Source organism: Peromyscus maniculatus, chromosome 8 (assembly GCF_049852395.1).
Source record: "Peromyscus maniculatus bairdii isolate BWxNUB_F1_BW_parent chromosome 8, HU_Pman_BW_mat_3.1, whole genome shotgun sequence".
Lineage (NCBI taxonomy): Eukaryota > Metazoa > Chordata > Mammalia > Rodentia > Cricetidae > Peromyscus > Peromyscus maniculatus.
Window position 1 is genome coordinate 79,769,803 of NC_134859.1, and position 144,179 is coordinate 79,913,981.

A 144,179-nucleotide genomic window follows, 5' to 3' on the forward strand; every position below is an offset into this window, starting at 1 on the left:
GGGCACCCATCTTTAGCCTATACGCCTAGAGATTCTCAGTCACTTCTCCATGTGTCCTTCAGAATATTGGGCAGTCTCCTCTGTCAAGCAGGATCCTGAAGGAGCCTCTTGCCTTGTTTTGGCAAAATTTAGTGGTCATTTTTCCATACATCCTGTATGTCCAATCTACACAACATTTTGTCAATCAATCCAGGCAAGAACAGTTTCTTGCCCAAATGGCTATTTTTGCCAAGAAGAAGATAAACTCCATATAGAGTGTCTTCAATGTCCATCTTTCTGTTTGAAATAAATTGATGCTGCCAGGAGCAGACATGTCTCACTGTCCAGAAAGTCTAAGTTTTTAAAACATTTTGAATGCCATATTCTGTAAGTCTTGAAGTGTTTGAAGATTACCTAATTAATTGAAATATATCTATATATACCAAAAACAACCTTAATTAACATTACTATAAGTTTGATTGTAATGTCTAACTACTAATTTCCATTTCTTTATATCCTAATAGTTGCTAATAACATTGAAGGATGAGCAAATGCTCTATATTGTTAAATGAGCTATATAGGTACAATACCTTGAACAAGATAAGAAATATAGGTATAATATTTTCTAATAAAACCAATCTGAAATTTGTATCAATATACATAATTTGGATATAATATACAAAAATATCAATCCAATGTAAAATATTTAAAACCAGTAGTTACCTTTTAAAAGTAGATTCAATAATCTACTTTTTATTTATATCATTTCTATATCCTCTTTTTTTTCTTTTCAGAGTAGATTCAATAATCTACCTCTTATCTAAATCTTCTTTTTCTTTTCTTTTTTTCTTCTCAAACAAGAACCTTAAATCTAATCTCCTTTGTTTAGCCTCTTTCCTGACCAGTAACAATAACAACTTGTAACCAACCATCCTAAACAATGACAATTATCCCAAACCCAAAGTCCACTGAAAGGCCATAAACCACCCACCCCACCTTTTGGGAATGTGGGCATTATGTTCTTAAAATTGCTTCCTGCTGTTTGTGGTTAAAGGCATCTTTAGGGGTTCCTGAGAAGAAATTTTTTGGGTTAACTCTCAAGTCCTGGGAGAAGTAGCTGTATCATTTTGTGTCCATTCTCTGCATGATGCAAAAGTGCAGGTCTTATCTCAAATCCTTGCTTGAACAGTCTGCGAGGCTGGATCATCTCAGCTAGCTATCTTGAAATTGTCCTGAACAGTTTGTAGTCCAATGCTGATTTTTGGGTGATGTTTGTCAGCTTAATGGTATTATTTTTGTCCATGTGAATCATCATTGTGGGGCCCCATTGTCTTTCTGGAGACTTCAAATTTGCTGTTAAGCCTGGTCTTGATTCCCTGCAGAAAACTCATAGAGACCCCAGCAAAAAAAAACATGTATAGGGCCAGAAGGACAAAGAGAAAAATTAAAGACATATGTGGCTAATATAGCTATGAATTTATGGAATCATGATTTTTACAACAATGGAATACCCAGATCAACATCCTTCCGACCTCAGAAACAAACCATAAACTAACACGTGTTTCTGAGAGAAATATTAGGAGGTATTTTTATAAAGAGCAGTAACCAGCCATCTAGATTGTACAAGAACAGGACACAACAACTGCTGATCTTTCAAAGACACCAACAGCTCTACCTTTAAAATGGTTAGAGCCTGTATGGATTCAGCAATGGCCTTTAACAACAGAGAAATTGTAGGCCTTGGAAGAGCTAGTACAAGAGCAATTAAATGCTCGGCATATTGAAGAATCAACCAGCCCTTGAAATTCTCCTGTATTTGTTATTAAAAAGAAATCTGGTAAATGGAGAGTGATAACAGACCTAAGAGCAATTAACAAGGTAATTCAGCCAATGGGCTCTCTACAATCTGGAATTTCTTTGCCTACTTTATGACCTAAATTGTTGTTTATATTATTTTTAAACTATGGCTATGGCGGGTTTCTTGCTAGCTAGCTCTTATATCTTAAAAACACATAATTCTTATCTATGTTTAGCCACATGGCTTGGTACTTTTCCTCATTTCTGCCTTGACATCTTGTTTCCTCTGTATCTGGCTGGTGACTCCTGACTCAGTCCTTCATCTTCCCAGAATTCTCCTTGCCTACTTACCCCACCTATACTTCCTTCTTGGCTACTGGCCAATCAGTATTTTATTTATCAACCAATCAAAGCAACACATATTCACAGCATATAGAATGACATCTCACATTGGGTCTCCTAGCAGTGCAGACATGGGGTGTCCCTGACACTTTGGCAGGCTTTTGAGAACCTATTCCTCATACTAGGTTGACTTATGAAGCCTTAATATGAGGAGAAGAACTAGTTCTACCTCAACTTGATATGCAAAGCTTTGTTGACATCCATGGGAGGCCTGCCCCTTTCTGAACAAAACAGAGGAGGAGTGGATGGGGGGATGGAGCAGCATGGAGGTGGAGGGAGGGAATGGGAGGTGAGGAGGGAGGGAAAACCATGGTCAGAATGTAAAATAAATTAATAAATTTAATTAATAATAAAAAAGAAATAACTATCTTCAATTCATGGTGTTGAGAAAACAGAATTCTTACATGTGAAAGATTAAATTAAAACTATATTGTGTATCATATACAAACAAACAGAGTTACTTAAACACAAGATATGAACACAAAATTCCTAGAAAAAGACATAGGAAAAATCCTGATGATAATTTCAGCAATTATCTCTTAATTGTGACACAAAAATCGCAAATAACAAAATCAGAAAAAAAAAGGAAAACTGGGAAGTCACTTAACTAAATAGGATCTTCAGAACAAAGGGGAATGTTTGCAAACAATATAGTAGTTCCTATAATTCAACATAAAAAAGTAAATAACAAAATGGACAAATAGAAACTATAAAAACAATAACTTGATCAAATAATGGGCAAAGGATTTGTGTTGGAATTTCAAAAACAGCAAAAGACAAGTGGTATGAAAAAGCAGGGACATGACCAAACATTAAAGAGAAATGTAGGACTGAAAACCACAGTGAGATTCACCACACACTCACTGGGATGACTGTCACTTAAAATATTGGGGTGTGTGTGTGTGTGTGTGTGTGTGTGTCTGTCTGTCTGTCTGTCTGTCTGTTTGTCTCTGTCTCTGTCTGTCTGTTGTCTGTCTGTTGTGTGTATGCTATAAGTGCGTGTGTGTTGTGTGTGTGTCTGTGTGTGAAAGTGCTGAGAACTGAAGTTAAGAATCTGAAGCCCTTGTTCACAGCTGATGGAATGTAAGTTGGTACAGCTGTAATGGAAGTGATAGTAAAAGTTTCTCAAAAAAAATGACTATAGAACTGATATACTATTCAGCAACAGAATTTTTGGGTTAAATGCCCAAGGACATGAAATGAAGCAGTAATCATAATAGACATAAAAGAGCATAACAGAAACTCACAAACATTAAATTAAATAACTGTGGAGATTCAGTTTAACATGACTGTGACCATCTTTGTTACAAAGGCCACTGTACCAAACACATGACCCTGGCATGTATTCAAACCTTAGAGTGTAAAGAGCTACTAATATAGCCTTTAATCCCAGCACTCGGGAGGCACAACCAGGTGGATCTCTGTGAGTTCGAGGCCAGCCTGGGCTACCAAGTGAATTCCAGGAAAGGCGCAAAGCTACACAGAGAAACCCTGTCTCGAAAAACCAAAAAAAAAAAAAAAAAAAAAAAAAGAGCTACTAATATAGTCAGTCAAGCATTTCATGACCACCAGTCCTGATGATGGGGTTGTTTCTTAACTAGTGTTTGGCATGTCAATGGTGTTTGAGAAAAGCCATGTGTAGCATGGACTGGGGGCAGGAGAACCTTTATCTAATTCAGCACATTAATCCAAATGCCCTACCTTATGGTGTAGGCATCTTCCAGCTTTGCACAACTGCTTAAGATATGCTTGTCAGTGAGTCACTAAGAAATTTTTGTGCAGTGTTGAATTTGTTTCTTTCTTTGGTCCTTTAAGACCTTTAGCTTTGGTTGGCTGCTTCTTATACACCTGGAATGAGTACTTCTGAAACACAAATCATATTTATTTATATAACTGTCAAAACTAGGAAAAACTAATATATGTCGTTAGAAGTCTCCATTGAGCTCAGCCCACTTCCAGATAGCCCTAAAGTATTGTAAGTTTTAAAATCACTTTAAATTCAATCCTTCTTCATCATCTCCAAACCTCTATTTTCTAGTGTTGATAAGTTGGCTTTCTAAAACAAAACAAATAAAAGAAAATGATATTTCACTGGAATTCACATGATAATGAAACAGTTTCTGTATACAGAATGTTTCTGTATTTTAGTTCTGACACCACTGCTTAGCTGAATAATCTTTACTTTTTATTTAAAATCAAAGAGACCAAGATCTCTCATTCACTTGATAGGTTTGTTAATTTGTGGTTATTTTCTCAATCCATATGTGCCATTATATCAGCTTTAGCCTTAGGAAAAACAAAATGTTCTGGAACAGTGCTTCATTCTTTAAACTGATATTGAAATTGCATAAAGATCTAAGTTACTCACTCAAAATCCATTGCCATTATATGGCAAAAAAATGAATAGTCTTGTTTTTTTAGTTTCCACATGAAGATGTATACAAGACATCTTTGATTTTCTGTGCTTTGCACATTTCAATTAACATAGTATTCTCCAATTCCATCCATGTTCCTATGTTTCATTTACGGCTGAAAAATATATTCCATACATATTGCATTTTCTTTGCCTACCTGGCAAAAAGTAATGATAAACATATGAAGAGTTTAATATGCTAATTACCCTCATTGTATACTTATACACTGTGTGTGCATGTATATAATATACTGTACCCAGAATCATGCATAATTAGTATATGTTGATAATACTTATGAAGACATAATTAGAAAATGAAAGAGCACTGAACTGATCTATAATCCATAGCTTAGGTGTTCCAGTCTTATACTACCCTGTGTACAAGCATGCTTTCTGGGGCATCTTTTCTCATGATGGTGGATAGATTCAAGAAGTCAGGCCTAGCCTCTTCCAGGGCATAAAATGTATAATTGTTAAGGCTCTGATAATGACATTATAGCACAAGTCTAGCATAAAAGAGGATGAAAATACCTTCATATATCAGTGCTCTTAAGTATATTAGGCACTCATGTCAGTCTTATTGGTATAGGATAACACATGAAATTGAATTATCACTCATTTCTTTCCATGTATTAAGCACTATATCTTATATATTAAGACCTGACATAGATACAAGACAATGTGTTAATTTTCTACTAAAGCCATTTTGAAAGGCAGGGAGAATTACAATTTCCTCACCATAGAAAAAAGACTACTCAGAAAAGACAAACCCAAATTCATGTCTTCAACTCAAGAGCCCAAACAAGGAATCATAAGTAGCTTTGGATTTATTTAAAATGACTACTGGATTTCTGTGTTGAGAAGGAATTTGTTTTTATAAAGAATGGCCAACTACTGATAGCAGTCATGGGCATGGGATTATAAATGGCATGGTCTAGACAGAGGAAGAAGGTCTAATATAATCATATTTAGAGGTCAGCAAACTGGAAGTAGAAATGAAGTATGTTAGGTCAGAGTAGTGAAAAGAAAGATTTTCATCCCACATTGATACAAAGATATGATGTCTTATCCATCAAGATAAAAGTTCCAATTCATATCGTAGCTTGTCATAAAGCCATAGAATGGGTATGTCTTTTGTTTGTTTGTTAATTTGTTTCTTGTGGTGCTAAAATAATTTATTTCAACCAAAACAAATTAGTCACAAAGACTACAAATGTTAATTCTGTCAAATTGCAGTGAATTGCAATATTTATAAATCCATTCTCATTAGAAATATATGACAAAATGTTAAAACAATTGTCTAAATATTAACTAAAATGAGGATTACTTATTTTCTAACATATAAATTCACCTGAACAAAGAAATGTTAGGTGAAAGAATTTAGAGACAATATAAAAAAGAAAGTAATTTTTTACTCTAGTTTTATTGTTTCTTGAAGAATTTCATATGATGTATCTGAACACACTCACCCCAAACTCCTCCAATCATATCCTCCCAGACTCCGCTATCTTCTATTCCACTATTAATTTTTTAAGGGACAGTGTCTCTCTCCACAAAGCTGTCCTGGTCCACTGGCTCTCACAATCTTCCTACCCAACCCTTCTTTAATGTTCCTTGAGCCTTAAGTGTAGAAGTTGCATTGTAAATGTATAAATTGGGGTAGACATGCCATAGTCAGTTAAACTCTGCATTTTAACCAGTTGTGGCTTTCCACAATAATCTTGGTCTATTGCAAAAAGTAGCTTATTTGATGAGAGAAAAGAGTTACAGTTTTCTGATGGTATAAAGGATAAGTATTTAGAATGCAATAGTGATTATACTGATTTAGGAAATGGCAATAGTTGGTTCTCCTCTAGATCCCATGTCCTCACAGGCCACACAGGTATTTGACGAAATTACAGGGCTAGGTATGAATTTGTTTCTATTGATCTGGGCTTAAGTCCATTTAGGTGACTGCTGTTATTGCCAGGGTGTATCTTTGTTTAAGATAAGAGTTTGAAACTCAGCGTTCCTTGACCTGTCCAAAGAGTCCTGTGTTGTAGAATATTATTTTAAGGTATGTTACTTTTGTTTATGTTGCATTTGTTTAACTCTCTGAAGCTGTGTTACTGTGACTGTCTGAAACACTTAATGGTCTAATAAAGGGCTGAATGGACAATGGCCAGGCAGGAGAAAGGATGGGCAAGCCTAGCAGGCAAAGAGAATATATAGAAAAAGAAATCTGGAAGAAAAGAGATGGAGGAGTGATAAAGGACAAGTATCCAGAGAAGGAGGAGGATTCCAGGGACCAGCCAGCCAGACAGCCAGACAGCTACACAGCCAGACACAGAATAAGAAGGAAAGAAAACATAGACAGGAATAGAGAAAGATGAAAGCCTCTGGGGCCAAAGGTATATAAGCTAATTTAAGAAAAACTGGCAAGAAAAAAGCCAAGCTAGAGCTGGGCATTCATAATTAAGAATAAGCCTTTGTGTGTGGTTTATTTGAGAGCTGAGTGGTGGGCACCCCAAAAGAGAAAAAATAAAACAACAACAGTCCTTTGTCTTAGATAAGAAAAAGGCTAGTAAGTGTACTCAGAGTATGTCTCTATGCTGCTATGGTCTGCAGATACAGCATTAAATAATATCTATTCCTTTAATGAACTGAAAACTAACTAGATAGTCAAGAAAATTGATTACTGCTATACAGCTTGTGTCTAGAAACCTGACTAGGGCAGTGAGGGAATGAAGAAAGGACAGACATAAAGACACACATGCAGAAAATCTGGAGTCAGGTGGGCTGTCTTCACTCTGATGGAACCACATCAACTCATCAACAACCAGGGACCTTTTATATTATGTACACCATGATGGAGCATGGGAGGGCTAGCTAGTCTCAGTGGGTGTTCAGTGAAGGTCAGCAGTCTCAAGTTGTGGTCATTTCTGGAGGGAGAAGCTGCAATTGCTAGTTTTTGTACATACTGATAAATCATTCATAAACATTTGTTCTTGGTGTGATGGTATGAATGAGAATGACCCCCACAGAATCATACATTTGAATGCTTGGTCACTAGTTAGTAGAACTCTTTGGGAAAGATTAGGAGGAGTGGTCTCATTGGAGGAGGTGTGGTCTTGTTGGAGGGGGTGTTATCAGTGGGGAGAAATTTTTAAGTTTCAAAAGACCACACCAGTTTGTGTCACTCTACCTGCAACTTGCAAATCCAATGTGAGCTCTTGGCTCCTTCTCTACCACCATGCCTGCCTACTGCTGCACTCAGTTGTCATGGTCACAATGGACTAATCCTCTGAAACTGTAAGCAAGTCCCCAATTAAATACTTCATAAGGTGTTTGTGCATTTGCCATTTACTTAAAGAAAAATGACCTGAAGTCTAAAAAGCAATGCGCAAAACTGAAATGATCCTTCTACTATTCAAAGTTAGAGGTAGATCTGAAAGATTCAGATGACATAAAACATAGATTGGCATTAAGAAAGTCATGGATAAGCCTCATTAAGAGGCTTTCCTCTTTCTAAAAGGAAGAAAACTATGGAAAGGTGTTGATCTTTCAGAAGATGCTATCGTCTACCTCTCCTTTAAACTGATATTATCTGGAAAAAAATACTATACCCAGCTAAGTGAAAGATGGCCTAGGATAAGACAGAAAAGCTATCACTGGGAATCAGGATAGTCAATTGGCCAACAGAAAACCTGTGTTTCCTCAGCCAAAGAAGATGTTAGGAGTCTTTACCCAGCATTTCTAACATGACATTGAGTAATATAAATTAAAGTAACATTTACTTCACTCATTAGATCTTCCCATGTGAGATAATGAGATAATCTAAAGTACATTATAAACTTTAGAGTTCCTTGCAAACATTAACAGATAGTCATTGCTAATAAACACAGTAATTTACACAAACTGTTCAGCATTTAGGTCAAATTACAATGCAGTCAAATCACAGTGAAGCATATCATTATCTGTGTGTCAGACTTCTTGTTTTATGTGATTGCAATATGAAACTACTCATGTCTGTTGAGCCTTGATAACATGGCTGTCTGCTCATTGCTTTAAAAATTAGGAGTGTTATTTCTCTTACTCTTCCCAGTGAGTAAACAAATTTGGTTTTAACAAACCATGCAGTGAGTCAATGGTGAATATGGGATTTTTTTAAAGCCTATAAATTCTGTGACTATGATTTGGCACTATGGGTCAGTGTTTCTCCAGGAATAACTGAAACACTTCTACACTGCTGATGGAACAACATAGACTCTAGACTTAGTATCTCAGAAAAAGTTAGAAAAAATGATAATTTGAATTCAATTCAACCTTCTTTTTCTTTAAGCCATTGATAATTTTTAGCTTTTTAAAATTAGTCCCTAGTTAGGTGTTCTTTTCCAGGATTCATGACTTCACTAGCCCAGGGTAATCAGCCAAATTTCAGTACAGGCATGATTTCCCTCTTGTTGAACATGTCTTAAGATCAGCTAGAGAGCTGTTAATTACTTCCAACATGTGCATGCCAATACTACACCCTTAGAGTTATCATGTCATGCTGTCAAGGTTCACGGCATCTAATCTTGGTAGAACTACTGATTGTCTTCTTTGAAGCTGTCATGGTACTTTCCAGTGCCATGGAAGCTAGTGAAGCTTATTCTTTATCAACAAAAACTCAGGGGTCAGATATCAGGATAAGAACCTGAATTATCAGAGAAGTAGTGGGAAAGTGGCTAGTGATCTCTCTCTCTCTCTCTCTCTCTCTCTCTCTCTCTCTCTCTCTCTCTCTCTCTCTCTCTCTCATTCCATCATCCAAAAAGACCAAAATCCTCTCTAAGCACCACTTCCTGTCTCTCTATCTGTCCTCATTCTTACAAAACTTCTACTATTAATTTTGGTCAACTGGTAGCTAACTGCATCCTCTAATTCAAAGCAAATTTTTTGGCAGTTTTGGAAACATCAGAATGTAATTAAAATATCACACAATATTTGCTCCTTTTGTCTAAATAAAAAGAGAAGGTTTCAACTCTGACACAGAAAACATATATGCAATAAGAACAATTATCAGATAAGAATTACATTCACTAGCCGGGCGGTGGTGGCGCACGCCTTTAATCCCAGCACTCGGGAGGCAGAGCCAGGTGGATCTCTGTGAGTTCGAGGCCAGCCTGGGCTACCAAGTGAGTCCCAGGAAAGGCGCAAAGCTACACAGAGAAACCCTGTCTCGAAAAACCAAAAAAAAAAAAAAAAAAAAAAAAAAAAAAAAAAAAAAAAAGAATTACATTCACAATATCCAGTGTTGAGTGATGTCTTTCTTTATGCTGTGAATATGTATTGTTCCCATTGGTTAATAAATTGTTCCCAGTTAATAAATAATCTGCTTTGGCTTATGGCAAGGCAGCTTAGAGGTAGACAGGAAATCCAAGGAGAGGGACAGGAAAGAGAAAGGCAGAGTCTGGAAAGATGCCAGTATGATACCCAAGGAGCATCATGCCAGCAGACTGGTAAAGCCAAGGAACACATGGAAAAGCATAGATTAATAGAAATGGGTTAATTTAAGATAAAAAGTTGGCTAGCAAGAGGCCTGCAATAGGCCATACAGTTTGTAAATAATAGTAAGCCTCTGAATGATTATTTTATAAGTGGTTGCAAGACTGCGGGACAGGTCGGGACCAGAGAAAACTTTCAACTACAGTCCAGTCCATTTGTATTTGGCAAATTCAGAATAATTACTCCATTATCTATCCTATCTTGGTGAGTCCAAATTTTTGTACCTAATTCACTTTGTACCCTAATTAGTATTATCAATTGTTAACTATTTTTTTAGACCTCAAAAGTTTTTCAAAGACAACTTAAGCTTTTACGTCTCTCAACCTCATACAATTTACATGTCTTATGTAAGATTCTTTTCTAAATTTGACAATGAGGAAAACTGTAAAGCTGCAACTATCTAGTCTACAATCTCCACCAGTGAGTGAAAAAGGATAAAATATTACTTGAGTGTACTGGATCCTAACTGCTCCTTCAGAGGAAGGAGTAAATGGTGCAGTATCAACAACACTGATACCAGGAGTCAGTTGAAGGCAAACAGCAGACTCATTTATTCAGTAATATACCCTCCTTCCAGCACCCAAGCTGTGTCCTATTGGGGGATTTATTAAGGCAACACTACATAGTTAAAAAGGAGGTTTATTTTGAGATAACTTACAGCTAATAAAGGGGTTGGTTATGGGATCCAGGAGAGGTGAAGTGCAGTCCAGAAGTTTTCCCTAGGGAACTCTGCTGCATCTACCATCCAGTATCCAGGATCACAAGGAACCAAGAGAGCTGGCACATTCAGATCTTGGGTCTTAAGGGCTCCCGTCTGGCCCTGCCTCAGGGGCAGGTCATAGGTAGGCATGGCAGTTACCAGAAGCCTCACTGGGGGTAGTACATCCAGATCAAAGCTGGAATAGCTACCCAATACAGTGTTCCAATCTGGTGGTATTGCATAGTCATCCTTCATTGGCTGGGCATGATCAGAAACTCTAACAGCAATCAGGAACTCTGACAGTGCCTGTTGCTAGGTTCTCGGGCAAACGCCAGGTTGGTTCATAGGGAAGTACTTTATGTGCATGGCTTGGCAACTGGTTTGAGACAATTTCCTCAATCCTATGGGCCTGTCCTACTACACTTGAGTAAACAGGAAGTGCCAAGCAAATAACTTCCAAAATTACAGAAAAGACAGAAATAGGTGTCTACCTGAACAGTCACTCAAGGTTCCTCTGTAACATTGGAGCATGTATCTTTGACCTATAGGCCTAGAATATATGATATACCTTTCTGTGAAGCAGAAATTTTGAGGAACTCTCCTACCTTGTCTAGGCAAAGTTTGACAGATGCTTTCCTTTGCATCCTGCTTGTCCAATTTGTACAGCATATTGTCAGCAGTTGAGGGAAGGGCAGTTCCTTTGCCAAGTGGCTAGCTTTTATGAGAAAAAAAGCAAACTCATTAAGGAGGTTCTTCAATACCCATCATCTTTTTTTGAAGTAAATTGGTGCTTCTAGGAACAGATATGTTTCACTGTCATGAAAAGCTTTATATTATTAAAACATCTTAAATGCAATATTCTGTATATCTCTAAAGTGTTTGAAGACCACCTGTCTATCTAAAATATATGTTTGACCTTGAAAACATACCTAACATGACTATAAGTTTGACTGTTATAGGTGACTAACTACTAACCTGAATTACTTTATTATCCTATGTAGTTTGTAATAAATTTCAAGGAATAGAAACTTAGATTACATTGTTAAATGAGTTCCCTGCATAGGTACAATACCATAAACAAGAGTAGAAATTTATATATAATATGTACTAACAAAAACAATCTTAAATTTTTATCAATATACAAAAACCCACACCAATGTAAAATATTTAAGACTAGTAGTTGTCTTTTAGTTTAAAAGTAGATTCAATAATCTACCATTTTATTCTATCATTTCTATATTCCCTTTTTCCTTTCAGAATGAGATCCCTGAATCTAATCTCTTTGTTCAGCTTTTTTCCTGACCATTAGCAATAACAACTTGTAACCAACTCCCCATAACTGATGAAAAATATTCATACTCCATTGAATGACAAAAAAAATCCACTCCACCTCTTGGGAATATGGGTGTCATGTTCTCTAGTTTGCTTCCTGCTGTCTAGGGGTCAATGGCATCTCTAGGGAGCACTGAGAAATTTGAGGTAATGATCAAGTCCTGGGAGAGATATCTATATCATTTGTTGCCAGTCTGTGTGTAATAGGAAAGTGTAGAGCTTATGTGAAATCTTGGCTGGAGTAGTGCGTGAGCCTGGACCATCTCAGCAAGCTGCCTTATAATTGTCCTGAGCAATTTGTAGTCCATAGCTGATCTTTGGGTAGTGTTTGTCAGCTTAGTGGAGTTACTACAATCCAGGTAGAATTATTGTTATGGAGCCCCATCATCCTTTGTGAGACTTCAAAAGTTGCTGTTAGGAATGTTCATGTGGTATTGAAGAAAACTTAAACATTTTAAATGTCATATGCAGCAGATCTCAGAGAGGATAAAGGACCACAATTTGTTAAGTACATACAGAGTACTCAAACTAAATTCCTAGTGACCTGATTCAGACTCAATCCTGGAATTATGTATATAGGAAGCTAGATGAAGCCTTTTTTCTAGAATTAGTTAGTGCTCTATATAACCATTAATATCATGACAGAAAGTTTAAGAATATGTATATATTTTAATCTTATAAATTTTGAAATAGTATCTATACCTTTAAAAAAGTTCTGAAGAGTCAAAATAAAATCAAAGGATTATGAAATTAGTGGCAATTGAAGAGTCCCTTAAAAGTTTTTCTTCTGTCCCATATCAGGTGGCTCCTCTGACATGAGATAGAGATTTTGGATTTTCCTTTAACAAGCATGCTTAGGTTTAGAAAAGGAGAAAGCCATGCTCCAACTCCAAAGCCAGATTTAATTTTTAACTGAACTGGAACTACAAAAATTCGGTTTGCCTTACATGTCTGTAGAGAATAGCAGAAACAAACATTTAGGAAGATTTATGAAGTTTTATCCTGTTGGAATGTGCATTACCATTAAGCCAATTTACTTTTTTTGACATTTTCTCTGGATGATTTGTCCTTTTTCTTCACATGTCTCACTTGTCCAGTGCTCTTCAAATTCCTTAGTTGGATGCCTTCATTCTCCTGGAAAGACAAAAACAAAATCCCTGCTCCAACCCTGACTTTGGGGAGATTCCCTTTTTGGCAAGTTACCTTTGATCAAATGGAAGGCATTTGTTAGTCTTATAAGTTAGTTTATATTGAATGACCATGCTATTTGATGAACTATCACCTCTTCTAATCAAGAAGTCTCTCCTGTTTGAATCGAATCTTTATTAATTTTGATGGTATCTATAGCAATTCTTCTCCTGTGGAAACAAAAGCAAAATCTATTCACCAGTGTAACACATATACCTGTTTCCATTCTGATGTCAACAAATCTTTAAAGTATATAGGCTAATTTAATTGAGCAGGGTTTTTTTTCTACTATTCAGTGTCTTTCTGTAGCTGTCATTACTTTCTTATTAGCATTAAAATTTTTTTAAAGTTAATAAAGCATTGTGCAATTTATCCCTGGGGGTATTTATTACCCATTTCTGTTTATTATGCTTAACTTTTAAAGTGCAATTACATCTTTCTGTAACTGCTTGCCTTGTAGGATTGTGTGGTATACCTGCAATATGCTTTATGTTTGTAATATTCAAAAAAGCTGTTTAATTTTACTAAAGGCATATGCTGGAGCATTGTCAGTCTTAATTTATACAGGTATCCCCATGATTATCATAACTTCTAATAAATCTGTACTTACAGAATCAGCTTTTTTTAGAACGCAAAGCAGTTGCCCATTGAAATCCTGAATATGTATCTATGGTATGGTATACATATTTTAATTTTCCAAACTCTGCAAAATGAAACACATCCATTTGCCAAATATTATTTCTTTGAGTACCCTTTGGGTTACTTCCTGATGATAATGGAGTTTGGTTATACAAAGAACAAGTAGGACATTTCCTTACAATTTTCTTGGCTTGTTTCCAAGTGATAGAAAAATCTTTCTTCAAACCTATGCTATTAACATGGTGTTGCTTATGAAATTCTGAGACTTCTAGCACATTTTCTACCAATAGCTGATCAATTTCATCATTACCTTGTGCTAGAGGTCTTGGTAGAACCATATTGGATCTGATATGTGTTATATACAAGGGATGATTTCTATTTCTAATTATTTCTTGTAATTGAATGAATACAAGTGATAATTCTGAACCATCTGGAATAATTTCAGCAGTTTCAATATGTAAAAAAACTCTTTCTGCATACTGAGAGTCAGTAACTTTTAAGAGGTTCTGGAAAATCTAATAATACCATAGGAATAGCATGTAATTCTGACTTTTGCACAGAATCATAAAAACTGAGGCATATTACTTAAATTTCCTTTCTTATAACCTGCCTTTCCTGATTTATTTGCATCAATATAGAATGCAGAGGCTCCAGAAATTTGTGTTTCCTGTATAATGTGAGGAAGGATCTAATTAGTTCTCTTTATAAACCAAAGTATCTAGCTTAGGGGATATTTGTTGCTAATCTCTCCCAAGAAATTACTACAAGCTCTTTGTCAGTGTTCTTTTTCTGCCCATAATGAGGAAATTTCAGCATTACTAAAAGGTACCACAACTTTTGCTGATTCTAATCCTGCTAATTGATGAAGTCTTAATTTTCCTTTCAGAATCAATTCAGAAAACTTTTCTACTAGGACTTTAAGTTTTATTTTGTGTAAATATCCATTATAATCTATTATCTTCTCTCTACATAAAAATTACTATAGGAGAATGCATAGAAGGTAACATAACCACAATACAATCAAACTTCTGGATCTGATATCATTCTATTTACAATGGAAGTCAATCTTTTAGAAAAATCAGTGAAGGCTTTTTGGGCCTTGTATAATTTTAGTAAATGACTTAGTCTTCTTTGCTGATTCTTCATTCAAAGCTGCGGTATAGCTTAGAGCCAAGATATGACCATCATATATAATCTGTTTTTGCAAATCAACAAACTTGGGCCTCACTGAGACACTGTTTTAGGGAAATTTCCATACTTCTAGCCCTACTTTATTGTTCTATGATCTGAGTTTCCTCTTTCCACCACATTTTCCATTGTAACTAAGGACCAGCTTCCAATGCTTTTGTAACTAAATCTTTCCAGTCCTGTGAAATAATTCTGTGGCCTGTTAATTCAACATCCGCTTCACAACAGATGAATGCATACCATAGGAAACTATCACTTCCTTAAATCTCTTCAAATATAGCATTTCTATAAGATATTAGTTAACTTCTAAAAAACCTTGGGGGTGCCTGTCATCTGTTGATCATTATTGAATAGTAACTGGATAAATTAAGGATGGTTTTCTAATAACTTTGGGTCACACCTCTTTAGTTTCACAATGCAATGGTGTGGTAGTTTCTGCTCTAAACTCCTCTGTCTGTGTGTGAATATTTTTCTTAGTTTCATTAGTAAGTCTAAGGATTGTAAAGTATCAGTCAATTTTTCATATTTGGTACTGAAATCAAACAACTATTTTAAATATAAAACATTAATTACCAAAATGATAATGATTATGATTGTCATTATTTCAATCCTAAATTGATTATCCATTAATTTTTTTATTACTTATCTTTTTTTATTATTATTATTTTACAACACCATTCAGTTCAACATACTAGCCACAGATTCCCCTGTTCTCCCCCTCTCGCCCACCCCTCCCCCCAGCCCACCCCCCATTCCCACCTCCTCCAGATCAAGGTCTCCCCCGAGGACCGGGATGGACCTGGTAGACTCAGTCCAGGCAGGTCCATTCCCCCCTCCCAAACCGAGCCAAGTGTCCCTGCATAAGTCCCAGGATTCAAACAGCCAACTCATGCAACGAGCCCAGGACCTGGCACCAATAATGCACAGCTGCCTCCCAAACAGATCAAGCCAAATGACTGTCTCACCCGTTCAGGGGGCCTGATCCAGTTGGGGGCCCCTCAGCCTTTGGTTCATAGATCCTGTGCTTCCATTCATTTGGTTATTTGTCCCAGTGCTTTATCCAACCTTGGCTTCAACAATTCTCGCTCATATAAACCCTCTTCTTTCTCACTAATTAGACTCCCAGTGCTCCACCAGGGGCCCAGCCGTGGATGTCTGCCTTCAGTTTCCTCAGTCCTTGGATGGGGTTTATGGCACCACTATCTGGGTGTCTGGCCATCCCATCACCAGAGTAGGTCAGTTCCTGCCGTCTTGCGACCATTGCCAGCAGTCTTTTGCGGGGGTATCTTTGTGGATCTCCGTGGGCCTCCCTAGCTCTCTGCTTCCTCCCCTTCTCACCTCCTCATGTGGTCTTCATTTACCATGGTCTCCTATTCCTTGTTCTCCCTCTCTTTTCTTGATCCAGCTAGGATCTCCCACTCTCTTTCCCTCGACTGTCGCCCTTCATTGTTCCCACTCATGACCAGGCTGTTCATGTAGATCTCATCCATTTCTCTGTGTCTTTTTTTGGGGTCCTGTTTTCCAGGTAGCCTCACTGGTGATGTGAGTAGCAGTCCAGTCATCCTTGTTCCACATCTAGCATCTTCCTATGAGTGAGTACATACCATATTTGTCTTTCTGAGTCTGGGTTACCTCACTCAGGATGATTTCTTCTAGATCCATCCATTTGCCTGCAAACCGTGTGATGTCATTGTTTTTCTCTGCTGAGTAGTATTCTATTGTGTATATGTGCCACAATTTATTTATCCATTCTTCAGTTGAAGGGCATCTAGGTTGTTTCCAGGTTTTGGCTATTACAAACAATGCTGATATGAACATAGCTGAGCAAGTGCTCTTGTGGTATGATTGAGCATTTCTTGGGTATATGCCCAGGAGTGGTATAGCTGGATCTTGGGGGAGATTATTTCCCAATTTTCTAAGAAAGCATCATATTGATTTCCAAAGTGGTTGTACAAGCTTGCATTCCCACCAGCAGTGGAGGAGAGTTCCCCTAGTTCCACATCCTCTCCAGCATAAAGTGTCTTCAGTGTTTTTGATCTTAGCCACTCTGACATGCGTAAGGTGGTATCTCAGAGTTGTCTTGATTTGCATTTCCCTGATGATTAGGGAAGTTGAGCAATTCCTTAAATGTCTTTCAGCCATTTGGGATTCCTCTGTTGAGAATTCTCTGTTTAGTTCTAAAGCCCATTTCTCAATTGGACTGTTGGTCCTTTTGATGTCTAATTTCTTGAGTTCCTTATATATTCTGGATATCAGTCCTCTGTCAGATGTGGGGTTGGTGAAGATCTTTTCCCATTCTGTAGGCTGTCGCTTTGCCTTGTTGACTGTATCCTTTGCTCTACAAAAGCTTCTCAGTTTCAAGAGGTCCCATTGATTGATTGTTTGTCTCAGAGTCTGCGCTACTGGTGTTATATTTAGGAAGTGATCTCCTATGCCAAGGTGTTCAAGACTATTTCCTACTTTCTCTTCTAGCAGGTTCAGAGTAGCTGTATTTATGTTGAGGTCTTTGATCCACTTAGACTTAAGTTTTGTGCACGGTGACAGATATGGATCTATTTGCAGCGTTCTACACGCTGATATCCAGTTATGCCAGCACCATTTGTTGAAGATGCTTTCTTTTTTCCATTGTACACTTTTGGCTTCTTTGTCAAAAATTATATGTCCATAGGTGTGTGGGTTAATGTCAGGGTCTTCAATTCAATTCCATTGGTCCACATGTCGGTTTTTATGCCAATACCAGGCTGTTTTTATTACTGTAGCTCTATAGTAGAGCTTGAAGTCGGGGATTGTGATGCCTCCAGAAGTTGTTTTATTGTACAGGTTTCTTTTAGCTATCCTGGGTTTTTTGTTTTTCCATATGAAGTTGAGTCTTGGTCTTTCCAGGTCTGTGAAGAATTGTGTTGGTATTTTGATGGGGATTGCATTGAATCTGTAAATTGCTTTTGGTAAGATTGCCATTTTTACTATGTTAACCCTGCCTATCCATGAGCATGGGAGATCTTTCCATTTTCTGAGATCTTCTTCAATTTCTTTTTTCAGGGACTTAAAGTTTTTGTCATATAGGTCCTTCACTTGCTTGGTTAGTGTTCCCCCAAGGTATTTTATGTCATTTTTGGCTATTGTAAAGGGTGATGTATCTCTAATTGCCTTCTCAGCTTCTTTGTCCATTGTATATAGGAGGGCTACTGATTTTTTTGAGTTGATCTTGTATCCTGCTATGTTGCTGAAGGTGTTTATAAGCTTTATCAATTCCTGGGTGGAATCTTTGGGGTCACTCAAGTATACTATCATGTCGTCTGCAAATAGGGAAAGTTTGACTTCTTCCTTTCCAATTTGAATCCCCTTAATCTCCTTATGTTGTCTTATTGCTCTGGCTAGAACTTCAAGTACTATATTGAATAAGTATGGGGAGAATGGACAGCCTTGTCTCGTTCCTGATTTTAGTGGAATTGCTTTGAGTTTCTCTCCATTTAATTTGATGTTGGCTGTTGGTTTGCTATATATTGCCTTTATTATGTTTAGGTATGTTCCCTGTATTCCTGATCGCTCCAAGACTTTTATCATGAAGGGGTGTTGGATTTTGTCAAATGCCTTTTCTGCATCTAGTGAGATGATCATGTGGTTTTTTTCTTTGAGTTTGTTTATATGGTGTATTACATTGATGGACTTGTTGAACCACCCTTGCATCCCTGGGATGAAGCCTACTTGATCATGGTGGATAATTGTTCGTATGTTGAACCACCCTTGCATCCCTGGGATGAAGCCTACTTGATCATGGTGGATAATTGTTCTGATGTGTTCTTGGAGTCTGTTTGCCAGTATTTTATTGAGTATTTTTGCATCAATGTTCATGAGGGAGATCGGTCTGTAGTTCTCTTTCTTTGTTGCATCCTTGTTTGGTTTAGGAATCAGGGTAATTGTAGCCTCATAGAAGGAGTTTGGTAATGTTCCTTCTCTTTCTATTTTGTGGAACAATTTAGAGAGTATTGGTATTAACTCTTCTTTGAAGATCTGGTAGAATTCTGCGCTGAAACCATCTGGTCCTGGGCTTTTTTTGCTTGGGAGACCTTTAATGACTGTTTCTATTTCCTTAGGGGTTATTGGACTATTTAAATAGTTTATCTGGTCTTGATTTAACTTAGGTATGTGGTATCTATCCAGAAAAATGTCCATTTCTTTTAGGTTTTCCAGTTTTGTGGAGTAGAGTTTTTTGAAATATGACCTTATAATTCTCTGGATTTCCTCAATGTCTGTTGTTATGTCCCCCTTTTCATTTCTGATTTTGTTGATTTGGATTCTCTCTCTCTGTCTTTTGGTTAGTTTGGATGAGGGCTTGTCTATCTTGTTGATTTTCTCAAAGAACCAACTCTTTGTTTCATTAATTTTTTGTATTATTCTCTTAGTTTCTAATTTATTAATTTCACCTCTCACTTTGCTAATTTCCTGGCGTCTATTCTTCCTGGGAGACTTTGCTTCTTCTTGTTCTAGAGCTTTCAGATGTGCTGTTAATTTACTAGTGTGGGATTTCTCCAACTTCTTTATGTGGGCGTTTAGTGCTATGAATTTCCCTCTTAACACTGCTTTCATAGTGTCCCATAAGTTTGGGTATGTGGTGTCTTCATTTTCATTGATCTCTAGGAAGTCTTTAATTTCTTTCTTTATTTCTTCCTTAACCCATTGGTGATTCAGTTGAGCATTATTCAGTTTCCATGAGATTGTAGGTTTTCTGTAGTTTTTGTTGTTGTTGAAATCTAGCTTTAAACCATGGTGGTCTGATAGAACACAGGAGGTTATTCTGATTGTTTTGTATCTGTTGAGATTTGCTTTGTGGCCAAGTATGTGGTCGATTTTAGAGAAAGTTCCATGGGGTGCTGAGAAGAAAGTATATTCTTTCTTGTTAGGATGGAATGTTCTGTAGATATCTATTAGGTCCAATTGGGTCATGACATCAGTTAAGTCCTTTATTTCTCTTTTAAGTTTCGATTTGGGAGATCTGTCCAGTGGTGAAAGTGGGGTGTTGAGATCTCCCACTATTAATGTGTGGGGTTTTATATGTGGTTTAAGCTTTAGTAATGTTTCTTTTACATATGTGGGTGCCCTTGTGTTTGGGGCATATATGTTCAGAATTGAAACTTCATCTTGGTCGATCTTTCCTGTGACGAGGATGTAATGTCCTTCTTGATCTCTTTTGAATGATTTTAGTTTGAAGTCTATTTTGTTGGATATCAGGATGGCTACCCCTGCTTGTTTCTTAAGACCATTTGATTGAAAAGTCTTTTCCCAGCCTTTTATTCTTAGGTAGTGTCTGTCTTTGAATTTGAGATGTGTTTCTTGTATGCAGCAGAAAGATGGGTCCTGCTTTCGTATCCATTCTGTAAGTCTATGTCTTTTTATAGGTGAATTAAGTCCGTTGATATTAAGGGATATTAATGACCAGTGATTCTTCATCCCTGTTATTTTTGGTGGTAGTGTGTGTGTACTTCTCTTCTTTGGGGTTTACTGTTGTGGCTTTATCTATTGCCTGTGTTTTCAAGTGTGTATCTGACTTCCCTCGGTTGGAATTTTCCTTCTAGTGCTTTCTGTAGGGCTGGGTTTGTGGATAGGTATTGTTTAAATCTGGCTTTGTCTTCGAATGTCTTGTTCCTTCCGTCTATGATGATTGAAAGTTTTGCTGGGTATATTAGTCTGGGCTGACATCCATGGTCTCTTAGTGTCTGCATTACATCTGTCCAGGTCCTTCTTGCTTTCAAAGTCTCCATTGAGAAGTCGGGTGTTATTCTGATGGGTTTACCTTTATAGGTCACTTGGCCTTTTTCCTTGGCTGCTCTTAATATTCTTTCTTTATTCTGTACATTTAGTTGTTTAATTATTATGTGTCGAGGGGACTTTTTTGGGGGGTCTAGTCTGTTTGGTGTTCTATAGGCTTCTTGTATCTTCATAGGCATTTCCTTCTTTAAGTTGGGAAAGTTTTCTTCTATAATTTTGTTGAATATATTTTCTGTGCCTTTGAGTTGGTATTCTTCACCTTCTTCTATCCCTATAATTCATAGGTTTGGTCTTTTCATGGTGTCCCAAATTTCTTGGACATTTTGGTTCATGACTTTGTTGGCTTTAGTGTTTCCTTTGACTGATGAAACTATTTCTTCTACTGTGTCTTCAATGCCAGAAATCCTCTCTTCCATCTCTTGCATTCTGTTGGTTATACTTGCATCTGAAGTTCCCGATCTTTTACTCAGGTTTTCTATTTCCAGCATTCCCTCTGTTTGTGTCTTCTTTATTTTTTCAATTTCCCTTTTCAGTTCTTGGACTGTTTCCTTTGTTTGTTTCATTACTTTTTCATGATTTTCTTTCAGTGCTTTATTGTTTTCTTGCAGGACTTTATTGTTTTCTTCCAGGAATTTATTGTTTTCTTGGAGGGCTTTATTGTTTTCTTCTAATTTGTTTGCCCTTTCCTCTAGTTGTTTACAGTGTTCTTCCAATTTTCTTGTCTTTTCCTCTACACAAGCCTCTACCTTCTTCAACAAGTTACTCATAAGGCTACTTTCTTCTGCTTCTTCCAATTTTTGGTGTTCAGGTCTAGATGTTGGAGGCGGGCTAGGTTCTGGTGATGCTGTATTGCTCTTCATTTTGTTGTATGTACTTCTGCCTTGACGTCTGCCCATCTCCTTATGGTTCCTTCTTGGTCTTATCAGTGTACTTGTTTCACAAAGAGCTGACAGATTCAGGAAGACTCTCTCTCTTGACCAAAAGGGAGTTCTCTTGTCCAACTCTCTGGTCCAGAAGGGAAGTCCGGGGCAGGCTCTGGTCCAGAATGGCAGTCGGGGACAGGCTGGGAGCTGGGGGCCGGTCTCTAAGTCTCAGGAAGTGGCTGTGGTCTCAGGCAGATGGGCGTGGGGGCAGGGCGCGGAGATTGCAGGGGCTGCCGGGGGGCTTGGAAAAGGGGCTCCCTCCCGGTGGGGCTAGAAGGGGAGCTGCCCTGTGGCCAGAACCTGGTGCCAAGTTGGGCAGGTCTTCCCGGAGTGGCTGGTGCCCAGGGATGGGGTCCGGGTTGGACCCAGGTACTCACCTCTGGACCAGAAGGGAAGAAGCGATTATCCATTAATTTAATTGTTCCATTTTCAAACCATCCATTATGGAAGTATATGGAGACCTAACTCCATGCATTGTAATATTGTTTCCCATTTTTAATGTGATGAAAAACCTTAAAAAAATGAATTCCCTCCTTTAAGAATTCCCAAGTGGTGTCTCACCAGATCTGCTGACAACATGAAGTGTGAGGCTGACAGTCACTACATAGCATAGTCTCTCTCTCTCTCTCTCTCTCTCTCTCTCTCTCTCTCTCTCTTTCCTTGATCCAAAAAGGCTGAGACCCTTTCTAAGCCCTACCCTACTACTTCCTATCTCTCTATCTGGCCTCAATCCTCTAAAGTCTCTATGGTTAATTTTAGTCAGATAGTATCTAGCTCTGCCCTCTGATTCAAAGCAAGTTTTGTTGCCAGTCTTGGGAGCATCAGAATGTGATCAAAATATCTCACAATAAGCTTGTCCTCAGGAAGGGGGCTTTCTGGTCAGTTCCAACTCAGGGGCCTCTGGGCCCTGTGTCCAATGCTCTGAAGTGAAGGGAATGGTGTCTTCAGTAATATGACTTGCCTCCTTCCTCTGTTGGAGTGGGGTATGGCAATGAAGAGCAATACAAATAGCTCTAATATTTTGAGAGTCTCTTGGCCAAACTAGACCAACAACTCAAAAGATGGTTTCTTTTGCCTGGTGTTAGAGTTTTTGTTAGGTGGTCTATGACTTTGGGGACCTGAACAAAGATAACACCAGTAAATATGCCAAATTGAGTAAGGGAAAGCTCCTGGGCTCTCAACTCAACACAAAGAGCTATAGGCAACTAAGGAATGCTGAAAGTGAGAGACATGATCTTTTCCAGGGCAAAGCACACCAACTGGTTATCCAATATCAAATGATTAGCCATAAAAACATGTACATGCATGTAACACTATATAGAAAGAGCAGGTTGCATTTATGTATTTAAGAATACACATAAAACAACAACAATTAAAGGAAAAAGAGGCCATGAATTTGAAAGAGAGCAAACAGATTATATGTAAGGGTTTGGTAGGAGGAAGGGGAAAGGGGAAATTGTGTAATTATATTATAATCTTAAATTTAACATGCAAAATTAGGTTAATAATAAAATAAAATCATGAAATTGGGAGGTTACTTCAGGTTATTAGTAGACATGGATAAAATAATGACCTATCATCATTTTAAGAAATGACTTGTGGAACACTATCTTCTAGGTATAATATGACTGTTACCATTCTAATAAGAATAACTATGATTACCTAAGGAAGCCCCCAGCGAGATTGTGAATATTAAAGGAATATTGGTATTCCTTTAAGGAGGGGGTAGAGAGGATTATTAAACACTATACAAGATTCCATCTACTCCCTCCCCTCCCAGTTGTATGTAATTCTGTTCCAGTTACATGAGGTTGTAAGAGATGCTAGAGCATATGACAGGTTAACCAGGTTAGTTGCTCCACTGTTCAGCTTCCAGGAGGTTGTTATCCATGCTGGAGTGGGACCTTTGGGTGATACAACTGTTTGGGGAGTCACCTACACATTAGTAAGCAACCTCTCATCTTGCTCAATGTTGCAGCAAGAAACACTCCAAATAAATTCAGCAATTCTGTATGCTGGATTTGGATGAGATTGTTCTTTAGGTCTGTCATTAATGCCCCAAGTGGAATAAGTAGACTTTGTTTATAACTCCTAAGAAAAAATATGCAAAATGTCTCATTTTGCCTCTGTAAAAAATGTGTTTCCAAAGTCTTGTCTGTACAGAGGACAGAGGATAGACAGTTATGCATTTGTTTATCACACATGAGAAAACACAATTGTTCTTTAGATAGGTAATATCAAATAATACAATAAGATACAATGAGTATTGGGTATTTCTCCCTTGGAACCCTTCATTTCCTCAGGAGTTCTTTTCTCACTTTTTCTTAATAAATCTACAATTTTCTTCTGCTTAATAAAACAGACCTAATAAATGTTATGAAGACACCAATAAAAATCTAAATGAAAACTCCTTTCTGCCATATGAGAGCAATCAGTTCCCAACAGGCATGTGGTCTTTACTTCCCTAGTTATAGTCTTTGACTCTTCACTCAGGCAAGCTGGGGTTGGACTGTGTATTTGCTGGTACTTGGCTGTGACAACTCATTCTCCAAAGCTTTCTTTCTCCATGTGGAAAATGATAATGGTTGTAATGCAAAGTGTGCAGTGTTGTTTAGAGGATTGAATGCCACCATATGCTGAAAGTGTTTGGCATGTAATGAACATTCTCTGGCTGTGAGCTCCTATCACTGGCACCAAAGCTGTTTCACACACTAACAACCAAACGGTACACTAGAGACATAAAGAAGAGATAGCATCTCTGAAGGTGAAATGGGGTGCCAGCAGAGCAATTAGGCACGTGGAAATTTGGGAGCCTAGATTTCATTTCTGTCATTAGTGGATTGTGTGATTTTAGACAGGCTGACTCGGTTTCCAATTTTTTACTCCTTCCTCTGATATTTATTAGAAGAAGTGAATATACAAAGAATGCAAAATAGCCACAGGGAATGACTAGCTGGAAAGAGTGGGTGAATCCTTCTCTAATAGCGTTTCAGTGATGAGTTATGTGTAACTGTGGGTATATATGTCTCAGATCCATTGTCAATTCCAATCCTGCTGTGCTGTTTCTGTAACCTGTGCCTCAAGGGAGTGGTTAGGGCTCATGATGATCCATAGAGGCTTTTTTTTATTCCCTATAGGCCATGGCACTGTCTGTATATCTTGACAATTTATATGTGAACCTGGGGACCAAGACTCAGCTGAAAGAGTCTGTTAATGGACTTAATAGTGATAATGGGCCATTTCTCTGATGGATGGCCTTGGTATAGATCTATATCACGCACTGTTGGATGCTATTATATACTGAATGTATGTGTAGATGCAGACTACACAGGTTTTCAAAGACTAATTTGATTTTTTGTTGCTGTGTTAAACACTGGCCAAAAGTGATTTGAGGAGAAAAGAGTTTATCAAACTCACACCTCCATATCCCATTCCATCGTTAAAGGAAGTCAGAATAGTAACTGAAACAGAGACCATGAAGGAGTACTGCTTACTGGCTTGCTCACATGGCTTGCTTAGCTTGATTTCTTCTACAACCTATAACCACCTGCCCAAGAATGTCCATAGTGTGTTAGGCCCTCCCACATCAATCTTTTAACCAATAAATAAAATCCCACAGACATTCCCACAGGCCAATCTTATGAAAGATAATGGAGGCAATTTCTCAACTGAGATTCCTTTTTCCCAAATGACTTTGATTTGTGTCAATTTGATAAAAAGTAACCAGCAGAATTTGACTGTGCATGATTCTGAAAATAAGATGAATAAAGAAGCAATTTAGTTTGAATGAAGATGTAAGAGTAGGTCTGTGTTCCAACATGACTAGTGGCGATCTTATTTTAAAAGATAACAGGACACTAGACTCTGTCTCTGTCTCTCTGTCTCTATTTCTGCCTCTGTGATGTGGAATATTAGTTTAAGATATGTTACATTTATTTATGCTATGCAATATTTGGTTAAAGAAGGAAAGATGTGTTGCATTCTTTTATGTTGTATTTATTTAACTCTGTAAAGCTGTGTTACTCTGCCTGTCTAAAATATCTGATTGGTCTAATAAAAAGCTGAACTGCCAATAGCTAGGGAGGAGAGAGAAATAGGTGGGGCTTTCAGGCAGGGGGAATAATTAGGAGGAGGAATCTAGGCTAGAGAGAAGAGGGAGGAGCCAGAAAAGGAGAAGGAGAGGAGGATGCCAGGGGACAGCCACACAGCCACACAGTCAACCATGGAATTAGAAGGAAAGATACATAGAATAAAGGAAGGTTATGGTGACATTTTAATTGTACTGAAATGTGATTTTATTTGTATGTTAATAAATAAAGTTGCCTGGGGGTCAAAGCTAATAGCAAGCCATAGCAGAAACTGGGTAGTGGTGGTGTACGCCTTTAATCCCAGCTCTTGGGAGGCAGAGCTAGGTGAATCTCTGTGTGTTCAAGGATACAGCCAGCATGGAGACACACACCTTTAATCTCAATACCAACCATAGAAGACCTGGAGATCTGTACAGACAGGTAGTGATGAGGAGGTCATGTGGTTGGGTTTACAACCAATGAGAAGGCAAAATAGAAAGTCTATAAAAAAGACAAACAGAAGGAAGTAGGTCTCTTGCTGAGGAAGATAGCAGCAGCAGTGAAGGGTAAGGTTTTTAGCTCTTAGCTATCGCTCTGACCTCTTGGGCTTTCATCTTTGCATTGGCTATGTGTTTCTTATTTAATAAGATGGTTACATCTACAGAAGGTAAAAAGTCCAGAGGCAAAATGTAGCTAAAGATAGAAGCTTCTCTAATAAAGACTGAGAGAAGCAATAATCTATGTGTATAACAGTAAGTCATTAGCCGGGCGGTGGTGGCGCACGCCTTTAATCCCAGCACTCGGGAGGCAGAGCCTTGTGGATCTCTGTGAGTTCGAGGCCAGCCTGGGCTATCAAGTGAGTTCCAGGAAAGGCGCAAAGCTACACAGAGAAACCCTGTCTCAAAAAAAAAAAAAAAAAAAAAAAAAAAAAAAAAAAAAAACCAATAAGTCATTAGAATCTGGTTAACTACTATGTCCATTTAGCAGAATAATAGTGGTGGGTTCTCCCATAAGGCCTATGACCTATCTAGTCAAATAATTCTTGATTTTGAAACATTTTACTGTCAATGACATATACATGTAGAAAAATACATTATAAAGTAATTTTTTAATGTAGCTAAAAAGCAACAGGTAATTTAAGTTAGAAAAGCCAGCTAGCAACAAGCCAAGAGGCATTCATAAGTAAGAATAAGACTCCTTGTATTTCTTTGGGAGCTGGGTGGTGGTTTGCCAAAGAGTAAAAAACCAACTACATCTCTTTCTCTGTCTCTGTCTCTGTCTCTCTCTCTCCCTTCCTCCCCCTCCTCCCTTCCTTTCTTGTACTCTTTCTTCTCCCCTTCCCCACTATTCCTCATTATTGTTATTCTGTGCACACAAATGCTAGATCATGTGATGGTGCAGCAACGAAGCTAGAAAGACTGCCAAGAACTGCATGGAAATCCTTCCCCATCCTAAGCTCTACTCAACAGTGCCAGTGATTGGAGCCTGAATTCCTAACATATTAAACTGAAAGAAAACACACTTATGTCATTTAAGCCACTCAATCTATGATACTTTGTTTTGAAAGCTTCTCACTGTCTCTTTGGGTAGCTACAACAAGCTATCACTAACTTATAAACAATAGAAATTTATTATTTATAGTTCTGGAGTCAAGGGAGCCCAAGATCAAGAGTCCAGTAGATTCAGCATCTGCCAAAGCCACTCTCTGTCTCCCAGATTTACATAGGTGATGCTATGTTGTAGAATCAAGTTCCAATGAAGTCAGAAAGAAGTCTTTCAAAGACTTAAAAAATTTAGTTAAGCATGGAGGTGCATGCCTTTAATCCCAGCACTTGGGAGGCAGAGGCTGGAAGATCCTGTGATTTCTAGGCTAGTCTTTAACTCATTCTATAGCACTTCAGGCTGAATTCCAATTTATTATTCTCCTACCTCAGCCTCTGTGCCAAGATTCCAGTCATTGCACACCATACGTGCTTCAAGTCTCTTTTATAAAGAATTCCATTCATGAAGTCCGAGTCTTCCTGATCTAATCACTTTCTAAAAGACTTACATGTTAATATTACCACTTGGGGGACTAGGATTCACAATGAATTTAAGGGACAGGACACAAACTTCAAACCACAACAAACTTTCAGAGTCAAACATGTCTTGGACCTCTAGTAATTGTCAAAACTATTACTAAGACAATGACTTTCATAATCACAATCCCACATCCTCCTAAGAACCAAGACAAAGGGAAATTAAAGTCAATTCTCTTCATGCCATTTTCACCTTCATGCCAATTCCTTTACTAACCCTGCTGTCCAGGTGACAAAGTACCTCAATCCTCAGATTTCTTTTCTAGTTGCTTGACATATGTGTGTGTGTGTGTGTGTGTGTGTGTGTGTGTGTGTGTGTGTGTGTGTGCTCATATGCATGCTGGTGTCACTGTGTACAAGATGTCAGAGGAAAACCTGAGAAAGTAAGTTCTTTCCCCTTCCACCATGTGTGATCCAAAGATTGAACTCAGGTTGTCAAGCTTGGAGGCAAGCACCTTTACCCACTGAACCATCTCACAACTCCAATCCTGAAATTTCTTAAAGTAGGTAAAGTTCATAAAGACAATGAGTATTGCGACTGGTCAAACTATAAAAAATAACAATTGAGAGTTAGACAAGGATTAGAAAATAAATAAGAAAGATAAATTAGGAGATCTTTCCTTACAGAATGCTAAATTTGTCCCTGCCTTACTCCAGAGGAAAAGACTTGTCTATAAGGAATCTGAAGGAGAGAAACCAGGGAAACAGCTAAGGTTTTGTGAATTGCTATTTGGCACACCAGGTTTGCTTGATAGATGGTTGTTAACAAGGTTGCTTTATTTTCCAAAGCATACACGTTGAAAACCAGCATTTTAACGGTAACCCATCCCATGACTGGATGTGGACAGGCTGAGCAGTTTGTTCTCAGGCAGAGAACTTCCCCTCAAGATGCTCTGGAGAATGTGACTTTCTGTGCTGACACAGCTACCAGGACACCTCAAGAACCTTTCTCAAGACCTTGGCTGCCTCCTGTCCTTTGCACATGCTTGCCCAGCCCTTTCCACTCTATTCAGTCACCAGCTCTTCTCTCAGCCTCTGCTCACTCTCGTCAGCAGGGCTTCCTTCAGAAGGGCAGCAGACCTTCTGGATATTGCTCCCGCCGGTATATGTGTTTTCTCTAAACTTTCCCTCACTTCATTTTTTGCTGCTCCTAAAGAAGATATTGACTTTTTTTTCTAAAGCTGAAACCCCCACCTATGCTTGCAACTTTTTCCTCCTCTAAAGCTTCGCTCCATCAATTATTCTGTCTGTTGGATATTTCAAACCTCCTCCAACGGCTTCTTCCCTTGATCCTGCAGACATCATGTTGAAATATCTGCTCTCCTTAAAATTTCAGAATAAAGCCTGATCTCAACCCTGTTTTCCCCAAAGTCAGCATTTCTCCCTGCTAAGGCCCTCTTGCTCTCTCCTCATCCAGACAGTTTTTAAAAAGAAAATTTAAAAATAAAAAATAAGGTTTTCTCCATTTCCCTTGAATTATTGCATCATTGCTACTGCTCTAAGAACTAAAAGAACATGTTTTATCACATGTGAATAAAACCTCTAATTATCAAGATCACTGGCTTTTTACCTTCCAAGTATGGATTTCCTATTGCAGGTAATGAAATACACCCATGGAACCATCTCCCTTGTACTTGATGGTCTCTCAAGCCAATAAACGTTCCAGAAAAAAGAATTTGAACTCCAGCTGCGCAGTGGTGGTGCATTGCCTTAGTCCCTGCACTTGGGAGGCAGAGGCAGGAGGATCTCTGAGTTTGAGGTTTGAGTCTAGCCTGGAGAATGTGGACTTGACTAGTGTTACTCACTGCTATATCCCTAATACCTGGAATGGGTACTGCTTTATAGAAATTACTCAACGAATGAATGTGGAATTGGCATGCATGTGATATTACTTGGTTTCATATTGCGTATGGTGATATGAAAAACTAAGTAGTCAGTATGTCCGTAGTTCAAAAACTGATCTTGAATGATATTTATAGTAATTTCTAAACCATTATACACAAGTTACCACGGCTCTAATTTTAGTATATTATGTGTATCAAATACTACTGTGGAATAATCCTTCTGTACACTGTGAAGAAGATGTGTTGCTCTCATTGTCAATAAAAAACTGATTGGCCAATGGCTAGACAGGATTTTCAGGGCAGAGAGAATGCTGGGAAGAAGAGGGGTGGAGTCTTGGGAGTCAAGAGGAGACACTATGAGACACAGAGCAAGCAGGATGAAAAGTATGTAGATGAAATAAATTTTACTTTCTTTTTAATTTTTTAAGTTTTTATTAATTTATTTAATATTTCTAAATGTTAATATTTGCTTTTGTAATTTTTACCTACTATTTATTTTGCACACATAGATTCATAGAAATGGGGCAATTTAAGTTATAAGAGCTAGCTAAAAAAGCAAGCCTAAGCTATTGACCAAGCATTTATAATTAATATTAAGTCTGTATATGATTCTTTGTGAAGAGGTGGGCAGCACAAAGCTAGATGGAAACTTTCCCTACAAGACACTTGAGAGGTAGCAGTGGTATGGTGACAAGGACACAGTCCCCCTTTCTCCAAGCCTCATATCATTGATGCGGAAGACAGACAGTACACGGTGTTCCTGCTAGTTTAGTTGAATCGAATGAGCTAAAGAGAAACAGACTAAAGAATGGCCTGAAAAAAAATCCTATTATGTAGTATAAGGTAGATTTTGAGTATCACTGCAATCATTCCTGCAAATATCTAGTTGCCCCTTCATCTCCAGTTAGACCTTGTCCATTACAAACAGTTGATTAAGGATGTCCTTAATTCTCCATTGAATTTCCATAACATATTTGCATATGTACATATGGATATATGTACATTTCTATTTTACCTTAATATTATTTTTTGTTTCTTTATTTTATTTTATATGTGAGAATGTTTGCCTACATGTTCATGCATGGTGCCTATGTAAGTCAGAAAAGAATGATCAATCCTTAGATTGATGGGTGGTTATGAGCCATGTGTGGGAGCTGGAAACCAAACCTGGGTCTTGGAGAAATGTAATGAATGTTCTTAACTGCTGAGCTATCTCTCCAACCCCCAACATCTTTTTGACAATACCAGATGGCTAGGAGGACATTAGCTTTATATCACATTGCATAAGTAATCCCATTTTCTTCCTTTTTGAGATCTCTTTTGGTGGGTGTCTATTTTAGGGTCTTTGGCATCCTCATATGAGAACTTTAGAAGAAAATTCTTTAACATTTTCTTTTTGAAAAAAAAAATTTTGGAGTTTGAGTTTAGTGTCTTAGATGAATAAGTTATCCTGATTTTTCTTTTAATGTCAGTTTTAACAAGTTGTGATTTCCAAGAATTTTTATTTTCATTTCTTCTATATTACTGAATCTGTCAGCATAACATTTTCTCTTGTTACCTAAGATTCCTAGAATCTAGAATGATATCTTGTCTCATTACTGATACTGATTGCATTTTACTTTCTTTTTAATTTTTTAAGTTTTTATTAATTTATTTAATATTTCTAAATGTTAATATTTGCTTTTGTAATTTTTACCTACTATTTATTTTGCACACATATTTTATTGAACATTTTTCTATTTATTTAAATTTAGTTAGCTTCTTTCTAAGTTCTAAAGTGAAAGTATAGGTCATTATTTTTAAATTTTCCCCTCCAATATATTTAGTGTTCATATTTTCCATAGTTGCTCTCCATACACTGGCCATTTTTTGTCTTCATTTTTATATTTTCTATTTTTTAAAAATATGTCATTTTGTGTTTTCATTTGATAGTTAACCCCTCTAGTGAACTTGTCTACTTTTAAAATACAGTCTCAAGCTTAGAGTGATTTGACTAACATTTTTCTTACTTTAAAATTTAATGCCATTTTTGTAAAAGAACAATCTTGGTGTGATACTGCTCCTTTGAAATACACTGAGATTCATTTTATGGGTAACCAGATGGTATCTTAACAAACATTTGATGTACACTTGAGAAAGAAAATTAAACCTCTTGTTCATTTTATTCCTGGTCAGTTAAGGATCTGTATCTTGGTCATCTTTAGACAGAATTTGGCAAGGCAGTTCCTTCCTGGGACATTGCTGATGTTATACCACAAGGAAAGGAAAGTACAGAAAGAACCCAAGAAAGTCGGTTTCTAATTCCTTTTCCTGTGCCCATTGCTTATAAAAAACTAACAAGGCTGTTTCTGTTGTCAATCTAAAAAGGCATATGTAATACTCCAATATGAAGGAGGGGTAAGAAACCTGAATACCTTCATCATGTCTTAGGAGACATGTTTCTCAGATTTATATAGTGGGTTGAAACTATCGCTGTGTTGTCTCTCCAATCAGTAGTTGCTCTATAGTCATAAAGCCCACACTGTTGTCCAAACCACTCTCAGAGACCATCTGGACTACTGCAAAAAGCTCTTAATAGATCTGTCTGTATCCACTTTGGATCCCTGATAGCAGTTACAGAACTCAGCAAAAGTCTGACCAAGCCATACACTTTCTATTCTTGTCATTGCCACCTTTATCAGCAGCCTAGGCACTGAACAACCTTTTATAGCCTCTCCTAGCATTAGGTTACAATGAAACCTGTAGAAATCATCTAGAAAGCCATCATAGCTTGGACTCTTACACCACTTTAGGTTCTTCCCAAATATATTGTCCCTCCTTCATCAGCCTTGGGGCTTCTTGGTATTTTGGGTGAATGGATCTACTTATAACCCTACCTTCTGTAAAGACTCTTTGAGATAGGATATCCTTTTCTTTGGGCTTACCCTGTCTTACTTTTACATTGAGTTAAAGCATCCCTAGCCATGTTATTCTTACTTACACCACTTATGTCACTTTTTGGTTTTACTCACAAAAGCTATCACAGGTTCTCTCTCTCTCTCTCTCTCTCTCTCTCTCTCTCTCTCTCTCTCTCTCTCTCTCTCTGTTGTGTGTGTGTATGTGTGTGTGTTGTGTGTGTGTAATCATATATGTGTGTGTATGTAGTATATAAATAGTGTATGCATAGTATATAGTGTATTTATATACTATTCATATATATACATATATATATGTATATATATATACTATTTTGTCTTTTCCTGTTTTTGTGATAAATACTTTTAAAAGCTACTTAAAAGAAAGAGTTACTTTTTCTATTACTATGAGAAAATGTTTAACAAAAGCAAATAAGGGACGAAGAATGATTTGGGCTCACAGGTGAAGAATATAGTCAATCATAGTGCAATACTTATGGCGGCAGGAGATTGAGATAACTAATCATATTGCATCCATAATCAGGAAACACAGAACTGTGAATGTTGATTTTGAGTGTTATTTCTCTTCTTTATTGGGTCTAGAATCCTATCTCTTAGACTATTTTTTGTCCACATTTAGGGAGTGTCTTCCCAAATCAACAATATGAACTAGAAACTCACAGACATGCATAGAAATTTGTCTCAGGTAATTCAAGATCCCGTCAAGTTGGCAATCAGTATGCAGCAACATAGGAAAAAAATTATTTATTTTGGCTCATGATTTGAAGGAACATAGCTGGTCACAGTGGGGAAGGCATGGTATTAGGGGACTCTGTGGCAGTAGGACCATGCTGCTAGAATTGCAGACAATTCTAAAGGACCAGAAAGCAGAAACAAAGACCTGAGAATGGCTACAAATTTCAAGAATTTCCCCTCAGAAGCCACTTCATCCAGGAAGACCCCACCTCCCCAAAAGTTCTACAACTCCCCAAAATAGCACCACACACTGAAGATCAAGCATTCAAACACAGGATCCTAGGGGGAACATTTCACATCAAAATCATAGCACCTTGGGCATTTTCTTACCATTAATGAACCATGACATTGAGTTAATTGCATTACTTAATTCAGGATCAAAATTGGCTATGGCCTATGGCACACAATTCTTTTATTTCACATTCAATGTTGTTAGTAATAATAATAATAATAATAATAATAATAATAATCTCTTTTATTCCTTTCCCACCAGGATACTTTAATCAACATGAAGCATGCCTTCAATGTGTATCACATATATTAACTTTGCATACTCACTGGTTTGTATATATTCTGACTCTTACTTCTCTCCTGTAGCATTAAATATATGAACTCTTTGTATGTTGCTGTGCTAATATTAAGCTTATTCTCTCATTAAATCTCCCTACCATGATTGCTAGTAACTGATGAAGAAATCTAGTCTGTTTGTGGCTGAATCTTGTCTTAAGTTTTTGTAGGCAAGTTTCTGTAGATTCATAGATGAGTGATAGCTAGGTTTCTATAGCTCTAATGGCAGTAACCCGCATCTCCTTTTCTATCAAGTGCCATTGCTGTTTCTTTATCTTTCCTACAGATACAGAAATAATACAACAAGACAGCAATGACTCATAAAGTGAGACTTAAACCACATTTCCTCTCTCCTCCAAATGTCACTGCCTGAATTCTCACATGTATCTGAGCTCCTTAGATATATGGATTGCATTCAAGGTCTAGTTTTCTGCCCTGGTTTTAGAATACAGACTTTTTAATAAATTCCCTTCCTCCTACATGCAACCACAAAAAACTCACTGCAAGCATCAAGTTCTATGCCAGCTCTTAGCTTTGTGCAAGAGCTTGCCAGGCCTCAAACTAGCTATTTGGAGTTGGCAAAGCTGTTTACTTTCAAGCCTCCACTGTCAATAGATCAAGTAGAAACATTGATAACTCAATGAAGCTCCAGGCAGCCTGCCCATCAGGAGCATCAACACGATACATTTCTATGTACAGGAAGATTTAGCCCTGAAGCCTAAGCAAAGAGGAACGCCTGGTTTTGATCCAGATTGGATAATAGTACTGTCCACTCTTGAACTTGCCAGGACAGGGAGAAATCTGTGTAAACATCTATCTTGGCTAAAATAGCCTCGTGAACCACACAGAGTACTAATAGGCTTGGGGAATAATAAGGATGAACAAATAGGCACAGGGACTGGGGCTTAGATTCTCAGTTGATAGATGAAAGCAGCAACGATACTCCCCCTTTAACAATTTTTATTGAGAGAGTCTGCTATGTGACAGGCACTTAGTGATGGGTGATGCTTGGGGTGGAACACAGATTCCTCGAATTTAATGTAGTCATAGTCTATAAGGAAAAAGAAGCAAAGTAACAGAGGGGGTAAAAAAAAAATCACAGTAACATTTCGTCATCCCCACCCATGAATGTGACCTTGGCCTTGCCTGACTACTATAAACTTCTCAGTGAGTGACACTGAGACAGATCTGCTCCTCTTGGCTGCTTTTGAACACTTCTCCATGCCGGGTGGAGCAGATTGTAAACACTGTAGCTGCGATGGGACTGAGATTTCATGGTGTTTTTTACCTATGACACCACTTTTGAAATTAACTCCAAGGGGTGTCAGGATACACATTAAAATGTTCCTTTCTTCAATGTTCTTATCTAAAATAGAGTAGCTTCAGTTACTCTTTTGGCAACTTCACAAACGGCATGAGATGATTCACTGGGGCATGTTACATAAACCTACCATTGCATTTATATATATATATATATATATATATATATATATATATATATATATATATATTGTTATGACTCTGACACTCATTCTTCCGCAAGGTATTCTCCAAGTCTATTTCCCTTTGTTTCTTTATTCCTTGAATGTCCTAGCATCACTCTACTGCTTCACTGTCGCTGGCTTCCTTCTCTGTTATGTTGCCATCTCTGGCTAAGGAAAGAGAAAAATCTTGAAATGAGAGCTCTGACTCAAGTTTCTGCTAGATAACAGGACATTCATCCTAAGTAATTTTTTTCAATGAAATATTGTGTTTTAGAGACATAATATACCTTTCATGCTTCAAGCTTAAAGCTTTTTCAGTGATTGCACTTTAATTTGGATTCTCCTATTTCTTCGGAGCAGTTACCTGATCTAAGAGGACATAATGAAATACTGCTATGTCTAACCCAAGGTCATCTATGTTTGTGTAGATTGTTTCAGCGGACCTACTCACATCATAATCTGTTGTAAAGCACTGGGAAATTATATATTATACATACTCTGCAGCTGTGTGACAGCCATATCTAAGTCTACTTACTTTATTGAATACCTGCTATGAAATTAAGGCATTAAACATAATAATGAAGGGATGGAATATGATGAGAGCTAAAATTTCCTCCACTAACATCGCATACTAAGAATTTTACATATTTAATGGCTGAGGCAATAATACAGTGGGAAAAAGCTATTGATAAGAAAGCCTGGTAATCAAAGTTAGATCCTTGAAATCCTAATTACAAAGACAAAATGACAGATGTGGTTGTAGTGCATCTCTAATCCCAATATTCCTAAGGTGAAGTAAGAGAAAGATATTGGAAAACTGCACTGAAGCCTGTAGGGCAGCTAGCTTTCAGTACATAGTATGGAAGAAACAAGATGGATCCGAGCTCAACAAGATGGAAGGTGAGAACCAATTCCTGAAAGTTTGTCATCTGACTTCCACATGCTTTATGGGCAGGCAGGCAAGTGCACACACATACATAAAAGTAAATACATATGTCCTTCCTATACAAGAATTTTTTTGTAGTTGAAAGAAGCAGATCCTAACTTTGTCTTGTTTAAAGTAATAGATTAAGGATCCAGGTTAAAACTAGGTGCTGTAAAGATTGCTCTTGAACATAGGATTAAGTACTAAACTAAGCTACTCCTCAACCCAACACAGGGCCTGGTGTTAGACTAAGTTACCCCTTAGCATGCCCTTAAGTCTAGTCATTGGGCAAAATCCTAGTGTCATTAGATGGACAAAAAGGAAATGCAACTACGGTAAGATCAAAGATTTACTTTTGCCCTTGCAATCAATAACTCAAGCCTGCAAATGGGAAGGATACCATGCCACTTAGCAGAGTATTCACAAACTATTGCTGTGGCTGTGGTTTTACTGTCTCTCTCATTAGATTGGCCATACTGAGAAAAAAAAATTCTACTCCCTACACCGCAGTCTTTTCTTCTGCCTAGCCTTTCCTCTTAGAAGGTTAACAATGAATGTTGATAAATTAAATTAGGTTAAGCATCTAGGAAGCTATACAGTTCATAAGCCAGCTTTATTCTTCTTAAGGCACTATTTCCAAACTAGCAATCACAAAAATGATGTTTTATTGCCATGTATCATGATACAAACCTCCATTCGTGTATTTGGATGATACTAATCTAAGTATTTTTGTCTTCTGGCTGCCAAGATTGTAAGGTAGAATTTGGCTTTCATTTACTACCACAAGATGATATTGACATGCAAAAGAACTCAGATATGGACAAATAGGTGCTATGCATAATGGCTTTGTTGCATGTATTCAAACACCAACTAACCTTTAAAACTCTAGACAAAGTCAAACACTCAGGTCAAAGTGGCAGAAAGTTGTGAGAAACCACCATGCCCACTCATCTTTTCTTCCCATTCCCATTCAGCATCCAATTTCAAGCCAGAATCATTTTGCCTAGATCAGAGCATCCCAGAGTATAAACCTCTCCCTTATGGGGTAAAAAGTAGAAACAGGACAGTGAACAAGTTATACACTTCAGTGCATTTCCTTTCTTTGGTAAGTATTATTGGCCATTTGTTCATTTTTTTTCCATTTTCAATACTTTTTGCCTGTTCTACATCCTCTTAAACTTAAAATTTAATACTAGCTTTTCTAACTCCCCTTGCTAAGGGTCCTACTCAGTCCTACTATCAAGCCACTGTTTTTTTTTTTTTTGTTTTGTTTTTTATTTTTGGTTTTTCGAGACAGGGTTTCTCTGCGTAGCTTTGCGCCTTTCCTGGAATTCACTTGGTAGCCCAGGCTGGCCTCGAACTCACAGAGATCCGCCTGGCTCTGCCTCCCGAGTGCTGGGATTAAAGGCGTGCGCCACCACCGCCCGGCTAGCCACTGTTTTTTATCCCCTAGGGCTAATGGTTCCTGTATCCAGTGATATATGTTATTACCCAGTCCAAGGCCTTGACTGGTACTTGTCCATGCTGCTGGCATCTTTTCAAAATCACCAGCGTTTTTTCTGAGGTTGTGTTTGTTGTTGTTGTTGTTCAATTGGTTGTGGTTGGGTATTCTTTTTTGACCCCAAATCAAAACAATGACTAGGAAAAAATCAAAAGAGAAGGTGTTCTGTGAACCTGGACATGCTAATAATCCCATCTTCAAAAAGCAAAAGGTTTTCCACTCCCTTAAAATATTATGATTGCTATCTAGGAAAACCATCAACCTATCAAATAGGTATAATTATTTTTATATATAAGGGAAGAAATTGAGATTTGGGGTCTTTTGCTGATATAAAACTTATAAGTGAAAGAGCCAGCATTCAAAAACAAAACAAAACAAAACAAAACAGAAAATGGTGTTATGTCAGCAGCAGTCAGGTCCATGCATGAGGTGACACTATTCATTATGTCTCTTCTTGTCCTTTTTGCTGCCATGTATAAAGGATAGCATTGGAATGTCATTCTATATCACAATATGACATCAATAATATGCAAAAGGGCTCATTAATAAAGACATCTCATTGTTAGACTTAATGGCTTTTAAATATCTCATGTGCTCAAACAACAGCTAATACTTAGAATGTCATCCACATACTGTCACTGTGTCAAAGTTACAGAAAGTTGTTAGGGACCTCTGTCCTTATTTGTACTTTCTTTCCATTCCTTTCCATATAAGATTTCAGGCTGGAATCATTTCACACGAATTATTACCTATCCTTGGAACAGTTATACACTTCCAATTTGAATCATGAGTTATCCTCCATGGACTTCCAACATCACACATACTTACTCACACAGCCTATACCCATTCCTTTACTACACATCTTCTGTATTCTAGGAACTGGGATATATATCAAATGATAGCCAGCAAAATAACTCTCTGAGGACATTTCTTATTGACAGTGGTTCTGCCCTCATGATCTAATGACCTCAAAAGGCTAGAACACCTGACACCATCATCTTGGGGATTGGAATTTTTGCATATTAATTTGGGAGGAATGTGGGCATTCTCTTTCCATAATGAGATACTCCCTTAACTCCTGTTTCTCTACACCCGTCTTGCTCTCCTTTTTCTTTTCTACTTTGTGGAGTTTTTCTTAATGTTATTCACAACTTGAATAAGGCACATATCAAAATATTGCTCAATGGTCAGCTGTCAATGAATAAATACATTTACACTGACATGGAAAGAAGTGATGAATGTTAAACTGATGTATAGAAAGATGAGTAGCCATTTCCTATTAAATCTTAAATTTGTGAATTGTTGTGAATAATCATTACATTAACTAGAAGTGATGGAGAAGCAGACAAATTAAGCTTTATGCCACTTTCCATCCATTCCTAGCTTCTAAGTCATGATGCTTCTCACAGATATTTTTGGTTAGAATCACATGGAACTTGCCTTGCAAGCCAAGTGTATGTATATTCTCAGTTTATAGTTATATTAACATTACTTTTTGTGACATTAAATCATGAAGTCATACCTCTTTTTTTACAATGCATGCTTTATTACAGCATTGAAACAACAATGACAGATATAAAACAACCTTTATATTCTCAAATGAAATATTCTTTTCTGAATGAATCTTTCTGCACCACAGCTAGGTACAATGTTTCCTCTGCTACCAAAGTGTGCACAAAGTTTCTTTGTATTAGGTATCTGCCTATATATCTATAGCTATCTATCTATCTATTTATCATCTATCTATCTATCTATCTATCTATCTATCTATCTATCTATCTATCTATCTATCTAATTATCTATCACCTATCCATCCCTCCAAGTATCTACCTACCTATCATATACATTAGATAATTTTCTGTTACTTTAGCAAACTAAAAGAGATGAACAACATCATACTTAGCCTTCACTATCAGCCTGTTTGGAGTGATAGGTGCCTAGGAGGCCAGTAAAACATGCTTCTGAATATGCCCATGAATATGTCCCCCACAAATGATTAGTTCATGAGGACTCTGGTTTAATATATGCTCAACCTATCTATAGATTCATAATTTGAATAGATTATTCAGAGGTGGTAAAAGAAGGAATGTGAGAATGACTTGGAGGAAATTGATCATTGGAAGTATGTCCTTGAAGAATATCTGCTGCCCTGGTTGCTTCCTGTATTTGCTTTTCTCTGACATCTACCATGCTATATATTTCACCGCCATAATATTCTGCCCAATCACAGGCTCATAGTCAACAGAGTCAAGAATTATAAACAGAAACCTGGAGAACTATAAGCAAAAATGTCTTTCATTTCTAAAATTCTTTATGTTTAGAATTTTGTCCCATCAATAAGGAGTCTGGCAACTTGTTGATCAGATTCTTATTTTGACTCATGCTTTCAGAACTTTTAACCTATGATCAGTTGGAGTGTCTGCTTTCAGACCTCTGGTGAGGCAGGATATCATAGTGGGAATGTGTGATGGAACAAAGATGTCCACCTCTTGGCAATCAGAAAGCAAAGGATTGTAAGGAAGAGCCTCCCAGTGCCTCCATGAGGGCATGTATTCATGACCATTTTTCTCTCCACTAAGTCTAGGAAAACATTCCACTAGTTTCTAATAACATCATGAACTGAGGACCCAATCTTTATTATGGGAGCTCTTGAGTAAGACTTAAAATACAAACATAAATACTCTCTGCCTCTCAATCAATCAGTCTTGCCATAGAAAGAAAGAGCCTTGAGGATGTGAGTTATGCCTTGCTAATGTCTTCACTCCCCTTACAGGATGTTGGTCTTATAGTTAATATCCTAGAACTAAATAGTATACTGCTTTAAAGTCTGAAAAAAATGCATAATATTTCATAACCTAATGGACTGTGAAAAATATTTTACATTTTACATGGAGTGGCCAAATAGTGGTATGGTGGTATTTTATTTGTACTGAAATGTGATTTTAACTGTAGGTTAATAAATAAAGTTGCCCGGGGGTCAGAGCTATTAGAGCCATAGAAAGAGCATGGCGGTGGTGGTGCACACCTTTAATCCCAGCACTTGGTAGGCAGAGCTAGGTAGATCTCTGTGTGTTCAAGGATACAGCCAACATTGGAGACACACACCTTTAATCTCAATACCATAGAAGACCTGCAGGGCTGTACATACAGGCAGTGATGATGCAGTCATGTGTTTGGGTTTACAACCAATGAGAAGGCAGAACAGAAAGTCTATATAAAGACGAACAGACAGGAAGTAGCTTTCTTTCGGAGAGGTCTCTTGGCTGAAGAGGCTAGCTGCAGGGTAAGGCTCTTAGCTCTGATCTCTTGGCTTTCTTCTTTGCATTGGTTCTATGTTTCTTATTTAATAAGATGGTTGGTTACATCTACATAGTGGTCATAAAGGTAACTGTCAGTGGCATAAACGATAGAGATACTGGCGTAGGTTTCAGTTTAAAATCCAAGAAACTGTAACACCGTTGCCCTCTATGAAAAAAAAATGATTGGATTTTTAAAAAGATTACAGAATCCCCTGTGTTAAATAGTACAATGTCCTAGTTCATCCTGGCTGATGGTGTTCCTGTGGTCTTGTCCTGGACCATTCCTCCCATTGTTCTCTGCTCTCCTTTCTTGTTTTGTTTCTCAAGGAAATTTTGGGTTTTTCTTATGCAGACCCTCTATTTAAAGTAACTCTAATCATCTTTATGTAGGTCCCCAAAGATTTTCTAGACTTTCTGTTCTCAGAATGCAAAAATATGAATTTCCTATTCTAAGACATTCTTTATTCGTTAGGATGAGAATTGTTTTGCCTGCAAATGACAGAAATTCAAACTTAAAATTCACTTATATAAAAATGAACTCAGATGATTACATAATCAGAAAATCCCAGATGGCTTAATCTGACCAGGCAAAACTGGATACAGGGCTTCAAACTGCCAACAGCATTTTCTGTCTTTCCCTCTTGGTTCTGGCATTTTCTGTGCCTTATTTACCCCTGTGCCCGCCTCCATCAGAGTAAAGATGATGATAATCTGTTTCAGGCTGGTTCTCTCATCACAGTTCTTAATTCCATAAAAAGGCAGGGCCCTCTGCCGTCCACACAAAGCATTCCCAACAGTCTCCATCAACCATGTTTGAATTTGTGTACCAGATTCTAGGCTTATATGGGTTTGAATGTCACTTGTCTCTTCTGAAATTTGTAAGGTAAATTTAATCCCTACTTTGAGATAGGAAGAAGGAAGAAATTTGACCTGGCTATGGTAGTTGGAATCATTTTAAGAAGTGATAAAATAAGGAAAGGGTATCAGAGTAGTTTCCATATTTGAATACCAGTAGTTTCATAAGAAGAGGGAGAGTGGTTTGGAAGGTGAATCACTTAGTAGGGTGCCTACCATGTAGGCATGAAGACTTTTGAAAGGATCTCTAGAATCCATGTAGGAGAGCAAGGCATTATCTTACACTTCAGTAGTCCTATCATGGGGAGGGCAGGAAGAAGAGGCAGAGACAGGGGAATCTTTGAAGCTTCCCTGGTAGGCCAGTCTAGCAACTGCATGAATGTTAGGTACAGCAGTAAGTAACCTTGCCTCAAAAGATAAGGTAAAGAGCAGTTGATAAATATGCGTGTTGTTGATATCTGGCTTCAACACCACACACACACACACACACACACACACACACACACACACACACACACACACACTTAAAAGAAAGGAAAAGAATAGAACACATGCATAGTGTCCAATACCTCCTGTCTCTTGTTACATGATCTTTTGCATTGGACTGACAAGAAAGTCATCCATAAATGAACAGCCACAAACATAAGTGAAGTAAATGGTTCCTCTAAAACATACCCTTTGTTGAATCACACTATTAGCCATAGATTACAGGTATGTACATCAATCATCATGCACAAAAGGATCAAGTTTGGTCTATTGGCAGTGGCTTTAGGAAGTTGACTTCTATATATTGTGCAGAATAAATTTCAAATTTACATATCCAGTGTCACACTTATTGATGTCTGGTTCATAGTTTGACAACAGCCAGTGGAGTAGGCAAGGACATTTCTATCAGAGAGACACTGCAGAAACAAGAACTTCAGATTAGACTTCAGTGCTTGAAGAAGAGAGTCACCAATATACAATCCTTATTTTCATCTTTAAAAAATTATGTGTTTCATGATTTATATCCCTTGTAGGATTATATTGAACTGGGAACATTCCAAAACTATATCCAAAGGAAGTTGGCATTGATCATATTTAAAACTTTTTCTTTGTTTCAGTCACAAATGGGAAAAAGAAAACACAGTCTGCATGTCATTTGAAATATATATATCCCAGAAAATTGCCTGTAGTTACCACCAGAAAATTCAGGAAAGGGAGTAAGTTAGTTACCTTTTTTTTGCTGTGACAAAACACCTTAGAAAATGACTTAAAATGAGAGAAGATTTCTTTTGGTTCATGGTTACAGAAGTTTCAGGCCCAGATCATCTGGTTCACTGATTTGAGCCATGAGGCAAGGCAGAATACCATTGAATTGGGAGTATATGGCTGAAGCAGTTGTTAACACAGAGCAGCAAGAAAGAGTTGGGGAGGGATGAATGTCAGTCATTCATACCTCCGTCTACAGTTTCTACCAATTTTAATAGTAGCCCCTTGTCATTAGGGAAATGCAAATCAAAACTACTCTGAGATACCATCTTACACCTGTCAGAATGGCTAATATCAAAAGCACTGCAGACAGCTTATGATGGAGAGGATGTGGAACAAGTGGAACACTCCTCCACTGTTGGTGGGAGTGCAAACTTGTACAGCCACTTTGGAAATCAGTGTGGCAGTTTCTCAGAAAATTGGGAACCAGTCTACCTTAAGACCTAGCTATACCACTCTTGAGCATATATCCAAACAATACTCAATCACACTACAAGGACACATGCTCAACTATGTTCATACCAGCGCTATTCATAATAGCCAGAACCTAGATGCCCCTTAACTGAAGAATAGCTTAAGAAAATGTGGTGCATGCACACAATGGAGTACTACTCAACAAAGAACAACAATGACATCATGAAATTTGCAGGCAAATGAATGGAACCAGAAAATATCATCCTGAGTGAGGAAACCCAGACTCAGAAGGACAAACATGGTATGTACTCACTCATGAGTGGATACTAGATATAAAGCAAAGGGTAATCAGGCAACAATCCACAAATCCAGAGAAGCTAACTAACAAGGAAGGCCCAAAAAGGGACACATGGACCACCCTGGGAAGGGGAAATAGACGAGGTCTCCATGAGTAAACTGGGAATAAGGGGTGGGCAATGAAGGGTAGGGAATAGGGGATGAGAACATATGGGAATGGGATGGTTGAGCTGGAACTGAGAGGGAAGGGAATGCAATGAAAGAGATACCATGATAGAGAGAGACCTCATGGAGATAGAGAGAAAACGGCTGCTAGGGAAGTTGCCAAGAATCCCCAAGGATGACCCCAGCCTGGGCTACTAGCAATAGTAGAGAGGGTGCCTAAACTGAACTGGCTTACCCCAGAGATCAGACCGGTGAATACCCTAACTGTCATCACAGAACTTTTCTCCAATGACTGATGGAAGCAAATGCAGAGATCTATAGCCAATCACTAGTCAGAGCTCCAGGAGTCCAGTCATTGAGAGAAAAGAGGGATTCTATGAGCAAGTAGATCAGGAACATGATGGGGAAACATGTAGAGATGACCAAACAAAACTAGAGGGAACTCATGAAAGCTGGATTAATGGCTGTGGAGCCTACATGGGACTGGACTAGACCCTTTGCATGGTGAGACAGTTTTGTACCTTGATGTGCTTGGGAGATCCCATGGCAGTAGGATCAGAATCCATCTCTGGTGCATGAGCAGGCTTTGTGAAGCCCACTACCTATGATAGGACACCTCGTTCAACCTTAGGTAGGGGGAAGGTGCTGAACTTGCCTCTACTGAATGTGCTTCCCCATAAGAGGCCTTGACTTCTTGTGAGTGGGAGTGGGGAGTGGTTGGGAGGGGCAGGCTTGGGGGAGGGGAAGAGGGGCATCTTTGATTGGTGTGTAAAATGAATGAAAATTTTTTCTTAATAAAAAAATAAATAGTTGCTGTAGTCATGAAGTCTCTTCACAGCAATAGAAATCCTAACTAAGATACAAAGAAAATTAGCACATGAAAATATAGAAAATAAAGGCCTTTTTGCTAGGAGTCAGTCACCAATTCATGAAGGATAAGATATTGAGTAAAAATCCACTACTGTTTTCAGTGTCTTCTTTGTTTGTTTTGTTTTGTTTTGAAACTTGACATAAGCTAGAATTATTTGGGAAGAGGGACTCTCAAATGGAAAAATTCCCCTGTAAGATTGGTGTCTAGGGAAGTCTGTTGGGCATTTTTTAACTGATTGACATAGGAGGGCCCAGCAAATGGTTGATTGTGACACCTGAGGGCAGGTTGTCCTAGGCTGCATAACAAAGCAAGCTGAGCAAGCCATGAGGAGCAAGCCATTAAGCAACATTCCTTCATGGTCTCTGCTTTAGTTCCTGCCTCCCAGTTCCTGCCTTGAGTTCCTGCCCTGAATTCCTTTAGTTACAGAATGTGGTCTTCGAGTTTCCTCTCCAAATTGCTTTTGGTCATGGTGTTTTATCACCCTAACTAAGGTAATTACCATTATCATTCCCTTATGAGTCTATCTCCTAATTGTAAAACTGGGTGGCACGAGTTCTTTAATGGCACATCTCATTGCTTACAGTGTCTCACTAGATGCTAACTTAGATTTATTTGTGATAGCCTTTTATTCCAATCGCTGCATTCTGCAATTTAATTGTCTTTCTTCCATGAATCCTAAAGCTTGGGCAAGAAAATCTAGATATATGTCAATCACATATCATGATGCTTTAAAATCCCCTTTTATTTTCTGCCTGTGGTACTATATGAGTCCGTGTCCTCTCTATTCAGTGACATCTTTTGCATTACTTTTATTCTTCTATTGATGATAGATTTTTTCCTCTCCCTCTACTCCTCCCAGTTCCTCCCTACCTTCCCTCCCATCCAGATTTTCCCAATTTCTGTCTCTCATTAGAAAACCAACAGGCTTCTAGGGGATGATAATAAAATAAAACAAGATAAAATAAAAGTGAACACTTAGGGATAAGACAAAACAAGCAATTGGAAAGAAAAGAGCCCAAGAAAAAGCATGAACAGATATAGATGCAGAGACCCACTCATTCACACAATCAGAAATCCCATAAAGACACGAAACCAGATACCATAATATATACACAAAGGACATGTAGGATTTTTAAAAAAGAAAATTTTAAAAATATAAAAATAAAAAAATAGAAGAACATGACATTATGAGACAAGGAAACTCTAAAGATGCCATTAGGTTGGTTTTCTGTTGACCATCTTCTGATAGTAGTATGACCTACCCTTCAGGGTAATTTGTCTTCTCAGTGAGACTCCTTTGAGAAAACTCAATTTTCATTCACAAGTGGTTATCAATCAGAAATAGCTTCTGGGTTATAGGGATGAGGGCATGTGTCTACGTCTCCTTTCAGCTTTAGGATTCTGTCTGATGTAGACTCATGTAGGTCCTGTGCATGCTGCCTCAGTCTCTTTGAGTTCATATTGCATCACTCCTGATTTCATTAGAAGGTCTTGATTTCTTAATGTTCTCCATCCCCTTAGGCTCTTACCCTCTCCCTCTACCTCTTCTTCCAAAGTGTTCTCTGAACCCCAAAGGGAAGGATTTGATGGAGACATCTCAGTTAGGGCTGAGTGTACCAAGGCCTCTCACTCTCTGCATGGTGTCTAGATGTAGGTCTCTTTTTTTCCATCTGCTATAGGAGGAAGCTTCTCTTATGACTATTGAGCAAGGCATTGATTTATGAGCATATCAGGATGTCATTAGGAGTCATTGTATTGCTATGTTCCTTTACTAGAGTAGTAGTATTTGTTTTTTCCATAAGTCTGTGGGTTACATGGTCTCAGGTTCTTGGTCAGCCAAACAGTGTTGAGTATGAGATACAGCTTATAGAATGGGCCTCAAGTCAAATCAGATATTGGTTGGTTACTCACATAAGCTTAGTGCCACCATTGCACTAACATATCTTGAAGGGAAGACGCCATTGTAAATCAAAGATTTTGTAGCTGGGTTGCTGTTTATGTTTCTCCTTTGGTAGTGTGACGTATACCTTTTGATACTAAGAACAATATCGCATGGGAGTGAAGACTCTAGATAAGTACCAGCTCTACTTCTCTTGTTCATTGAGTTGTATATGTATTTATGTTGCTCTCCACAAACTGACAGCAAGGCCCACACTACACAAGCTTTGGTACTGGAAGGGGCTCTGCATGTTAAAACACAGATCTGGAGTCTTTCCTATATCCTCCACTTAAATAAAGCTTTTATATCATAATTTCATATGAATTTTAAGTGTATGGATACAAAACACTGATTCTTAAACTAAAAATTGAAAAATGTATTTTCCAGCACTTTAAATATTTTATTTTTAATTAAAGTACTGTATTTAAAACTATTTAATTGCCTGTTTAGTAAGTACTCCCTAGCTAGCCACTGGGTGCTAGGCTCAAGGAAAGTATAAAAGGATCAGAAAGTAGGCATGATGTTGTTGATAAGATGTGCACAAGCTCATAACACTGTAGCAAATTTTCCCATTGGCTAACTTAGGGAGAGAAAGAAGGAAAGGGTGGATACAGCACCACTTGAGGGAAGATTGAAGAAGAAGAGTAAACAGAGAAGCAAAGTCACCTACACCCTTCAAAACAGTCTGGGTTGTTTCAGGGTTCCCATAGACATCTCTTGTCATCAAATGAAGCTTCTGGTACTGGGAGTAGGTTACATCTAATTGAGTTGTCAGAGTGGTGCAATGCTGTGTATCAGGATTCTTAATATTCCCATTAAAACATGATATAAAAGCTTTTTGTAGGTGGAGAAGAGAAAAAACTAGAAAGCTATATTTTTATAACAGCTGTTCATCAGTCAGGAAACATGTCCTATAGTGGAATAAGACACATTACCAAATGCTATAATTAAATTATAAATAATTTCTAGATAAAGGAGATGTATTGAATAGTTAATTATGATGTTCATGTCAACAGAGCAATGGCCATTCAGTAGATAAATGAATGGGGAAATAACTCCAGTTACATGAGAAAAAATATGACCAAAGAAATTCCAGCTGTGCTAGCAATAAATCATAACAATTTGCAAATCACCCCAAATACCAAAGGTGCAGTATAATTTTCCCAATAAGAATAAACATTAAAGCATAATTAGTTTATCTTAAAAATAAATGTGTTTATATGTTATGTACACATAAGCACATATATACATAAAATTATTATTTACTCATCACTAATTACATCTTATGAAGGGTAATTATGCATCTTGAATCTGTATTGATTTGAATGACACTTAAAATGCATTGTGTTAATTTTCAGAAGCAAGCAAAATTGAAATTAGAGACTCTAAATATTTGTTTACTGTTGTTATTATCCACTAAATGTGAATAAATACAGAATGAGAGAGGAGCATGACACAGAGTGAAAATATGAATCACCAGAATGTTGCTGAATGTTTCACCAGTGCTAATTTGTTAAATCCAATAACATATAATGGCTCACTTGTCCTGTCTTATGGCCCAAATACTAACCTTCTACAATTCTAATATTGACCTACCTACTTGATAATTAAGCTTAAATGTTTAAGAAGTTTCTAATATGAGCAAGACATTGTGGAGAAGATAAATATAAGTAAGGCAATTCTGTTTCCTCAAGAGGTAAACACTCCACAAAAGATGAGTGGATTTACAGGTTCATTTCAACAGACATGTATTAAGATTTACTACCTTCAAGGTATATATCAGTATCTAAAAAGAGGTATAAAAATGAACTGATTGCTGGTTATTTCTCTCTAATCAGCAGAATATACAAGTTTTAAAATGTACTATAAAATTGATTCTTCGGGCTCCAGTGATCTTATATAAGGTGTCCAGGAAAAGAAATTCTAAAGATATTTATATTAACTCTTTGAGAATCTCAGATACATATTTTGTTCATATTCACCCATTCTTTCCCAACTCCTCCCAGGTTCAACCTCTCTTCCTCATCCACCCAGCTTTGTGACCTCATTTCTGAAAGCCCATTATGTCCTATTTGTGCTGCTTATACTCTTGGATGTTTGATCTTCAACAGGAATGTGGTCAACCTACCAGGGGCCACACCCTTAAAGAAAACTGACCATCAGACTTCCAGAAACTATCAATTTCCAGTAACACCTCAGCTAAGGCTGGAACTTCTTGCTACTCCCCCTATCCATGATGCGATTTGGTATGGCTTGAGCTTGAGCATATCTTGAATGTGTTGTCACAATGTGTTTGCAAGGGAAATGTTTTACTGGCCAACCCGTCCCTTAGCTCTAATACATCTAAAACAAAATCAATCAATCAATCATCAATCAATAGAAGAAGCAAAAAGTAGAATTTTGGTTGCAAGTGAGGAGAAAGGGAAAGTTATTTTTCTTTTTAATCTATGCATATTTTCATTTCTGGGACATAAAAAAAGATCTGGAAGTCTGCTTTACAACAATGTAAATATACATAGTATTGGAGCAATGTTCACTTTCAAAGGATTAAGATGGTAAATTTTATAATGTGAGTTTAAAACTATATGTCAGGCTACCAAGGTGGCTGAGCAGGTAAAAGAGCTTGCCACCAAACCTGATAATCCCAGCTTAACCCCCATGATCCATATGGTTAAAGGAGAGAACCAATTCCTACAATTTGTCCTCTGCCCTCCACACAAGTACCATGACATGTGCATACATGAACACCTACTATAAATAAATGTAACAAAAAATTTGGGCTAAATTATGTAACCAGGGCTCATTTGCCTCATTTCTACATTGAATCATAAGCATAATAGTAATTAAAAAACAAATGCCATTCCTTAATTGCACTTCTCTATGTAGGAAAATGCTTGTACTACCAAACTCACTGATTAAGGTCAAACTAATCTCTATTATGAATTCCATGTACAATTATTTGTTTCAGTATGGTTTGAAAAAATAATAGTGATATATAGTGAAGCACAGAAAGGAATAACTATTAATTATTTTTCTAGCAATTACTTTAGTGGTCTTCTTTGAAACTCTTAATAGAAGTAGATATCATTCAAAGGATGTATGAGGATGGTCCAAACAGAAAATAGATAACATCTACACAAAAAAATCACAACCAAAATCTTTGCAATACTATGTGTTGAATTATACAAAGGATTCATAGAGTAAAACAGAGATCATGACATATATGTGTGTATCCAGTATAAATTATCATACAAACACTGCACCCACCTTACCATATACAGACCCATCTTATATTCATTCTTGCCCAGTGGAGTAAAAAGAAAAAAATAACATCATCAATGCAGCGAAAGCTGAGAGTGTGTGGACTGAGGGCCACCTCACAGGAGCTGGATTTAAAGAGAAACACATCACTTTCTGGCCTGCAGCAAGACAGAAAAACATGACTCTCTTCTCTTTCCTCCTGCCCTCTCCTGACCCACCACTGACTAAACCCAAACACCCACCTTACTAGAGTAGAATACTGCTAATGCTGTTTAGTGATGTCAGAACACTGTAGCCCTGAGCATCTGAGTGTGGAAGGGAATGGAGGAAGTACATAGTAACTGTCCTGTAAACAAAAAAAAAATAATGCACATGGAGGCATGGTACCCTACCGCCTCCATGTGCCACGGCTACTTTCATTCTTGACAAGTCTGTCTTCCAAATGACTGCCAGGTACCAAGGTTAATGTCAAAAAGTGAAGTCTCGGCAGCCTTCAACGATAAGCACAATAGTAAGAATGCATTCATCCTCACACATGTGTGCAGTGCTCTAGGCTGGACTCAGAAGAGTGCTGTTTCTTGTGTCCAACCTCTTCCTGGGAGGTACAACTAGCTTATGGAATGACTTTCTCACAATATTAACACACAACACAGAACAGAGCCAACCCATGAGTGATTTCCAACCTAATGGCCACATCCCCCACATTAATATCCAATTGTTCAAAATAAGTCACAAAGCTGGAGCCAACTTTAAGTGAGGGCCTAGAGTCTGTGTCCTGTTGCTTTGATGGGTCTAACTTCAAAATTCAATGACAAAACAAGTTAATTTTAGTCCTAAGATGAATAATTGGGGCCCTGTATTTATTAAAAACTTAAGCAAAACAAAAATTTATTCTTGGTGAAAAGAAGAGATGGTGTTCTTATGCATTATGCATCACAACGCCCCCTCCCAGAAGGAACATTTACAATTTTAAAACACATTATCACATAAAAGGTATTCAGTGTGTCATGATTGATGGAGGCTATTTGGAATAAAAGAAAACAGCCAATCATCTCCAGAAGCATATTTGTTCTTTTCATCAGAACTACTAAAGAACCACAGTCTCTCCAAGGAATGGAGACTGTATGTACATGGTATTGGGGTCACCTGGTTTTATAGGATAGAAGAAGAAAAACTTTGGAAATGTAAGAGACCATCTGCAGGTGGGTTGTTCTGTAGTCTGGAAGTGGGTTTGGTATGTGGATTTCCTCAGAGGTTTCTATAGGTGTTATCAGTCAAGTCAACATTTGCTTCTCAATCCACCTGTGGCTTTTAAGTAATTACTACTTCATTCAGAAACAATGTTGAGCTACAAAAAAAAATAATAATGTTGGCCTGTATGACATGGGCATTTTTATGTTTACTGATTACAAAATTTCATATATAAAAGCAGTGCTCTAAGTTTAAACCAGAACCCCTATGTGTGTGGGGGGGAGGGGGGAGCTGGTAGTTGAGCTCATAGCACAGAAAGGTTTTGTTTGTTTACTGAGCTCTTGGATGCCAGAATTCTCTCAGCACCATAGAACCATTTTAATCACCATGATTTTTGTTTAGTATCTTTGTTGAGCCTCTTTTTTTGATTACATTATTTTCCTTCTTCATAGGGAATATTGTCTCTATGATTAGCTTTTTCCTTCACAATATGGGTGGCAAACACTACTTGTATTTGCTGTGTATAATGATCTTATTATTGTGTGCTTAGATTTCTAAACAGTGTCCTCAAGAAAAATATAGATGTGTATGTTATGATGCAGAATATGTGGGGCTGGTTTGCTGGTGCAGCATGACTGTCAGACGCAGGATAAAGCAGAGAATGTCTGAGCTCCATAATATCAGACCTATCTGAAGACACTGGCTACAACATGGTCCTCTTGATAGACAGATGCAGAATCTAAAGAGTGTTCACTATCCCAGAGGTGATCGCAACTGTGTGATTGCCCAGGATGCAACCACAAGCCAGGGCAGTATATCAACGATAGATTTGAGCTGGAAATTGTAGTTACCAAGTAAATAAAACAAGCCATGGTGAGATGTGAAAAAATTATGATCTATTAAGATAACTTTAGGTCAAATTTCAGTCCCCCAATATATTGGCTGCCTGATTTTGACAAATTCTTCAGTCTTTCTAAGTTCTCCTATTATTATAATTGAAAGAGACAGAGCGGCTAGGCTTAAATTCAGTCACCCAATAAAGACTATGCTTGTTTCTTAAGCACTCCACTATATGCTAAGGATGCCACAGACAAAATGAAATGAGCACCCTCTATAATGCACTTAGGAGATGATTGGCATATCCCAAGTGCCTCTGCACACCCAGAGAACTAATTCAGATGTTCTTAAATCAGTTTTAATACTGGGGTCACCTAAGGAACACTGAAGACAGATCATAATCTTGACCTCCTCTGTCTACCCTAAATGTGCTACTCAGAGCCACAGAGTCATTCTATCTGGAGCTTGTTAGGAATTCAGGTGATCAAGCACCACCCATAACTGCCTCTTGTGTACAATAAACTTGAAGTAATTTGTTTCTAGATAGAGACCATGCCTTGGCATCTTCTATAAAGTTGTTAATGTTTTTAATCTGCTATTGGCAATTGCCAGTAACCTAGTTAGACAAACACTAGACAAGTGTTTACTGTTTTGGTTTGGGGTGGTAAAACATTACAACAGTGTGGATGCTTAAGTAAGGTGCACATTTGAAAGCATTGATAGCTCATAAAAATTAAAATATATATATATATATATATATATATATATATATATATATATATATATCCTACTGAATGTGTCAGGCTTTTGTGATTTCATCAGCGAATATGCTACTCTGAATATTGCTGGACCCACACAATATGCTTCATTGATTCTGCTTCTCATTCTAGCCATAAACAATCCCTTGAAGATGTGGCCATGGTCTAACGAAGATGTGGTAGCTTTCACTAATTATATTTGTAGGATAATTTTGTTCTAACACAAAAACCTGTTGGGAAGATTTCATAAAAATCCCCAACAGAACTTGAAATCCAGCTTGGTCATTTAGTAAGTGTTTATTAATGGAAGCCTATAGAATTAATAAGTTGTGATGATTTTTATTAAAGGCAAATACTTAAGCCTCAGATATTGGAAATATATATACAGGCTTGTAACAACATTGATGAGAAAAGAGGCCATGAATTTGAAGGAGAGCAAAAAGGGTGTGGGGGAGGGTTTGAAGAGAAGAAAGGGAAGGGAGAAATGATGTAACTATATTATAATCTCAAAAAAAAGAAAAATGGAAAATATAAAAACTGGTGCAGCCACTTTGAAAAGTTATCTGACAGTTTCACTCACATTGAACTGTTAGACACACACCCAAGAGAAATATAAAAATATGGCCACACAAAAACTCACATTTAAATATTTACAGCAGCATTTGTTCATAACAGACAAAATATATAAATAACCCAAATGCTCAAAATTGAAGAAGAACAAATAAAATGTGGCAGTGTGCCCACAAAATGGAATAATAAAGCAATGAATTACTAATACATCAGATAACATGGATGAATCTTTAAAAAATATCCTGGAAAGTGAAAAAAATCCAGTTACAACAATAAAGAAGAACGTGTTTTATTATTTGAGTTCCCTGAAATATATAAAATGGGCAACTCTATAAACAGAGAAAGTAGACTGACCAATACCCAGATCTAGAGTGAATTAAAGGAATTGTGTGTGTAGTATCTAAGTTCTACAGGGTTTCTTTGGGGACGGTAAGGAAAATGTTTTAAGTTGACTGAAGTGATGGACATGTGTCTTTCTTAATATACTAAAATACATTGTATTGTATTGTATTATTTCAATGGAAGTTTGCATGGCATAGGAGTTATATTGGAATAATTATATTTAAGATAAAATAATTTCCCAGTTGAATTACTAACACTCGCACACTTCCTTTCTTGAGTTCCTTCCTTTAAGAATCCTTCTTTATACTGTGTCAATTTAACTGATGAGTCACAAAGAAATTTGTCCCTTCACATACCATATAACACAAAAGAAGTATAATTGGACTTCACTAATTACACAACTTCATCCATGAAGAATGTAAAAGAAATGATTAGATCACACTCTGCATTTATGAAAGCATCTCACAGAACTCCAGCAGGGGCAAGTTCATAGGCTCTGGGCCAGTCTTCCTTTTTCCACAGTCATCACAGAACATCCCAAAGCTCCATTCTCAAAAGCCTTCAAGTACTGAAGACTTTACCTTCAAAAAAAAAAAAAAAAAAAAAAAAAACACACTAAAAGCTGTGCAGAAATAGCTAGTGGTTGCTCAATACTGCACCTAATAGGGACCCAGGATGTGAGAAGCTCACAGACTAATCCTGTCATTTGGGATCCTACATGTCATATCATACCATAGCAGATAAAGCAAAAGAATATATAATTCACCTTGGAAAAGAGAAAACTCTCTATATAGTGCTCACAGAGTGCCTTTACTCTCTCCTTAGCAGGTTATCTATCATATTTAATGGACAGGTTTTTTTTTTGGTTCATGAAAGAATAGTGGTTTATTTTATTTTGGGTTCCTACTGGCCATTCTGTTGCTCCATCTAACTGCTATATTCCTCGTCTTTCTCTTTTCTCAAATACTGATTTTAGTGAGATAGATTCTTTTTGTTAGTGTTTAATGAGACAGATTCTGGTTCACCTGACTGCCTTTTCCTAGTACTGTGCATGATCAGCCACAAACAACAGCATACATGATGACCTGTGGTTATTGAGATTACAGCTTATGAAAGCATGGTTTCAGGGAACTTTGAGTCACATTAATTAAACTGGGAGTGGGTAGAGAGGAGGGACTGGGCAATGGGAACACGAGGGACCAGGATGGCCAAGTTGGGGGAGGGATGGAGAGGGAGAGAAATGAAAGAGATATCTTGGTAGAGAGAGCCATTATGGGGTTAGGGAGAAACTTGGTGATAGGGAAATTCCCAGGAACCCACAAGGGTGACCCCAGCTAAGACTCCTAGCAATAACAGAGAGGGTGCCTGAATTGGCCTTCCCCTGTAATCAAATTGTTGACTACCTTAATTGTCTTTATAGAACCTACATCCAGTAACTGATGGAAGCAAATGCAGAAATCCACAGCAAAGCACTGGGCCAAGCTCTTGGAGGCCAGTTGAAGAGAAGGAGGAGGGATTATATTAGCAAGGAGAGGTCAAGATCATTATAGAGAAAATCACTGAGACAGCTGACCAGAGCTAGTGGGAGCTCATGGACTCTGGACTGACAACTGGGGAACTTGCATGGGACCGAACTAGGCCCTCTGAATGTTGGTTGACAGTTGGGTGGCTTGATCTGTTTGTGGGGCTCCTGGCAGTGGGACCAGGATTTATCTGTGGTGCATGAACTGGACTTTTGGAGCCCGATTGCTATGGAGGGATACCTTGCTCAGCCTTATTACAAGGGAAGGATGCTTGATTCTGCCTAAAATTGGTATACCAGATTTTGTTAACTCCCCTCTCTGAGGAGTGGATGGGGGAGGAGGGGGTGAAGAGCGGTGGAGTGGGAGAAGGGGAGGGAGGGGTGATTGTGGTTGGTATGCAAAGCAAAAAAAATTAAATAAACAAAAAATGAACCCTGATATTTAATACTTGTAGTTAAGAACATGATAAATGTCACTTTAAATGTCTACAAAAGGAGAAATGTGGGAGCTACAATGGCAAGCTGGGAAACAATTTTAACTTGGTGACTCCATCAAACTAATAGGGCCTAAGGTAAGAGAAAATGGAAAAAGTCTGCTGCAAAATTGGGAAATTTCATGTGCCTCTTTGTTTTGAGAGACTTTCACATAACCCAGACAGGCCTAGAGCTTTCTATGTAACCAGTGACGACCTTGAATTCCTGTTTCCCTCTTCTCTACTTCCTGAGTACTGGATTACAGGTGTGGGTCACCATACCTAGTTTATGAAGTACTGGGGATCAAAACCCAGGGTTTTTGTGTTTTCTAGAAAACTGTTCCACTGACTGAGTTAAATCCCTAGACCCTACATTTTATTAACAAACATAAGATATCATGTGCATGTTTGCTCTGATTGGGGAAGGGGGATGAAACTCACTATAAAAATTGGTATAAATGTCTTCCAGTGAACATAGGTTTCATACTGGAAAGAGCTTGTGCTCTGGGTTGCATGTGTTGAGACCCTGGGGATGCAGAATCAAAGGAAACACTTAGATACACTAAATCAAACACAGAATTAAAACAATAGATGTTTTGAAACAAAATAAATCAGAAGCACACCTATAACACCAGCACTGGCAGACGGAAGAAAAGGGAATGCAAGTTCCAAGTCAGCATGGGTTATAGAAAGAGACCTTGTTTAAGAAAATTTGGAAACAAAATTATTCTATTACCCAATAGTAACATGCTACTCTAAAATGATATATCTGAATATAGTTTTAGAAGGTGTTACTGAGTAGAGACAGCTGTGTGGAAGACAACCTGAGATTCCCGATGCTTTTCTTATTTTTATGTTCAAAAAATCACCATGAGATTTGGAAGATGTTTTTAATCTCATTTGTCACTCAGAGATAGTTAAAGGATTCCATGGAGAAGGTGGAGTGGGAATGTGGTTCTGGGGAGTAAGAGATGACCTAGGATGAGATGTCTTTTCCTGGTATGAAGACTGTGGTGCAACTACCTCTATCTCTTCTCTCAATAAAAACAAAACAAAACAAAACAAAAGAAGCCCACAGTGACACATGCTGAGGAAATTTCCTAGTTGGAAGAAAATCTAAAATACATTAAACACATTTATGAAACTCTCAAAAAAAAAAAAACTAAAGAACAGAAAATTGATTTTTCAGTTGATTCACATGTCAATGTACCCATATTCATAATCTCTCTCTTTCTCTTCCTCCCTACTGTTCATGGTTTGATTATGAAATGTTTCCTCACAAGTTCATGGTCTGAATGCCGGTCCCTAGCTTATAACACTATTTTGAATGCTGTCATGTCTTTAGGAGGTGAGGCTTGGCTAGTGTCCCAGTTAGGGTTACTATAGTTGTGATGAAATACTATGACTTGGGGAGAAATACTATGACTTGGGGAGAAAAGCAGTGTTTTTTTTTTAATTAAGAAATTTTTTATTCATTTTACATACCAATCATAGACTCTCCTCTTCCCTCCTCCCACCCCTCCAGCCACCCTCCCAAACCATCCCCCCCATTCCCTCATACAAGAAGGTAAGTGTCTGCTGACACTGTGAGTCAGCAGAACCTTGTATATTCAGTAGAGGCAAGTCCAAGCCCCTCCCCCTGCCTCAAGGCTGTGCAAGGTGTCCTGCCATAGGTAGTGGGCTCCAAAAAGCCCTCTTATACACCAGGAATGGATCCTAATCCTACTGCCTGGGGGCTCCTTAAGTAGATCAAGCTGCACAACTGTCTCCCTTATGCAAAGCCTAGTCTAGTCCCATGGAGGCTTCACAGGTGTTAGTCTGAATTTCATGAGTTCCCACTAGTTTGGTTTGGTTGTCTCTGTAGGTTTCCCTGTCATGATCTTGATCCCCCTTGCTCATAGAATCCCTCTTCTCTCTCTTCAACTGGACTCGTGGAGCTCAACCTGGTGTTTGGCTGTGGATCTCTGCATCTGCTTCCATCATTACTGGAGAAGGGCTCTATGATGATGACAGTTAGGGAGAAGAGGGTTTATTTGGCTTATTCATCACTCTCAGTCACTGAAGGAAGTCAAGATAGGAACTCAAGCAGGGCAGGAACCTGGAGGCAGGAGCTGATGCAGAGGCCATGGAGGGGAGCTACTTCCTGACTTTCTCCTCATGGCTTGCTCAGCCTGCTTTCTTATAGAACCCAGGACTACCAGCCTAGGGTGGCACCAGTCAAAATGTTCTGACCCTCCCACATTTACTAATTTACAAAGAATCCTAAAGGCCTGCCCAATCTTATGGAAACATGTTCTCGATTGAGGCTTTCTCCTCTCAGATGACTATAGCTTGTGTCAAGTTGACATAAAATATCCACCACAGCTAATAAAAGTAGGTCTCTGGGGATGGGTCTTTGAAGGTGTACCAAGCTCTTTTGCTAGTCTAATCTGCCCTGCCTCCTTTCTGGTGTCATAAGAATAAACCTTGCCGGGTGATGGCTGCGCAAGCCTTTAATCCCAGCACTCCAGAGGCAGAGCCAGGTGGATCTCTGTGAGTTAGAGGCCAGCCTGGTCTACAGAGCAAGATCCAGGACAGGCACCAAAACTACACAGAGAAACCCTGTCTCGAAAAACCAAAATAAATAAATAAATAAATAAATAAATAAATAAATAAATAAATAAATAAATAGATAAATAGATAAACAAATAAATAAATAAATAAATAAGCCTTGACCTCACGCTCCTGCCATTGTTCCTTGTCATCTCTGATATGATGGACTAAAATTCCTTTGAAATCATAAGTCCAAATAAATATTTCACCTTTGTTATGGTGATGTAAAAAAGAACTGGAACTATGTAACATGTGTGTGTGTGTGTATATATATATATATATGTGTGTGTGTGTGTGTGTTTGTCATTAAGAAAGGCAAGCTTCTGAACATATAGCTATATGTACATATTTGCATGTATGTTCCTATATATGCATATACACTGTACAGTCATCTATTTTTCTATGATATACATGTTTGTATGTGTGTAATAAGGAGTTTCATTGCTGTTGTTATTAAAAATACACTAATAAAAACCAAGTTAGGGGTAAAAGGTTTATTTAGTTCACAATTCCACATTCATAGAAGGGATGTCAAAGCAGGAATTGGAAGCAGCTGGTCAACATCCTATCCACAGTGTATGCACTTATTTCTCTGTTCTGCACAGTGTATATGATGAACTTATAGAGCTATCTCTACTGTTATACAGTTTAGGGCCCCTAACCAGGGATTTGTGCTGCACACTTTTTGTCTGAGTCTTCCCACACCAATTAAAGCATTCAAGGCAGTCCTCCAGACATACCCACAGGTCAAACTGATCTAGATAGAAACTCACCGAGACTTTTCTCAAGTGATTATAAGTTTTGTCAAGTTGGCAATTAAAACTAACCATCCCAAGGATAATGACTTTCATGGGATCAAATATCTAGCAAGCCATCAACCTGGAATTTGTACAAGGGTCAGATACATGCCCTAGACTCATTGTCTTTCCAATGTAGCATGTATGCTTTCTATCCCAGTGTCAGGAGCTGTATTAAAGAATTACCATTTTTAAAACCATTAAACCCTTAAGGCAACTCTGGAAGATGACTTATAAAGCCCCAGAGTTTAATGGAGCAGAGAAGAAACTCACTGCTCAAGAGAGTGCTTATGGAACTTAAAAAAAAACTAAGTGATTCTGAGATAAAGCTCAGACTATCTACAGGACTAGATACACATGTTCCTTTAGACTATTTTACCTGAACTAATACTTCATTTACCCCACATATGCATGGGAGTCACAAAGTAGGTAACGAAAATAAGAAATGTAATGTGTCAGTATCTGTAGAGCACATTCTGTTTGAGAAGCATTACACATATTCCTTCATCCCATTTGCATGAGTCTGATTATATCAGCTAATTGGGATCATGAAGTCCCACTTTGGGGCACAGTTTCTGTACCTTGAAGTTCTTCATCAAGTCTGACCTATTATGAATGATGAGCAAGTTGATCAATGATGTCATAGAGAAGGAAGGCTATCCAATCATCATTCAAATGACTATAAGAAGGATGCTCAAGGAGTCAGTCTTCTCTGCATCAGATGGGAACATACCAGACACTTGGCCTGCTAGTGTCTGGAACTAATGAAGGCTCAATTAGCTACCTCTTGACCAATTAAGAAATATGCAAGCAACTAGATATATCCTTTAAAAAGGACATATCGTAAACACTTTGCAGAGATGGGGGTAGCACTTAAGAGAGAAATGACTGCATAAATGAAAAACCCATAGGTTGGGATTGAAGCAAAACTCCTTTTCCTAAATAAACATGAAACATGGCAAAAAAAAAAGATCAGACCTTCTTTATACATATTTATACACTATGTAACTACATAAATTTATTCCAAACACTTGACTTAATTTTTAAATACAAAACCAGATTCTACCTTCATAAAACACTTTTAAATTTCCCTACAGCACATTTTCTGACATTTTTGGTCATTTAAAGATGAATTGAAATTTTGGAAACAATCACTTTGCCTTAATGGAAAGTTTATTGACTTTGGAATTAAACAATTCTGAGTGTGAATTTCCACTGAGAAGCTTACTGGAATAACAACCAGAACCCAGGGATTATCCCCAGGATACCTGTCCCCACCTTAAGAGCAGCTGTAGAACACATGGTTCAGGGATTAACAGACATAAAACATTTTATCTATTTTTTTTGAAAAAAATAAATTACATGGTTGATAAAATTGAACAATACAATTTGGCAAACAAACGTAAGAGGCTCATTTTTTTTTCCTGTACTGTATAATTGCCTCTGGAGCAATGCCAAAAAGAATTCCCAGTACTGTGCATGATGAGAACCAGTACAATAATGGGCATTATCAACAGAGGACTGAATATTAGTCTCCAATAAGATCTATTTTTATAGGTATGACTATTCTGGGTCCTTGAGTGCTGGATATGTGTTTTAAAAATAGTCTCTGTGCTTTATAGTCACTTCAAGATGCCAGATGCAGGTTGTGACAGATGAATCCCTGTACACCTGCCTCAGAGTAATGGATCTGAGAGACTTCAAGAACAGGTACAAGTTGAATGGCAAGATATTACCTGAACTGTAGACAAACTCTCAGTCTGCAACTGCAGTTCTTCCCCTAGGCTAAAAGGATTTCTCCGCTTATGTTCTCCTTCCCAGGGACTCACACAGATCTGTCTACTCTAGGAGAATGCATCAACCAGACACAGAGACCTGCGGCCACCCCTCTGCAATGACTGCACAGCCTGCCTTGTTCCTGGTTTCCGAAGTGACCTGAAACTTCTTTCTAAGTGACAAGCCTGCTTTGCGGGCTCTGAAATTGTGTCCCCAAGCCACTCCAATGCCACAGACACAGGGAGTAAGAAAGATGAGGTGTTCAAGAGTGTGAGTAACCCACACTTCTTCTGCAGAAAGTTTGAAGTGACAAATTTATTAGAGGTCATCAAAACAGGCAAATTAGAAACACTAGCCAGCTCTTATCTTCATGATGATGAGCACACAGCAGCACACTGAGGTTGGCTTCTGAGGCTAGAAACACGGGTGTGAGAAGTACAAAGAAAAGGAAGGATAGGAAAGCTCTGTTATAAATAATAAGACATGGTTCACATATAACACAGTGGTTCAGTGTGTTGATGTTTCAATCCAGTCTTCCACTTACCTAAGGTTTTAGTATAATTTCTTTATTTCACAGACATGGAAACTGAAATATAAAAAGGTCCAGGGAATTTTTTCTGTAAGATGCAGCTGGAAAATGTTATAGCTGTGACAGAAATCCAAAGCTCTGGGGGCCAAGCTACAGTTTATTTCCCAGTCCCATTTCTGTTGTCTGTGGTCAATGATTGCAGCCACATGGACACAGCTGATCCTGTCGTGGCACCAAGAAGCCTTCTAGTGACAAGGATAGTTCATAACAAAGTAATACCCATTGCTTAGTATGTGCTTGCTGCGCGCCAGGCTGAGTCATCTAAACTCCAACTTACCCAATCCAACTCTGGAAATGGCACATGAATTCTGACTCTTGCCCCCGTGTTAGGAATGAAAAGTGAACAAGGAGGTAAGGAGCCATGCATCACAGGCCCACAATTCCCCCCTCGGTGGCTGTGTGATTCTAGAGTTTCAGGAATGGAAACTTACGTTCCGTAGCCCAGAGGCATCACCAACCTCTCTCCACCTGCATCTTCATAGATCTTTTCAGCACACCAGGCAGGGTTCCGTCTTTTCTTCTGAGTTTCCCCTTTAGGCTTCTGCTTCCCATAATCCCCCACTTGTGAGAACTGAGGTGGTGGGGGGAGAATAGGAGTATATACAAACCTGGGGTTTCATTCCCACAGCAGGCAATCTTTTCTTCTCTTTCTCCACTGTGTAGCAAATACTTTTTCACCTTTTATTTCACCAGGTTGCTATATACCTGTCTGAGGGATCCATGGGCTTAATAAAATAGCCTCAAAACAATGTAGGAAACAAAGCCAGACTAAAATGAAGTTGTAGGAAACAGAGAGCCACTGGCTATGGGGAATTCCTTCAGCCCTTTGTCTTCTTGGTAATATTAGCACTTTATTCTTCTTTATGAACCATTGGTCACCTTTAGCTGTCCTAACCAATCATGTACCTTCACAATATCCTCAGGGCATCCAGATGTTTTTCAGGTCTCAGATATCATTATGAATCTAAGTTCATGGTTACCCTGTATATTTTCTTCTTACTCCCCACCTCTTTATGAAAAAGCAATGTTTTGTAAGTCAGTCATACAAGGAGCTGCATCTTCTCTGTTCCACATATTTAGAGCCTAGACTTTTTGAGGGCCATAGAGTTCTAAGAAGACCCAGCCAAAAGCCATAGATTAGAGTAATCTGGTAGACAGAGATTCGGAGGACCAGTCTTTTCCCATAATTATTTCACCTATTTTGTTTAAGAACTCTGAGTACACTCCTGTGGCCAGTACCTTGCTAAAAGGATCTGATCAAATGCCCTCCCCTTGTCTATACTATTCAAAGGAACCTTCAGAGGCTGCCTTAAGTAAAAACATTAGCTCTTTACTCGGGTCTCACACAGTAACTCAAAGCAAGATTAAGGCTTGGTATCTCTGCTTTCATTTTGTGTCTGTTTGTCCTTCAGAGATATATGGAAAAGGACAATGGGATCAAGGGCATGGAAGCTGTTGTTGCTTTTCCCAGGTAGGTGATTGTAAAAGTGTGAACCTTTCTGTTATTCTCTTAGAGTTTCTGCCATTTGGAAACAAACTTCCTCTGAAGTAAGAGTAATACAAGCAAGGACTGAACACCCATGAAATACATCTTAACAAGAAACAAAGGAGCCAATGCTACACAAATCTGTCCAGAAAACAGAATATAAAACACTTTGTAACTTCTATAATAAGGACAGAATTCCTCTGATCTCTATGTGGAAAGCATTATTAGATTAATTTCTTTCTCAAAGAGTCGCCTAGTCATTGAAGTGAGCCTGACCTTCCCTACTTCTACCGCACCTCCCCCCAACACACAAACAAGCACACACTGCTCAGAAAGATTCGCTACCTTGAACTCGTGTGTGAATTTCCACCCAAATAAATTCAGCAACCAATAAAAAGGCCAAGAGCAACAGCAATAGTGACAGTAGCAATAAAACCTGTTAATCTTCAACTTACGAGGGCAAGAGACTATATGGACATCATAAACCTCTTGCAGCTACAGACCACAGGTCAGCAGCACTGAATCGCTCTCCAGCCAGCTATAAAGGACACTCCTTCACGTTCTCCCCTGAGAAGACACCATGCTCACAGACCATTCCCTGTAAGCTTCCTGTCAAGTGCACAGAGGCCCATCAGTCCTCCAGCACCTGTTTCATCACACATTTGTAGGAACAATTCCAATTCCAATTCCTTATGAATAAATTAAATGATGAATCGATTATTGATTATTCTCTCCCCAAATCTGGAAATCTCAAAGCACTCTAAATACATAGCATTTTAATGTTTGGGGTTCCAATAGACAGCAGTTCTTCCAACAGCTTGTCTGTTAGAGGTATCTGTAGGAAATTATGAAAGATGGCCTTTTTCTTTTGCTCATTTGACTGTCTTCAAAAGAATTCTACTAAAGCTGGGTAATAACCTATTCAAGCCGCAAGAGGGAAGCTTACCAGGCCTTTGTCTTATATTCAGATCTTTGGCAATCCCAATCCCCATTTTCTGATTTAGATGGGTGCTTTGCAGTCTGTGGCTCAAACTATTCTGGTCTTTCTGAAAGTCTATCAGTAACCTTTCTGATTTTCTTTTACTCAGTATGCCTCATTCATAATGCTAGTGACCAGAAGTACTGAAGATTTCAGGTTCCTTTTTAAATTAGGAATAGTTTTGCATGCATAATAAAGTATCTTGAGTAGAACATCTAATTCTAAACACAAAAGTTTTGTAGTATGTGAAATGTCCATATCATGCATTCATAAACAAGTATCCTGGAAGTAATAGGAATACTTCACCCATACTTTATTCAATTTGTTCTCAGACTGAGCTCTGGAAGGTGAGGTCCTGTCTGGATTTCTCGACATGTAGCACAATGTCAACCTCCAAGTAATTTCAGATTTTACAAAAAATTTGGATTTCAGGGGTTTTTTTGGGGGGAGGGGTGTTAGTGGGACTGAGCATACCTTTGTTTGTTCCTTTGTGTTTGGTTTCTTTTCTGTTGCTATTCATTTGTTTCCATTTGGCATGTGGTTCATTTTTAACCACATATCAGTGTTCAGTCATGCCCTCTGCCATCACTGCATAAGGCTTTTCTCACTTTTATTCAGGTCATAAACACCACATCCTCTAAGTCCTGTCCTCCACAGCTGCAGAATATGAACTTCTGCACTCAGGAGCCAGGTTGGATTTAACCTTTAGCTCAAGGACATGTCTCCCATGGTCCCTAACGTCAAGCCTACCAAGACCCATATGAGACCAGCAATGATGACTTACAGTTAGCCCATGAATGTTGAAGTTCTCCAGAATTTCTCTTCATTTCAGTCCAACAGATCGTAGTCCAAGATCATAGGCATGAATAACTTGTACGTTGGTTGTGTTCCTGGATTCTGCATCAAGGAGTGGTTGAAAGGGTGATGGCGTAATAGTGCCCTCTAGTGGCAAACAAACTGTGTCCCTTGGGCTGGGATGTACATTCAGAGACCTTTTATTTCTTTCCTTTTTTTTTTCTGTTTATCTATATTCATTTTCTCATTAAGGATATTCATTATTTGATGTAAAGAGATTTGCTGTAACATTTCCATATGTGCACATAACTTTGATCATATTCATCCCTGGATTGTCTTTCTGTTTTCTTCTCCTCCACCCCTTTTCCATTCCATTTTCTTAAAAAAATAAATACCCACCACTTTTGTTTTTTGTGGTCTTTTCTTCTTCTTTTGATGGGAAATGTACATGATACCTCTTTTCTTGTGACTGGCTTGTTTCTCTTAACATGATTCTCTCTATTTTCATGCGTATTTCCCCAAATATCATGGCTTCTTCTTTATGTCTGAATAAAATTCCACTCTACACGTCTCTCATTTTATTTATTCATTTATTGCAAGCACCAAGCTGCACATAATTTGACTGTTTTGAATAATACCGCAGTAAATGCAAGTGTCTCCATAGTGAGTTCACTTTGGTTCTTTTGGTATATTTCCAATGAACACTAGAGAGCTGAATCATAGAAGTATTTTTTTTATTTTCCTTTCAGAAAATTCTAAATTTCCACCATGAATAGACTAATTCACATCTCACTAGCCATGAGTAAGGACCACACCCTTGTCAATATTTCTTGTTTTTTGTTTTTTTCAGGATCACCAGAGTGGGGAGAGGTGGAATCTCAATGTTGCTTTGATTTGTATTTTGCAAGTGGCTAACATTCTTAAAAGTTTTAGAGTATTTATTGGCCACGTGAATTTTTCTTTAATTGAAAAATGTCTGTTCAGTTTATTTGCCCATGTGTTCCCTGGAAGATTTAATCTTCCATGTTTAGTATATGGACTCTTTATATATTCTGAATATTAATCCTCATCCTGTCACTTCTTTTCTCATTATACAACCATTTTTTTTCACTTTTCTGATTGTTTATTTTGCTCTGTGGAAGCTTTGTAAAAGGCAAAACATTGATATGATCTGAAGAGAGACCGGAGTGTAATACACAAGCCTTGTAATTTTATGTAATTTTATTTACCAGTGCTTGTTTTTATTACTGGAGCTAATGGAATGTTATTCAGAAAGTCGTTTTCTTCCTTTCTTTTTAAAAAGCTTTTTCTTTTTTTATTGAAAATAGATTCTTTTCTCATACAATATATCTTGATTATAGTTTCTGCTCCTACTATTTGCCCAGTTTCTCCCCATCTCCCCTCCCATCCAGATACAGTCCCTTTGTGTCTCATGAGAAAAAAAAAACCTTCTAAGAGATAACAACAAAACATGGCAAAATAAAATATAATAAGATAAATCAAAAGCCATCACATTGAGGCTGGGCAAGGCAACCCAACAGAAGGGCAAAAACCCCAAGAGCAGACAAAAGAATGAGAGACCCATTCACTCTTACATTCAGGAGTCCCATGAAAATACTAAACTGAAAGCTGTAATATATACACAAAGGACCTGGTGAAGAGACATGCTGGCCCTGTGCTTGTTGCTTCAGTGCTTGTGAGTTCAGATCAGCTTCACCCAGTTAATTTAAGGAGACTTTTCTCCTTCTGTCCTCCATCCCCTCTGGCTCTTTTACCTCCCCTTCTGCAGGGTTCCCTGAGCTCTGAGGGAAGAATTTGATGGAGACATTTATAGACCTTTTCTCTGCATGTATGACTGTGTACCACATATGCACAATTCCTGTGGAGGCCAAAAGATAACATCAGATCCTCTGGAACTGGAGTTTCACAGCCACCAGTATGGAAACCAAACCCAGGTACTCTTGAAGAAGTAGTAAATGCTCTTAACCACTGGGTCGTCTCTCCAGCCCCAGAAAGACATTTTCTATGCCTACAGTTTGAAGTGTGTCCTCTATGTTTTCCCATGGTAGTTTAAAATTTTCAACTTATATTAAGGCCTTTGATCCCTTTTGAGTTTATTTTTATGCAAGGTAAAAGGTGGGGATAAAGATTGTCTTCTACATTTGACACCCAGTACCATTTGGTACTGTAGCTGTTTTTGCCAATGTATATTTTTGCCACCTTTGTTTGTATTTGAATGGGCTTATTGCTTTTACTTCTGGATGTTCTCATCTATTCCATTATTCTGTTTGTCTATTTTTGTGAGCAACCCAATTTTGCATTGTCACTATGGCTCTGTAGAATAGTTAGAAGCCAAATGTAGGGTCACCTCCAATTGGGCTCTTCTTTCTTACTTGTTCTATCTTCTCTTTTGTGTTTCAATATGAATGTTACAAAGTTTTCTGTTTCTATGAACAATGTCACTGGAATTTTATGGGAACTATATTGAATCTTAGATCACTTTTTAAAAACGTTACCACTTTAAAAGTACTTAACTAATCCAAGACCTTGAGAAGTCATCCAATCTCTAGCATCATCTAGAATTTCTTCTTTTGCTGCCTTATTAGTTTTTATTACAGAAACTTTTAACATTTTTGATTAAATTTATGTTTAGATATTTTGAATAAAGGGAATGAAATTGTTTTCTGACTGCGTTTTAAGAGAGTTTGTTGTTTATAAAAAAAGATACTCATTTTTTAAAATATTGTTTTTACTATCTTGTTATTTGCTGAAAATATTTATCGAATCTAAAAGTCCTTAGGTTGAGTCTTCCAGGGCTCTTAGAGAATCATATAATCTGCAAACAAGGAAAGAAATAAGAACTTAAAAGGACCCAAACAGGAATGATCCCCTTTTCCTTTCCTGAAAACAAGAAACTGCAGTAATCTGATGCCTGAAGCCTGTCAAGGGCATGTGCTCCCTTAATGAGCCAAATATTGGTGCCTTTCAGAACTCATCAAATCTTTGTTTCCTCTGCAAAGCACCCTGGCTGTCTTTTATTAAACAGCTTTATTGAGATAAATTTATATATATAAATTTCTCTTATCTTATCTAAGCAAGTCAGTATTTTCAGTATATTTACAAAGGTCTATAACCATCATCACAATCTTCCTTAAGAGAAGTTTCTTCACCTAAAAAAGGAAATTTTATTCCTTTGTGCCATGTTCAGTTCCATACCCAACCCCAGTCCTCAGCACCCACCTACCTACTACTCTGAAGACTTTTTTCCCCAGATCTTTCATGTCAATGGAACCATGGAAAGTATGACCTTGCATCCCTGACATCTTTCACTTGGCTTGATGCTTTGGTGCACATATCTTGCAACATGTATCACTACCTCACTTTCTCCCCACCTGGGAGGAAGCTTCTTGATCCTTTTTGTTAGATTTAAAAAAAAAAATAAAATATTTTAATTGTATGTATTAATGTTTCTTGTACACACTTATAGTATATTTTGTTATTCCACATCCTCTATGACCCTCTCTTGCCACTTTGCCACGACAAAACAATTTATCTTCCTGACTATCCCCCTCATACACTTTCGTGCCCTTTCCTTTTCTTCTTGAACCCCAATGAGTTTCATTACAATTGCTCACATGGCTTTGACTAGGCATTATTTACAGGAACATAAGAAACTAGTTCCATTTCTGTTGCTGTTTATAAAATAACCTGACAAAAGTATTTAAAGGAGTAAGGGTGGGGCTAGAGAGAGAAGGCTAGGTGGTTAAGAGCAATGGCTGCTCTCCCAGAGGTCCTGAGTTCAGTTCCTAGCAACCATATAGTAGCTCACAACCATCTATAATGGGATCCAGTGCCCTCCTCTGGCAAGCAGAGGAACATGCAGACAGAGCACTCATATATGTAAATAAATAAATAAATAAATAAATAAATAAATAAATAAATAAATAAATAAAAAATAATTTTTTTAAAAGAGAGAATGGGCTCATTAAAGGGAAAAGAAGGTAGGGAGTCATGGCAACTAGTCACTTCCTATCCAAGAGCCTTGACATGCAGATTTGATGCTCAGCTTGGTTTCTCTACTCCTATATAGTCTAGGACCCCAAAACTAGGGAATGGTGCTACCCACTTGCAGGTCTTAGCATCCCCATATAAATGAAGACAATCAAGACCATCCCCTGAAGACAAGCAGGCCAACCTGACCTGTGTAATTCCTCATTATAACTTTCTTCTGAGGGTATTTTAGCTTGTGTCAAGTTAAAATTAAATCTAACCAGCACAGCAATTTATCCTTAACTCTATCACTGAAGAAAATGTGTTTCTCTCCCCTGCCAATCACTCACTGCCTACCAATTTTTAGTGGAGCTTCATGAGTTCCTCCCTGCTAGCAACTGTTCATTCCTACCTTTGTATGCTCAGACAGCATTGAATGCATACACCACTCCATCTTGGTCACTCCGCTCCCTGATACTCTTTCTTCGTAACAATATTGATGAGCAGAGTTCTCAGTACTGTCCCCATCCATTTTCAGAATTTTTGATTCTGAAAAATTCTAAGACTAAATGTGTGGAGACTTGTATACATGAGTGCTGTTCTTCTGTGAGAAAGTGATGTGTGAAGTAAGGCTTTCTGGGCCAAGCTTTGTGAGGTTGTGATGCTATTTGGCCTCTGAGGCATCTCTGTTAACTAGACATAGTTGAAAGGCAGTACCTCCAGGGCCCGAGACTTAAGAATGCAGACTATGAGCACCACTCTTAGGCCAGCACTAGTAGATAGTTGAGATTTCTGATGTAGAGTTCTTACACCTTGTCTGTGTATACGCACAGTATTCCACCTAGAAAAGATGGCAGCCTTTCTAAGAATACCCTTCCAATCAATCTACTTGTAATATAAAATTTAGAAGCTTAAATATGCTACATATGATCATATTTTATTAGAAAATACTGAAGGCTTAAAACAAGGTAATGGTCCTTTCCTGCTATAGATATAGCCTCAGCTAAAACCTAAAGATAAAATGCTGAGTATCTCTATATTTTTTTCTAATACTGAGAGTTTATAATGTTAAATAAGTAAAGTGGGCTCAAAGGGAAAAAAGTTTGAGTGATTTGTGGCATTAAAAACAGAAAACTGTCCCTCCTAAACAAGGTTGTGTGTAGCTGGAGAAGTTCTCTCCAGCTCCCTCTAAGTCCCGCCAGTCCCGGAGTCCACTTATAAAATAAACACACAGACTCTTACATTATTTAAACTGCTTGACCATTAACTCAGGCTTATCATTGTCTAGCTCTTACTCTTATATTTAGCCCATTTCTATTAATCTTTACTATGCCACGTGGCTCGTGGCTTGCCGGCACTTTACATCTTCCTTGTCCTGGTGGCGGCTCCAGGCGGTCCCCCTCTCTGCCTTCCTGTTCCCTCAATTCTCCTCTCTGTTAGTCCTGCCTATACTTCCTGTCTGGCTACCAGCCAATCAGTGTTTATTTATACAGAGAGATATCCACAGCAATTGTGTACAGAAGCAACAGTCATCACAAAACCAGCTAAAGATCCACAGGAGTTATGTCATGTGATGTTCTTGACATATCTAACAGTCAGTTCAGTTGCCTTCTCAGAAAAGTGTGGAGAAAAGGTCTGTCTCTGTCATTTTGTTAGAATTGATGAGAGGGAAGATTGATGGGTATGGTTTTAGGTTGTCAGGAGACAGAAATGTGAGACATCAGCTTTTATTCTTAAGTCAAACAAGACTGGGATAGATGCCAGTGCTAACCCCTCACTGTATCCCAATGAATAACTTGGGAACAATAATGGAAAACTACAGGGTAACACAAATGGTTGGGATTTTGCTTAGACTAATACTCTAATAGCAATCAAAAGATAGTCCCCAGCATGTATCCCTTCCTTTAGTGTTGTTGAGAAGTAGTGGGCCCTCTTCAGAAGGTTGAGAGCTGATGAATAGCCAAGTTGGCCTCAATACTATATAACTTTTCAAAAACATTTGTGACACCCCCCCCCTCCAAATTGAGGCACATGGTGAGCAAGCCTAAAAATGGCAACGGCTCTAAAATAGACTCTAAAAAAATGATGGGAAGCAGAGTAGCTGCAAACATAATGAAATACCGCAGGAGCAATGAGATTCTACCATGATTCAGTTTTGCAAGGTTTCCCCAAAATCTTACAGTCACTTTTACCTCTATAAACAAACACCACAAGAGAGAAGGTCAGCCTGCATTGATAAGTGACTCACTCAGGCTCATTTCTAATCTAATTTAATTAAATAAAAAATAATGCCAAACTTATTTTCAAAGTCATAAGTTTTAAGGTACCATTGTCTTGTCTTACTATCATTTTGAAAGAATTAATTTAAATGAGGCATGGTATCTTATGTCTGAAATACATCATTCAGGAGCCTGAAACTGGAGGATTACCTCTATTTCAAGGGCCAGTCTCAGTTAAATATTGAGTTTAATCAAGTGTGGGCTATAGAATGAGACCATCTAAAAAACAACGACAACAATAATAACTTAAATATTATTAGTAGCACATTTTTACAGCATGGAAAATGGAGATTCAGAGGGAGAAAAGTGACTTGTCCAGATTAATTCAGATAGAAATAGTCAAACTCCTTGAGTTCAAGTGTTTTGACTCTGCAATTGCTGCCATTTCATAATTGTAAATGCTTTCACTGACATAGACTATCTGATATATTGACCTCATAGTGTATGTTCAGTAAACGCTTGCTTTCTTGATCTCATTGGTGAATCCTCCTTTCCTCCTTCACATAGATGCTGCACTTAATGTTCTTTATACACAAATGAATCCAATGTTCAAAAATGGAATTGCAATCCACAACCATTGAAAGCAATTCCTTATAATTATTCTAAAGACTTAACATTATTATATCCTAGTTAAATTCTGAAATAGAATAGCATTCTGAAATTGAAGAATAACCTATCTTTCAAAAGCCAGGATGTAGATACAGTATTCAATGATATGTTGGAAAATCTTCCCAGGAAACTATCTTTGTAAGTGATAAAACATCTTAACTCCAGAGTCATAGGAAGGTGAAAGGAAGTCTTCAGTGTCTGGAAGACTGTTTACTGAATATGGCCATCTGTTGTTTCTCTCATCCTTAGCAATGTATTCATTCTGAAAATTGGTATACATGACATGTGTTTCTTGCTTTTTTAATTTTTGAATTTTTGTTTATTCCTTGGAAATTCTATATTTAAATACAATGTATTTAGATTGTATCAACCCCAGGACCTTCCCTAACTCCTTCCACACATACACCCCCACAACATCATTCTTCCAACTTCATTTTTCTACTCCTCCTGATCCTCTTTCTTTTCTTTCCTCTTCTTTATATAAAACATGGAATCTAATTAGTGCTCTATGAGCATGGGTGTAGTGTACATCCACTAGAACATTAACACCCACACTATTGAAGAAACTGACTCTCCTCCCCCAGTAGCAATCAAATGCCAGTCACTCCTCAGGTGCTGTGGAGCCTTGGGAACCAATTCACTCTTCATGCTGGAATGTTGATTGGCTTGATCTTGTATAGATCTTGTGCTGGCAACCATAGCTACTGTGCAAATAAAATATTTTTAAAGTTAAAACTTATTTCTTTATTGCTTTATATTTCAATTTCTTAAATAAGGGTACAAAGCAAAATGATCCAAAGAGACAATCAAATCTCCAAATTCCAAAATACTGCATTTGTAGGAAAATAATATGCATGCCCAGATGAAATACTGATATGCTCAGTGTGTGTCTCTAGCAATTCAGCCTAACAATAGAGCTTCAATGGAAGAATGACAGCTCCCACCAGCCAGGACTCCTGTAGACCTGAGTTATCCACTGATCTCTTTGATGTGTAGCCTGAGCAGCTAGTTGCATCAATTTAGTCCCAGGCAATCTAGCATACATCAAAGTTGCATGGGACTGAGTGGTACTAGAAAGCCACTTTAATAAACTATAAGGAGAAATATTGACTACTGGTTGTCCACTATCCACAGTGACCAATCAGTGTACTTCCTTCCCTCTGGAGAAATGTACTTGGAAAACCATCTGCACCATAGGTAGCTGCTAGAGAATTTTATCATAAATTGATGGCTAGCCAGTCTCTGCTGAAGGGTTTTATAAGACAGGTGATATTAAAGAAAAAGAATCTAATGAACTATGTAAACATTCTACTCTAGATTTTTCTGTGACCAAACCATAAGAAAGTAAAGTGTTTGGACTACATTAGCACAGTGAACCCATACCTCATCTTAGAGGATGTGATCTCTTGACACTCAGATTCCCATATTTACATTAAATAAATACAAGTTTGTATCAAATAGTCCTGTGAACTAGTTATAGAAGAATATATGAAGGAGGAAATAAAATCTTTTCTCTACAAGTAACTCCTCATATTTTGTTGCATCAAATTGCATAACACATATTATTAGTTTTTACTGGGTGTTGGTCATTCTTTTGAAATTATTAAGTTAAATAAGACATGATCTCTACCCTGTGGAATCTCACAGTCCACAATAAAGTCACATGCTTGAAACTGTTAAAATTAGTGGCAATGGAGGCATGAAAAAGAGTGAAGCCATCAGTTCAGACTGCACTGAGACAAATGTCTAGGGAATGTTGGACAAAGAAAATCACAAATAAACTGGGACTCCATGAGTAAACACAAATATATGGGAATTCCAGGCAGATAAAAGAAAAAAATACATGAACAATGGAAAGAATAATTATATACAAAAGTAGGGTACATATATAACCAGTACAATAGCTTGAGATAAAGAACACATTAGCTCACAAATGTAAAATGTCTGAGGTAGTATGTAATGGTCTCTGCTCAATTCAAGTGTGGCTTGATTTCTGCCATTGGCACTGTGTGAAGTTTCTGGCTCTTTTTATTGAACCCCTCTACACTGCCTCATTTCTGGGTAGGCTGTCCATATGACCAGGAAAGAACCAACCAGCAATTTCAGGCCAATCCTTTTGCAGCCTGTGATTTTACAGGATATTAATACCCGTCTTTCTCAATAAACTTCTGAAAACATACAAGAAAAGAGTGTAGTTCTACCTTTACCTTATATGCAATAAAATTGTGATGTCTGTGTCAGCTCCTTGCACTTAGCATTTTTACATTCAGGGAAGTCATAAAGCACTTGAATTTCTTTGTATGGCTCATTTCATTTCACATAATGATCTCCAGTTTTGTGTATGCTTCTAAAAATAAGAGTATTGCATGAATGATTAGTAGTCTGTGATGCTCATGTGTGTGTGTGCGCACACACACACACACACACACACACACACACACACACACATACCATATTTTCTTAATCCCCATTGATCAATGGGAATAAGTTATTTCCATTTCTGAGTTATTGCTAGTAGTACTTTAACAAATATGGCATTGCAAATTCAAACTGTGACAATAGACATCTCTCATAAGAAGATATAAAAATGCCTAACAGATATATGAAAATATTTTTCCCATCACTATTCACCTGAGAAATGTAGATGATGGCCACAGTATTCACCTGAGAAATGTAGATGATGGCCACAGTGAGGCACTGTTTCCTGCCATTGAGAATGGCCATTATCAAAAAGTCTAAACATAATAAGATCCACACTAGTTTAATGTGAGCTTTTACTTATTTATCATGACCTCCTCTTCTTTAATTATTATGTTTCATACAAACATGAAATCTATGGAGTCCATTTAGTATTGATTGCATGGACATGTTTAGGGTTGACCATTTCACATTAGACAACCTATCAGGGAGCTTCTTCTAGGGAAATCCCTCTCTCAGATGCTGCTGATTGGCTGTACCTTTGTCTAGGTATGGGATCATTGTGAATTTTCCTCTATATACACTAGGATGTCAACCGGAGTTGTCATTATGCAGAATTTGTTCAGACAATCATACTGTTAATATTTTATGGTTGAAGCTGCTCTGTCATGTCTAGAAGATATTAGCAGCAGGCATGCTAGTACTTTGGCTCTTAAAAATCTTTCCACCCCCTTCCCACAATTGTCCCTGAGCTTTCCACAATTGTCATAAAGACCTGTGTTGTAGATGACATTGGGTACCCATGCTCTCTGCATTTCAACTAGTAGTGGATCTCTGTGGTAGTTCTGAATAGGACCCAATTCACACATGGATTAATGTCAACAACTAACAAATGAATCTTCATAAAACTTAAAAGCTTCTCTACAGCAAAGGTTATAGTCAGTCTAGTAGAGGAAGACCAAAGTATAAGAGAGAATCTTCATGATTCTACACATACAATACAGGACTAGTATCTAGCATATATAATGAACTGAAGAAACAAAGAATCTAAAACACAAACAACTCAGTTAAAACTGGGCTATGGATCTGAACAAAGAATTCTTAGAAGAAGTAAAAATGGCTCGGACATATCGTTAAAAGTATTCAGCTTCTTTAGCAAATAGGGAAATGCAAATTGAGAGCCACATTCTTAATCCCCGTGCATATCGTGCATATACTTTTATATGGTAATTTATGTGAGCCTGTCTCCATGAAGGATGCTGTTAAATACCAGAGAAGTCTTTACTGAGTAAAGCTAAGCAGCAATGGCCCAGGAGTATGCTCCATGACTTCCTCAATGGCTTATGATCTTGATGAAAAAGTGATTTTTATCCAATGGGCACAACGTGATTAAAATTAAAACCAATTCCCTAAGGCCAACTGTGCCCACTTCCTTTAATTTTCATCTATTAGACACTGGCCCTCAACTCTGTGTACCTGGCATTGAGTTTTTAATACACTCCATAGGTGGAAAGAGCCATGTATTTTATATGTTCTCATGCTCTCTGCCAGAGGCAGAGAGTAGGTGCCCTTTTGTTCATGTAAACTCAGTATTTGTTCCATATAAGCAAAGCCAATTCTTTTTCCCACTAACTTGCTTGAATTACCTAATGTCAAAGTTCATCTAAGTTTCCCTTACTGTGGCTATCCTGAAAATTTTAGGACTGGAGCCCATTCACCTGTTGCAGGTTTAAATTTCTTTTGATTTGGGGAGGGGTACTGTGATTGCCTTGTATCTTTCTCATTTTCTTCCTGTTCTCTGTTAAAGATGTCTTTTCATTGTTTATCTTTTCCTTAATAAATCAGAACTATTTCATTTTAAGTGCTTCATGGTTCCACGGAACCAGCATTTATTTCCTTGTTCTGAGCACTTTCTCAGATAATCATTCTTTGTTTGCATTGTGCTCAGCTTCGAGGATCCAAGCAGAAATGCCAGTGAAAAGCAAAATACCAGGAATGAATCTATCAGAAATCAATTCCTCAATGCATAGAAATCTACCACAACCTTTTCTGAAATCAGATTGAGAAATCCTGGAGAGGAAATGAGTGCTGTGGCTTACTGGAGACATCCCTGAAAAGGAGAGGACAATAAACTTTGAACATTTTATCATTCCTTATGATTACCACATCATCATGTACGCATATCCCCAGAGTTCCTTAATAATTTTCAAAAGTCTAAAGCTATTCTGTGAAGAACGACCTGGAGCAGATGTTTCAGCTTTTCAGTGTGTGGAAATGTTTTCCAACAGAGGTCAGGATCAAGAAAATCTATTCAGAATTTACAAAGATCTCTGTATGAAAATAAGTGATTAATGATTTGGAGCTCAAAAAGCTTTGTCTCCCATCTGCAAGAAAGTGCAGAGCCATCGTATACAAGAACATTCAGTCATGCGTACTTCATTAGTAGCAAATATTAGTGGGAGTTCTGTGAGTGCGGGGTGAGGATAAAGCTGACTAACTGTAGGAAAAGAAAGCAAATATCCAGGGTGGGAAGGAAAATTAAAGTTTAATTATCAGACGTTTTCTTAGAGTTAATTTCCCTTGCCTTTGTTTCAGTGTGCGAGTTCTCCATGAGAGGGAAGATTTATGGGTATCTTATTTTAATTAGCAGTCTGGAGGTAAATGTTCTGTGGAAAGTTGAGTATACATCCCCACTTTGCAGGGTTGGACGGAGAACACATTTTGAAATATGTCACACAAGCTTATTAATGCCATATATTACATTTTACTTGCTTTTCTTCATAAAAACACTTAAATGAGGCCAGATGCAGGTTAAATATTAAGTTAACCAAGGTCTAATTTCATGACCCCTACCATTTCCATGAGCTTCCCAAGGCCTATAGGGACACAGGGTTTGGAGAAGTAGGCTGGACCTGACTTGGAAGCCTTCTCCCTGAGGATTATCTCTGATGATGGATAGGGAGTTGCGGAGTAGAGATCTAGAAATGACATGTAGTCACATGTATTTGTGAAAATTTTAAGTAAAATACATATGCTATGATCTTTCATTTTTTAATCACATCTGGCTTTCATTCACACTTTCATTTTTCGTAAATGCATAATGAGCATTTTTGGAGCTTACTTAGTAGGGAATTGATCTAGGCATTATATTTATTTTGCATTTAGCAAGATATAGTTATATGGCTTGGAGTCACTTCTTTTCATTTTGATGTTATTTCCAGAGCACTTCTGCTAGCATATAAAGAGCATCTAGAAGTTATCACATTGCCTGGAGTGAAGAATCCCCATGCCATGATGAGAAAACACAGGAACAGGGATGGTAGCACAGTCTGGGGTTCTATCTCAGACTTCACTGACAGAACTATGTGAGCACTGGGAAGCAAAACAAGTTCAAATTCTGTGGATCCAGAAGCACTATCTGGAAATGCCTTTCAAATATGCTATGTATACAATTGTAAGCAGAATTATTTTTTAATGACTTTGCCTGGACAAAACAGAATTTCCCTTGTCATAAATACTTGAGATAATATAGCTCATATCTTTATGGGCCTTCCACAAAAGAGACCTTATCATAACTCTAGGTATTTATAGGGAACAGACTTCAGCCAAAATATAAAACAGAGAGAGAGAATGGAGTAGATGTGAAGAAGTATGCCCTTTGAGTGTTTTAGGAATAGATGATCAGTATCTATTAAAAAAAACAACAACAACTACTTTTGATGTTCACAACATAGAACTTAATGACTCCAGGGTTTTCATGGGACATGTTTTAAAACATTGAACAATGAAGAGATGATTTATGAAAGAATATGTGGCCACAGTTGTAAAAACTAAAGGTTTGTAGTACTATACCTCCGGTTAATACATAAAATAGCTGACTTATTTTCCTGGATATGTTGGTATTTGTCCTGATTTTTATTCCTATTGCTGTGATGAAATACCCTGATGGAAGCAAATTAAGAATCAAAGAGATTATCTGGTTCACCATCCCAGGATATGGTCAGTCATTACATTGAAGCCAAGGTGGCAGGAAGTTGGAGCGGCTGATCACATCACATTCACAGAGATGGGTAGTTTCGAGTTTATAGTAACAAATATGAATTCTTTCCTAATGAATGAGCCATAAGTCCAATGTGATGGCTGTCGGTTATCCCAAGACATAAGTAGCACTATTGCATACTTGAGGATTTCATGCCATGTAGGTCATGCTGTGGTTTGTAGGCTTTGCAGCTGGGCAGGACAACTGATTGCTGTTCTTCCTTGGAAGCTTGCACAGCACCTTTAGACATCATCAGAGATAATCCTCAGAGAGGAGGCTTCCAAGTCAGGTCCAGCCAACTTATCCAAATCCTGTGTCCAAAGAATGTGGTGTTTTCAGAAATTCAAGTTTTGGGAGGCAACCAAAGGCAACAGCGGTAGCCTGCACTGCTTAGGGGTCTCTTAGACTCTTCTAACCAACAATTTGAAATGAAGTTTCCCATGCCCGGAATTGGGGTCTTCATTAGATGCCCTATGGCTCTTATGGGGTTAATCATCACCTCAAATAACATAGCTTTGTTAAATCAAATATTCCATGGATTTATTCTTTTTTATTAAGGACTTTTTTATTCATTTTACATACCAACCATAGATCCCCCTCTCTTCCCTCCTCCCACCCCTCCAACCTCCCTCCCCCAAACTACCCCCCATTCCCTCCTCCAACCAGGAATGGCCTCCCATGGGGAATCAGCAGAACCTGGTACATTCAGTAGAGGCAGGTCCAAGCCCCTCCCCCTGGATCAAAGCTGTGCAAGGTGTCCCAAATAGGCAATGGGCTCCAAAAAGCCAGCTCATGTACCGGGGATGGATCCTGATCCTACTGCCAGGGAGCCCCTTAAGCAGACCAAGCTGCACAACTGTCTCCCTTATTCAGAGGGCCTAGACCAGTCCCATGGAGGCTCCACAGCTGTTGGTCTAAAGTTCATGAGTTCCCACCAGTTTGATTTGATTGTCTCTGTAGGATTCCCCATCATGATCTTGATGCCCCTTGCTCATAAAATCCTCCTCTCTCTTCAAATGGACTCCTGGAGCTCAGCCTGGTGCTTGGCTGTGGATCTCTGCATCTGTTTCCATCAGTTACTGGATGAAGGCTGTATGATGACACCTAGCGTAGTCACCGATCTGATTACTGGGGTAAGCCAGTGCAGGCGCCCTCTCCACTATTGCTAGTAGTCTAAGCTTGGGTCCATCCTTGTGGATTCCTGGGAACTTCCCTAGCAACCAGTTTCTCTTTATCACCATGATTTCTCCCTCTATCATGGTATCTCTTTCACTGCTCTCCCACTACCACCCAGGCCCACAGCCAGGCCTGTGGTAATCCCACCCTAACATCTACTCCATCTAGAACCTACTGGAGCTCATGAAGGGACTGGTCCTGTGAGGGAATACTTGTGGGGATCTCTATGACTTGGGGTGGCCATGAGATAGCTCGGAGGAGTTCTAGGGAGGATCTAGTGATGATGGTGTACCAGAAAACAGAGGCCTTTAACCAGACCAATGACTCATGGCAATGAACATTTGCAAGTAAAGCTGATTGGACAAAAGGGTATACTGTGTATTCTGTGACATATCACAGCTTCCAATGCCACCAGAATGAATAAAGTGGTCTTAGAGAGTAAGGAAAGATGGAGGAGCAAAGACTTCGGTTGTTTGCTGTTTGTTTTTGTTTTGTTCTGTTTTAGTTTATTTTCCTCCTTGTTTTTGCTTGTTTGCTTGTTTTGTTTTAGATTGGTTTGATTTTTTTATTTTCCACTGGTCAGGGGCACTGCAGGGGTGAGGGGAGGATATGGAAGGACTGGGAGGTGAGCAGAATTGAGGTGCATGATTTGAAATTCCCCAAGATTCAATAAAGAAATAAAAAAAACCACTGCTGTTCTTGCAGAGGACAAGAGTTCAACTCCCAGTACCCACATGGCAGCTCACAAACACCTTGCTTTGTTAGGGTTCCTACTGCTTTGAAGAGACACCATGACCACATTGACTTTTATAAAGGAAAGCATTTAGTTAGGGCTGGCTTACAGTTTCAAAGCTTTAAGCCATTATTATCATGGCAGGACACAGAAATGTGCAGGCAGACATGGTGATGGAGCTGATAATTCTACATCTTTTTTGTTTTTGTTTTTTGAGACAGGGTTTCTCTGTGTAGCTTTGGTGCCTTTCCTGGAACTCACTCTGTAGCCCAGGCTGACCTCAAACTCACAGAGATCCATCCACCTGTCTCAGCCTCCTGTGTACTGGGATTAAAGGCTTATGTGCCACCACCGCCTGGTGAGTTCTACATCTGGATGTACAGGCAGCAGAAGGACACTGTGTACAGGGCATGGCTTCAGCATATATGAGACCTCAAAGCCCACCCCCACAGTGATACACTTCTTCCAACAAGACCACACCTCCTAATAGTGCCACTCCCTATGGAGCATGCATTCAAGTATATGAATCCATGGGGGCCATTCCTATTCAAACCACCACACACCTGTAACTTCAGTTCCCGGTGATCTGACACATTCTACAAGTTGTTGAAGGCACTGCATGCCTGGGATGCACTTACATACCTACAGTCAAATAGACAGAAAGACAAACATTAATTTGTATGATTTAAAAATAAATGAATCTGTAAAAACAAGAAAACAAAACTGAGCTTCTTAGTGGCCATGCCTGCAGTCCCAGCCCTCAGGAGGTAGAGTTTGAGGCCATTCTATCTTCAAAAGACTTAAAATTTAAAAAAACTAAATAAATGTTCATGGATGAGAAAATATCAATTTCACAAAAATACTAATTCTTTCTAAATTAATCAATACAGTTTTTTTAATAGACTGTGGCAAACTAGTTGAAGATGCATATGAAAAGAGATAATATCCATGAGTGGTTAAGTCAATTTCAAAGAATAGAGAAGAAAACAATTTTCTCTCTAAGGTGACAAAACTTACAAACTTATATCAATTAAAAGAATATTAAGTCAGAGATGGACAAATTGACCTCTGGAATTGAATATTGTAGGATTCGGATCTTTACAAATATAATGATGATTTTATGATTTATTGCTGATTGGCTTTGCAATTCAGCAATAGCATTAACTATGTCATGGGTAATGTAGAGTTAGAGTTTATATAGAAAAATAAAAAGTGTTTATATAGTTCATGACCAGCAATATAGACTCAATTAAGACCATTTTGTCCCCCAGAGACAATTTGGCAATATTTTAAGTCATTTTGGGTTATAAAAAGAGGGAGAGCAAGATAGTACTGGTACCCAAAGGGTAGACACCAAAGATGCAGTAAAGCATTCTGTAAAACCAAGGACAGCTACCCCATGCCCCTCAAAAAGCATAGGGTCATCACCAAGAACCCAACTCAGAATTTTGTCCACAACCCTGTCAAGATCTGTTGAAATGCCTCATGTGAACCCTCTGAAAGTAGCTGCCTCTATTTCTCTTTCAACACTCCTGATCTCTCTTCCTCTCTCCTTCTATTTCCTCTATTACTTAACACTTACCTTCCAACATTAAGCAAAAGGTGCATATTGTCTGTATTACTTATTATCAGTTTTCTAGAATGCTTTGTTTGGTTCATTGATGTATCTACAACACCCAGTCTAGTGCTTAGCACACAGCGGGTAATCAATAAATATTTACTGAATAAATGAATAAACAATCCCAAGTGCTAATTGCTGCACAAAATCACAGGATCACTTGAGAATTGCTGGTGGGTAGTGTCATTTTGAAGAGAAATGTGGTTATTGTCAGCTGCATTTGAAGATACATATGCATTTCAATGAAGTCAATACAAAGATGGGAGGTTGAATCAACACAAAACTCCCTTTCCTCAGCACCAAACTATGTAAGTCAATAAAGTCCACAACTAGGTAAAGAGTCATGGAACTATTCCTGAGATTCACTGAAATCTAGACGCTATATAGGCCTGAAACTGGGAGATCAGGAGAAGAGCTGCAGGAAATCATAGCAGCAGAGAAGGTCTTCCACCATAGCCTTGGTCTGCATGCTCTCATCTTTTTTTTCATTTTCAGATATTAGTAGTGAGTCTTGCCTATCCAAATTTTTCTTCTTCTCATTAGAAAAAAAATCTATGCTAAGCCATTATCCAAGATCATAACAAACCTATGCACAGGAAGCATAGACATGCACATTGTGTGCATTTGTAAGCAGGCATATGTTTGTTTGTGTATATAGATTCATAAATACCTATCAAGATGTGAAACTTCAGACCCATTGCTCTGAGATCTCCTAGTAGTTTACCCTTAAGACTCAATGACTCAAATTATTTACTCTTTGCTTATTTATATGATTAGCCAAAGTTTTCTAGTACTCATCTGGCAGATTCTCAAACCTTGGCCCAGGACATCTCATTGTTTATGCAAACATTTTGAGAGTCATGTCTTGAGCAGTAAAGAAAGGCAGGTGCTTTCTCTCTCTGTCTCTCTTCTCTCTCTCTCTCTCTCTCTCTCTCTCTCTCTCTCTCTCTCTCTCTCTCTCTCTCTCCCTCCATCTCACTGTCACTCCCCCTCTTCCTTGAAGTAAGTAAGTTATCTTGAGATAAATTGCAGAGTTGAGATAAGACTTTGCTGGGACCAAAAAGTGTTACTTTTATTGTTTTTTTTTAAAAAAATATGTTTTCCATTGATCTATAGTAGCCTGGTTTTAAAGGGAATAATACTTAAACTATATGCTAGATACTATGACATACAAGCCCAATCTGGCTCTTCTATAATTAGGAAATTTCTCTCACAGCTCTCCAGAATGTTCCTGCAAGAAGATCACACCAGTTGCCACGCATTTGGGGAAATTTCCTCTGCTAGATAAAGATGTCTGACCTAAGGTCAGTCTGCATCCAGGGGAAGCCAATATCCAGCGACTGATCTATGCAGATATAAAAAGTCCTGGTCCTCTTTTTTTTTTCACTCAGAACAACTTTGAGCAACCATCCCACTCCAGCACAGTATCCATGAGTCCCTTGAGCCCACTGGGAAAGCAGTAGCTTTGATGTTGTGAAATCTGTAGAGCACTCCTACACGAGCATCTCACTCACTAATCTGAATCCCAGGGTCGTCCACTGCTGAAAAACCCAACCTTTCGACACCAAGTAAACCTACATCCTGTGGTTTACATGGTTTGTGGCACTTTCCAGTGAATAAAATAACTTAAAAAACTGGTAAGCAGATAAAGCAGGTGGGGGAGTGTAGCACTTGCTAAAATCAAACTGTTCAGAATTCTCAACAGATGGAAACTAATGGTCTGTGAGTCGTGAGTGAGTTAGTGCAAAGGAAATTTGCAAGCCACACTGGCATGATGCTAAGTGGAAAGGCATGTGTAACACTAGCTTCTGCTGTCACCTGCCTAACCAAATACTATTATCAGTCCTTATGTATGACAAGAGCTGGGAGAAAACAACAGGAGGCACATATAAAAGTCTGAGACACTAAATCATTGAAGAAACAAAGTCAAAGAATCTGTCGTAATGACAAAGGCCCTTATTGCCAATATCAGTGGAAATATTTAAAGTGTACCACCCATGTTCCAATTTGTGAGTAGCTAATATATGTGCGACTAATTTATTTATATTAAACAAACAATAGCAAAACTGACTCAAAATATATTCATCCCATTCCTAGTACCAATTTCTGTCTTAGTTACAGTTTTTTGGTTGTGATAAACACCATGATCAAAAGCAACATGGAAAGGGTTTTTGTTGTTGTTATTTTGTTTTGTTTTTGGCTTATAGATTACAGTCTATCGTCAGGGAAAGCCAAGGCAGGAACATAGAGGCAGAGACTGAAGCAGAAACCACAGGGAAGATGACTTACTGTCTTACTCCTCAAACCTTGCTCAGTTTGCTTTCTTATACTACCAGGGACCATCTCCCCAGAGGTGCCACAGCCCACAATGAGCTGGGGCCTCCTATATCCATCATAAAACAAAAAATGCCCTACAGGCTTACCTATAGGCAATCTGATGGAGGCACTTTCTCAATTTAGTTTTCTCTTCTCAAATAACTCTAGCTCATATCAAATTGACAAAAACAAAACAAACAGACAAAATAGGACAATAAGTACATTAAATTTTGAGTGCCAGAGTCCAGCTACTCTGGACTTTAAAAGGCAAGCATGAGGCTGTTAGGAATCTCATAGATTTTCTGCAATTCAGCTGCTTAATTACTGACCCAAACTTTCTCTGTTGTCTAACATATAGCTCAATATCACTGGTAGATGAACATTGCTTTGAATTTTAAAATATAATCAGAATGCTTAGACTTACTCCAAACTTGAATAACTACTAGAGATTAAATGAAAATGGTTCTCCTTTCAATAACTCTTTATTATAATGGGCTATTTAATAAAATAGAGTATGAATTATTTAACTGCCTGGTATAGGAAATGTAAAATATCTGTGAGTGGGTAACAAAATTGAGAAATACAATTAAAAATGTAAAATAAAATATTCACCTCACCCAGAGAGTAATGGAGAAGTAAGGCACAAGATCTAAGAATTTAATTAGTCTGGGGTGGCTTTAAAGGTTAGATTCACATGAAGGGCCAAAACTAAGTCCGTGAAAGAAGTTGCAAGATCTAGGATTCTGTAAGAAGAAAATACAGAAGGTGCTTGTTTTTACACTTGAGCATAGAAGAGGTAGAGGAAGAACTATATACATATATAGTTCTATATGATATGTGTGTGTGTGTGTGTGTGTGTGTGTGTGTGTGTGTGTGTGTACAGAGAGGAGAGAGAGAGAGAGAGAGAGAGAGAGAGAGAGAGAGAGAGAGAAAAGAAGAAGAAGAAGAAGAAGAAGAAGAAGAAGAAGAAGAAGAAGAAGAAGAAGAAGAAGAAGAAGAAGAAGAAGAAGAAGGAAAGAAACAAACAGCATCAAAATTTGTAGAAATGACTACAACGTGGAAAATTCCAAGAGTCAAGCAGTTTAAAATATTCAAGTAGTGTTAAATCTCTCCACATTCCTAATCTTCAGTGCAATGTTGTAGTATGTGAGTTATAGGGAGGTGGGTTTCATGGGCGTGCGTTATAAAGAACTAAGTGCTGTATGAAGTCCTGTGTGAGAAGACTCAGTCATGGGATGATAAACCTGAGCAATAACTCAGATCAAAACTCATGTTAGATGTGCATATAAAAATCACAATAAAACTCATTACATTGGAAAATAAATACACTCTAAAAATAAAATACTAAAAGATATAATTACGCAGAAACTCGTTGAAAATTGCTGGCTTCATGGGTGGGAGGGGGCACCTTTGCATTTATGCAAATCATCAACTGGGCATAGACAGTCTGACTTAGATGTAGTGAAATACCAGCCAACATTTAAGACTTCTTCCTGAGCATGTGCTGGTACATTTTCAATTTTACAATTCATCAAATACCAGTTCCTATTAAATATAACTCTGATATTTCCAAGGACGTATTTGAACTTCAGTACAGGTCTTTTTGTAAGGTCAGAAATATGGGTTTTGCTGATTCAAACTTCTGCTCCAACCAGCAAGGACAACCCCTCCCTGGGCTCAGCCCTTCTAGCAGCTACAGATCTTCATTAACTTCAGCCTTACAACCACCTTGGAACCTCTCATCCTACCACCGTTCACGTCAGCCAGAGGCCATTTTCATTCCAGTTCTTTACAAATACGTCAGTCACAATAAGCAGAGACATTTACAACAAGGCACATATATTGTTACCAGAGCAGAGAGATTCTATCTCCATTGTCTTATAAACAAGAAGTAAATCCCTGTTGGAAAGGACCTCCATGCCCTGACTCCCCTAAGCATTTTCCTCTGTTTGGAGTCTCCATTCCTTGATTAATTTTTAACCACTCCTTGCAAGTCTTTCTTAACTTTAGAGATTTTTATCATCCTATCTTCTTTGGAAAGCAGAGAACTCTTTACTTCCTCTCAGCAGAAAAAAAAAGTGATTTCCTTTAAAACAACAACCCCATTTTCTGTTTCAAAATGTGTTCACAGTTGTTGCATCACAAGGTCAGATTTCTAAAACTCAGCAAAGGATGGTAATTTATCTTCTGCCTCTTGGAAATTTCTCAGCAAGGAAATACTAAAATATAATGAATAGAAACATAAAAAAATAGTTTGTTTTCCATAAGCCTTTTCAATTTGTGAGTTTACATTTTTTAAAGGCTATACCTAGCTACTGTAGAATATGCCCTGTTTGGAATGTCTACCTTTTGGTTTTTTCATACTGAAGTAGCTATACTATTGCACTGTCATCCTTGGGTTCTAACATATATGCTTATTTTAAGACTGAAATTGACAGGTACAAATTGAGATGGTAAAAAGAATCATATACAACCTGTTAAGTCTACATTATTTTTTGTCCAAATGAGGTCTTTTTAGAATAAAGGGGTTATTAATGATTACTTCAGCTCAGTATAGTGTCCTGGGAAATTATAACATATGATCACTGTATCTTTTTAACATTTGGTATATAACATTTAGAAGTTCTATGGATACATTCTATAGACTGCTTACCTATATAGAAGGCATGGTACCAGGTTATACACAGTTTTATGCCATCTTTTGTTACATATAAAAGACATATCACAACCAGTTAAAAATGTATCTACAAAACAATTCCCTACATCTAAGACTCAGAGAACATTACAGTAAAGAGGGCAGAAATATTGTAAGAGCCACAGGATCAGGAAGTTTGCTGAAACTGTGCCTCCTAAGAATGTCAGATGCTAAATCCATAAAGTCTCACCAACATGACTGCCTAAATAAGAGCCCAACAAGGAAAACATCTATAAGCATGCCAAAGTACATGAGGAAAGACCATGAGGCCTCAACCCTACACAAAGAAATGCAGACAACTCAGGAACACTGGAAGCAGAAGAAATAGTCTTTCTCAGGGAAGGACACATTAGTTATCTGGTACAAATGGTCAGCACTGAAAGCATACATAATAGTAACATTATACAGACTGAGCAGATTGTGCTTGGGAAAATATATGTATATACATACACATATATGCATGTAAAAACAATAACCGAAAAAGAGGCCATGAATTTGAAAGAGAACAAGAAGGGATATGTAGAAAGTTTTCGAGTGAAGAAAGGGAAGAATAAATGATGTAATTACATTATAATCCAAAAAGTAAAAGTACATAAAAATAAAATTTTTAAAGGTCATATAAAATACCATATTTGACAATATTTGAGGAAGACAGAATTTTGAAATTCTTTGCTCTCTTACTTAGAGTTTATTATTAGTAGCATGAGAAGTTCAATAAGAAAGCTATTCCTCCACAATCTTCTAGCTTTGTTCTAAGCACAGGCTTAGATTAAATTTTGCCTAAATGCCTATTAAAAGAATAATGGGAAGACAGAAGGATCATTTTAAAAGGTGCAGGTGGAGATTCAGAGTCATCTGTTTTAAAATTTATGAACAGCAGCAGTAATTTAACTTATGATGGGGACAATTTTATTCCCATTTCCACGAATGCTAATGTTCACATTTCAGTTATTACAATTAATCTGGCTCAATTATATTATGTGAGCTTGTGTTTAGCTGTACTGATTGATAATACCAACAAGCATTAAGTATGATTTTGTGATCTGTGACACTATACAACTATTTAACACCTAATTGGGAAGGCTTGATAGGGTGTCCTTTTGACCCCAAATGCAAAACCTATTAGGAACTCATGGTAAATGATAGCCTAAAGATCACGGCATTCATTTATTAGACAAATATGTATTTGAGTCTGTCCATAGACCCATGCTTAGGGAAAGGACAGTGATATCTAATGAGGATTTCAGCACAGACCAAGAAATGTTAGGCTTTTGCTGATATTTTCTTGTTTAAGTTTCGAAACCACTGTGTTAAAGCATATACTATCATAATATATAAAAATAGTGAAGTACACTTACCAACATGGATAGCTAGAAGTCAAACAAAAGTTAAGGCACTGTAGCTTGATACCATCTCTTGTCTTTTCAACCACAACATTGAATCCTTCCCATCATAATATGTTTCTAGTTACTGGTGGGTTCCAAGAAGCATAAAACATGCTTGCTCCTACTGTCAGAGGCTTAACAAACAAATTCAGTACAAAATATTTCATGATGGTTCATCCTAAAAAACATGTGGAAGCCCACACAAAGCACATCTCAAAAAGGTGAAGAACAGGAAAATTCAGTAATAAATGTAGTTTATATAACTTCAACTCCACTACAATGGAGCCAACTTACCATAGACCTTGTAGGAGTGAAGAATAAATCTTTCCTTAATTTTTTCCTGATACTTGTCACAGTGACATAAAAAAATAATACACTCACCATCGTTCCCTCACTTAAATAATCCATCAACATCATATCCTGTCAATTCTGCATATCTATAGCTTGTACCAGGAATTCGCATCTTTCTCCATGTCCACTCCCTAACCTCAAATCTGTTCCATTCACACAGAGAAAGACAGACAAACAGACAGACACAGACACACACTTCATTTCTTCTTTCTCCTGAACTTCAACACTTAAGGAAATAGAATACTAAAAGTCATTGTTAGATTTCCAGGCTCTCACATTCCACTGGTCTTAGAAAAAAAATCAAAACTCAAAATGCCGTGTTTTGGAGCAAATCAGGAAAGTAAATGTGACTTTATCATCTACAAAGAACAGGTGAATACATGATCACCAATGTTTTCATGGGTGGAATGTTAATACACGTGAGCAAGCCAATGTAATGTGACTTGGGCCAGCACTTCACACCCACACCATGTTCCTTATATTATTTTACTTTATATAGCTTTTTGTATTTTCAAGTTTGGTCAAAACAACTACACAAGACACAAGCAAACTTCATTTGAGATCTTATTCTCAACAGTTCCTAACTAAATACACTAGTTATTCAGCTTTTCCTGGTCTGATTTATTACACATTAAACAAGAAATAATGAATACTTTCCAAGAGTATTGTGTAAAAGGGAACTAAGTCCCAAAGTAAGAATGCAGAGTAGAAATTCAAAAGATTTTAATCCCCTTGTTCTTACTTAACGAGCCCAAATAAAACTCTAAATGAGGAATGATAGTCATTTTTCCTCTTTGCAGCAAATTTTAATTTATTGATTTTATTAACTAATAGTAATTTTCTTAAGTAAAAGGTTATTTTATAACAACCATACCTCAAAATCTATCTTGTATATGTGCAGCTCTGAGATTTCTTCCTATTGATATGCTAAGAACAGTAGTGTGGTGTTTCTGGCTAAGATATGAAAACACCGTGTAGCTGCACTCATCTTACATTTTGACTCCACTGGGAGCTGGTACCACAGCGTTATCAGGAGATTTCCCCTTGATTATTCTGAGATAGATTGAGTTGCAACCTTACATGCTTCAGCAAGTTTTTCCCTTAGCTTCAATAATAGCATTTTCATAGCTCACCTTGGTTCTAGAGATGGAAAGTTATATTAATCATGGAGGAAGAAAATACTGTATGTTAAGGCAGGATAAAGTCCTTTAGGATAGATTTTAAGAGTCTTATTTTGAAGTAGTTTGGCATGAGGGTTATGTGGTACAGGGACACCTGATAAACCATCCTCAAGGCCACAGAAATTTGATTTGTGGACTGCCTGAAATGCTTCCCTCTGTAGCTTTCCTCAAGGGTCTAGTGACATGTGGCCAATTACATCTTAATGATCCCTAGGAATATGGCAGTCAACTCGAATGTCAAAAAGCAGATTTACTCAAGAGGGCTAATTGGTCAAAAATGATGAGATCAGAACATAGTATGGGTCCTCTTATGAAATGAGGAAGAATTAATCTACAGAGAAATCAGAAGCTACAGAACCCTCCATGTCTTAGGAGAGATTGACTGCCTTGATAAGTATATTTTCTACTCAGAATCCACCTATGTTACTGGGAAGAGTGGCTACAAGGGATGGCAGTGGGGAGGAGAGAATAAATGAGACCAAAGTATAATCATGTACATGTACAAAAATAACATAATGAAGCCTTTAAGTTTATCTATTTTAGCATGTGTATGTATGTGTTATGCACACATGTGTATGTAAATATGTATGTTTGCCTGTGTGTGAGCATACATGCATGTTCATGTGTGTGTAAATGCATATGGACCATGAGGTTGATGTAGGGAGTCTTCCTCAAAGTTTCCTCACCTTATTCTTTAAGTTAGAATCTCTCAATTGAACCCAGAGCTCACGCATGACTAGCCCAGCTAACAAGTTTGCGCTGGGGATCCTCTGACTTAGCATTCCTCACATAGGTGTGTTATTACCATGTCTGTGCAGCATTTACATGTGCTCTGGAGATTTGAACTCAGGTCCCCATTTTTAACTGTCTGTGTTTAATTTTTATGATTATTAATTTTGTAGTACTTAATGGCATTTTCAGATTTGACATGAGTATTTCTATACTAGCTTCACCTTCTGCAAATTCAAGGACCATACTTTAAACACTTATTCCTTATCCCTTCAAGTCAAGCAGCATTCTTTGACTTGTACATAAAGGATAATAAGTTATATTAAGTGTTTGCACAGTTCAGAGAATGATCTATCATATCGGTGCTTTGGGTTTTGAATGGTTTAGTGACCTTATTAAGCATGCAATAAGCAAACATCCAGTAGAAGCTGAATATAGCGGATGAGTAGTCACATGGGGTTCCAGACTGAACTCTTACCATGGATGATCTTCAAGCTTCCTGTTCACAGAGTAATCAGTTTTAAGCGCGGGGTAAACAATAGTGATGTCTATTGATAATGGTTCATCTTCTAACTGCTCTCCAGGATATGATGCTTTTATAGTCATAGCTGTTCTTCCCTCTCCAAGGGACAGAGTCTGTCAGATCTGGGACATGGGGATCTGAGGGAAACCAAGCAAGGGCCTTCTCACTCTCAGAGTACAACATAACAGGATGTGATCATTTACCAATACACATTATGTTAAGAAAATCATCTTCAGCCATTATACAAAAGGTGAAAAATATGTGTTGCTAAGAATTCATTGCTCTGACTTCTTATGAATAGTAACACTATGGTAACAAACAACTTTTCTGGTCAAATGTCTGCAAATCTTCAAGAAGTAATTTAAGAAAAAAAGTGCTTTGCTTTCTAGAGGTGTGATGTGATATAAGACTCTAACCAGAAATCATAGAAATAGACAAGCTTGTTCAAATGTTATTGAACTTAACCATGTCTTTGACAGGAAACAAATCACATGCACTTTAAGATTCTGGTCAGACATTATGCACTATTGATTAAAGAGAAACACTTGTGCTTACAGTGCCAAGGTGGAAGGTTTTAACATGTGTTAAGAAGGAAAGAATAAAAAAACTAAACTATCTGATGTTCGCATTTGCTTTAATATACATGGGAAGTAGGTAGGACTGATGGATGAGCAAGCAAGAAGACAGAGAGACAGATGTGGAATGAAGTAAACCCAACACAAGCTCAAGGCCTGCAGCACCTGGGAGGAAGATTTTCTTTGGTTCCACCATACAACTTAAACTCCTTCTGAATTTCTCACAATGTAGTGAAACGGAGAAAATAGATATTCCTGATTTTCTTCTTATAACCTTTAAAATGTGGCAAGGTGATGTATATTAATTACAGAGCCACATTTTACCCCAAAAGATAAAAGAGAATTTTTATCCTTAAAAAAAAGTCTCAGTGTCCTTTATCATAAAGAGTTGTTGGATTTTGTCAAAGGCCTTTTCAGCATCTAATGAGATGATCATGTGGTTTATTTCTTTCAGTTTGTTTATATGGTGGGTTACATTGATGGATTTGTTTAAATTGAACCATCTCTGCATCTCTGGGATGAAGCCTACTTGATCATGGTGGATGATTTTTTTATGTGTTCTTGGATTCATTTTGCCAGTATTTTATTGAGTATTTTTGTATCAATGTTCATAGGGAGATTGGTCTGTAATCTGTAATTTTCTTTCTTTCTTATATCTTTGTGTGGTTTGGGTATGAGGGTAAATGTAGCCTCATAAAAGGAGTTTGGCAATGTTCCTCCTGATTCTACTGTTTGGAACAATTTGACCAGTATAAGTATTAGCTCTTCTTTGGAGCCTTCATGGGACTGAACTAGGACCTCTGCATGTGGGCAACAGCTTTGTATCCTGATTTGTTTGTGGGACACCTGGCAGTGGGACCATGATCTATCCCTGGTGCATGAGCTAGCTTTTTGAAGCCCATTCCATATGGTAGGATGCCTTGTTCAGCCTTTATGCAGGGGGTGAAGGGGTCAGGGGTTGGTCCTGCCTTAACTGAACTACCAGAGCTTATTGACAAGGAGTGGGTGGGGGTGGGATGGGGAAGATTGTAGGCAGGTGGTGGAGCAGGAGGAGGAGAGTGAGAGGGAACTGTGGTTGGTATGTAAAATGAATAAAAAACAATTAATTTAAAAAAGTCCCAGTGTCATTCTTACAAGCTATATCATTTTCAATAACTTTGTCTCCTAGTAATTATCAATAATGATGGATTGGCATCAAGATTTACATCCCTTTCTCTTTCAAAGACTCTGAATGTATTGACTTTTATGTATATTTTCCTCAAGTTTTCCTTTTCATCCCTCTCTTCATATGAACTGTTTTTGTTAAATATGCTGCTTCTGGGTATGCATGTGTGTATATGGTAGGTAAACTGGACTCAAATATTGTTGTGATTGCAGTGTCTTGAAAAGCTTGTTTTTTAAAATAAAAGTTCCAGGACCCCATTTCAGAAATAGGAACACTTGAGGAGCGCACCAGCTAGAAATTCTGAGCACTCCTAATAAGTGTATTACATAAAGTGATATCCCTGTCATGAACTTTTAGCAAGTGTTACACTGATCATTTCATAAGGGCAACATCTGTCCTGCCTGTGGCTTGATGTTTCATTGAAATTTTATGAAATGTACAATTTGATATCTGATTTGCACTCCCTTAGAAATTAGTACTTTAAAGAGATCTGCCTGAGGGGTTGCCACCTAAGAATTAACGACTCCGTTATCACAATGAGCTGGCATTTAAACTCTTGTCATGGGAGAGAAACAAAGCCATCTGCTATTGCTTGGTAGTCCATGCCTGTGGAACCTCATATCTGAATTATTTCATGTTACCCTTAAGAGACAATGCAAGCTTATACCTCTTCAGGAAAAAGATCAAGCAAAGGGTTTCTATGGCTACACATGAACATGAGAATGTTGTCTTAGAGGAGATTCCTATCCTCAAGGAATTCACTTAGACCTGTGCAAGGGGCAATGGAAACGATGACTACTTTGTCCACAGACCATGCCTACTCCATGAGTTAATGTTCAGTCAATAGGAAGAAAAAACTGCCTCAAAAGACGCCTATCTCTACATGGCTGGTCAACCTTCATTAAGGAAGATCTCAAACATGTTTGTTGAATCTCAAATAACAAAAGTCACATCTCTCATCTGAGTGTGAGCTAGCTTCATGGATTAGAAATATACAAAGTTGACTTTATCAGAACATCCAAGTGAAATTTGGATGAACTCTTGAGACTTTATTACATTCCCTCTACCTGATGGTAAAGGGGTTGCAGAGTCAATGGAAGCACTGGAATATGATAACACTTTGAAACTATAAATAAGTATGCAACAAATAAAGAAAATTGTAATTAAAATAATCTTGTTACTATATATTCAAATGTTTTGAAACAAAAGAAAATACAGTGCTTTTGTTTCTTGGGTATATGGTTCTACACACACACACACACACACACACACACACACACACTTGATATAGAAATAGGTTAGTCACTCTAGTCTGAATCACAGATTATTTACATGGTACAGTTGATTTAAGCTATGGTATATTTTAAGCTCTCAATACCTTTGCCCTTTTTATAGAACATTGAACAAAATTATACAGAACAATGAAAAGTTTCGCTTTAAGCCTTGGAAATGTTTTCCCTACAGTATGGTCAAGTACAGGTATTTCAGTAGCTCACAATATCACCATGACAACTGATCCAACTCAAGGCTAGCTTCCCTTTAACGGGCTCCAAATTACTTCTATGGATTGAGTGCTCCAGGGCTTACTGGCCTTGTGAATTAAACAGAGAGCCAGTCAGAGCGATGAGTAAACTAATTTCCACCAAATGTCTGGACTCATCAACTTGTAATGTGCAGATCTGGATTTCTGGGTTCAGCCAAATGCAAGGGAAGTCTGACAAGGAAGGAACTGAGATTTGCACAAGTAATGAGGGTTAGAAATAGAACAGAAGGCTCAGCATCCTGTTAGACAAGATGCACTTTGCTGTTTTTTCTATTTACCCTTTGTCTTAGACTTAGTTCCTCTTGGACCTCTGGCTGTGCCTGTCTTATGTGTAACTCTTTTAAAGCTTTTCTCTGTATCCCAGATACCAAAGAGAATTCAGACATGTAATTCAAAGGAAGACTAGTCTCTATCCCATCAATCCTGCAGGGTATGTAAAGGTATAGGAAAAGAGAGAGGGAAAAAGGGGAAGACTGACAGACAGATGAAGTGGAGGAGGAGAAACCTGGGCTGGAGATATAACATCCACCTTTAAAGTTGGCATGAGTACACCTGCCTATACCCACAGCATGGAGCAGAAGAGACATGAGGATCTAGAAAACTCAGTCAAGCAGAAGTAGAAAGCTTCCGCTTCGGTGAAAGAACCTGTCTTAAGGCAGTAACGTGAGGAGTAATAGAGAAAGATACTTTCCATTCTGTTTTGCCCACCACACACACACACACACACACACACACACACACACACACACATACACACACACACTATAAGGAAAGACCACTTCTTACTACATTTTGAGGTGGGATTAATAAAACTGTTATCTGCTGAGCAACTAGAGTTGGGTTTTCTTGGGTGAGCTTCAATGGGTAAGTCTGAAGTTAAGGGCTGAGGGAAGATAAATAGCTATGCTAAATAAGGAGAAAAGTGGAAGTCATTCAGAAAGGTGCTAAGGCATGGAAGAGAATTGTGCTATTCCACTGCGATCCCATAGGGCTGAGTCTGCTTCCCAGTCCCCCATAGTGGTCAGTAAATCTATCTGCCATTCTCACAGCGGAATACATGTGAATGGATTTCTAGGGGAAAATAATGCAAGAGCTATGTGATGGGGCTGATACAGAGCAAACAGAAAATACATGCGTAAATAATAGAACAGGATATACATACACCACTAATGGAGCATCAGGGGCTATGTGTTATGGTTCTTCAATGACACATATATAAGTAAAATGATAGAGATGTACAACTGAAACTATATAGATGTATGGGTGTGCCTATTATTAAAAGAAGTGCCCCACATGACTATGGAGGGTGAAAAATTCATAGTGTTGTTTCAGTAAGCTGGGGAGCCAGGATAATGAGTAGTGTGTCTTCCAAATTGCAATCATTAGAACCATGAAAGTGATAGCTCAAGTAATCAACACATAAAGACAAAGGCTTAAGGACATGTACCTTTGATGTCCAAAGAGGAGGGACAAATATGGTGTCCAAACTCCTGTGTAGTAGGAAGGTTGAACAAGGGATAAGCAGAGAAAGGGAAAGACAATGAGAGTTGGCATCTGCTTCCCCATGTGGGCAGACTGCTGGATTTCCTTACCTGGTCCACTGGTTCAGTGACAATTTTTCTTAGAAATACCTCCACAGATTCAATGAGCAAGGTGCATCAAGATCATGATGGGGAAACCTACAGAGACAACCTAACCAAGCTAGTGAGAACTCATGAACTTTAGACCAACAGATGCAGAGCCTCCATAGGACTGGACTAGGCCCTCTGCATAGTGAGACAGTTGTGTAGCTTGGTTTGCTTAAGGGGCCCTCTGGCAGTAAGATCAGGATCTATCCCTGGCTCATGAACTGGCTTTTTAGAGCCCCTTACCTATGGTGGGACATCTTGCACAGCCTTGATACAGAGGGAGGAGCTTGGACCTTCCTCAACTGAATGTACCAGGCTTTGCTGACTCCCCATGGGAGGTCCTACCTTTTCAGAGGAGGGAATGGGGAATGAGTTGTGGGGGGAACTGGAGGAAGGATGAGAGAGGAATCTGTGATTGGTATGTAAAATGAATAAAAAATTTCTTAATAAAGGAAAAAAGAAATACCCTCACAGACAAACTCAAAAATGATTCTCGACCAGGTATCTGAGAATCCCTCCCATAAAATGAGAATTATCCAGCCTAGACCAAAAGGGCAGATGCTCCCGAAAGATATTATCTATTCAAGCACATTCTTAACACTTCTACAGGCTACAAAGTCTATAATTAGATTCAATTTTAACTAGATCTGTTGGAGACATGGAGTTCTTCATATCACATAATGAGTACCCGTGAAAATTCTGGAGATTTTTCAACCATTCATCTTTTCATTATTCTTGAAACTTAATATACAGATTTTCAAGCTGAATTTAGTATTCATATAATAAAACCAAATGCTGCAATAATTTGGGTTAAAAGTGTGAACCAGAGATGAACATAGAAATATTCTACATATTTAACCCATTTAAATTCTTTATTTTTGTGTTTGTGAATTGCATGACATGTAAACATATATGTATATACATGTATACATGTATGCATGCACTACAGTGTGCTTGTGGATGTTGGAAAATTGTTCCACATGTCAGTCCTCACCTTCCATTTGTTTCATACAGGGTCTCTCTTTGGTTGTTCAGAGGTTTGCCTGTCTCTGCCTTCATATTTCCATAGCAGCACAGTGATTACAGACGTGCAATACTATGCTCATTTGGCTTCTGGGAATTCGAACGCTGACACTTACCCTTGAACAGCAAGTAATTTAGCCACTGAGCTATCTCCTCTGCACACATTCTTTATTCTTTCTAAACAATAATTACTTCATGTATGTCCAAGGACAAAAGCAATTCTAAGAAAATGTGATAGATTTTTCCAAATTGTGTCATATTTTCTTACACAGCTAGAAATTTCTATGTAATGAATCTGACATGCTTTAGGTATGGTAAAACAAACAAACAAACTAAAACTTTGGGATTTCTATGGTTGTGAAAAAATACATAAAATATCATTCCCATTAAATAAATATTATATTCATATATGATTATACAAAACAATATTCAGGGCATGGACATGAATATTAGTGCCATCTTGGATAATTATAACAAGTAACATGCTATCTTGTGTTTGAATGTGAGATGACTGTTTTATAAAACTATAGAAATTCATCTGTTCAATTGGTCTGACAACAAAGGGTTGATTTATAATTTAACACAACATCACAAAGCCTCACACTTCATATTCCTTAAGTGCAAACTTTTAATCATTATTAGTGTTAGATTACTAAGCACTAGCATCTGTCTACCTCCCAAAGAGATGAAGACCTCTTACTGAAGCTCCCCCTGCTAATGAATGCAAAGTCCAGCTTCACACTCAAGCCTACGGTATCTTACTGTGTATATACATAGTCTTTCTTTGTCTTTTTAGAGCTAATAAGTGCATCTCTGACAATCCTGAACATTGAGAATGAACAGAATGAACAGCACCGTATCTTATATTAGAATGAATCTCAGTTAATGAAGCCTCCTCGTATAGTTGTTTCACAGTGTCACTGAAGGCTTGTTAAGGGAATGCCATTCTCTTCTGGTGAAAATACATGGAATCTACTTCTGGCTTTGAGTGAGAACTGAACATTCTAATCTATCCCAAATTTAAGTTTGGTCCTCTAGGGATGAAGCATGACAGTGGACAGCTAGACTATGATGCTGAGAAATAGCATCTTCAACCACAACGATGAAGCAGAGAAAATTGAACGGGGAGTGGATCAAGGATATGAACTCTCAAATCCCACTCCCAGTGATCTGACAGACTTCCTTCAGCAAGGCTGCACCTCCCCAGACAACACCATCAACTGGGAACCAAATGTTCAAACCTGAGACATTCTCATTCAAAGCACCACAGAGAGTCTGTTTTCTTAAAATGTGTGGTTCCACAGAAGTCAACATTGCGCTTGTGGATGGTCTAACACCCATCTAGAACAAACTAGAATTGGGGGACTATTTTAAAATAAAAAGAGGACATAATGTTGGGAAAAGAGTGGAGGGTGAATATGAGAGGCATTAGTGAGAGTAGTGAGGGATGAATACAATAAAAATACATTGTATACGTGTAGGAAATTCTCAAAATCAATAAAAATAAATTTCAAATTTTTGGTAGAGCTCAACATTGAAACTGGTTGGTCCTGTGCTTTTCTCTGACAAGAGACATTTTATTAATAACTCAATCATCTTTCTTTTATTGTTCTGTTCAGGTTGTCTATTTCTTTATGATTCACTTGTGGAGAGGTCCATGTATCTATGGATATCTCTTCATACTTTGAGACCATAGGCTGGCAAGACCAACATGATGCTAGGGTGTGATAAAGCCCCACATCACTGCAGAGTACCTACTACTAAGATGGAACAATGACTCAAGACTACTGCAATCATCCATAGGTGACATTGGTTGGAATAGACATCTGATTGTATGAGGCTGGGTGCTAAGCAGATATTCCACTGGCTTGCTTCATCATGTAAACTTCTTGGAGATAGGGTCATTTGTTTCTAGTTACTGTTAGGTTTCACCAACCAAGCACTGAGTTCCAAGACAGCATTCTATGCGAACTACCTTCAGTAAATGCAATATTAATTCATTCTCTGAAATCAGAGGTCATGGTCTTTTCTACAAATCTGATGATATGACAGGTTCCACTTCATCTCACTGTTTTATGGGTGCATATAGGCCCATACCATAACTAATGATAATATCTACTAAAATGTATGTTCAGTGCCACTAGGGCACAATTGTCTGCCTAGTGCTAAGAAAGACTTAGAGGCTCCATATGTGACTGTTTACTTAAGAAAATCTGTATTGCCCATGTTTGAGAGGTAGGTTGTAGAAATAGTCCTTTAGCCACCAAGGATGGTAGGAAACTGAGTAGCAGTCTTGGGATCAAGGACATGATCTGTCTACTCAAAGGCTAAATAGGGATGTAGGCAAGAACTTTTCTCTGTCTTGCCTGTGTATAAGTTTCACCATAGCAACCACGGTACTGAACTCCAAAACTAATGTCTCTATGGTACCTCCTATGCTCTGCTCTTGAGTCTCTTTGCCATCTGGCAATTATTGCAGTCTCAGATGCTCAGTCTATGAACACTGGCTAGGTTGTGGGAGGAACTATGGGTTCCTAATTGGTACCAGATTTAAGCATATCAGGCTTTACACTGGGTTTCATATGTAAGGCTTAAACTTAATTCTTTCCCTTTCCCAAGAAGGAGACATATCTCACCATGTTGTTTGGAGTTTGGGGAGAAGTGTTGCTATCGATGTCTTTTCACCTTCTTCACTATATCATTTTTTTCTTGTAACCAACTCCAGGCACTGTGGTCTCTCACCTGCCTTACCTCTCATGTGGTTTGGCTTGGAGACAAGTGCACAAACTGGCATACTATGGGGAAATAATTGCTGGAAGGTCTTACCTAGAATCTCAATCTCTTTTCTCGAGTGTTTTATCTTCAGAGTGCACATAGTGACTTGATTTACTAGGATATGCTGCTCTGGCAAGTAGATGACCTTGTAAGCTGACCATTGCTTGATGTAAGTTAAATAAGCCATAGAAGTTCACTCTGATTCTTCATCAGGAATGGAGCCCCCATCACATGTTACGAACTCCATTTTAGCTGATCTTACAAATCTTATTTTCCCACTAGATTGAACTCAGCCTTTTTTCCTCAGTACCATAAAATAAATAAGAGTTAACTGGTTTCAAAGTATGCATGCTTTTACAATATTACATCTCCTCACCCCCCAAAAAATATTATCAAAATTACTCACAATAGCATAGTGATGATATAGCATAGTGATGATATACCAAAATTTGTACAATTGAAACAACTAATTAGAAATAATTTATATTTTTAGTGTAAAACCCCAATCTTTGGACAGCATGACATAGAATAACACTCCTATTCCCAAAGAATAATACAAAGTGGTTACCACAGTGTTTTGCTTTTGAACAGGTAGTTCCTGGGTTTGGGAAGCCTAACTGTGGACTGAGTATGCATATTTTTATGGATGATTGTTTTCCTGCTACAACTAAGTTTGAAAAGCAAATAAATGGCCGGACCTGATGGCATAGGCTTGTAATATCAGTTGTTCAGAAGGAAAAAGTAGAAAGATTATAATTTCAAGGCCAGTTGGGGATACAGGAAGAGTTCTAGGCCAGCATTCACAAATTAGCAAAATCTACTCTCAAAAATTAAAATTCAAAACAGGCTTAAGGGAATGCAACTTAGTAGTAGAGTACTTTCTGGGTAGGCATAAATCCCTGGATTCAATTTCATTCCACACACAAAAATCTTCTTAAATAATTCACACAATTCTCTTTATCCATTCTTCAGCTGAAGAACATCTTGGTTGTTTCCAGTTTCTGGCCATTATATACAAAGCTGCTATGAAACAAAATGTGGTACATCTACACAATGGAGTATTATGCAGCTGTTTAAAAAGTAACAGCCAAATGGATTGTACTAGAAAAAAAATCATCCAGAGTGAGATAACCCAGACCCAGAAAGACAAAGATGGTGTGTATTTACTTATAAGTGGAAATTATCTCTAAAATAAAGGATAATCATGGCATAACGCACAAACCTAGAGAGCTTAAGTAATAGAAGGGCTCAAGGGTGGATACACAGATCTCCTTGAGAAGGACACATTAGAATAGATTTCACAGTTTTGTAGAACTGGGAATGAAAACAGGAGGGATCAGGTTTGGGGAGAGGGAGTGAGGGAGAGATAACTGGAATTGGGGGACCGACGTAGAAACCTAGTGCAATGGAAACTCCCTAGAATCTATGAGTGTGACCCTAGCAAGGACTCCTGGCAATGGGGAAAATGAGCCTGAAGCAGCCATCTTCCATAACCAAGAAAGGGTTCCAGAGGGATTGGGACACCAACCAAGCCATAAAACTTTCCACCTCAAACATGTCTTATCTATCAGATGTGCCTCATAATGGTGGCATAGAATCTTTCAGAGTGGCCAATCAAAGATTGGTCTAACTTGAAACCAACATCACCATGCCTGACACTGCCTGGATGGCCAGGAACCAGAGGCTGGGATAGAACAAAATGTGACCGGCAAAAGAAATGAAAGGAAGAAAGAAAAGGAGGGAGGGAGGGAGAAAGTGAGGAAGGGAATGAGGAATGGGGGAAGGAAGAAAGGAAGGGAGGGAGGGAGGTCAATGAAATGATCCTAATGATACTCTGTTATATTCATAGACCAGAGCCTAGCATAATCATCATCAGAGAAGTTTTCATCCAGTAACTGATAGGAACAGATACAACGACCCATAGTCAAACATTAGGCAGACCTCAGGGAATCCCATGGAAGAAGGGGAGGAAGGATTATAGAAGCCAGAGGGTCTAGGACACTAGAGACTAGGACCCAGAGAATTAACTAACCAGGGCTCATAGGGGCTCTCAGAGTCTGAAGCAACAATCAGAGAGCCTGTGTGGGTCTGACCTAGGCCTTCTGCATATATGTTATGGTTGTCTTCTTGTGGGACTCCTAATAGTGAGAGCAGGAGCTGTTCCTGACTCTTTTGCCTGCCTTTGAGACACTTTTCCTCTTACTGAGTAGCCTCATACAGCCTTGATATGACGTATATGATTAGTCTTATTGCATCTTGTTATGCCATGTACAGTTGATATCCCTGGGAAGCCTGTTATTTTTCTGAATGGAAAAAGAGGAGAAGTGGATTTGGGGGAGAGGGGAGATAAGGGTGGAGGGAGGGGAAACTGAAGTAGGAATGTAATATAAATTTTAAAAAATACTAACACAATTATTCTCCATCAATCTATTGAATGCAAATGATGAAACATGCCCAATTTAAACATGTTTGAGAATCAAGAAATAAATATACCCAATACCATTAATTTAAAGGTTTGCATGAATTAGGAAAAAAATCAGAAAAAAAAGAAACAGAAAATGAACAAAGGTAAGGTGATGAAAGAATATCAAGAATTGGAAAACAGAAACTTTTCCTGGTCATGTGAAATCTCAAAATTGATGGTTCCAACAGAAGAAAATAATCCAAACTCTCGGGACCTTTCAAAAACAGTTTTTGTTTTGTTGTCGTTGGTTTTTTTTTTTTTTTTTTTTTTTTTTTTTTTTTTTTTTACATTTACAAAATATAATATGACCACCTTCACCAGTGGCTGCAAGAATGAATGCGGATGGCAGCACTTCACCATGGAGCTGTGGACAGCAATGGGTGTTTTCTGAAAAGAGCTCGTTATAATTAATGTCACAGCACTGAATGTCAAAGGAATTAATAATGATTAGCCTCTGATTATAAAGAGCTGCCTATCGTGGTTATTATGTTAACATTCAAAAACAACTCGCTTTATTAAAGCATTTGTTTTGAATTGTCAACAGCAATCTGAAAATCAATGAGTTGCATTTTTTCAGGATAGAGGATCTCATACAGGTTTTTCTTGCTGGAGCTATGTTGCATAATGATGTTATGTGGGCGGATGATCAATTTGGAAGGGGAAGAAAAGTGAAAGTCCTCAAATAATATTTTAGCATGGCCCACTAACCTGTTTACTTATGTCTGTAAACGGCTAAATAAGTTGGAAACACTCTATTTGAAATTTAGAGTGTGTCGGTATTCATAATCTAAGCTAAAAGTAAAGGTCATAGAACACGTTTTTACAACTGAGAACAGCTCAGTTGTTTAGTATTTCCCTAGCATGTAGGAGGCTCTGGGTTCATTTTCTTGGACTGGAAATTAAACAAAGTCCTGGAAAAAACAGTCTGTATACAAATTCTATACTTTGTGCCCAAATCTACAAGATAGTTAGCTGGGAAATCTAAAGCCACCAAAGCCCTGAGTACAACCGTCACCTTACCAGTCTGACAGACTGAAATTCCTGAACAGAATGTCTTACAGTATAGTTGCATATCTGAGGATTTAAAAAGTCATCATTGATATTACAAATGTGGAAATCAGAAAAATAAAAAAAAAACAGTAAATCTGATTCCAAGAGAAAAATAGTATTCCCAGGACAAAGGAACAGTTGATATCAGTAAAATGATTATTGCACTACACAGAGTAAAATATTTGGAGTTCTAGAAAGATAATGAGGTTTAGAGAGTCAGTGAAAAAGAAAAAGAAGTACTTTTTTTCACATATGCCTGCAGTCTGCTCACTATCAAATGGTAATTTGCTTTTTTCGTTGCATGATGAACCTGAAATGTGAATCGGCTTCTGCCTGTACTGTGAATACCCCGAGTCTTTGCCAAGTTCCTAAGAGAGAAATAACAGAGATAGAGCTATGAAGCTGCAATATAATAATTTGTCATACAGAAAGGAAGCAAACAATTAAAGGATGGTTCACTTGAACTGTACATGACAAGAACTTTCGATAAAATAACAAATATAAGAATCTATATACTTGCTGTAAAAACAAAGGTCCTCCATTGTGTTTCTTTTCCCTTTGTTAGAAACATTCTTCTAAGGAGATTCTGTTTGGATTTCTACTCACATAACATAATGAACATCTATTTTAACGCAAGTAGCAGACTTGTACAAAATGATAGCAAAAGCAGAAAGACAAGGGCCAGCATTCAGGAGGGGAACTGGTCAAGATAAACCCTTACCTGCTGATTAACAAGCATGTTCTTGCATGCTGCTATTCCTTGCCTCATATTGTTCTGAGTTCTGGAGTGTTGGGAATAATGAAATGAAAATCCTCATTCTGAATTTCCCCTTCTTATCTTCCTTGAAACCAAATTTCAGTGTTTCCTCTTACAATTATTGTGGAAACAGTTTGGCATCATGGACCTTCACAAAATGCTTGCAGGTCCCTGGGAATCCTCAGACCATGCTTTGAAAACCACTGTTCTGGGCCAAAGAATCAAATAGGTAATAACCAATATTTTTAATCACCACTGCCCCATCACTGTGCTTTCACATTCCATTATCTCAGATAATCCTCATACTATTTCAGAAAGAAAGTAAAAGAGACTGGGAAAACAAGGCTTCGCTTAAACAGCTGACTAGAGAATGGATGCTAACTATCAGAAACAAACTTTAGATTAAGTTTTCTGACTTTAAATCCTCTATCTATCATATGATACTAATATATGACTTGCACAGGGATTGGGAACAGTTTCTAAGACATTAATACGTTTTTAAAATTTTTGTTTTCAATTTAACTTATTTTATTTTTTGGTTTACAACTCAATACTGACATTTTTATATTGTTACTCAAAATGAATGTTGACAGTCTTTTTGTGTTCTATTTTAGCTTCTCTGTCTGTTTGATATGTTTCTATGTGCATATGTGTGTGTGTTTAAGTGTCTTCTTTCCAATATTTTATATTACAAGATGTCCAGGTTCACTGTAAAGTTTTCATACCCTGGTATCACCCTTTGCTTCAAGGACCTCTAGCTTCTTTGATTAGAGAGTGGTGTTTGGAATCTAGAATCTGGATTATAGGTCTACATATCTCCACTGATGGGTGATTTCTTGCAGACACTCTCAGCAGATAGAGCTAGAATTACAGGCATTTACAACATCCTATGATCTATGCAGAAAATATACATACTCTACCTTCTATCATCTATCATTTGTCTATTTTTCTATCCTCTCTGTGTCATCATCATTTTATCATCTATCTATAAATAAGAGTTTTTAAGACATCCTTCCAGCAATCAAGTACAAAAGGGACTCTTCTAACTTTTACTCTTGCCTATTTATGAATTCTTTCTCTGACAGAATGAAATTACAGTTATGTTTTCAATCATCACATTATATATTTAAAATTTATAAACAGATATGCTCTAAGCATCAATCCTGGGAATTTGGATGCACTTACCCATGAAAACAATTACATAGTTTGTGTTGTTGTTTTTCAGAATTTGCTGGGTAAATGCAACACACACATTTACTCACTCCATAAAAATAGCTCACAATAGACCAAAGTAATGACTACACCAAATTACAATTACTAACTGGAGGATAGACGAGGGGCTACTTTCAGAAGCAAGGATACCTCCAAAGAGGCCACATCACATAAAATTCCACCTCACACAGGTGACAACGCGTTCTATCTGCAACCCTAGCTCTCTGCACAACTTGCAGACAGCTCCACAGGCCCTAGAAACTCAATTTTCAGTTTCTCTGCTGGACAGAGTCTCTCCTTCCAGTAATTGTTTACTGTTTCTCTAACCCTGGAGAGGGACCCTCCAGAATCTTGCAAGCTTCAGCTTTCCCAGACATGTGAAGTTACTTTAGCTTCTGAATCTCATGAGCCCCCTTCCTGCTCCTGGAGAGGAGTTTCAATCCATGGGACACTGATCCATAACATTAAATACGAGAGTGAGATTCCCAGGATAGCCTACAGACATCTACTTAAACCTAGTGTCCAAATTAGTACTCACTTCCTCACTCAATATTCACACTTTTTGTTGCTAACAAACCTAATTAAGTTCTGTTTCCATTAACACTATAATTACTACATGTAATATTTTGGTAAGACTTCTAATTTCACAAAATTCGTTGCACATAAAACAAGTCATTTTGTCTTTGTCAAAAGTACAAGAGTTAAGGCTGGAGAATGGGTACAGCAATTAAGAGCTCATACTGCTTTGGCAGAGCACCTACGTTGCATTATCATCACACAAGCTGGGTAGCTCAACCAGTGCCTGTCACTCCAGTTTCAAGGGATCAAGACTCTCTGCTAATCACAGAAGGTACTACACTTGGATATATAATCCCACACAGAGATATACCTATATAGGCATGATTAAATAAAAATAAAATCTTAAAAGTGTACAAGAGTTAAGAACCAAATGTTCTCTTCTAATGGTTTGTTTTCTAAAACTGGATAGTTGGATTCTATTTCTACTATTAATTCTTACTAGTATAAAACATTTTAATTATGTGTAATTACCTCCTATGAATTAGCAAACAGTACTAATGAAAAATCCAACCTTACAACAATATAGGACTTCTCTAGAAAAGAGGTGCTCAAAGCAGGCTCATTCTGCCAATGCCCAATAACCTAAGCCTATAACTACAAACATTTAGATTCTGTCCTTAACCTTGAAGATGTATGGGTGGCACAGAAAGACAATGATGAATGTTTCAAGGAATTTTCTTGGTTCTTCTGATACTGAATAAGTGGGATGTACAGATACATCCGCTAGTTTGCATTATCATTGTTTTATTTTAGACATTAAAACATTTCACAAATCACAGATGAGCTGATTGTTCCCTTTCTAGGCAAGCCTGGGTAAAAGACATTCAAAATCATTTCTAATTGGCTGGTTAATATATTTGTAAGGCTGTACTACATCATGCTTGAGTTTAAAAGAAAAAAATGTTTCTGTGTTACCAGAGATCACCCTAAGGAATAAGGAGTTGATCCGAAAAAGAACATTCTTGAATCTGGACCTCAGGAGACGGAAGACAGGGGTGGTCATTGGAGTTTATCCTCTGCAACAGCCAATTCCCTAATTAGTATTCACTGAACCTGTGAGCAATACCTCTGAGCAAAGACTTTAAATCAAAAGCTTTGCTCAAAATTCTCATCTCTTTGCAAATCACAGTGAATATCAATGATGAAAAAATTACAGCAAAGAAGATTGCAAATGGGCCTCAGAAATCACCCGTTCCAACTCTGTCACCTTGCAAATGAGAAACCTGAGGTGTAAGGAGATTCATTGGAGAGCCCATGGTCATAAGGTGTCAGTAGCACAGTTGAGATGTGAATCTGGGTTTTCTGTTTCCTGGGGTTGCTTTTGCTGTTTAAATCAGCTCCAAAACTCGGCGTTTTCTCAAATATCCTTTTCAGTTTTTCACTCATAAGACAGCAGTATTCTTTCAGAAGATGGTCTTCCTTAAATGTCTTCAGGTCACTGTGGATGTGCATGAGAATATTTATAATGATTCTAATAGTAAGCAATTTAGAAGCCTTAGTTTATTAGCAATTGTAAATACCCCAAATCAGTTAATCAATTTATAAATAATTTTGTTGATATTCTTCTTTTTCTTCTCTCTCTCTCTGTCTCTGTTTCTCTCTCTCTTTCTCTGTCTCATTTTTTCATTGATTCTTCTTTATTGGACACAGTTTTCTATATCTTGGCTAGCATATGATGCTGCAATAAACATGGAAATTCAGATATTTTCTAAGGATTTTGCTTCTTTTCCTTGGGGTGGATATCTAGGGTTTCTGGGTGATAAACAGTGGGTTTGTTTTCATAAGGTAGGTTTTAGTTTACTATCACTTTCATAGAAATCTCCACACTATCATCCATGGTATAGCTGTCTCAACTTGTATTCTCACTAATATCATAGGATTGCTCCCTTTTATCCACATCCTCTCCAATACTCCCTATCTCATGGGTTTTCCTTATACTACTCTATGAGGTATGAAGTGATATTTCGTTGTGGTTTCTATTTGCATTTTCTGATGTATACTAGTATTGAGCACTTTTTCACAGGTCGGCTGGTCTTTTTCTCTACTCTAGAAAAACTGTTTCCCTCTGTATTCTTAAATTGTTTTTGCTTTATGGTTTCATGATTGTTGTTGTTGTTGTTTTCTATCTGTGTTTACAGATTTTTCTCGCAATCTACAGGCCACCTTGCATTTTATTGATGCTATTTTACTTACTTTCCAATTTCGGTACCTAGCTCAGTCCACACATTTCCTTCTAGCTACACCTGTCTTTCCACATTTCTTTAGGGAATATACAAGATGAAATGACTTAGTTTTACCTCTGAAGTGCTCTTTCATCCATCCAAGTGCAGGTTGGTCATGGTTTTTTTTCATCTTATCTCACGGTAGACGATGTAAACAAATTCATCTTTTTTAATCCCAGTCTTTGCCACATCTAAAATGCCTTTGAGGGACTTGGTTTAATCACATCTTTGTTCTTTATCAATCATAGGCAAGTCATATTTCCAAAATGCTGGCCAGCTCTGCAACCCTGTCATAGTCCCTTCTTGGAACTCTGTTTCTCCACTGCTTTGTTTTAGATAAGGTTTAGTTCCCCTATCTGAAGACACGCTGAGAGTCTAGTGTGACTGTGACTGCTTCTGACTAAATTATAATCAGATTTTACCTGGATACTTATCTAGTATTCATGTTGGAATTATAATTATATTAGAATTTTATTGCTCAAGTTCAGGTAAATTTTAATGACTAAAACAGAGATGCATTAAGCACTGCCTTTCAAAGACTGTGACCATTAAATTATGTTTGCATAAATTTTCATTCTTTGCAAAATTTAAAAATAGCATATTGCCTGTAGACTAAAATTATGAAGCTTGCAACCCTCCTGTACATATTTGTGCCTAAGTATTCCTGATATAACTTAATAAACCTTGCAAAATATACAATGAATTAAAATAGAATCATAGTATCTTAGTATTTAAGCAACATAAATTTCATTTAATCTGACTTAGTATCTGTCTTAGTCAGTGTTCTATTGCTATGAAGAGATGCCATGACCATGACAACCTATAAAAGAAAGCATTTAATTGGGGCTTGGTTATTGCTTCAGAGATTTAATTCATTATCATCATGGCAGGAAACATCGCTGCACGCAGGGAGACATGGTGCTAGACAAGGTGAGAGTTCCTCATCTGGATACACAGGCAGCAGGTAGAGAGAGACACTGGACTTGGCTTGAGCATTTGAAACCCCAAAACCCACCCCTAGTAACATAGTTCCTTCAATAAGACCACGCCTACTCCAGCAAGGCCACACCTCCTAATATCTGTCAAGTAGTGCCACTCTCTAAGGACTAACCATTCAAATATATGAGTCTATGGGTGTAGCTGGAAGTTTTTCTGTGTCCCACCTTGTCCACAGCCACTCAGATCCAGGAAAGCATACAGAGGCTTATAATAATTAAAACTATTTGGCCATTAGCTCAGGCCTACCACCAACTAGCTCCTACACTTAAACTCGGCCCATTTCTGTTATTCTATATGTTGGAGAGGTAAAGTTGGTGGCTCTCACTATTTCCCTGATCTCTAAGGCTTTCACCCCTATATTTGGCTCTGTGTTTCTTATTTAATAAAACCATTTAGAACTTCATCTACAATTGGCACCCCATGTTGGGCGCCATTTGTAACTGAAAGTTTTCCTGTGTCCCACACAGTCCTCAGTCACTCAAACCCAAGTAAAACACAGAGGCTTACATTAATTAAAACTGTTCATCCATTAGCTCAGGCTTATGACTAACTAGCTCTTGCACTTAAACTCAACCCATTTCTGTTATCCTATATGTTGCCACATGTTCCATGGCTTTACCTGTGTGCCATTACATGCTGCTCCCTGGACAGCAGACTGGCATCTCCTGACTCAGCCTTCCTCTTCCAAGAATTCTCCCTGTCTGCTTATCCCACTTATACTAACTGCCTGGCTACTGACCAATCAGCGTTTTATTAAACCAGTATAAAAAAACCATTATCCCACAGCATATGGGAGCCATTCCTACCCAAACCACCACAATATCTAAAAGTAAACTTTCTTTATAAAAGTTACAAATAACAAAATACAGAACCAAACCAATTCACCTTGAAATCTTAAACTGCTATTTTTGAAAAACAGAGATTATTAATTTATTAATGATACATAATATTGATATCCTTCTTATAATCAATGAGAAAAGTATGGTTTTAGCTGAATTCAAGTTGAAAAAGAATCCTCACCAAAGGGACTCCTTAGAATGGCAGTAAAGGCATGAGCAACTATATAACTGGCAATCATGCATAGTAGAAAAAAGAAAAGAGGAACAGTAGATGGTAAATCCAGAGAGAGAGTAGTCATTCATGGTTAGCTTGTAAATGCATGAATTTTCTAGACAACATTAGATGCTACAAAGTCTATGGGTATCAATTCACAGGAGCCATACTTGAATGAACTTGCATAAATTCACAAGTAGAATATAAAGGGAGAACCTCCATAGTTGCCTGATATAAATAATAAACAGGAATTAAGCACCAGGAAGTGTGCACAGGTCTTATAGTTAATATTTCATTTAAAATTTGTAATAGAGCCGGGCGGTGGTGGCGCACGCCTTTAATCCCAGCACTCGGGAGGCAGAGCCAGGCGGATCTCTGTGAGTTCGAGGCCAGCCTGGGCTACCAAGTGAGTCCCAGGAAAGGCGCAAAGCTACACAGAGAAACCCTGTCTCGAAAAACCAAAAAAAAAAAAAAAAAAACTTGTAATAGGCCTAACAAGTGCCAATAAAAAGTATACAAATGACATAATTACAAACATGGACATAAAAAAAGTGGTTAGTAGTATTTTCTTTTAATTTAACAAAAGGTATACAATCAGTATCATGCTAGAATATATGATTGAATATATTTATCCTGAACACATTTACAGACTATTTGTCACTATGAAGTCTCAATATTATTTGAGAAGTGGTGGCCTACCATAGTTTGCACAGTATAAGGATATAATTGAACACATCATAAAAATCACAAGATAGGGAAGAAGAGGTAAGATAAGAGCCAAAGAACGTGAAGTCAACTACAAATTCTAAACCTCCCATCCCTTTGAAACAGGGGAGGTCAATCTCTCTCTCATTGTATTGAACTGGAATAAAACCTCCTTTGACTAACAGAATGTCATAAAAAGCATTATCTGTGGTTTCTGGCCCCTGCCTTTCAAAAGGCAGTTTCCTCTTTGTTGATTGGGAAGCCAGCTGTCATGCTTTAATAAAAATATTGAGTGAGATCCCTAGTTCTTCACCAGAGACAAGTTTGCCTCAGGAATCTTTTGGTAATAAGTTAATATCTGGAGACATTTTTTGTTACAACTTGAGAGACATGGCTGCTATATGTCTTGTGGTAGAGAGCAGGGAGGCTATAAATATATCTGTAAAATGTCCAAAACAACACTCCACTATACTACATCATGAAGAATACTCTGGCCAAACTGTCAGTAGTGCAGAAACTGACTCTTGCCTACACTATAATGATGAAAGAACAACATATTGAAAGAGGCTGGGGGTAGACCACTGAGTCACCAGGCATGTAAGTTGAAAACATTGAATCTATACAGCCCAGGCCACATGCTGGCTAAATGCAACCATATAGGAAATGACCTGTAATACCCCTAACCAACTTGGAGTGGTAGAACATCCAAATGAAAGCAAACAAAATTCTCCTACTATAAAACTATGAACATTAATAAATTTAGGACAGTTAACTTATACTTGTTTTTGTTACACAGCAATAGGTAACCAAAGCATTATTCTCCTTAACTTGTGCTGATATATTAATTTATTTGCCTAAAAGGTTTACATGGGAATGCAACTATGTAATACTTCTAAATTATGTAGATATGGCTAAATTAGCATCACCCTTTCAGTGTATAGCACTCTCTTGAACCTGAACTTATTCTTTTCCATTCTAATGTTTGTTTTTTGTGTAATGTCCAAACATTCTCTTACTCTGATGAGCATAATATTGATCAACATTTGGAATTCCTCAAATGTCTGTTCCCAACACATTTTCCACTTGATTTTATTTTGAAGTCATTAATTTTCTAATTCATGTCTGGGCTTCTATATTTATTTGTTTATTTTACATCTCATCCTGTTTATTTGAGCAGGCATTGCTCCTTTATTTTTATGGGAGTACTTGCAAATATTTTATCATGGAACTAGACAACACTCTGTATATTGCTTTTAAAATGCCTTCTCCCTGGAGTGGCACCATGGACAAAGTGCATGCCAGGGAGGCACATGGTAGAGAATTAGGTTGAATGAGTCTTTTTCAGGCATGGGTCTATCAGTTAATAGAAGTTGAGCACAGTGGGGAAGTTTTAGAAAGGAGCTCTTCTCTCACAGATTGATCCAAAATAAACAAATAGATCAGAAGACATTAATTCAAGAATGTTAAGATGTAATGGCTGTGGTAAAATAGCCATAGTCTGGTCTGTTTCAGTTATTTAAGCTTTTTTGTAATAATTAAACTGTTATATTTAAGTTTGGATCACATACTCTCAATTAACTTACATGAATTCTATTGTGTACACTCAATCTATAACAACAGAGGAAAGAGAAACTATTATAGCACATAACACTATCTGCCGCTCCACTCCCTACTGAACATGAAACAGTGACCTTGACAGGGAAACTCAAATTTGCATTCATGCTTCTGATTGCAAAGACATTTTGCTTCTGAGGGTGTGATTGTAACATTTAAAGTTATACATTGTTAGTATAATTTTACCCAGGAATGTAAGGCAGTTTTCAAAAACACTTTTGTATTACTTTTAACAGATAAATTAGAAAAAAAAATTTCAGGGCAAAAGGGAAGATATTGTATTAAACCTTGGCGAAATTAACTCCCCACGGAGTTTTTCAATAGGTTTTTCTAGGGTAATTTTGAGTATTATTCACTCGCTTTAAAAAATATTTTTCATTTTCTTTTGAAATTATAGTATAATTAATCATTTCCCCCTCCACTTTCCTCCCTCCAAACTTAACTGTACACCTCTCCTTCCTCTCTTTCAAATTCATGATGTCTATTTTCATTAATTGCTGTTACATGCATATATGTATATATACATACACACTGTATATAATATATATGGAATATATATTATATATATTCCTAAATGCAACCTGCTCACTCATATTTTAAAATCACTTTGTACTTTGACATTTAAAGTTGTAACCCCACCATGCAGAACATTTACAGACACTATTTTCATGATTGAGTCAACTAAGATAGTGATGGATTGGGCCAGTCAGTGAACTGGCAATTTTGAATATCTATGATATGTTCACACCAGGGATACAGGCCACAGAACTGCATCTTCATGATACAGAATCCCACATTGTCCACCAGTGTAATTGATTTGCAGGATTTACACCCATTCCTTCAGAAACTAATAAGCAGAGGCTGACAAGGTATCCTTGCTGCACATTTTAATGTTCTGTGCACTGAAACCTCTTGATGAAGACACTGGCTTTGCTGCTATTATTCTCTGGCTATCCATTTCCCCCATCCTTTCCTTTCCTTTGTCATATTGAATATGTATACTGTTCTTAATAATAAATTTTAAGAGTACCTATGTAAAATACATATTCAAGAAGAGGAATAATGTATTAGAATCTGGTGTACTCATGCCTTGTTTTAGTACTTTATTATTAGGACACAATTAGTTCACTTACTATTTTAAGGCAATAATATGATAGTAGGTCTGCCAATCTATCCAGAAACTGTGTGTGTGTGTGTGTGTGTGTGTGTATGTGTGTGTGTGTGTGTGTGTGTGTGTGTGTGTGTGTGTGTGTAAAATGTAGATGCTGATATGACCACATTACTTATTCTATTTCATTTTTGGGCCACTTAACTTTGATTTAATATTTGTCACTGATTTATGTTTATTATGCCTTTTCATTTTGATTGCTGCATGAAACTTTATTGAAGAAAACCTATGTGTGATTTTATCTGACTTGCTCCTTCCTTTTGACTTCCTGAGTTGTTAAATCTTTAATAATAGAAGTAGTTCTGGAAAACATCTTTGTAAATGCCTCCCAGAGGATATGAGAAAGGATTTCTGCTGTGTACGTATTTGTGTGTCATAGGTCTGCACAGCTTCCACTTGGTCTAACCGTGCCTGGCCACATGGCTGCACCAATTTATCATTTCATCAATGGTTAATTGACAGTTTATCTTTTGTCACATCCTTGCATCCTCAGCTGATCTTAGTAGATGTCTAGCGTCTTCCTAACTGTTGAGTGTGAAGCATCTTCCCAGTCATTTAATTTGCATTTCTTGATTACTGAAGCTGGAGAGCATCTTTTCATGCATTACTTAACAATTCCATTCAGGTTTTCTTTTCTCAATAGCTTGCTCATTTTTAAGCTCTTTTATCTTATTGATTTGGGAAATGTCCTTTGTACATCCCAAGTATGACTTGTGCTCTTCATTGTTCTTATTTGCAATCAGAATATGCTCTGACTAGTTTAAGCAGTAAAGCCATATATGAAAAAGGCACACAAAGGTAACTACCAGAACTCGGAAATCCGCGACAGAGACTAAGGCAGCAGAGACGAAACACATAGATGTACATACAGGAAATAATAAAGAAAAAGTCAGTAAAGCTAAGAAGAACAAAAGAAAGGTGGATGCTGAAGCCCATCTGTCAGATGAGCCTGTGAACGAGGAACCAGTGACAAAAAAAGAAAAAAAAAAAGACGGAAAGCAAATCCAAAAATAGTACCGAGGTGCCAAAGGATGACAGCAAGACGGAGGAGACTAAGGGGGACAATAAAAAGCAAAATACTTCCATTAAAAAAGGTGCAAAGAAGAAACCTCAAAAAGGTAAATCAAGTGAGAAGGGCAGCAGACCTGCTCAGGAGACACAGAAGGAGACGGCTCCTGCAGAGCCTCCTTCCATGGAGCTGGCTCAGGAGGAGGTCTCTTCCGGTCCTGTGCTCACTCAGGTGGTGGTCACCCCTACAGGCTCTACTCAGCCCGGGCTTCCTTCTCCCATGGATATTGCTCAGACTGGGCCTGCTCAGATGGAGCTGCCTTCTCCCCTAGAGCCTCCTCAGAGGGAGCCGCCTCCTCCCCTGTAGCCTGCTCGGAGGGAGCTGCCTTCTCCCCTGGAGCTTCCTCGGAGGGAGCCGCCTCCTCCCACAGAGCCTCCAGGGATGGAGCAGCCTCTTCCCATGGAGCTTACTCAGATGGAACAGCCTCCTCCCATGGAGCCTGATCAGATGGAGCCTCCTCCTCCCATGGAGCCTGCTCAGAGGGAGCCACCTCCTCCCATGGAGCCTGATCAGATGGAGCCGCCTCCTCCCATGGAGCCTCAGCGGGGACATTGTCAGAAGAGGCTGCTTTGTCCTTTGGACCATGCTCAGGTGGAGGTTGCTCAGACAGGGCCTCCTCACATGGGATCTGTTCAGAAAGAGCCTCCTGCTGTCATGGAACCACCTCTTCAAGTGAAACCAGTCACCAAAAGGTCTTCTCCCTGAAAAGAGAGTACCAAGGAGAAGTCGGGCATGTGGAGTGAGGTGGTGCGGCAGGAGCAAGTCCTTATTGAAGTTGGCTTAGTGCCTGTTAGAGATAACCAGCTTCTGAAGGGAAGCAGGCACACACAGGATCTTCCAAAGGGAAACTCAAGAAGAGACGAGACACCCAAGGACCAAGAAATTGGCTCTGATGGGGAAGGAAATAAAATGGCCCCTCTCAAGAAATTGGGAACAGAGGAAGCTGGCAAGAGTCTAGCTACGCTTGCTGCTCCCAAGGAATCTACCAGTGTCTTATCCTCGGAACAAAACTCAAATGGGTCAGGTGGTGAAACGTTACATGCTAAGTGTCAGACTGGTTCAGCTGGGCTTTGTGAAATGGAAGTGGACACTGAGCAGAACCCAGACAGTGTCCCTGTGAAAGCCTCAGCACCCGAACCGGCATCACCATTGCCTCCTGTCCCATCACCAACCGTAATGACCTCGCCTCCTATCACTTTGACTGAAAACGAGTCACCGGACATTGATGAAGACGAAGGCATCCACAGCCATGATGGAAGAGACCTGAGTGGTAATATGTCCGAGGGAAGTGATGATTCTGGGCTGCATGGGGCTCGGCCAGTGCCACAAGAAGCAAGTTCAAAAAGTGGGAAGGAGGGGTTGGCAGTTAAAATAACCAAGGGAGAGTTTGTTTGTATTTTCTGTGATCGGTCTTGCAGAAAGGAAAAGGATTACAGCAAGCACCTCAATCGCCATCTGGTTAATGTATACTTCCTTGAAAAAGCAGCTGAGGGGCAGGAGTAGTGAGCCGGCCGGTGGAGGGCAGCTCGTCACAGTTTGTAAGCAATGCCTCACTTTTAGTTTAAGGCAGTAGACACACACAAGCTCGCTTTAATTAGTGTCCAGTGCTGATTTTTAAGTGACATTATTTCCTTAGGACTGTATGTGTTACCTAGTGACTTGCAAAAACCTTAGCAAATCCTAGGGAGTTAATGTAAGAAAACAGATACTTAATCTGTTAGCTTGTGCAGTGCAGTTAAGAAAGGCGGGATGGTAGGTGACGTTCTCCGGGGTGTCTACCTGTGTGGAACCGGTCGGGTGTTCTGCCCTTTTCACTTCACTTGCTATTTTTAGTTCCTTGTTTAGGCTGATAAAAATTGGCGTAGCAAATTACTTGAAGAATTTGCCTGCTTTATATAAGTAAAGTTAGCACTTTAAGGTTTTTTTAGAGATGAGAAAAGACATTTAAATTGAAGAAAAATTCTTTCAACAGTGGACATTGTATCTGTCCAGATTTCAACATCAAGGAATGTTGCATTTACTCAGAAGCTTTTCTGATTTGTTAAAATGACTGTGTGACATCGATTCTTGTTTATTTTTATGTTCTTTAATATGTTAATTGATTTGCACACATTGAACAATCCAAGACTTGCATATATAACCATCAAGAATCTTGTCATTTCCTGTTCTGTCTTCATCTGGTTAGTGTATCATGGTGATTATGGCTTCACAGAATGAGTCTGTTTCTTTTCTTTTGGTTACTTGGAAAAATTTGATGAGCAATAGCATTTTATTTGCTATGACTTTTATTAATATTTCAATCACATTGCTTGATAGAGATCTCCTTAAGGTGTTTATATCCTCTCAGTTCAATTTTGAATTTTGGCAGGTCATATGTACCTAGAAATATTTCTTTATTATAGATATTCCAATGTGTTGGAATATATGTTATATAAAGTATGCCCTAAATGTAAAATAAATAAATAAATAAATAAATATATAAATAAATAAATATATAAATAAATAAATAAATAAATAAATAAATAGAAAAAAAGAAAAGAAAAAGGCCAGGAAGGATGTAAAGTCAGACTCAGGAGAACTTGGTTTTCCCAAATCACACCATAGGTTTGTCCCAGCAAAGATTAGGCCTCTGAACAACAGCTGGGTGCCAACACTGCTGTTACTGCTAATGAACTTGAGTCTGAAGGCTAGAACCCCTGTGTGCTGCTCCCCAAAGCCAGGGGGATTTTTCCTAATCAAACTCATGCCCAGGTGGATACAGTCATTGAAATCTAGGCCCCCTGTCTATATACTTGCTGGTTTCTGCCTTAGGGAAGCAGAACCCACATAATAGATAATTGCCAAGTCTCAGAGAGCTGTGCAAAATGTGCTGAGCACAGCTAATGTCCACTTCACCAATCACATGCTACATATTAGCCATGCAAGTATCCACTTCACAGCATGGCTCCTCATATTGGCCCGCTAGTCCTATCATTGCTGATCAAACAGCCCAATTTTCTCACAAGTTTATGCAGCTCTCTGTCTCATAAACCATCATCATTCATCTGCATAGGTCTTTGGAATGGCACTGTGTTCCATTAGTCTACCAAGCTATTTCTCATATTCATATGGTGGAATTTTAAGTACAAGAGCATGGGGCCAATGAGGTGGCTCAGTGTGTAAAGTAGCTTACCTCTGAGTCTAATGGTCTGAGTCCAAGCCCAGTGACCCATACGGTGGAAGGAGAGGAACAAGTCCTGCAAGTTGTCCTCAGCCCTGCACCAATGCATACCATAATATACACACCTCATTACTCAACCTCATATTCTCTCTCTCTCTCTCTCTCTCTCTCTCTCTCTCTCTCTTTCTCTCTCTCAAAAAATGATGTAATTAAAATTAATATAATATGTACCCAAATGAAAGCACAGAATAATGTGCTCAGAGGGAGCTCCAGCTTAGCTATCACCAATGAACAGAAGGAGACTGAGTTTTCAATTTCTTCTCTTTATGGTAAATCTACCTCTCTATATAAGAACAGATGAATTATTTTGACTAAACATCTGTTTAAGACTGTATTATTTATATTATGAAATGAAATCAGTATACACTCTATCTCGCTCATATTTTTTTTCATTTTAGTTTCACGGTTACATTACCATCAAAAAAATAAATCTGATAGTTTTTCACTATTTTTTTCTATATACAGATTTCAAGTAAGGTCAAAATTAGCAATTCCCTGAAGTATTCATTCTGTAGTTGACAACTTCATCAATCCAAATTTGACAGTGAGCCTAAATTTCAGTGGTAGGTAGGGCAGAGTCAGGCAAGGAAGTCAAAAATTAGGAGGTGTATTAGATTCCATACTAAGACTTTTCTGCTCTCTGTCCTTAACAAATAATGAAACTGATGTATTTTTTCCTTCATGTACTGCCCATTTCAAAGGACTCAGGCCTTTGGAAGAAAGAATATGCATGTTACCTAGCACTGTGTTCACCCTGAGAACTTAATAAATAGTATTAATGACATGATAACATCCTAAGCTCTATATACCATATAAACAGCTTGCATTAAGTATGGGAGCATCCAACTTCTGCAAGTGCCTATCTAGCCAACAGTTTGCTGAACAGAGTCAACATATACTGAAATACTCAAGACAGCATTGGTTAGTAGATATTTCTCTTGCCCTTGGGAAGCAAAGCTGAGTCTAAAAAATGAAGACTCATATCTACCCTTGATTTTTATAATATTATTGCAATGTTTATTGCATCCCAGCTAACACTAGCCATTGTAGAATAAACCATTTGAAATAAAATGGAATTAACTAAACAAATATTGATTTGATCAATATTATTATAAGATCTAAAACTTTATCTGTTATCTTTTTTGTAATAGTTCATTACCTACCAAGCCCATATTTTAGTAGGGCAAACAAAGATAATTGTACAAGCAAAGTAATACAACGTAATTTTTGCTATTCACACAGTTTATTAAGTATCATTATATATGAGATGAAAGATTTAGTTAGATAAGACTAAATAAGCATGATCCCTGATACAGTTGTTATATGTGAGATTTATATCATTGTGAAGGGGGGAAGGCAACATTTATTTAAAAAAATATGAATTGTATAGAGTAAGTTGTATGCTAGCAAAGTCTATAATCATACAAGAAAGGAAGGCAGAGATGAGAGGTCAATACTTGGGTAAAGAACATCAAGGACTCTTCAGTAAAAAGGTTCATTAACCAAGACTAGAATTAGAAATTAGAGTTTGATCGGACACACTCTGGGTCTTATAGGAATGGAGAGAGAGGATACTCTGAGGACAGCACAGTCCTTTATTATGGAGAGTAAGTCAAGAACAAATTCAGACAAAATGAAGAAGAAAGAATCAGATGGTTTAGAATCTGTAGGTCTCATTGAAGGATTCAGAGTTTATGCTGTTAAAAGTCTCTAAAGTTACAAAGCCAGTATCTTCACTTCCAAAATAGATTACTTTTATCATAAGGTATGATTATTGATGAGATTTTAATGATCAAATTAAATATCCATGAAGCAGGAATATTAAACCTCATTCCATGTTTTTCTTCTTGCTTTCCACAAATACCCCCCAAAAATAAACTCATATGTAACCAAAATTATTTATGACACATTTACACCTACTAAAGTGTCTAGTACATGGAACTTTCCACAGTATATCAAATATCTTATCTTTACAAAGCTATTATTTCTCCACTATTTGCCAATCTCCAGAGTGGTGGTAATTAATGCATCTGTGTTACAAACAGCAGCACTGTAGTGCCTGCCATCAAACAAAATACCAAATAATCACTAGACAATACATCAATGCCTCATCATTGATTTTCATATTATAATCATTCAATTAAATATTCAATGAAAACAATAATAATACTGCTCCTTCTTAGCTAGTGTATTATTTGCTTGCTATGTAGTAAAATGTTCCAGAACACACATCGCTGAGTTGCAGACTGGGGTGCGTGGTGAGAATTGGAACATTTAATTCAGTTGTTTGGGAAAAGTTTCATGGAAACCAAAATGAGAGATTAGGGCTGTAGGGGAAGGAAATGAATCTGGGTGCCAGAGACCATGTGAAGATTGATACAAATTTAATAGCCTTTCACAGCCTGATTGACCCAATTCAGTGCTGGCCTTGTCATGTGGGACAGAACAAGAGTCAAGAGGCAGTGTCCCCCAATGAACCAATAACGTTCCAGCAATGGCGTCAAGCACTTGAATACAAATGACTTTTAAAAAAGCTTGGGGTGAATAAATAACAGAGAAGACCTGTTGGGTCCTCTGTTCCTGGAATACAAGAAATATGAAGGAAGGAATGACATTATTTTCAGCTAACTTAGGAATGCTAGACTTGGAAATGGTAATGGAAATATCTGTTCAAGAATCTCCTTTTACAAGCAAGGAGGATGGAAAAGGAAAGGTATTTGCTCAAGGTCCACAGATACTAAAAGGCAGTGCGGATTCTGTCTCTAGTTCTGAAATATAGACATGATACATTTACACTTGCATATACATCCTGATTTAATAAACTTTCATGGTTCATAGAATGCATTGCCAATTGCCCTGGTGTCTTAGGTACCTTTCTATTGCTGTGAAGAGACACCATGACCAAAGAAACTTATAAAAGAAAAAGTTTGGGGACTGTGGTTCCAGTGGGTTAGAGTCCGTGATATCATGATGGAAAGCATGGCAGCTGGCAGGTACGCATGGAACTGGAGCAGTATCTGAGAGCTTATATGCTTATCCATAGGCACCATACAGATAGAGCTAACTGGGAATGGCATGAACCTTTGAAGCCTCAGTCCACAAGTCCACCCCAGTGACACACACAAGGCCACAACTACTAATTGCTTCCAAACAGTACCACAAACTAGAGACCAAGCATTAACATGATCATATGGGGGCCATTCTCGTTTAAACCAACACACTTGGATGGATGATTTAGTAATTTACTCCACTCCTCCCCCTCTCTCTCTCCTTTCGTCTCAGGCCCTCGTGTCCATTGTTATATTTCCAAAACGTTATCCATGACAGGTAGTACTTACCTTTTGGGGATAAAGATACTGAAACAATTCTGAAACAATTGCTTTATATGGTTAGTTTTAGGTGAACAGATTCCCTAGAGGAAAACTTGGCATTAAGCAGACAATTTTCTCACCTGGGTATCACTAGTCATTTATCTCCCATGACCTGTATATTGGGATTTGTAGCAACTGCATGTGAAGTATCCAGTGTATCATCATCTATGCCCCTGGCAGAGTTATATCTGGCCATCCCTTTTTCCTTCTTTAGTATCTGTTTTCTCTAATATAAAAGGAAAATTTGCAGCTAGGTTATCATTCCACACTCCATAGCCAATCATTATATTGATATTTGTTTAGTAATATCTATTTTTGCTTAGCAACATCTATTTTTATATCAATATAAAACAGGTCAAAGTTGAAAACTTTGTCCCAAACTTTCCCCTTTATCTATTCATGCCTTGGGTGTCATTGAATATCTAGGGGTCTATATAATAAAATTTCAAACCTCCAGAAAAGATTATTACATGTGCATATTTGTCATTTACACTGCTTTGTGACCAAGCCCTTGTCTGCCATTGAAAATCAAGCCTAATATCCAAGTTAAGCAGAAAACTAGTAATAACATTGACCTAATAGGAAACAGGTACTGTGTTAGCTGCCTATGTACATCATCAAATTTAGTAATTTACTCTGGGAAGTATGCTCTATATACCAAGCCACCAACAAAGTGGCTCTGACGGGTTGGTTACTTTCAGTGGGATGAAATATTTTTCAGTGTGAAGTAGCTGAGTCAGAACTCAAGTTTACTTCTTGCTGGACCTAAAAGCCCTGATCTTTCTATAGCTGTAAGATGGAGTTTTGCATCCAAGCATTAGGGTCACTATGATTTATCATCTTCACTTTAGCTCTCCATAGTTTTTAAAGGTAATTTTCTTAGTATTTATACGTGTATATCATGTGTTTGGATCAAATTCACCTGCAGTTCCTCCCATATCCCTGCCCATTACTTTTCCCTCTGGAGTTCATGTGCTCCTTCACTTTAGTACTGCCTGTAGTGCATGGTTATGGGAGAATACACAGTTTAAGCTGTTACACCAGGTGGAGGTAAGATTACATAGAGCCCAGTTTTCTTCCCATTTGAAGTAAGTTAGGTGTGGTCCACCACACTCATAAGTGATCTTAATTCTTTATATATAGTCTCTTCCACTTCATCTCCATTTCCAGAGCTCCTGTTCTTCTGATGCTCATGAAGAACACAGAAATATGACAAATCCTCTCTTAGGATGCTTCCTTTTAAATGGTAAGCGCAAAGGTATCTATTGAGCACCAACAAGATGCCACCTCTGACATATAATTTCATTTTATTTTTAACAGTCCTGTAATGTGGACATCAGTATTTACAGTTTACAGACAAAGGCAAGGAAAGAAGACTTGGACAACATGACATAGCATAGAATAATGAAACAGGGATTTAGAACCCAGTCTGCCTGCCTCTAAGCATAGAATGAATGAAACAGGGATTTAGAACCCAGTCTAAGCTTAATAACCCATTAACTTTTTTCACACAACCTCTGTAATGGTTCCTTCTCTGAACTAAATCACAATTCAGCACCTCTTTTAGTCTTCCTCTTTCAGGGTTTGCATTTTTATTGAAATTTCAAAACAGTTGTAATAGTTGAATGAGTTTTTCAAAGAAATGTGTATTTCATCCCAACATCTTTACTCCCATTACTTTTAGGGGTTCTTAAATTAATTAACTGCCAATTTATTTTGAAATTCTCCTAGCAGGGGGTGATGATGTCCAGTACTGGGTCCAAACCCAGTAAAGATGGAGAAAGATTAATGCATGATTGTTAATTGCCTAGCAGGAGGACCCCAAGTTCTTTGTCCTGCCACTGAAAATCATGGGTTTTTCTCTTTCATAGACAAAGCTCTTTAAAGTGAGCACCATGTTACTCAGCACAAAACTATTGTAGCATTGTTACAGAGTTGACAAAACTTGGCAAGTGAGAGGATTGCCAGGTAGACAAGCCCAGTTCCTGATAACTAGTATCGGTGGTTAAGATTGAGTCAGGTTTCTTTAGGAAATAATCAGCTTTCTAACCTCACATGCCTCCTTTCCTTCTTCAAGCAAACAATTAGCTGTATGCCATCTTCTAAGCATTGCATTAGACACCAGAGATGCCAAAAGCTACAGTCTCTGACCTTAATAAATGCATCCTCAGGAGCCGGAGGGATGGCTCAGTAGTTAAAAAAAGTGCATTCTCTAAATCAGGAGACAAGCATGCCTCTGACCCACGATTCCACATCGTAAGAACATCCTTCACAGATGTAAAACCATTACAGGCTTCCTGATGATGTAATAGAGCATGAAGCATGAGGAATGGAAGTGTGGAGAGATTCTAGTGTCAAAACTGAGCTGAACTATAAAGGGAAAGAACTTTAGAGAATTACAGAAAAGATGGGACACATTTTTAAGATAGAGGAAATGACATAAACATCAATATCTAGGAAGAACATATCAAGATCTGAGAATAATACTGGCAATAATTTCAGATGACTACTACATTCTCTTTTGAAATGAGAGATGATAAATCAGAAGGGTAAAATGATCCTAGACCATGAGTGAGCTTGAATGCCCTGCTAACAGCTGTGGGCTTATTATGTCAATGTTAGGGAGTTAGCTTTCCTTGCCAATCCAGTGTCCCTGTGATCACCAGTGGGAGGTGGGTGAAGGTCGTGAGGACTCTGGACAGCTGTTTTCAGCTCACAACAATCACACTGCTCATGAGCCAGCATCATATATTAGGAGGGGGGAAGACACAATGTTCTCTCTGTTTCAATTTTCATTTGCACTAAAATGGATGGCTTTTTTTACACACTATCAATAATGCCTGTGCTGGAGGAGCTTTTAATAGGACAAGCATTCATCATTCTAAGGTTGCTCTTTCCCCAAAAGCATGAGAGCAATCTGTTGGTAAAATGGAAAAACCTTGTACATGAAGCTGCCCTGCTGCCTTTCTTCCAGGTGGTGTCCAATGATAGCAGTGAAAAAGGACAAAAAAATCATAATAATATTAATACTTTTAATGAATATCTCTACATTAGGAAAGGTAATCCCTCACAGCAGAAAGAGCCAGGACATCGTGAATGTGTCTTCTTGCCAATTTGGCCTGCACTTTTTGACTACATCCCCCAAAGAGAAAAATCAAACATTTTCCCAATATTTCTAATGATACTTTTATAAAAGCTAAACATGATAAAATTACAAGTAATTCGGGATAACATGCTTACATTCAAAGTGCCAACCTAAAAGGGAATTTCTAATTATCATTATTAACAACCCCTTCTACATTTTTATTTTTGAAATAATCACAGAATCACAAAAAGCTTGAAAAAAATGTACAAAAAGTGGAAGCTAATGTATCTTTCACTCAGCTAACATCTGATATAGCTAGAAAAATAATCTTGACTAAATAGTAGACTTAACATGAATATCCTACCCCTAAAGCCAACTAGGAACCTACGAAGCCCCAGTATTACATTTACATGCTGTGTGTATGTGTGCATGTGTGTGTGTGTGTGTGTGTGTGTGTGCATGTGTGTGTGGTTGCACACAATTTTGTCATACATGTAGTTTATGTAAATGGCACCATAATCAAGATATAAAATTGTTCTGTCACTGCAAGACTTTGTGGTGCCACCCCCTTTATAGCTACATACATTTCACATGCTCCAGAATCTTGTTCACCATTTCTATGGTTTTCTTACTTCAATACTGCAGCATGCTTTAGGTAAATATGTACTGAGATTAACTTTAGCTTCTCATGTGAGTATCCCAAGACACTATGCTTTAAAATCTCACTTTCTTGCTAGGCTCCATTAAGAAGGGGCATGTATGTCTTGAATCCCTGATACTGTCATATCTTCAGCACCAAAACACACTAGATGACATTTAGCAAGAACCAAATAAAAAATGGTCTACTAAGTGACATAAAAGCTATGGTTCTTGAGCCCTTGTATTGATTGTGATCATTTGAGTTTTGAGCACCAAGTAGGAATAATTTTAAAAGATCAAACGGTACAGGAATGTTTCACATCAGGAATCTGGACTCAAAGTAGTTCTAGCAGGTTGCCAACATTACGATCAAGTACCAAGACTCCTCTTGGACTGTCCTCCCTTCCAGTCCCAGGAAAGTGACCTCAGTTCTAGGCAACATGTGCAAGTACTGCAATATTCAGTAAGATATGTGTCTTCCTAAATATTTCTGAAGTCACTTTGCCAATAACCCCTGATTCTAGCATTTAGACACTGAATACAGGAATTACAGGAAATTAATACTATCCTTTGGTATTCAGTGAATTCTAAGCCAGTCAGATCCACATGAAATGCTGTTTCAAAACAATAAGAATTCCAGAACTTTCTCAGGAGACCTCGCTTTTGTATTGATGTATTGATCAGAACCAAGTCTCTTGTTCACATTTAATCTTAGAGGCAGCAGAGGAACCACTGTGGTCAACATAGATGACACTCATGCATCTGGCTGAGATAGAGCTCACCCTCACTGCAAAGCATAGAGAAGAATTCCATAAACAAATGAGGCCCCAGTAGTACAGAGAAAGAAAGGAATGGCTACAGTGAAATATCAAGTAAAAAGTGGAGGGAATATTTCAATAAGATAAGCAAAATGATTATCTCAACTAGTTACTGCTTTGATTAGAAGTGTTTGATGGAACATTTAACCCATACAAAAATAATGTCTACATTCCCTGAAAATTAAATATTTGTTTAAAAAAATGGCTTCTGTCTATGATGCAGAAGAAGAGTGAAAAGTTACCCTCTTAGTAAAGATACATTTCCCAGCGTTCCAGCATATATTTACAAAATCCTTCCATTGATCTTCTTTCAAAATGTTATTGCCATAACAGTGAGGTCTAATAAGCTGTTCACAAAATACTCCTTATGGAAGTTGAATGGAGACATACCATTCAGTTCCCCCAATCACAGAGGCTTCAGAGACAGCAGTTGATTTTGCATTTCTCCTTCTTAGATCTGATTCCTGCATTCCGAAAAGAACAATTACTACAGGTGCCAGTTCTGTCTATAATGTTTTTTCAAGACCCTCCATTTCAGTCCAGTTGCATTAATTTGGTGTATAAATTTATTGCTCTTGAGTCTAATGTGTATTACTCCTGTCAGCATTAAATTTAATTTACTGCAACAGGGCAAAGGGTTACAGAAACCAGATTTTAATTCCCAAGCCATTAAAATGTGTTGTCCTTGATAAACAAGATCTTTATTATACACCAGCACAATGTGTGTGCCTAGAGAGAAATTGTTCTGCAGAATGTACTCAGTAGATAGACCTTTTCTTTCTAAAATTGTATATTATCTCTTTATTCTGTATATATGAATGTTCCAGAAAGACTAGACTATAGAAACATTTTGTTCTATCGTTTCTTTTCTGATAATGAAATAGGAAATCTAGCCTCAGCCAGACTACAGATTTCTACTCAATTCCTGCTGAGAATATCTCAATAGTGGACTATATCCAAAGATACAATACAGAATTTTTTCCATAAAAACAGATACTAAAGACAGCAAGGATTTATTTGTTGTCAAAATGAGAATAGACTAATTTTTAAGTTTATATAATCTGTGTTGTTAAAGTGGTATGTGCCTTCAAAGAATTAGCATGGAATGTTATATACTGTATACATAGTATCTTACATATATAGTACATATTCCATGTAAGATATATAGCTTATATGTTCCATATATTATACATAAAATATATTTTATATACATATATAATATGTGTGTAGATTTTATATGAATATATGTATTCTTCAAAAACCCCTATTATTCTTCTTCCTTCTTGTTCTTTTTCTTCTCTTTATATGTATGTGTCATTATATTTAAGGCTGTGTATATTTATGTGTATGTTTTGGCCTCGCATATACACGAATTTCTGTATTGCCATGCACAGTACATAAGAAGCAGAAAAAAATTTAGTGAAATATTTAACTGCTTAATCTTACTCTTTTTCTTTTATAAATTTTTTTCAGATACATGATGCTCTATGCAACACCAAAAAATAAACAAAAGCAACTTCAAATTGACTGAAAATAAGATGTGTTGGTTCACCTATCAAGAAGTGTTAAGAGTGTGGTGTGGAGCTTGAAGTTGTTTTGTTAGACGCAGCATAATTCAGGGCCCTGTGTTTCCTAAGTCTCCACTCGGTGATTCACAAAGTATATTACAATTTAAGGGTGGTACACTTTGTGTTAGCACAATACAGAGCTCAAGTTTCATTTGAAAAGAACATTCTTTGCTTCATTCCAAAGCAAAGAATATTTTCAGATGACCATTATGCCTCCTTCTCTTCCACCACTGTACTGTTAGCCAAAATGAGGTCACATGTCCATTCCTCAGCAATTAATTGCTAAGGGGGAACTCTATTGGATTCAGGAATGCAAACATCACATTATTCTGGGAAGTAGAATTGTGAGCCTGAGGTATAGAGGTCTGAGAAAAATGTGTGTTTCTTATAAGAGAGCCAAATGTGTTATAAATGAACTGCTACAAAACCCATTGTGGTCATGAGTTTAAGGTCCTGAAAGTTTTGACATTTTACACTTGGGTTGAATTGAGACTTCCTAAAGAGAATTTTTGGATTTCATTTTCATGCACCTGATTTTTGTTTTATCCCTAATGGGTCTTTTTGGGTTTTAATGTTTGCTTCATGGTATACATTTCTTTTTATTTCCTATAGTTTGCTGTTTTCCACTTTGAATAATCCAAAACTTTTGAACTAAAATTAGAGTTCTCCCAGAAATGACCTTTAAATAACTCGATACTTTGAAAAGAAGATATCTAAGTTCTAGTTTTTCCATTCAGCAAACTCAATATCTATTGATACTGTTTCCAGAATGATAAGGGCATTGTCCTTCACAGTCTCCTACCTATTGCATATTTCTTTTCTTGATTTTTGATGACCCATATTAATATTTGACATTGTCAATTATTATTGTAATTACATTATATCCTATAAACTCATTAATATAGATTTTGAAGTCTAATTTCAATATTGACATATTTTTATTGATGACATGTAACTTTTTTGTTGGTCAGAGTCCAAATTTCTATTACTAATTTTGATCTCCCTCATCCTTCTCTTTTTTCTTCCGTATCTTCCTTCCTCTTTATACTACTTCTGATTGGCTAGATTTCAAGACAATAACCAAATCAGTCTACCCATGTATTTGAATATTAAGTCACAAGTCTTAATTTTTCTTTTATAATGATAACAATAATACCAGTGAGTATGAAATTTATATATTTACGTTTTTCATCTTATAACTCACAAAATATAGTTCAAGGGTTGATGTTCCAGTTCACTGGGAGAGCACTGACCTACCAAGAACAAGACTCTGAGTTCAGGCCCCAACACAGTAGAACAAGAATAAAAGGATTGGGGAAGAAGGAAAATAAGGGAAGAAGAGAAGGAAGTGGACAAGAACAAGGAAGAGGAGGTGAATTTGTTGTTGAAGAGGTGCTGAGTAGACCTGAGAAACCAATATGATATATTTTTCTATTTTAAATATTACTGTTGTGATTAGATAAAAATAATACTTTTAAATGCTAGCTTTTTCATTTGAAATTACAGTGACTTATCAAGATATGTTAAATTGATTGTTCTTTAGCAACAATGGGTTCTTTAACAAATCATCCCTTGAATAATATAAATCTTTTCAATCCAGATTGGTTTGGTGTTACACAAATCCACAAGAGTCTGTTAAAGGATCTCAGGAATTTACTAACATATAAAATGGGGATAATACACTCATGGATACACCTAGACGACTTTCTAAACAGTCTTACTAAATAAGAAACAGAGAGCCAAATATAGAAGGTACAAGCTGTAGAGATCAGAGCAATAGCGGCCAAGTAACCTTAACTCACCACGTCACTGTAGCTTACCAAGAGAGAGTCTTCCTGTCTAACCTGCACCTTTATTGCCTTCCTGTTCTGCCTTCTCATTGGCTCTTAACCCAGCCACCTCACTTCCTCATCACTGCCTGTCTATACAGACCTCCAGGTCTCTATGGCTGGTACTGGGATTAAAGGTGTGTGTCACCACACTTGGCTGTGTCCTTGAACACACAGAGACTCTGCCTGCCATGTGATCCAATTAAGGGCATGTGCCACCATCACCTGACTTCTGTTTATGGCTCACTATGACCTCTGATCTCCATACAAACTTTATTTATTAACATATAAATAAAATATCACATTTCAGCACAAATAAAATATCACCACAGATACAGAACATAATAAACACCACCTCTTATCCAGCTGTCATTGTCCTCTCTTCTGCCCAAGGGTCATGAGAATCCACTGTCCAGTCTCTGACCACCCAACAGGAGAACACATGACTTCTCTCCCACAACACTTCCACTTTTGTGTCTAAATAAGAAGGTTCTAAACCTAATATAAAACTATATACAATAATAACAATTATCAAGTATTGTCTAGAAGAAGAAAAAAAAGATAATAACATAAACAAAAGTAGAACTACAACTAACAAGAACAACATCAAACAAGAAACACATACTAAATGTTCAGACCAAGGGTAATTGGTAAATTATGGAGATTACTCCAATAGCTGTCCTATCCTGAAGGATTTAAATATTGTATTTGATATGCTCTTAGCTTAGATATGAGAGTATTGTGGTGGTAACTATCTAGTCTTCAACCCCATCAAAGACCTGAGAAGAAAAATGATATTACCTAAGTAAGCAGGAAGTGCAAACAAGCAACTTCTGAAGTATGCAAGAAATGACAGAAACAGCTGGCTGCCTTAACAATCACTCAATGTTTCTCTGCAACATTGGGGCATCCACTATTGGCTATAGGCCTAGAATATCTGAGAGATCATTTTCAGAAGCAGAAGAATTTGAAAGACTGTCCCACCTTGTCTTGGCAAGGTTCAGCAGTCACCTTTCCTTGTGTCCTGCTCGTCTGGATAGAGCAGCATGCTTACTGCAAGCAGTCAAGGCAAGAGCAGTTCTTTATCCAATAGGCCATTTTTGCCAAGAAGATGACAAATTCCATATGGACTATCTTCAATGCCCAACATCCTCTCAGGAGTAGATCAGTGCTGCCAGTGGCAATCATGTCTCACGTCAACAGAATTCAAAGTTATTTAAACATTTAAATGTCATATTCTCTAGGTCTATGAAGTGTTTGAAGATTTCCTGTCCATCTGAAACATATCTTTGTTCACCTAGAAAACCTAACTAACATGACTGTAAGTTTGACAAAGAAGGGTGAATATTAACCTGTAACTCTTATCAACCTATATAACTTAAAGACTAAGGTTTCTTGTTATAAAATTAAACAATCTGTAAACAGATATACAGTATAAGGATAATGACGTGGAAGTTGTGACAATATACAAAAATATCTTAATCAGAGATAGATACACCTAGACGACTTTCTAAACAGTCTTACTAAATAAGAAACAGAGAGCCAAATATAGAAGGTGCAAGCCGTAGAGATCAGAGCACTAGCGGCCAAGTAACCTCAACTCACCACGTCACATGTTTAGTGCAACATGACAAAAATATCCTTAATTTGTATCAATATAAAAACTATCCTAAGCAGAAGTAGAACATAGTACAGTATGACAAATATAATTTTATATTTGTATCAATATACAAAAATATTTTAAACAGAAGTAGAAACAAATATAAAATGTGACAAATATAGTTTTGAATTTGTATCAATACACAAATTATCTTAAACAGAAACAGAAAAATAGTTTACATTTGTATCAATATACAAGAGTCCATACCAAGGCAAATTATCTAAAGCTGATAGTTGCTAAATTAGTTTACAAGTAGATACAATAATCTACCTTAATATCATATTCTATCTATCTCCCTATTTTCTTTTCCAAAAGAGATTCCTGAGTCTAAACTTAATTGTTCCACCCCAACCACTTACAAATGACAATTATCTACAATTCTGGGAAAACAAAAACCTGTTGAAAGTGGGGGCATCATTTTCTTAGAATTGCTTCCTGCTGATTGGTAGGTGGTGGTATCTTTGTGGGTTCCTGTAAAAAAAAAAAAAAAAAAAACTTGAACAAAGGTTGAGTCAATTGAGGACTAACTTACCATTTGTAGCCAGTCTCAGAATAATAGGTAAAGCTTATCTGTAAGATGATGGATCATCTCAGCTAGCTATCTTAGAACAGCCCTGAACAGTTTGCAATCCAAAGCCAATCTTTGTGTGGTGTCTATTGGCTCGGTGGAATAATTATGAACCAGGTAGAATTGTTGTTATGGGGCCCCATCATCTTTCTGGAGACTTCAGAGATTGCAGTTAGGAAAATTAATTGTTCACTGTGAAAAACTTATTATTAATTATTAAACATTATTAATATCAAGACAGAAAGTTAAAATTTTAAGATAGTAATATATCTAAAAAATGTTATAAAGAGTCAAGAATAAGTATGAGAAAAAAAGAATTGTGACAATTCTAGTCACAGTTGTGACAATAACAGTTCCTATATTTTTGGTTTTCTTCTGTCCCACACCAGATAGCTCTTCTGATATGAGACAGAAACTTTTAAATTTTTTCTTTTAAAACGGTTTAGCTTTCTGTATTATAAACGAATTTTGTACTTTACTCCTCATATCACTTATGGGTGAGTACATACCATGTGTGTCTTTCTGGGTCTCGGCTACCTCATTGAGAATGATTTGTTTCTTGTTCCATCCATTTGCCTGCAAAGTTCATGAGGTCATTGACTTTTATAGCTGTGTAATAGTCCATTGTGTAAATGTACCACATTTTCCTTCTTCGGTTGAGAGCCATCTAAAGTAAATTTAAAAAAATTAATTAAATAAAATAAAATTTTAAAAAAGAATGTTGTTTATTATACTCCCCAATACTTATGCAATGTGTTGTTTGCTCTGTTTTAGTGACAGGATGCTACTTCTTCATATGTTGGATATCCTCATTTGTGTTCTTCAAATAGTTCTGTCTCTCTGTTCTTGCTAATGTTACTCTGCATGTCATGTAATATTCATAGCCCAACCTTTCAGGATCTTATATTTTGTTGGAACCATTCAAATTCCATTTAAAAGTGAATATATAATTTGCTCACATTCATCCACATTACCCTCTTTTACTTCACTTTCCTTCACAATGAATCCTTCTTCTACCCACCATATCCTCCTATTTTCATGTTTGTGTGTGTGTGTGTGTGTGTGTGTATGTGTGTGTGTGTGTGTGTGTGTGAGAGAGAGAGAGAGAGAGAGAGAGAGAGAGAGAGAGAGAGAGAGAGAGAGAGACTCACTCAGTTTAGTTATGATTGCTTACATGGAAACTAATGTGGAGGAGTCATTTACCAGAACTTGGACAATTTATCAGTGGTTACACCACTAAAGAAACTTGCTCTGCCTCCTCCAGTGAACATTAACTTTCAATAACACATGAGGAAGAGGTGGGACCTCACAATGATCTCCACCATTGACAGGCACAGTCTCATACAGGCCCTTTGCAGGTTACCACAGCTTATTTGAATTCATGAGTGCAATGGTTATGTCATGTCCAGAAGACAGTGTTTCATAACACTCCACTGTAGTGATATATTGTGTACCCTAATAAATTTACCCAAAGATCAGAGGACAGAACAAGCCACTAGATTTAACATAGATGACGGGCAGTGGTGACACACACCTTTAATCCTAGTACACAGGAGGCAGAGATCTGTCTGGATTTCTGTAAGTTCAAAGCCACCCTGGACTACATGAGATTGACTCAGCGTAGAAGAGAAACAGAGCCAGGCAGTGATGGCACACACTTTTAATCTAAGCAATTAATATCTCATGCCTTTCCTTGGGAAGCACGCATGGCATGCCTTTAATCCCAGCACTAGAGAAGTTGAGATAGGAGGTGATATGGCAGGGCAGAGAAAGGTATATAAGGCCCAAGGAGACAGGAGCTAAAGGCTTTTTCTGGCTGAAGCCCTTTCAGCTGGAGCTTTTTCAGGCTGAGGAGTTGGTGAGGTAAGAGGTGGTGGCTGTGGCTTGTTCCTTTGTCTCTCTGATCTTTCAGCATTTACTACAATATCTGGCTTGGGTTTTTTATTAAAAGACCATTTAGGAATTTGTGTCACGCTCCACCCACTGGGTAGGGTGGTGTATGTGTGTAGTCCCAGCTATTCAGGAGGCTTAGGGAAGAGGATGGTTTGAGACTAAAAATTCTATGCTATGGAATGCTATGAAGATTGGATGTCTACACTGAGTAGAACATCAGTATGGTGACTTTTCGGGATCAGGAGACCACCAGGTTGCCTAATGAGGGAGAACCAGCCCAGGTCAGAAAGAGTGCAGGTCAAAACTTTGATGCTGATGATAATATTCCTCCAAATCATCTGGCTCTTATTCTTTGCTCCTCTTCAACAGTGTTCTCTGGGCCTTGGTAGGGGTGATGTTGATAACTTGTTTGAGCTATATACTCTACAGTCACAAATTCTCAGCTGTGTAATACTCCATTGTGTAAATGTACCACATTTTCCTTCTTCGTTCACCAGTTATGAATCTATGCATTGACCATCTAATTTATTCAAATTCTCTCTGCATTTTGTATTGTTGTTTTCATATATTGATTTATCTTGTTTTTAATATTTTCTAAATTGTCGCCTTTCTCTATTTCTCTTTCTAGTTTTGTTATTTTTTTCATTGCTAGAAATTATTTAAAGGTCTATGCTTACATATTTAATTGTTTGAGTGTGTGTTTATTTAAATTATTTTTTATCATTAAATAATCATTTTAAGGATTCATTTACATTTATTTTTTAAAAGTTTAATCTCTCTCTACTATATTTGCTTGTTGTTTGCTTTTGGAGTAAAAGTAGCTTATTTGTCATTCTCTATTTTTCTCAAGAACAGGAAAAAATAAGGTAAATTGAAGAGAGCATTTCTGTTCTTTTTAACTGAAATTACTGCTGTAGCAGGAATCTTAAAAGGTCTTATTTGTTGCTAGAGTTTTCCGCCTTGCCCACAGTCAGGACAAATCTTTGTCACCCGCCAGTCCCACAGCCGCTCAGACCCAACCAAGTAAACACAGAGACTTATATTGCTTACAAACTGTATGGCCGTGGCAGGCTTCTTGCTAACTGTGCTTATATCTTAAATTGGTCCATTTCCATAAATCTATACCTTGCCACGTGGCTGGTGGCTTACCGGCATCTTCACATGCTGCTGGTCATGGCGGCGGCTGCAGCCAGTCCTTCTGCCTTCCTGTCCTTTTATTTCTCCTCTCTGTTAGTCCCGCCTATCCTTCCTGCCTAGCCACAGCCGATCAGGTTTTATTTATTGATCAATCAGAACAACTTGACATACAGACCATCCCCCAGCACAGCCAAGTGCAGACCATCTCAGACACCTGCACTCAGGCCCATGGTCCTAATCATCCTCTATGCGGACCTGCTGGGTAACGCCACAAAGAACCCAAGAAGGGCTCCCACAGGACATACAGAACATCCCACAGCACTTATTAATTAAAACAAACCCAGAATCAGGTATTGGAGTGAATGCTGGAAGATCAGAGAAGCAGAACAAGCCAGAGCTTCCTCATCTTGCCAGTTCCTCAGCTGATCCTGTTTCCTAAGACTGGAAGCTTCTGAGTCCTCATCCAGAATGGGTCTCAGCTGAACTGTGCTGCTAGAAGCCTAAAAGCTTAACCAGCCAAATGCTTCTAGTTTCTGGTCCTCATGCCTTATATATCTTTCTGCTTTCTGCTATCACTCCCTGGGATTAAAGGCTCACTTTCTGGGATTAAAGGAGTGAATCACCATGCCTGGTTGTTTCCAATGTGACCTTGAACTCACAGAGATCCAGACGGATTTCTGCCTCTGGAATGCGAGGATTAAAGGTGTGAGTGTCACCATTTTCTAGCCTCTGTATGTAGTGGCTGTTCTGTTCTTTGACCCCAGATAAGTTTATTAGGGTGCACAATATTTTGGGGAGCACAATACCACCACTAACTGCCTTCTACTAACAGAAATAAACTATGTGTGAACATATTCCCTCTAAGTGTTCAGAAGCAGGCCCTCTTTTGCTAGTAAGGGTCAAAGTATCAGTCAGAAAAGGGATTAATTAGTGAATTTGTATAGCTAATAAAAATTTAATGATGTAACATCCATTTAATTGTATTCAATTACTACCAATCAGGAGATCCCCCAAAGTATTTTCTTTTATCATCTCTTTTTTTTAGCAATTTTAAACACGATAAAATATAGATGTCATTCCACACAGACCCTGCTTTATCAAGATCTCTCCAAACAGCCTGAACGATGGGTTTAGCTTCCTAAAGTCTATTCCTTATACATGTTTATGGCCAAAGGCTCTTGAATAAGATTGCCTCAGGTGAAACCTGGTTTCACCAATATCCCTCAGGCACCCCTCTGTACCTCACAGATGTTTTCTCCCCTTTAAAATGGTGACCCACTGTTCTCTGCCTTACTTTACTATAAAAAGATTATGTGAAATAGTTTGCATTCATGGGATCCTGTTCTTCTAAGTTGTTATGAGAAGACACATACTTATGTGACTTCTGTGGAATTCCTTATTTTTAGAGCTGGAAAGATATGAATACAAGTTTTAACTATCTTTTGAAGATTTCATACATATTTAGAATGTATTTTGATACTACTCATTCCCTACTCACCTCTTTTTTTTTTTCTAGTAACATTTTATTTTCAAACCATTCAAGTTCTGGACATCCAACTCCATACAAAAGGTCTGGAAACCTAAACCCAGGATATATTTCCTCAGACAGACCTTAAGGGCAGTCATGAATATTTGGGCTAAAGGGCACAGAGCCAAGGATCTAGCATGGGGAAATTCCTTACTGAATAGTAAGCTAAGCTGTCTTTAAATGATTTCATCCTTTCACTTCAAGCCCACTCACCTCTTATAATAATCCCAGACCCTATACCATATCTCCCTCTGAACTTCACATTCTCTCTCTCTCCCTCCCTCTCTCTCTCCCTCCCCTTTTTAACCAACTGGGTCCAATTACTGATACCCTTGTGCACATGGATATAGGACCATTCACCAGATAAGGACTATCTACCAGGAGCCATACCAGTAATGAAAATTGAATCTCCCTCCCTGCAGCCTATAATAACCAAAGCTCCTCAGCTAAGGGTAGAGCCAGATTGGAATAATTGACTGGCTTGCTCTCGTGAAGAGATTATGCAGGTGGCTACAACTACTGTGAATTCTTGAAGTGCACCAGCACTTTATTCTTTATAGTACTTTATACCCAGCAGTATAAAATCCAGCACTCTTTATTGTTCAGAATACCTTCCTGTGCTGGATAGTTTTCTGTCAACTTGACACAAGCTAGAGTCATCAGAGAGGAAGGAACCTCAATTGAAAAAATGCCTTCATAAGATCCTGTGGGGCATTTTCCTAATTAGTAACTAATGTGGGAGGGGCCAGATCATTGTGGGTGGGGCAATCCTTGGGCTGGTGGTCCTGGGTTCTGTAAGAAAGCAGGCTGAGCACATCATGTGGAACAAGCGAGTAAGCAGCACCATCCTGTAGCCTTTGCATCAGCTCCTGCCTCCAGGTTCCTGCCCTGACTTCCTTCAATGATGAACTAGGATGTGGAAGTGTAAGACAAATAAATTCTTTCCTCCTAAATTTGCTTTTGGTCATGGTGTTTCATCACAGCAAAAGTAACTCTAACTAGGGCACTACCTGACCTCTGGCTCTTTAAATCTTTCTGTCACTTCCAGGTTATTCCTTAGGACTTGAGAAGAGAGTGATATGGATGTCCCATTTGAGGCTGAGCATTCCTTAGTCACTTACCCTCTGCACGTTGACTGGCTGTGAGTCTCTGTGTTAACCTCTGTTCACTGCAAGAAGAAATTTCTCTGATGTGGAATGAAAGATACACTATAAGGAAGTATAACGAAGGCAACTTGATGCTATGTCTTTTTTACCAAAATAATAGTAGTGAGTTCTCCCTTATACAGTATGAACTCCCAAACCACAAGCTACACTGGTTGTAGATAAAAGTCACTAACTAAATTGCCAGGATTATTTTCACTTATTCCTATTATGACTGCTGATTCCCAGTACCTGTTCCCATAGTTTATGTAATAGGATTTCAAGGAGAACAATAGACCAAAATGCTTTTGCTGCCCTAGAATATAATTCTATTTTATTCTTATTCTAGAAATAAGTGAGTTTTTAAGTCAAAAGATACTGCAATAAAAAAAATGAAGGATCATTAGAAATTCTTCTCATGAGAACTAGTTACCATCAACATTTCAAGATTATACTTCTAGGCATTTCTGTAGACACACATATACATAAAAATGCACATTCTTATTAACAAAAATACTCTTTCTATGTCCTACGTGTTACCCTTAAAACAGCTTGTGATATTTTCTTTGTAAATAAATATATAAAGTAAGTGAGTATGCATGATTATTGGATAAAAATAATCTCTTGATAGACATTCAATCTCCTCCTAGATGTTTATCATGCTTCTCTTCCCATAATCAACTACATTTTAATCAACACTGTGGAAGGGGATGGCAGACATGAGGCTCTCTCCATTGAATTTGTTCTTCAGAAGTGAACTTTTTGTTCAAGAGGCTTATAAAATGTGTCTTTCCTTTTTCATAGGAGAGAAGAAAACACCAAGATTTAAAAAAAAAATGCTGGTGCAGATGGACTGAGACCTAAATCCAAAATGAAATATGTTTTCTTTCTTTTTCAAGAGAAATCTGATGTATTAAAAGGATGGGTGTAGGTTCTAAAAGAACAATCAGACTCTCTGATCCCCCCAACCTGGAATCACTACCAAAGAAGTTCTCAATATTAAATTCAGTCACTCAGCCAAAGCCTTGCTTTGTTCAGTAAAACCCAAGCTTGAGGACTGTCAGCAACGGTGAGTCTCATCACTTGTCAAAAGCCCAAAGAAAAGACGGGGCTATGGATATCAGCTGGTAGGGAGAGAAAGAAATCTCTCAAAGATGTGATTCAGAAATCGACACTCAATCAAAGATGAAATGTCTACTGCTTCGTTTTGTATTTATAACTTTTCAATTTCTGGATAGTTTGGGAAGCCAATGTGCTGGTCTGCAGTGTATGTTTTAATGAATCCTAACTACATAGCAGTGAATTGTCTTACATACATTTTATATCTGGTAAATTCTTCACAAAACTCCTTCTCCATTTACAAACACTTTGAGGTAAAAATTTAACAATGTTTCTTTACTTCCTCTTTATTTATTTACTCTTATTCATTCATTTATTTATTGTACTGCAGTAATCTCTTTCTTTTGTAAGTATTTATTAGCTAGCATTTTACCTGTGTTGTTGGGAGAATGCTTAGCTGATATTATCTGCATCTAAAATGGATAGTCAAGAAAGAGTAATCATGGTTATAAAATGTTCCAGAAAAGAACAAAGACAATATGATGGGGACATACTAATGGAAATCTTGTATCTTTCCTGTTAATGAACATTATTATACTATTGGAAATCATTTGGCTGATTCTACTAGCACACTAAGATTGTCTTTTTCCCAAATCACTATCATGAAAAATAGTGTTAAACTATGCACATAAAAGCAAACGTCTTCATACTTAACTTACAATCATTTGCTGTAACACTTGTGAAAACCTAATTTATTACAATGCAATTGATATATTGTGGTATGAAGCACATTGCAAATTGCAAATGCTATTATTTGCTCATACATAAATTTATCTGAGAGAAAAATTAACTGAAGCACAAGTTCTACCAAGGTGAACACAATTTAGGAGAAATTTGCAAAACATATATACACACAGATTTCAAATACCAACATCTGCTTCAAGTCATTTATGCTTTGCCACACCCAATACATGTGGTTTCAAAGATCTGATTGCAAATATCATGCCACTTAACAATATTTCATGAGCCACTGCCCTTGAAGTGTCCATATTGACCACAAGTTTTAGGTGCTATTCAAGGAAAATACCACAATTGTGGTAATATTTACATACTTATTAACTGTTTAAAGTGTATAATACTATGAAACCATGTTTATTAATTTCCTGGGTTTGTCTCTTACAACCTCCCAGAGAATTATATATCAATTCTATTTCCCCAGACGCCATTGATTTTTTTAAAGAAATCCCCAAGTGCTATCACAGCATAACTTTCTGTACATATTGCACCAGGACTGCCATTGTTGGCATTATTGGTTAAGATGAAATCTGCCAAATGTCTCTATCATAAAATCACTATCTTTCGCCGGCAATATTTTACTCATACCTACAATGTCAAGGAAAAATAAATAACTTTAACTTCTTGGAAGATTATAAAGGATCTGTGGGAAGATATTAAAATAATTGCAGTATTTTAAACTATTTTATGGGAGATAGTTTGAAGCAGTTCAAATATCACTGTTTCTCTTTAAAGGTTTGCACATGAACATTTGCAAGTAGCAGTTAACCAAACATGTAGCAATTACTACCTCTGTGTACCGATGTGATCCCTCTCTGTTTTCCATTTTTATTAATTAGAATTCTATATAAAGAAGATTCATGGTTGCTTATTCCTTTAAGTACCAATATATATTGGCATGAACTTCTGGATATCATTGTGTGAAGCAAAATCATTCCTGTGATTTTTCAGAATCATGAGAAAACATGAGAGACAGCTAAATGGAGGGACATTCAGTAAAACATCTAACTACAACTCTTCCAAAGTGCAAAGATCATAAAAGATAATAACAGACTGAGATATCACAGGCTGAAGCTGACTAAAGAACACAGCTAAATTCAAAATATATGTTCCACTGAGTCCTGGGGCAGAAAAGAACATAAGCAGAGAGGAGTTTACTACATGTCATGTATTATCTTAAATAATTTTCACAGAGTGATTCATTTGATGAGCAAACTAAGCCTAATAGACATGTACTACTACCCTTGGCCTAAATATAAAGAAAATGAGGAACAGAGTGATTAACAACCTTTCTAGGCTGGAAAGTAGAATAATGAGAGCCAACACCTCCTACTATATACTAAGATTAACACGTAAGTATAGGAAATACTTCTTGAGAGTTCTATGTATGTCATATTTTATTCTAATTCAATGATATTGAAACAATAGAGCCAAAAGATTCTATCTCAGAAAAACAGATTCTGAATCCAATAGAGAAAAACAGATTGTTGAAGTCTCTTTCAGCTAACCAGAGGAAAACAGGAGAAAGGAAACAGAGTTTAATGTCAACAACACAGAATTCAGACATGTGATGTGGTGTATGATGAATAAAGAGATCTCTTGTCTCAGATAATCACAATAGGCATCAATGAGTGTCTCTGAGTCTCTGATGATTCCCATTTTCTAGTCACTCACAGATGCACAACCAAAATTGTAGGTTGGAAATGGCAGGTCAACTTTTCTCAGTCAATTTTGCAAATTGCTGAATTGCTAGTAATTGTAGCACTAATCGGCTGTTTTTCCTTGCCCACTTAAAGGCTTCAAAATGGTTTAAACGATCAGTTTAGTCAGAGGGCCTGGGATTGGCAATCAAGTAATACCAAAGCATACTGATTCAGTGGAAAGGCTTTGGGAATAAATACAATTGGCTTTAAGATGTGGCTTTACCACTTGCCAGCTATTAAGCTGGTCATTTTATTTCTTCTGATTTCAATTCATTTCCTATACATTAGAATAATAATAACTGTCTCCCAAGGTCACTATGGTTATTAAATAAGAAGATGCTTGCAAAGAGCTTAGTATCTGATGCATAAAGACAAAATATGTGTGTTATTATACCTGTATATTTTCCTTATCATTAGTAAGGATCAGTATCTTCTTCATTCTAGCATAAGTTCAAGTAACTAGTCATTGCTTTATTTCATATAACAATATTCTGAAATTACCAAATGAAAATTCTAAGGCTGAGCTTCCAAAGATTACTAACGACAACTTTAAAGAGATCTATTTCTTGACTGTTGTATTTATATTGATCAAAGGTCTTTAGGCATCCACTGAGACTGCTGCAGGATACATATTTTGAACATTGATAATGCTTTAAAATAGTATTTAGAACTCATGGCATGATACTAGTACACATAAACAAGGGAGAAATACCTATGACATACCTGATTTATTCAGTTAGAATAGTAACATTGGTATTCACTCGTGCCTATAAACGTAAAGATAACTAGAGAAATGTGCTTAAATGATGTTGTTTATTTGCATGTTCCCAAATTCTACTCACTGAGAATTTGGAGAATTCAGAGAGCATAGCTATAGTCAAGATGGGGAATTAGTCTTTAAATCAGACTAATACAACCTGAAAAAACACAGGTGGTACCAGGACTGAAACAGACTACATTAAAACACAAAACAACTTCTACCATAAACCAAGGCATTGTTCAAAGATTTAAAAAAGCTAAGCACAAAGGTATGTGTCTATATTCCCAGCTTTTGGGAAGGTGAAGCAGAAGGTTACCTGATCCTATAAATTAGAGGCCATACTAGGCAATTTTGCCAGACTTGTCTCTAATTAAAAAATAAATAAAAAGAAAGAGCAGGGTAAAGGAGAGAAGGTAAGAAGAGGAGACAGAAAAGAAAGGAGGAAGAGGGAAGAAAGGGTAAATAATATCAGGATGATATAAAAGCCATTGAAGGACTCCCACCAGTTTCATGGAGAATGATCCAAGTGTGAATAATGGTAGTAATGATTGCAACCAAAGTAATAAAACAATAAATTGTATTTCCACATTTTAATTGAAAGTTTGATAAGATAAAAATCAGACATCTGCATAATTTTCAAGTATTCCCTGACAAACTGCTTATCAAATATATGTTAGGAAAGATAAACTGACATTGGTTAAAGTCTAGAAAATACTACCTTAAACAAATGATTAATTTAAACATTAATTGTAATTGATAAAATCAAAATTGTGAATTACCTGATGGGACACAGAGAAACAAGTATTGTTTTTGTCATTCCTGCCAAAGATGTAGGAATTAACTGTAATCATTCGAGAACCCTGAGCTTATCAAAATGAGAGGATATTCTACAAAATAATCCATCTCTGGTCTTTAAAACTGCCAAGGTTATAATAATCAGAGAAACAGTAAAAAGAGTGCCTGGAGACAAGGAAACATAAATGAATGGAATGCGTGATTCTGAATGAGATCCTTTCATGTAGAATATGATGGTAATGTTTGTCAAACTTGACTGTTGCAAAAATTTAGAAATAGTGAGGCAACAATTTTAACTTCTTGATTTTGGTCATTGAATAGAATACAAGTAATAAAAAAAACAGATTTGCATAAAAGTCATCCCAAAGTATTCAAGAGTGATGGGACATAAGATTGACAGAGAATAACATTCTTTGTTCTTTCTTTGTAGATTTTCTAAATGTTTAAAATTACTTTAAAACTTAAAACTGAATTGTATTTATTTTAAAAGTCAGTTTTATTTTCAAAAAATTAAACAAGCAAGATTAAATTCTATAATATTTAGTTTTATGTGCTAACATGGCTAGGTCAAGGTACACAGATTGTTTTGTCAAATATTTTTAAGGATGTTTCTGTAAAGCAATGTTTTAGATAACAATGCATTTAATTCAGTCAATGTTGAGTAAATCCATAGAAACTTCAATGTGGTGTGTGCGTGTGCGTGTGCGTGTGCGTGTGTGTGTGTGTGTGTATGTAAAGAATGAAAACGCCTCTATAGTATATTGACTGTATTTCCCTAAAGAGCCTCAACTATGGCACTTGTCCAATACTCTGGAATTTCCTAAACTAATATTAGGTGAGAATTCATGACCCTTGTTGAATGAACTTCAAGCTACTCAGGAGATAGTCGTAAACTGAAAACATACTGTGAATTATCTCATTATTAAGCATTGACTCAAATGTTCTTCAAATGTAAAATCCAAACTCAACATGTGTCTCTCCAGAACCAGTCCTTAGGAAGGCACATGGCGGCCTCTGCTCTGTAGCTGTCACACAAGAGCTTTGCCAGCCTTGAGTGTCAGCTTAGCTATGACTGATTTCTGCATCATTTTTCTGTATAAGGCCTTCTTTGACAGAAGAGCTTCGATGCTGAATTGTTAAAAGCCTAGAAAATTGTTGCATCAGAATCAACTAAGCAAGATGCACATGAGCTCACAGAAACTGAAGCAGCAAGCACAGGGCCTACATGGGTCTGCACCAGGTCCTCTATGTATATATTATAGCTATTAGCTTGTTATTTTAATGGGAGTCCTGACTATGAGAAGGAAAGGATCTCTGACTCTCATCCCTCTTCTTGTGACTCTTTTCCTCCTGTTGAGTTGTCTTGTCCATCTTTGACGTAAGAGTTTTTTCCTTCACCGTTTTATACCTTATTTTGTCATATTAGGTTAGTATCTTTTAGAAGCCTGTTCTTTTCTAATGAGAGGCAGAAAGGGAGTGGATCTGGAAGGGAGGGAAGCAGAGGAGGAACTGGGATGCCTAGAGGGAGGGGAGCTATAATCAGGATATATTGTGTGAGAAAGAAATTTATTTTCAGTAAAATGAAAAAGGAAAATTACTGCACTAGAGAGTCAGCATCAGACTCCGTTAAAGTGGCAAAGCATCACTACAGGACATTCTAAGTTGTCCTCTCACTCATCATACAGCCCCACATGTTCTGCTGTGCATTCTATCACTGAACTGCAGTGGCCCCCCAGCAGGACATCTCCCAATACATTGAAAAGTCTCATCAAAGTCTTCAGAACACCTGTATCCCAAGAAGCCTGGAATCCTATTGTTAGCATGTGCTGGAATGAAATGACAATTTATTGAGAACCTCAATTGTATACTATTTCCTTCCTATACCTTTTTCTTTCAATTTCTTTTACACAATCCTCATGTTATATCTCATCAGCCATCAGT

At 37.7% G+C, this 144,179-nt stretch overlaps 1 long non-coding RNA gene and 1 pseudogene across 1 annotated transcript; both read left to right on the forward strand.

Annotated features, from left to right (window-relative positions):
• The first annotated feature begins 49,177 nt into the window (after nt 1-49,177).
• LOC143274491 (uncharacterized) lies at nt 49,178-61,674 on the forward strand. Its single transcript, XR_013053113.1, has 3 exons — nt 49,178-49,303; nt 61,023-61,110; nt 61,222-61,674. It is a non-coding gene; the product is annotated as an uncharacterized LOC143274491 (long non-coding RNA).
• A 126-nt stretch (nt 61,675-61,800) lies between these two features.
• LOC102925783 (RE1-silencing transcription factor pseudogene) lies at nt 61,801-116,637 on the forward strand (annotated as a pseudogene).
• The last annotated feature ends 27,542 nt before the right edge of the window (nt 116,638-144,179 follow it).